The 109905-nt window shown below is 37.0% G+C and overlaps 11 protein-coding genes and 1 long non-coding RNA gene across 14 annotated transcripts; 5 read left to right on the top strand and 7 right to left on the bottom strand.

Moving 5' to 3' along the window:
• Window positions 1-2041: 2041 nt before the first annotated feature.
• LOC113071153 (calcium-independent phospholipase A2-gamma-like) lies at window positions 2042-3710 on the bottom strand. Its single transcript, XM_026244517.1, has 2 exons — window positions 3514-3710; window positions 2042-3121 (listed from the first exon to the last, which is right to left on the bottom strand). The coding sequence occupies exons 1-2, from the start codon at window positions 3641-3643 to the stop codon at window positions 2847-2849; spliced, it is 405 nt and encodes a 134-aa protein (XP_026100302.1). The 5' UTR covers window positions 3644-3710; the 3' UTR covers window positions 2042-2846.
• A 4133-nt stretch (window positions 3711-7843) lies between these two features.
• LOC113071159 (calcium-independent phospholipase A2-gamma-like) lies at window positions 7844-20046 on the bottom strand. The gene is made up of 10 exons (XM_026244526.1): window positions 19937-20046; window positions 16536-17539; window positions 15374-15523; window positions 15114-15265; window positions 14311-14405; window positions 14054-14225; window positions 13482-13539; window positions 13203-13397; window positions 9316-9514; window positions 7844-8923 (listed from the first exon to the last, which is right to left on the bottom strand). The coding sequence occupies exons 2-10, from the start codon at window positions 17373-17375 to the stop codon at window positions 8649-8651; spliced, it is 2136 nt and encodes a 711-aa protein (XP_026100311.1). The 5' UTR covers window positions 17376-17539; window positions 19937-20046; the 3' UTR covers window positions 7844-8648.
• On the top strand, window positions 18998-19480 carry akap14 (A-kinase anchoring protein 14). The gene has a single exon (XM_026244512.1). It carries the CDS (start codon window positions 18998-19000, stop codon window positions 19478-19480), a length of 483 nt encoding a protein of 160 aa, XP_026100297.1.
• Window positions 20047-21073: 1027 nt separating the features above from the next.
• LOC113071147 (coiled-coil domain-containing protein 87-like) lies at window positions 21074-22245 on the bottom strand. The gene is made up of 6 exons (XM_026244511.1): window positions 22187-22245; window positions 22080-22098; window positions 21809-21973; window positions 21607-21721; window positions 21365-21507; window positions 21074-21283 (listed from the first exon to the last, which is right to left on the bottom strand). The coding sequence occupies exons 1-6, from the start codon at window positions 22243-22245 to the stop codon at window positions 21074-21076; spliced, it is 711 nt and encodes a 236-aa protein (XP_026100296.1).
• On the bottom strand, window positions 22079-26409 carry ccdc87 (coiled-coil domain containing 87). Its single transcript, XM_026244510.1, has 13 exons — window positions 26395-26409; window positions 26034-26284; window positions 25770-25914; window positions 25602-25695; window positions 24650-24729; window positions 24399-24553; window positions 24182-24302; window positions 23888-24088; window positions 23340-23459; window positions 23094-23209; window positions 22879-23008; window positions 22665-22774; window positions 22079-22450 (listed from the first exon to the last, which is right to left on the bottom strand). The coding sequence occupies exons 1-13, from the start codon at window positions 26407-26409 to the stop codon at window positions 22324-22326; spliced, it is 1665 nt and encodes a 554-aa protein (XP_026100295.1). The 3' UTR covers window positions 22079-22323.
• Window positions 26410-26663: 254 nt separating this feature from the next.
• Window positions 26664-27595, bottom strand: LOC113071152 (uncharacterized). The gene is made up of 3 exons (XR_003280049.1): window positions 27374-27595; window positions 26868-27040; window positions 26664-26786 (listed from the first exon to the last, which is right to left on the bottom strand). It is a non-coding gene; the product is annotated as an uncharacterized LOC113071152 (long non-coding RNA).
• A 595-nt stretch (window positions 27596-28190) lies between these two features.
• LOC113071158 (interferon regulatory factor 5) lies at window positions 28191-36639 on the top strand. Of its 2 annotated transcripts, none has more exons than XM_026244524.1 (10): window positions 28191-28433; window positions 29855-29966; window positions 30193-30315; window positions 31090-31276; window positions 31504-31529; window positions 31668-31695; window positions 31784-32230; window positions 33096-33485; window positions 33931-34049; window positions 35567-36639. In XM_026244524.1, the coding sequence occupies exons 2-10, from the start codon at window positions 29916-29918 to the stop codon at window positions 35753-35755; spliced, it is 1560 nt and encodes a 519-aa protein (XP_026100309.1). In that variant the 5' UTR covers window positions 28191-28433; window positions 29855-29915; the 3' UTR covers window positions 35756-36639. The 2 variants fall into 2 exon arrangements, with proteins under 2 accessions (XP_026100309.1, XP_026100310.1); XM_026244525.1 differs by lacking the exon at window positions 28191-28433 and adding an exon at window positions 29486-29517.
• LOC113071157 (transportin-3-like) lies at window positions 36507-52079 on the bottom strand. The gene is made up of 23 exons (XM_026244523.1): window positions 51838-52079; window positions 50060-50260; window positions 47779-47852; window positions 47331-47487; window positions 46671-46814; window positions 46403-46578; window positions 45399-45537; window positions 45152-45298; window positions 44943-45050; window positions 44700-44791; window positions 44004-44143; window positions 43719-43910; window positions 43137-43228; window positions 42977-43053; window positions 42333-42393; window positions 42112-42252; window positions 41912-42028; window positions 41692-41786; window positions 40277-40433; window positions 40033-40200; window positions 38997-39109; window positions 38333-38425; window positions 36507-37318 (listed from the first exon to the last, which is right to left on the bottom strand). Exons 1-22 carry the CDS (start codon window positions 51955-51957, stop codon window positions 38365-38367), a joined length of 2772 nt encoding a protein of 923 aa, XP_026100308.1. The 5' UTR covers window positions 51958-52079; the 3' UTR covers window positions 36507-37318; window positions 38333-38364.
• Window positions 52080-58710: 6631 nt separating this feature from the next.
• Window positions 58711-61295, top strand: LOC113071156 (ultraviolet-sensitive opsin-like). Its single transcript, XM_026244522.1, has 5 exons — window positions 58711-59107; window positions 59989-60157; window positions 60242-60407; window positions 60667-60906; window positions 60989-61295. The coding sequence occupies exons 1-5, from the start codon at window positions 58768-58770 to the stop codon at window positions 61082-61084; spliced, it is 1011 nt and encodes a 336-aa protein (XP_026100307.1). The 5' UTR covers window positions 58711-58767; the 3' UTR covers window positions 61085-61295.
• Window positions 61296-63584: 2289 nt separating this feature from the next.
• LOC113071155 (calumenin-A-like) lies at window positions 63585-67859 on the bottom strand. Its single transcript, XM_026244521.1, has 7 exons — window positions 67713-67859; window positions 65574-65810; window positions 65205-65398; window positions 64602-64768; window positions 64120-64180; window positions 63783-63982; window positions 63585-63689 (listed from the first exon to the last, which is right to left on the bottom strand). The coding sequence occupies exons 2-7, from the start codon at window positions 65798-65800 to the stop codon at window positions 63585-63587; spliced, it is 954 nt and encodes a 317-aa protein (XP_026100306.1). The 5' UTR covers window positions 65801-65810; window positions 67713-67859.
• Window positions 67860-69175: 1316 nt separating this feature from the next.
• Window positions 69176-77908, top strand: LOC113071154 (nuclear protein MDM1-like). Of its 2 annotated transcripts, none has more exons than XM_026244518.1 (15): window positions 69176-69294; window positions 69835-69940; window positions 70062-70375; window positions 70648-70782; window positions 71193-71369; window positions 71602-71744; window positions 71947-72043; window positions 72361-72393; window positions 74100-74305; window positions 74408-74653; window positions 75026-75168; window positions 75393-75529; window positions 75610-75829; window positions 77209-77280; window positions 77566-77908. In XM_026244518.1, the coding sequence occupies exons 1-15, from the start codon at window positions 69277-69279 to the stop codon at window positions 77673-77675; spliced, it is 2157 nt and encodes a 718-aa protein (XP_026100303.1). In that variant the 5' UTR covers window positions 69176-69276; the 3' UTR covers window positions 77676-77908. The 2 variants fall into 2 exon arrangements, with proteins under 2 accessions (XP_026100303.1, XP_026100304.1); XM_026244519.1 differs by lacking the exon at window positions 69176-69294 and adding an exon at window positions 69396-69469.
• Window positions 77909-106598: 28690 nt separating this feature from the next.
• Window positions 106599-107951, top strand: LOC113071151 (uncharacterized). Its single transcript, XM_026244516.1, has 4 exons — window positions 106599-106851; window positions 107106-107168; window positions 107258-107467; window positions 107603-107951. Exons 1-4 carry the CDS (start codon window positions 106705-106707, stop codon window positions 107696-107698), a joined length of 516 nt encoding a protein of 171 aa, XP_026100301.1. The 5' UTR covers window positions 106599-106704; the 3' UTR covers window positions 107699-107951.
• The last annotated feature ends 1954 nt before the right edge of the window (window positions 107952-109905 follow it).

Here is a 109905-nt window from a genome sequence, read left to right as displayed (position 1 = left end):
CTTCTCAGATTGTGAATAGAGTCCTGAATGTCACGGGACATCTGTACTATGAGGGAAAGGGGGGGGGGGGGGGGGGGGGGGTACATAAAAAAAGAGTTGCATGTAGTGAAAGTGAAAATAAAGGACATGGAAACTAAAGTCTAACCAGTTTAAGAACATTTTTAAACAAGAAAGTCTGCACTGATAGGCTACTTGAAGTGTACTCTCAATACAAGTGTAGCTCACGTCTCTCTGAGCTAATGCAGACTGGCTTTGTTTATACATCCCACTTCCTAAATTGGTTTGCAGGCAGCTTTGAAGACATATATCATGCAGAAATAATCCATACACTATGTGCCAGAGCCAACCGGTAGGCTGGTGGTTTGTTTATATGTTCTTTTTCCAGCAGGGGAATTTTTCTGGGGTGAGAGTATGTAGATAAATATTAACCGAACAAATAAAAATGCAGCCTGTTTCAAATGATACCCTACACCTTTGTATAAAAAAAGTTATAGTGCTTGATAGATTACTTACAAATTATAATCGGTTGGATTACATGAAGAAGGTTGAAGCCAATTATGAAATCTAGATATATATCAAAAAATATCATTAACCTTACTGTAGAGAAGTGAAACAAAAGCTTAAAGCCCAACATTTTTTAAACCTGGATCTTGTGAAGGTGAAGAATTGGTTGCTAGGGAACAGGTCTAGAATGCATAGGGGACTGACATATCAGACTTTATACTGTATATGATTTTACAAAGTAGAAGAATGTGACAATTCAGATGCACAAATGAATGTGTCAGGAGGCAACAGTCTGGTCTTTCATTGCCAGCCCGAGGGGATTCTGGTAGATGGATGATGCAAGAGACAAGTCAGACATGGTCCTGTCCGCTGTTACTCGATCAATGGATCTATCAGTCAGGGATCTTCTCAGCTGAAAATGCACACATGCTTTACACATCCAGCATCTGTGTGATTATGGAACATTACAAAAACTCCAGTGACTGCATGATAGTAACAAAACCGGAGAAGATGCAATCCGGATTAGAAATCGTTCAATAAAAAAGAATGAAGAGGGCATATCCATGCACTACATTTTTTTTAGAGGAATAGTTCGCCGTCTCTCACGTACATGGCATCTTCCAGTAGCACTGAAATGCAGATTTGAGCATATTTCTATCAGATATAGCTTCTTCTCACACTCACCTGTGGGATTTGACACATCACTGAACGTTTCCATGGATAAAACACATTCCTCGAGCTGAGAAAATAAGCAACCTTTTTTTGTATAACGGTGGTCAATGTGACAGATTTTTTTAAAGTTGTAAATAAAACGAAATGATTACATTTTACAAGAAAGTAATATTTCAGTCTTTATACTTTAAAATGTCATGTTTAATTAAATGTTACTTGCTGTTTCTTTGTGAAATTTACCAATCATTTCCGAGTGAAAATTATTTAATCACCATTTTTTTTTCAGTGTATACGTGCTGTGTCTTTTATATTTCTCATTGGGCTACAAATAAAATATATCTAATATATGTAATTGCATAGTTGCATAGTTGACAGGCTGCAACATTGAATTACAAATGGAATAAAGTGTAGATATACGTACCTTCTAGCCAAAATACACTGATAAATACTATCACATTTTTGGATTCCCAACAATAGGTGGTCTTTATCATTAGAATGAAAGAAAATAGTTTATTAAGTGAAAAGACAATCTAACGAACTACTTCAACGTATCTTATTTGACACCTTTAGAGCGAGAAATCTATGAAACTCAAATCCATGAGAAAAAAATGGGGTTTAAAATGATTTATTTCTCTTCATAATCATAATAGAATACAGTTTTAAGGTGTTCAAGCCATTAAAACTGAATCAACATGGTTATTATTACTTAATAATAATATAATTGTATATATTAATAATAATATATTAATAATAATATTAATTTATATTTTTATATATATATATATATATATATATATATATATATATATATATATATATATATATATATATATATATATATATATATATATAATTACTCATTGCATTCAAGGGTTTATATTTTACAATATATTACACTCAGTCTGAACAGAACCAACAAATTCTGTAAAATATTTTCCAGCCAAGTGCGCATGGAAGGAAATAAAAATGTATACTGATGCATTCAAACATAATACACAAAATCAAGGATCACTTAGACATTAGTATTTCTATAATAATTAATGCAAACCGTCTTTAGTAATAATACGACAGCAATTAAGTGCTTTCGAAACATTGTGTGCAGAATCTTTAAAACATCAGTGCTGCTGGACCCCTTTGCGGTCTGACACATAATTTAAAGGTTGATCATTTGAATGTAAATAAATTAAAAAGTTAGGTTGAAAATTATTTACACATACTTTAGTCTGTGCATTTAGCAGCTCTCCTCATGCTAACTACAGTACAGTCAGAAAGACTATTACTACAGGTTCTCGAGGGGAGACGCTACACAACAGCAACTTTATCCTATTGTTAATTGATCGATCAAAATAACATTAGTGCATCCCAACAAATGAAAAGCAGAAAATATAAGCGCTAGCTAGTCAGTGCTGCCACTAACATTTCATGCTTTTAAGGCTCTTCGTTTCAAACAAGTTGTTCTTACATTAAAAATAAAGCCTTGAAATCAAACCTTTTCAATCTTCTTATGTGCTCGTCAATATGAGGCAACAGACTTGTTTCTCTGTTTTAAACTGTCATATGGCAACAGATTTAACACTGTATTAACTGTAGTGCACAGTTTACCTTGTTATATGATAAACAGACAACGGAGAATGTCAGTGGTTGTGCTAGTGTGGTTTAGAGTGTGAGTTTCAGAGTTTGGAACGAAAAGCAAGGTCATCGTACATGTCAGCTTTGAGCTGGGCCCAGTCGGCTAGTTTCTGAACGATGCCCTTTTCTTGAGTGAGAACACTAGCCACTTTCTTTAACTTATTCTCGTTACGCTCCAGGTACCGCCGACCCTCGGCCTGCAGGAAGTCCAGCCTCTCCTGTCTGTTTTCGTCCAATGAGATGTCTTCACTCATGTAAGGGTTAAAACGAAAATAAGTGTTCGGGGGGAGGAGGGCGTCCAGCATAGTGTGGACCTCTACAGTAGAAGAACAAGAGGTTTACATAGTGAGTGACAAACAATAGAATAATAGCAACGTTTTATTACTGATTTATTATTTTTATGTTTGATTATGTCATATCAGGTTTCATTATTTAATACTTTTTAAATTTGTTTTTAATTGTAAATACCAATTAAAAAATAGATAAGTTATTATTTAAATTAAATTAAATTAAATTAAATTACAATGCTTTATATGAACTCTTAACATCAGATTGAAACTATCAGTGACCTTGTTAAAAATTAAACTTAAGCTGTTCGATTCTAACTCTGGGATCCTATGGGATATGCAGAGCTGTAGGTGCTACACACAGCACAGAACAACACAGGGACAAGCTGACAGATGTGATCATGTGACCCCATCATCTCACCTTCAGTGTCAGTGGCACTGCTGATGACATTGGTGAGTTTGGTCTTCAAGCTGGTATAAGTGCTCGAGCTGGCCTTGGCTACGGTTTCGTATCGGCCTGTGCCCAGAGACACCACACACTCCACAGGCATGTTGGGCCACAGACACTTGCTCTCATGGATGGCCAGAGCGGTAGGGTTGTTGATCAAGAGACCACCGTCCTGGATAAAATAAAAAATCGATCAAATGTTAACAACATCACAGCCAGGTATCAAGTGGGAAAGTGACTCACAAGGTTTGCGGGTGCTCTTTCACAGCTGGAGAATCTAAAATATAGTGTTTAAAATAAATGTTCAGTTTCGGCCAAAATAGCTATTCTATTCTTGTTCAAAAGCAAGGCTTTTTTGTGGAAATCTGGGTTATTCTTTGAAATTCTAGAGGTATGACATAAAAGAGGTGAATTTGCATTTCTAGCTGATATGATTATGGGAATCACCACTGTATAGTATAATGGACGCAGGATCTCTCTCCACAGGAGACGTGGGTAGATGTGTTCATTTCACCTGACGCATCTGAAATCCATTTACTTGGCATCATCCTTCTCTGTTTCCATGCCTCCTTTAAGGAGCACATAAGAGGAAACCAGATGAAATCGTCCAATAGACAGCATCCCTCATTTCTCTAGTATGCCCTACATTTTAGTGACACGGATACTGATGCGTATCAGTGAACTGCAGGCTGCTTTCCGAGTCCAAAGATAACGAATGATAAGTCATCAAAGCAATCCAAAGATAATTAAAGGGATATTTCACACAGAAATTAACATTCTGTCGTCATTTACTCCTGCTCATGACTTTCAAAACCTGTTTGACTTTCTGTCTCATGTAGAACACAAAAGGAGATGTTTAGTAGAATGTCCAGGCTGCTCTTTTCCATATAATGAAAGTAAATGTTGACCATGCTTGTCAAGCTTACGGTTCACTCTGTTACTCTCAAAAATCACATTAGAAGACTTGGAACATGATCCATGAGTCATTTAGACTATGATGCTTTTATACTGTCATTTTCAGAATGAAAAAACACTTTGTAACGTGGTTATAAAAGTTAGCTAAAACTTACACTACAATTAACAAACAATTCTCAATTTTATGTAGTTTAACTAATGTATCTGTACTAAAATAACAAACTAAAACTGAAAAAAAACTGCACACTATTAAAATAAAATATTTATTAAAAAAAAATGTAAACTATTAATAAAAACTACAATGCCATCTCAAAGATACTATTAACACAGCTTTGTAAGTACAAGAGCAGCATGAAAAACTTATTTTGTGCTCTACAGGAAAGAGAAAAATCATATTTCCTTAATGGGATGAGTCAATGATGACAGATCTTTCATTTTTGCGTAAACTATTCTTTTAATGATAGACTCCATGAATCAATCAATGAAGAAGAAAAACAAACAAACAGTTGAGGACTGACTTCTTGTTTGATGGTAGAGAGTCCTTGAGGAGAGTATGCATAACAGATTACAGGCCTGGCATGTGGAGAAGAAACTGAAGAGCTATTCAGAGCAAGAAAGAGAGAGAGAACGAGCGAGAGATAGAGAGAGGTTCTGCCGTTGATGGCATTCGGAGTTCGTGCATCGAGTGCTCTGTTGGCAACAGGTTTTAGAGCCAAGAGCCTCCACTACATTTGCATTTTAATTAGGACACATTCATCCCACACAGTAAAAACATACATCAAAACATCGCACAACAGCTTCGAATGTGGAATTATGGAAAGATTAACCTAGTGAATGTGCATTAAGTAGGTTAACTTGGCCCTTAGGCCAAAAAAAAATATTTGAATCAGCTACACGGACTATTAGATGAAAAATGAATACCATCTAAAAATGGTTCATTTTCATCTTGTTTGTCAATAAATTAGGCCTTCCCTGAGGATAATGTCACTCCAAATTTCCCATCTAGTGTTCTCCAAAGAACATTTGACCACAAAATGAGGATTATATCTGATGGACGCATAAAAGCATCAAGTAGGGCAATGGTACTGTACATAAGAGTGTCTTTTATAAAGAAAGGGAAGAATCTTTTAAAGGAAGGAAAATTTCTGATGCACCATAAGACTTTGATTTGGTGGACAAATGTTTTCAACTATTAATAAAAAGTGAACAACATTTTGTTGAAATATTCTTTTTTATCAACAAATAATAATAGAAGAGTACGGCAAGCGACTTGATAAATCATTTCAAGAATTATATTTTTTAAATAACGCTTCCTTCCTCATTATGATATTAGAACATTTTTAACTTTTAACTTTAAGCACAAACAACAACAAAAAGTATCAAAATAAATGTTATTTCATAAATTAATGTCATTTGAATATGGGGGGGGGGGGGGGGGGGTACATAAAAAAAGAGTTGCATGTAGTGAAAGTGAAAATAAAGGACATGGAAACTAAAGTCTAACCAGTTTAAGAACATTTTTAAACAAGAAAGTCTGCACTGATAGGCTACTTGAAGTGTACTCTCAATACAAGTGTAGCTCACGTCTCTCTGAGCTAATGCAGACTGGCTTTGTTTATACATCCCACTTCCTAAATTGGTTTGCAGGCAGCTTTGAAGACATATATCATGCAGAAATAATCCATACACTATGTGCCAGAGCCAACCGGTAGGCTGGTGGTTTGTTTATATGTTCTTTTTCCAGCAGGGGAATTTTTCTGGGGTGAGAGTATGTAGATAAATATTAACCGAACAAATAAAAATGCAGCCTGTTTCAAATGATACCCTACACCTTTGTATAAAAAAAGTTATAGTGCTTGATAGATTACTTACAAATTATAATCGGTTGGATTACATGAAGAAGGTTGAAGCCAATTATGAAATCTAGATATATATCAAAAAATATCATTAACCTTACTGTAGAGAAGTGAAACAAAAGCTTAAAGCCCAACATTTTTTAAACCTGGATCTTGTGAAGGTGAAGAATTGGTTGCTAGGGAACAGGTCTAGAATGCATAGGGGACTGACATATCAGACTTTATACTGTATATGATTTTACAAAGTAGAAGAATGTGACAATTCAGATGCACAAATGAATGTGTCAGGAGGCAACAGTCTGGTCTTTCATTGCCAGCCCGAGGGGATTCTGGTAGATGGATGATGCAAGAGACAAGTCAGACATGGTCCTGTCCGCTGTTACTCGATCAATGGATCTATCAGTCAGGGATCTTCTCAGCTGAAAATGCACACATGCTTTACACATCCAGCATCTGTGTGATTATGGAACATTACAAAAACTCCAGTGACTGCATGATAGTAACAAAACCGGAGAAGATGCAATCCGGATTAGAAATCGTTCAATAAAAAAGAATGAAGAGGGCATATCCATGCACTACATTTTTTTTAGAGGAATAGTTCGCCGTCTCTCACGTACATGGCATCTTCCAGTAGCACTGAAATGCAGATTTGAGCATATTTCTATCAGATATAGCTTCTTCTCACACTCACCTGTGGGATTTGACACATCACTGAACGTTTCCATGGATAAAACACATTCCTCGAGCTGAGAAAATAAGCAACCTTTTTTTGTATAACGGTGGTCAATGTGACAGATTTTTTTAAAGTTGTAAATAAAACGAAATGATTACATTTTACAAGAAAGTAATATTTCAGTCTTTATACTTTAAAATGTCATGTTTAATTAAATGTTACTTGCTGTTTCTTTGTGAAATTTACCAATCATTTCCGAGTGAAAATTATTTAATCACCATTTTTTTTTCAGTGTATACGTGCTGTGTCTTTTATATTTCTCATTGGGCTACAAATAAAATATATCTAATATATGTAATTGCATAGTTGCATAGTTGACAGGCTGCAACATTGAATTACAAATGGAATAAAGTGTAGATATACGTACCTTCTAGCCAAAATACACTGATAAATACTATCACATTTTTGGATTCCCAACAATAGGTGGTCTTTATCATTAGAATGAAAGAAAATAGTTTATTAAGTGAAAAGACAATCTAACGAACTACTTCAACGTATCTTATTTGACACCTTTAGAGCGAGAAATCTATGAAACTCAAATCCATGAGAAAAAAATGGGGTTTAAAATGATTTATTTCTCTTCATAATCATAATAGAATACAGTTTTAAGGTGTTCAAGCCATTAAAACTGAATCAACATGGTTATTATTACTTAATAATAATATAATTGTTTATATTAATAATAATATATTAATAATAATATTAATTTATATTTTTATATATATATATATATATATATATATATATATATATATATATATATATATATATATATATATATATATAATTACTCATTGCATTCAAGGGTTTATATTTTACAATATATTACACTCAGTCTGAACAGAACCAACAAATTCTGTAAAATATTTTCCAGCCAAGTGCGCATGGAAGGAAATAAAAATGTATACTGATGCATTCAAACATAATACACAAAATCAAGGATCACTTAGACATTAGTATTTCTATAATAATTAATGCAAACCGTCTTTAGTAATAATACGACAGCAATTAAGTGCTTTCGAAACATTGTGTGCAGAATCTTTAAAACATCAGTGCTGCTGGACCCCTTTGCGGTCTGACACATAATTTAAAGGTTGATCATTTGAATGTAAATAAATTAAAAAGTTAGGTTGAAAATTATTTACACATACTTTAGTCTGTGCATTTAGCAGCTCTCCTCATGCTAACTACAGTACAGTCAGAAAGACTATTACTACAGGTTCTCGAGGGGAGACGCTACACAACAGCAACTTTATCCTATTGTTAATTGATCGATCAAAATAACATTAGTGCATCCCAACAAATGAAAAGCAGAAAATATAAGCGCTAGCTAGTCAGTGCTGCCACTAACATTTCATGCTTTTAAGGCTCTTCGTTTCAAACAAGTTGTTCTTACATTAAAAATAAAGCCTTGAAATCAAACCTTTTCAATCTTCTTATGTGCTCGTCAATATGAGGCAACAGACTTGTTTCTCTGTTTTAAACTGTCATATGGCAACAGATTTAACACTGTATTAACTGTAGTGCACAGTTTACCTTGTTATATGATAAACAGACAACGGAGAATGTCAGTGGTTGTGCTAGTGTGGTTTAGAGTGTGAGTTTCAGAGTTTGGAACGAAAAGCAAGGTCATCGTACATGTCAGCTTTGAGCTGGGCCCAGTCGGCTAGTTTCTGAACGATGCCCTTTTCTTGAGTGAGAACACTAGCCACTTTCTTTAACTTATTCTCGTTACGCTCCAGGTACCGCCGACCCTCGGCCTGCAGGAAGTCCAGCCTCTCCTGTCTGTTTTCGTCCAATGAGATGTCTTCACTCATGTAAGGGTTAAAACGAAAATAAGTGTTCGGGGGGAGGAGGGCGTCCAGCATAGTGTGGACCTCTACAGTAGAAGAACAAGAGGTTTACATAGTGAGTGACAAACAATAGAATAATAGCAACGTTTTATTACTGATTTATTATTTTTATGTTTGATTATGTCATATCAGGTTTCATTATTTAATACTTTTTAAATTTGTTTTTAATTGTAAATACCAATTAAAAAATAGATAAGTTATTATTTAAATTAAATTAAATTAAATTAAATTACAATGCTTTATATGAACTCTTAACATCAGATTGAAACTATCAGTGACCTTGTTAAAAATTAAACTTAAGCTGTTCGATTCTAACTCTGGGATCCTATGGGATATGCAGAGCTGTAGGTGCTACACACAGCACAGAACAACACAGGGACAAGCTGACAGATGTGATCATGTGACCCCATCATCTCACCTTCAGTGTCAGTGGCACTGCTGATGACATTGGTGAGTTTGGTCTTCAAGCTGGTATAAGTGCTCGAGCTGGCCTTGGCTACGGTTTCGTATCGGCCTGTGCCCAGAGACACCACACACTCCACAGGCATGTTGGGCCACAGACACTTGCTCTCATGGATGGCCAGAGCGGTAGGGTTGTTGATCAAGAGACCACCGTCCTGGATAAAATAAAAAATCGATCAAATGTTAACAACATCACAGCCAGGTATCAAGTGGGAAAGTGACTCACAAGGTTTGCGGGTGCTCTTTCACAGCTGGAGAATCTAAAATATAGTGTTTAAAATAAATGTTCAGTTTCGGCCAAAATAGCTATTCTATTCTTGTTCAAAAGCAAGGCTTTTTTGTGGAAATCTGGGTTATTCTTTGAAATTCTAGAGGTATGACATAAAAGAGGTGAATTTGCATTTCTAGCTGATATGATTATGGGAATCACCACTGTATAGTATAATGGACGCAGGATCTCTCTCCACAGGAGACGTGGGTAGATGTGTTCATTTCACCTGACGCATCTGAAATCCATTTACTTGGCATCATCCTTCTCTGTTTCCATGCCTCCTTTAAGGAGCACATAAGAGGAAACCAGATGAAATCGTCCAATAGACAGCATCCCTCATTTCTCTAGTATGCCCTACATTTTAGTGACACGGATACTGATGCGTATCAGTGAACTGCAGGCTGCTTTCCGAGTCCAAAGATAACGAATGATAAGTCATCAAAGCAATCCAAAGATAATTAAAGGGATATTTCACACAGAAATTAACATTCTGTCGTCATTTACTCCTGCTCATGACTTTCAAAACCTGTTTGACTTTCTGTCTCATGTAGAACACAAAAGGAGATGTTTAGTAGAATGTCCAGGCTGCTCTTTTCCATATAATGAAAGTAAATGTTGACCATGCTTGTCAAGCTTACGGTTCACTCTGTTACTCTCAAAAATCACATTAGAAGACTTGGAACATGATCCATGAGTCATTTAGACTATGATGCTTTTATACTGTCATTTTCAGAATGAAAAAACACTTTGTAACGTGGTTATAAAAGTTAGCTAAAACTTACACTACAATTAACAAACAATTCTCAATTTTATGTAGTTTAACTAATGTATCTGTACTAAAATAACAAACTAAAACTGAAAAAAAACTGCACACTATTAAAATAAAATATTTATTAAAAAAAAATGTAAACTATTAATAAAAACTACAATGCCATCTCAAAGATACTATTAACACAGCTTTGTAAGTACAAGAGCAGCATGAAAAACTTATTTTGTGCTCTACAGGAAAGAGAAAAATCATATTTCCTTAATGGGATGAGTCAATGATGACAGATCTTTCATTTTTGCGTAAACTATTCTTTTAATGATAGACTCCATGAATCAATCAATGAAGAAGAAAAACAAACAAACAGTTGAGGACTGACTTCTTGTTTGATGGTAGAGAGTCCTTGAGGAGAGTATGCATAACAGATTACAGGCCTGGCATGTGGAGAAGAAACTGAAGAGCTATTCAGAGCAAGAAAGAGAGAGAGAACGAGCGAGAGATAGAGAGAGGTTCTGCCGTTGATGGCATTCGGAGTTCGTGCATCGAGTGCTCTGTTGGCAACAGGTTTTAGAGCCAAGAGCCTCCACTACATTTGCATTTTAATTAGGACACATTCATCCCACACAGTAAAAACATACATCAAAACATCGCACAACAGCTTCGAATGTGGAATTATGGAAAGATTAACCTAGTGAATGTGCATTAAGTAGGTTAACTTGGCCCTTAGGCCAAAAAAAAATATTTGAATCAGCTACACGGACTATTAGATGAAAAATGAATACCATCTAAAAATGGTTCATTTTCATCTTGTTTGTCAATAAATTAGGCCTTCCCTGAGGATAATGTCACTCCAAATTTCCCATCTAGTGTTCTCCAAAGAACATTTGACCACAAAATGAGGATTATATCTGATGGACGCATAAAAGCATCAAGTAGGGCAATGGTACTGTACATAAGAGTGTCTTTTATAAAGAAAGGGAAGAATCTTTTAAAGGAAGGAAAATTTCTGATGCACCATAAGACTTTGATTTGGTGGACAAATGTTTTCAACTATTAATAAAAAGTGAACAACATTTTGTTGAAATATTCTTTTTTATCAACAAATAATAATAGAAGAGTACGGCAAGCGACTTGATAAATCATTTCAAGAATTATATTTTTTAAATAACGCTTCCTTCCTCATTATGATATTAGAACATTTTTAACTTTTAACTTTAAGCACAAACAACAACAAAAAGTATCAAAATAAATGTTATTTCATAAATTAATGTCATTTGAATAAATTAATAAATATTAATAAATGAACATTTAAAAAAATCACATAATTTACTTGTTATAGAATAAAGAAAATCATTATATATGAATTATTAGGAAAAAAACTGTATTTTAGTTCAGAATCTAACTGTATTTTTTAGGTTTTTTTAATAAATTCAAATATTAAAATATACATTTATAAATGAACAGACAAGAAATAACGTTATTTAGTTGTAATATATATATATATATATATATATATATATTCAAAAAATATCAAAATTAATTTTAATTCATGAATGTGCAGCATTTTTTTATGTATATTGCATAAATGAATATAAAAAATCCTTGTATATAATTCATAAATGAATAGAAAAATTATGTAATTTACCCATGTGATATATCAGAAATATCTAAATAAATTTTAATTTAGAATTTAACAGAATTTTGATGTATTTTGAATAATTTAAAAAGATAAATTAACAAAATATCTTTTTTTGTTTGTTTATGCCTCAAAAAATAGAAATGGATTGTATTTTGAATGTATTCTGAATAAATTCAAAATTATTTTTACAAAAATATTATTTAAAATATTTATTTAAATATTTATTTAATAGTAAAAAATATTTAAAAAAAACTTCATTTATTAGTCACAATCCTTCAGATGCTGTTTTATCCCACCATTTCTAATAACAGGCCCATCTTCCTATTGACCTCAGAACTCATCGGACTCTGAATGAATCTGGGCATTCATTTAGCTCGGTGACCAACAGCTTTATTGGCCATTTTGGGACAACAGGGACATTGTGAAAAGCTGTATGTGAACTTGGTGGGTTTCAATAGGCAGACGGACAGAATGACGCCTTCCTGATGGCTCAACAGACACCGCTGAGGGCTACGATTCAACATTAACGTCTGCCGCTTGGCTGATGAAATCTCAGACTGTGAGGGTGCGTTCAGTGTGGCAGCGCTGGGACCGTGCCAGTTTGAGCTGGATGAAGACAGGCAGAGAGGCAAAAAAACCTGACAGCTACTCCAGGGTAATGCAGACACATGAACTACTCAAAATCATACACTTCCCTTACAAAACTAGTTTGTGTATCCACAAAAATCGATGCATATTGCAAATACACAGCCAACCTTTAAAGCTATGATGAGATTTTGAGAAAAGTGAGTGGAGTCTAAATAATCTCTCTGACATCAATCTCTTCAAACAGCAATCTGAGAGCCGAACTGAAGTGCCCTAAGTGACGGCACTCAAGAACAACACTAATGAGTCTGAATGTGCGGCCCTGATGAGACAGTACAGGAAATAGCCTGAGTGCATGTGTGTGCGGAGTTCACTTCTCCTCCCTCTTCTTCTGACAAGAACCTAAAAGGGTTTGTAATGATTTTCAATACTGCAAGATGTCTGTGCAAGGATGCCGTCACAAATAGTCAGAGCACTTGGATCTTAACATGTTAAAAAAGTCCCATCATAATAATTAGCCTCCAAAACATAAGGATTAGGAATGTAATGCAGAATACGCAGACCGGGCTTTGTGTGCTTTACCTGGTGGAGGTCATTTCCTAGTACAAATTCCTGGAAGTATCCTGGAGCAGCGGAGGATGCTCGAATGGCCTGCCACATTTTGTGCTGGCAGCCGCCCAAGTAGTGTGAACGAACCCCTGGCAGGAAGTTATAATTCCTGAAGACATACGCCTTCAGCGGCAGGCCTCTGTTCACTATGGTGCTCACTGCTGACACCTAGAGGAAGCATTGAGGGATTTATCTAAACAGTACAAAGATGACTAATGGCATTTTTTAAAACAAGTATATCTTAAAACCCACCTTAGGGCATTTAGGGGTCTTGGAAGTCTCAATCATCAGTTCAGACCCCATTCTTTCTCTGTTGAGAATAAACGTTAAAATAAAACATTAAACGAGCAACACATTGTACTACAATCATATTAATGTATAATATCTCTATTTATTTTAAAGTTTATTTCAATGTTCTTAAATGTGTCTCTCTACCTGTCATTTTATTATTATGCTACTCTATTTTTTTTTCATTACTATTTGTTTTTGCTTTAATTTTAGTGTAGTTTTATATGTGTCTCTTCACTTTTATTATTTGATTATATTTATGTAATTATATTATTTATTACCATTATTACTTTTTATTCAAAAGTAATATATATATATATATATATATATATATATATTTTTTTTTTATAACTTGAAATGTGTATATATATATATATATATATATATATATATATATATATATATATATATATATATATATATATATATAAAACAAAATAAAGTAAAGAAAAAAATACAAATACAAATACAATACAATACAATCAAATAAAGGTAAAAAAAAATAAAAATAAAGCTTTTTCACATCATTGTCTTACTTGAGGATCTCCTCCCAGATCTGGCTGTCATAGTACGCATGGCTCCAGCCCATTTTCACTGTGCCCACAATCATGTTCTGTTTAAAGACATCGGATCCCAACTTCCGATAGAGTTCCTCACACTCATCCAGAGGGATCTGGAACACACCCAGCATAAAGGCCAGGATTGCCCCTTAGAAAAAAACACCAACACAGATTTAAAGGAAGTTTCATGCCTATATCTAATAGACATTTTCCAAATAGTTATAAAAACATACCAGTACTAACTCCACATATGTAGTCAAACAGCTGGTAGATGGGCTTCCCTGTCAAACTCTCAAGCCTGTGCAAAGCCTGTAATGCAACCAAACCCCTGCAAAAAAGTGCATCAAGTTATAGACCTGCACACATAGCATTTCACTGCACATATAGTGTTCATATTATTACAGGAAACATAAGGTTCACTGAAACAAAATAAAAGTTCAAGACTAGTTGACATAGCTGATAGCATGCACATTAACTATTTTATTATTATTTATTTTTTATTTTTTTACATTTCAGGATATAAAAACTTATAAGGAAATTTTGTATTTGTGTGTACAAGGTATACATAAAATATAAATACCTTGTCACAGTTTATGTCTTTCACTACTTTTAATTAAATTTTAGCTTTTTTCTGCTCACTTAAATTCAAAATACTTACATTTAAATATCCCATATAGTTTTTAATTGATATATATATATATATATATATATATATGCATACACACAAACACACACACAACTACACATTTATATATATATATTTTTTTTTTATTAGATTAAGTAAATATCACATTCACTACTGTGACTTTATTTTTATTTTGAATATATATATTATTTTATTTTATTCTTGGTAAAATCATGACAAATTTCCCACGATGATGGACAACAGCTAAAGGGATTGCAAAATTGTGTCAGTTCTATTTTTGGATGACCTAGTTTTAGGTAAATTTGGGCTGACCTACTTTTAACTTAAAGCACTTTAACAATCTGTTAACTTCAGGTTAATCATTTTCCCCAGCTGTCATGTGTCTGTCACCTGGTCCCTCCTCCGTCGATGGAGAGGACACGTATCCCTCTGCCTTTGACCGGGTCAGTGTAGCCCACCAGGGCCAGAGCCTGTCTCACTGCAGCCTGCAGATTGACGTCTCTCGCCTGCCTCAAACGCAGCAGACACGGGATGACCTTCTCCTACAGCCAGCGAGAGAAAGGAAGAGATGAAACATGGAGAGTTATTGACGGAGATTACAATGTAGAAAAATCAATCCGGATATGGCAGATGGTTGGACACAAACGTACAGTGACTGCCACCCCTCTGGTCTCAGGAAACTCCAGCAGGTGGAAGCTCAGTTCCTCCACCCTGCTGATGTTGATCTTCACATCAGTGACTCGCTGAAGACTCTTGACCAGTGCTCTGGTTCGGTTATCCACACTAACACGTGCTATAATCTACAGACACACAGAACAATTAACATTCAATGATTTCATTCTAATCAATTGTGTGAGCTTCTAACAAAAGAAAGTTTTGGGTGATAACTGACCCCAAAATGAAAAGGTAATCATTATAATTGGCACAAAGGCAATGGGCTTCATTTATAAAACATGAGCAGAAGGAACTACAGTGGCATGCAAAAGTTTATATAATTGTATTATAATTTAAACAAAATAAGAGAGGTCATACAAAATGCATGTTATTGTTCATTTAGTACTGTCCTGAATATATGTGTACACACAAGACAAAATAAAAATAGATGAAATTATTATTATTTAATATTGTGTGTGGTATAATTTTAGCTCTCTTATTTCATTAAAATTATTCACATTTTCACAGATTCTTTTGAACACCACCTTACATGCAATTGTGTTCTGCTGAATAAATGTAGCACAATTAAGTCTTTCTTTGGGTCCAAGACTTTTTTGTATTGCAACAATAAAAAATAAGAGAAATTAAAAAAATAGAAATATATATATATATATATATATATATATATATATATATATATATATATATATTTTTTTTTTTTTTTTTTTTTTTTTTCAGAGAATATTTAATAAAATTTAAATGCATATATATACATATATAATTGTCATTTATTTTTATATAAAATATTTTAATTTAATTGAAATTGTATATACATATACACACACACATTTCTCAAACAATATTTATTTTTATCAAATACAGATTATAATTTTATATAATTATAATTTATTTTTCAAAACATATTTTATTATTATTATTATTATTATTGTTTTTTTTGCATAAACGAAAACTAGGCCAACTTGTATGACCATATATTATTATTATTTCATTTTGCCAATTTTCGTTAGATCAACACCAAAAACCTATACAGCAGACCACACTAAAATAACAGAGTTGGTATTTTAGTGGAAACACAAGGCTTTCACTCAAAATAGATGTCAATGAAACATTAGATTAAAATGATTGATATTAATCTACCTTCTCCCTCTGAGACAGCAGTCTCCGCGTTTTCTCGTCTGCCTCTTTTGTCTCCTTGCTTTCTGTACCCTTTGCATCCTTGGACGCGGCTAGTTCAGATCCTGAGGTTTTGTCCTTCTCCACTGCGCCACTCTTTGAATCCGCTCTGAACTTTGGGACGAGGGGAGTAATGTAGTTTCCTACAAAAGCCTGGATGCTGGGCCTGGGATAGGACAGGTAATGACTGATGCCTTTCCTTGGCGATATGGGGATGGTTGAAACACCCTCATCCTGGGTGGGTGCAGAAGGGGCTTGTGTACTTGGGACAGAGCCATCCTTGTCAATAGCAGGAGGCATTTCTGGTGTGGATCTATTGGACACAGGCACTGCCTTTATGATAGGATCCTTGCTACTTTTCGGAAGAGTGCTAGGTTGGATCTTAGATGGCGTGTCTCGTGACCTTTTGTCATTTTGTGTGTCACTTCCAAAGTAAGTACTGACATGTTCGGCCAGGTGATTGTACATTTCATCCATGTTGGTTGTGAACGCTGCAGGCTGAAAACATTGCTTTGCAACCGCACTGGTTGTGTTTCCTGTATTGCTCGACAAATTGCTGGCAGATTTTGGGGCTTCTTTATGAGGTTCTGTATCTTTTTTCACTCCTTTCTCCCTGGGAGGCTCAGGTGCCGCCAGGGTCATGACAGCTATGGCCTCTGCTTTGGGACATTCCACTTTAACCTCAATAGTTTTGCCCTGGGCGGTGCTGGGTTTGAGGCATGTGATCTTGGCGAGGAAGTTGGTGTTCACCGTTTTACTCACAGCTTTGGTAAAGGTGTCCAGGGTGCTCCTGATGCGCGACATGCGGCGAGGTTACTCAAGGGAGTTCTGGGATATTTCTTGAGGAAACAGACGTGTGTGTGGATTGGGTATCAGAGCTGCCGAACCCTGCAGAGCATTTCACATCCACTTAATAAGGACTCCATGATAATACATGAGGTAGGAGATTTTCTCATTTTAAAGGCAACCTGTAATGAGAAAGATTGTTATTTGTTTTTATTAAATTAATAATGTTTCATATTAAAAAAATCAATCATATGTAAGAAACCATCCAGAAAATCCTAAGAACCCTTGAGCAACTGCACAGCAACACTCAATAATCACAATATTTAATATTCAAAGTGAATAAATTTTTTTAAAAATGAAGGTATTTTATGAAGGTATCCATGAACAGAACAAGAGCTTCATTTTCATGATGCTTTCCCAATATTTTTTTATACATATTCTCATTACTGTAATAAAGTATCCAAAAATTGTCCTGTTTTTAGTTAATACACAAATTAAAATATAATATTTTATTATATTTATTTAATAGTTTTTATTATTAAAATTTGCATACATTAAAATGATTAGAATTAGCTTACCGACAACCTGTAAATAGAAAGAGTGGTATTTGTTATTATTAAATGAATGATATATAATGTTACTAAGAATAATAAATCCAGGGCGTCTAACCACAATATTTATTGTATTATGGAAGTAAAAAAGAAAGTATATTTTGCATAAAGACAATGGGCCTTATTCATGAAGCAAGAGCAGAACGAGTAATAATAACAACATTCTTCACAACAAAATGACTTTACTGTAACAGTAACAAACATCATCCTGTCTAAAAAAATAAAACATAATATTGATAATAATAACAATTATATGTTTCTAAATGTAACAATATTTCATTTTTTAATATTATAACAATATATAAATAAAATAATAATTATTATTATTATATTATCAAATACAATAGTATTATTAAAAACAAAAACAAATGAATATGATTAAAATTAGCATAGTGATAAAAATACAAAAAAAAAAATGTATAAAATTTAAAAATGTACTAAAAATAAAAGGTGTCAATGATTTAAAAAAATGAATGGTTTTGAAAATAGCCTTCATTTTCTGCATGCAAATTTTCTTTCCTCTTGATTTCTCATGCATTACATATTCAAAGACAAACAGAACAAATGAAAGAAGTAACTTAAGGGTCTCAAGTTAGTGAACGGATTGTTCTTTTGAATGAGATCTTTTCAATGTATTATTTAATTCAGTTCACAACACAGGTCTGAATGATTAATTCATGAGTTAACTCCCAGTGGATAACAGCTCATCAAAGGCTTACATTTTCTATGAATAGCAACTTAAACTTTCGGTTTGTTGCTGACACAAAGCTATGGTGTGGTTTGAAAACTTGAAATACAGTTCACGAGTACAATGGAAATATGAAGTCTCCATTCATTTCTATTAAACATGACAAAATAACAACTTCGAGATTTCTTCTTTTGTGTTTCACGTGTCATACAGATATTTAACAATACAAGTAAAAATGTGGAGAGAAAATCCAAAAATTACAGTGGTATATAAAAGTAAGGTTACGCTCCTAAAATAAATAGTAAAACGTCGAGTTTCAGTGCGCCGTGTCAGTCATCACCATGGAAACCGACGTCAACAACATTTCAGAAACACTGACAGCTGTGGAGATGGACAGCGCGAATAACGCACACTGTGAGCATACAATCAAAAACATCGACTGGATCTCATGCAAAGACTTCACAATCGAGATCGGAGAGCAGCAGATCAGACATTACATGGACACATGGGAGATAGAGCAGCCTGGCTGGCTCTACAATCTGAGGTTTCTCCAGGAGACAGAGCTGGAGTTTAAAACGCAGTACCATTACGAAGCCAAATGGAGCATCCCGACCCCAAGCGCCCCGATCCCGAGAGTCACAGCCAGCGTGTACTTCACCATAGAGATCTCCAAAATCAAACCAGACACACGGCCTGTGGACGTCCACTTCCTCGTCGAGACCAACAGGTCCAAACATAGTCCAGGACAAACGAGGTTCAGGGAGAAGTGGCTGATGGATGTCATTGAGAGCAAGACTTTGCTAACGGACACCGTTGACTTTTAATACTTCAAAACATGTCCGTTTAATTCGCTGTTTACAAACGATCACTTTCAATGGAAATAAAGTCAAATGATTTAACTGATACTTCATAAGGAAACACTGTAGTATCATCACTAGGCACGCAATGCAAACGCTAGGAAGAAGACCAACGTTAGGTTAGGTCTCATATTTACCATAAGGTGCGTTTTTTTTTTTTCAGTGTAAGTTAGCTCGATTCATTTTAAACGCTAAATGACTATTACCATAATAATGAATTGTTTTCTCTATATTCATATCTTGAATATGTTTTTAGACATAGTAATTTGTTGTTAATAAATGGATATTGTTATTTTCAAGAGGCTGCTCTTTGGACCACTGGTGTTGTTTTGATCAGATAAGACTAACGTTACATAAACTAAATAATTTTGAAGAAAAGCCGGAGTTGAAAAAAATATTAAGCATAAAAATAAGATGACTTACCTGCCGATCCCTTATTAATCGCTGTCGTTTGCTAGAAATATCTAGAATCAGAGGCGTATGTCATGAAACGTTTAGAAACAGAGAAGATGACATGACGTGCGCACAGCCAATCAGAGCGCCTCGAATCTCTTCTTCGCTTCTGGTGATTGGAGACATAAAAACAAGCGGGAAAGAGTGCAGTGCCAACTACTGGGAGTAGATCAAACAACATAACTCAACAAAAAATTAAACTAAACACAAAATAGAGAGAAAAGGTAATACATCATATTTAGAAACGTCTTATATATCCTATATAATCTTTATAAACAAATAATGATTAGTTATCAAACAAAGTTTATTGTTGCATATTAAATAGCAGAGTACAGTAATACTGTTGTGAAGGGAAAGTTAAGCACACACTATTGTGTATGTTACTATTCTAATGTTTTGCATGATAAAAGAAAGGACAGTGTTTTTCCTGTGTCTAATATATATGTAAAATATTGAACTAACAGATAATAAAACAAGTTAATAATAAAATAATTAATTTAAAATGATTATTTATCTTTGGTAGTATCTACTCTATATACAATTTTATATGTACGTAAATAATATTAAAAATAAAATAAACATTTAGTGAATAAAATGTAAAATAAATACATATTTTAGCTAATAAAAATGATAAAACCACACAACAAAATTACTAAAACTTTAAACTAAAATTAGAAATATAAAAATTTAAATGAAAACTAATATCTTAGTGATTCTTAAATAACCCAACATGTATTTAATACGCAATTATTTGTAGACTTGATTACTTCACATTGATATTATTAGTTCTATTTTACAATTTTTCAGCATGCAATTTGTGTAATATAGACGCAGTAAAAAAAAAAAAAGATGTATAAAAGAATACATGTATTTTTTCCCACATTTCATAGCAATATAATTTCTGATTTTATTTCTAAGCTGCCAAAACAAGGATATAGATTTATAAAATAAATAATATATATATATATATATATATATATATATATTTTTTTTTTTTTTTCGGCAAAATAGTAAGAATATACTAAACCAGTAATCAAAATCAAACAGGTCTACAAAACTGAAAGATCTTGTTTTATTTGCACTACTATGGTATATTTTTGTAAGAGTTCACAGTGTTGCATTAATTTGAGGCTGTTCCTGGAGGGTTTGATGGTTGCCTAAGTGAAGCTCCTTGCTTTGGTTCAAAGGAGGAAGCCTTACAGGCAGAGCCATCCGTCCATCTACAAACATCTCCAGAGACTGGACCCTCCTCTCCTGCTGCAGCCAGTACAGCATCTCAGTACGGTCCCAGCGCATCTTCTCTCTGTACGGCCGCCCCTGTTACAACCCAAACAGCAGCGAGAATGTTAAACAGCTGCAGATAACCAATGGTGCGTAACCAAGCTTTGATGCACTCACCTTATAGCTGATGTTGTCATTGAAACAGGTTGTGATGTGGCCCATAGTCTTGGACAGTTCTTGGTCTACAACTGAAATCTGAGAGTTGAGCTTCTCCCTTTGACTTGCCTCTTCCATTCTAGCGATGGATGAACCATTATAACCTGTGTATTTGAAAATAATCTGTATTAGAGTCATTATTTTATTTGATCCATTTGCAAAAATCTTTCTAAATCAGCATATTTCAAGTGCCTCTGATGCACCTCGCTGGAAAAATCTGTTGGGGTCAGATGCCTCCCGCTCAAAGTCTTCCAACCTGGAAAGCAGGAGCTCCCTCTTCTGGATCAACCCAGCAGCCTGCTCCCATGCAGCAATTGCCTAAAGGCACAGACACATCCACATGACAGCATAAATCCTGGATGACAAGGATGGAAAGCCAGGAGAATTCATTATCATTATCTGTACCTCCTGCAGACGGTTCCTGTACTCATGAGAGCTGTATTTGATGGCCATGTCTAGTCGCTGTCCTTCTGGCAGACACAGGGCATTCCAGACCCTCTCCAGCCTGACCTGCATCTGTTCTCCATCCAGAAGTCCAGCAGCTGGACCTTCACCTTCCTCTCCTTCAGACTGAAGAACGTCAATCAAGCAATCAATCAGTTCATCTGTCGATCTTTCTGTCTGTCTACATATCTATCTATTATGTTACTTAGACTGTGTGCGTCAGACTTATTACTGCTAAACAGAAGCCTGTACTAAGAATAACAGTGACATGACATGATAGACAGAGTAATCAGTGGAAAACTGCTATGTTAGATTATGAGGAAAGAAACATGAGCTCACTGCTTCTTGTTTTTCCTCTTCTGGATTTTTCTCTGAAACACAGATATTTCTGCATTCATTCTTTCATGCAGTTTTGGACACTAAATAACAAATGTTTATAAATGTACCAGTATTTATTTATCTATTTAAAAAAAAAACTATAACATGCCATCCATTTCTGGTTCCCTTCCCAGTCCTCCCATCTCTATGGTGTTGATGTTCCAGAATCCAGGAACAAATTCTTGTTTCTGTCTCCTAAGTGAATTGATCCTTTCCTGTTGCCTTCTGGAAAATTTAACCTTATATGAATAAAATAACAATACTGTACAATAATATACATTTTTCATGTTGGTGTTTAGCCATTTGTTGACTGTCACAGTATAAGAAGTTGAAATGTGTCATGGATGTTCCACATTTTACATTAGTTATAGAGAATAAAATAGTGCAAGTCAACATGAATCATTCTCATTATAAATAGGATAAACAAAAACAAACAGACCTTCTCCTTTCATCTCTCTGTATCTGAGCCAGCTTGTGTCTCTCTGCCTCTTCATCATCATCATCCTCACTGTCATACAGGTGAAACAGCACTGACAGATAATCAGAGTCCTTCAAAACCAGGGCACGAATAACACAAGCACAACTGTTAAAGTTCACAAATCCTGAATTTATTTAGCATTTACCATAAACACACACTCCTTTTATAAACTAACCTGATTAGAAATGTAGTTAAGATAATCATCCATTGATAGTTGACACCTCCACCACTGAAACCAGGCTCTGTACGCTCGAGCGGTCGTATTCTCAGGCCTCTTCCTGTTCGCAGCCCTCTCTGCTCTCTCTCTGCATTTATGCAAATCAGTAAAAAAATGTAGATCATCTTGTGATGTGAAAGAACCACAAACATATAGAAGAAAGAAGAAATCACCTGTGGGATATGCTGTATTGACTGGGCCTCCTGAGAGATGGGTTCATTAGCTGGTCATTAATCACTCTTTTTGGGCAGAATGTGACATTTGTCAGGGCAGGCTCAATCCTGGAGTCCTTTAAAAAAGAATGAAAGCTGCGTTTAATATTCTCAACTTCATGATATAAGGATGTTGTGAAAGTACACCTATGAAATATCTACATTTGAAAATACCACCGCTAATCCCCAAGCCCTAAATCAACTTACCTCATCAAAGTTGAAATGCTTTGTTGAAATACTTCTGGATAACTCTTCAAAGACTTTGCCGATATCCATTTTTTCTTCAACCAAGATCTGATCCATCAGAGTGACGGATGCGGAATCAATCTAGAGTTTTAAAATTATTAATATAAGCCAAATTAAATTTCAGTGTCTATTTTATATATAATGTTAACATACATATATATATAAAGAAATTTAACTATCTATCTAAGTGTTGTACAAATAAATTGAGATAAAATAAAACTATTAAATGAAAAACTTAAAAATGTACAGATTAGAAATGTTGCCTTGGCAATTCACCGAATTAAAAGTAAAAAGTTGAATAACTAAAATTAAAATTAAAACTAAAACCAAAAGAAAATGAAAATGAAAAAGAAAAAGGCAAATATATATATATATATAAACGACAAAACAAAACAACAAAACTACTTAAACTTAAAAAAAAAACCTGAAAATATAAAAAGAAAAGCTCATTGAAAATATAAATAAATGCTTAAACAGTATATAAATAACTGCTGATATCAGAGTATCACCTCTTTCGTGAGGTCATTGTAGACTGGTGGGTATCGGCTGAGTTTGATGGTTTCTGGGAGAATCCGATCAGACACTTGGGCCGCTGCTGTGCGCATGATGTTCTGAGGAGAAAACGTCACACTGACCACATCTCCTTGTGGGTGCAGAGGTTTCTTCACAAGAACTTTGTGCTTCTTGGTTTCCTCCTCTTCCTCCATTTTCTAGAAAGAAATGTCCTTCTTTAAAGTCTGATTTGCAGGTGGCATAGGTCTTGCACATAATTTTGTCTGCAGTGAGTTTAATTCTGTAAGTACCTGTAGTTTTTGTTTGAGCCTTTGGAGTCTGCTGGAACTATAGCAGGTTAGGGATTCTATAAGCGAGCACAGATCCGTCCCACAATTACCATCATCCTTGTTATCTCTCTCCTGTAATAATCTAAAACATACACTACAATTGAGTTTCAGCTCCCATTACTCTCACACACAGACACAGTGATTAGTATGTTGTAAGGGTACTTTGTAACAACCCAACCTCTTCAGATCTTCCCCAGGACTGATGCGTTTCTCCAGGCTGGAGGTAGGATCTGTGGACAACAGGACTAATGGGGATGAAGGTGGATCGAGTAGCCTTATCTCCAGCTCCTCCAGCAGTGTTTCCCTCTGTAGGTCAGGCATGGAATGACATCCCTAAGAAGGTGGAAGGAGAAATTGTTAAGGTTGATATGCAACTTATTGAAAACTGCCAGTATGGAATTTGTGCAATGGAATAGATTAAAGAGTCACCTTTATTCTGACCAGTCGGTTTTGAGGTGGACTCTGATCCTGCTCTTGTTTCAGTATGATCGATTTATTGGCTTTAGAACCTGGTCACATGAAAAAATGACAGCATCCTGAAGCCAAACCCAGAATGATATCACTTTTAAAGGAAACTATGACTTCACCCAAGAATGAATATTCAGCATAATTATTTGTATATTCTAACCCTCATGTCTTTACTGACCTCTTCTGTGGAAATAAGACACCTTGGTATCATTAGAATCTTGCTACCGTTTACAGCAGTGCTGTGTAGTAAATGGCTAAAAATAATTTGGAGTATTCTGAAAATTAAATATTTATATTAGATTCTATTCTATTTTAAACCACTTATCTCAGACTGCAGTTATTTATTGATTTTTTTTTTATTAAAAGTTTGCCTAATACACAACATTCCACACAGCATAAATTTAATATTTCACCTATTTTATGTTTTATTTTAAATGACTTTATTTTGAAATGCAGTTCCTGCAATATGTAGGAAGAGGAATGTGGTAAATAAAGAATGGAATACATTTTTGGTATTCTTTGCCATTTTTGATATTCTTTGAATTTATATATATTAATATATGTTTTTATTATAATTTTTTATTTGTGTCTACATTTATACCAATATCGTACAAGAATGTTGATGAGTTAAGTCAAAAGTAATCTTAAAGAAATCAAAAAGTAGTCGGATTATATTACCTAAAATGTGCAATGCAACAGATTATGTTCCTAACTACATTTTTTTTTTTTTTTTTAATTCAGTAATGGACTACAATTTCTAAGTAATCTACCCATCACTGGTCTTCTGTATAATGAATGTCAAGGGATTCCAAAACAACATTGTACCCCATAGACTGATTGTATGGTCAGAAATGACTGAATTTTTTAATTTTAGGTAAACTATCCCTTTTTGTATCTGTGTATCTTGCCATACATTGTGTGTCTGTCTTATAGGTGATTGGCTCCATGTTACAAGGCAGGAGGTCATACACACATTGCAGATCCAGCTCTCCGATTCTCTCCTGAATCTGTAGACACAGAAGTGAATTAATATGACCTTAACGTCTCTCTTTACAGTTTGCACACACACACACAAGTGCACCTCTTTGAGGTCATCCTCCACTGCTTTTTCCCATGATGTGGCCGTCCTGGACCTTTCATTGTTATGTGTAACAGCACTTTGTATGCACTTCCGTGCATCCTTGATTCCTGTGACAATTCTGCATCTTATGGAGCGAACGTTCAAGCTGTAAACAGAAACAGTCACAATCTGCTATGAATAAGTAATGTCATGCTATATGTCACCACACTGTGTGATCAAAATTGTTTACGTCAATGCAATCTCTGTAAAAAGAGTCACACTCACAGACTGGTGCAGTCAATAGCGAGCTGAGCTGCCACCCTGCTGCGGTTGATACGATCGCTGAAGGCACCTCGCCTCCGCAGAGTCTCCAGCAGGTGCAAGGATTGCAGAAACAGCTGCTCACAGATGTGCAGCACCTCACTGAAGGTCTGGCAGGTAAGCAGCACTTTCTCTTCCTGGGTCAGCGTCGTGTCCACAGACGGGGTTTTCAGGTCTTGCCAGATCAGACTCAGCTCAGAGGTCAACACTGCAGTCTGAATGTCAAAAGCAAAAAGGAAAGGGATATATCGTGTAAACTCATTCAACTAATAATTCATAATTCTGAGAGCATTTTAAGCTTACTATTGACTGCATAAACATTTACGGTACAACTAACCATGTTTGATTTGGCTTTATACACACACACAAACACACACACACACACACATATATATAAATTGAAATGTTAAAATAAATAAATTTATATTCATCAAAGAATCCTGAAAAATCAGTTTTGATAAAAAAAAATAAGCAGCACGACTGTTTTCAATACTGATAATGCACAATTCAAAATGCACCAGACAATGTTTGAAATGTTTATTTACAGCATCTATTTGAGACTGACCAGAGACTGTCTGTCTTCATGGCTGATGGAGTAATGCTGCGATTTCTGGGTGATTCTCTCCTCCAGTTGTTTGCACAACTGTGTCAAAGAGGTTGGAGCGCTTTTATTCTTCTTATAAGTTGAAAACGCTGATTTCACCTCTTTAGACCTGTCTAACGACGAATTTATAATAATGTAAGACTGATGTCAAAACTTCAAGAGTGAATTATCTAGCTTGTGAAGAAAGTACTGACCTGTCACCCTGTCAAAACTGACATCCATGTGGCAGAGTTGTGAAAGAGGTCTCAGAAAGCTGTGAACCTCTCGACAGTGGAGCATCATTTGGAGGTCCTTACATTTAATGTGCTCACAAACATGTGTGCTTGGTTTTTCCCAATTCATTCCCAAAACACTGAAGTTGAAGACACTGTATTGCAGAAATATACTAAGCTATTTAAATAAATCAGCTGGGAAGTATGACATTGTGTTTTTTAAACTTTAAAAGCCTACTCATGACAAATAAAGATAAAAAAATAACTTCTTGGCTCCACAATAAACAAACTTTTCAGCATTCATTTAGTAACATTTAAGGTGCAAAAATTAAATGAAATCCTTATCAGTTGCAGTCTTTTCGAGTTTAAACCTGGTGCAAATCAACATCACAACAATTTAGTGAATGTGACCTGATTTAGTACACAATACTGAGTAAACTTTTTTAAATTACAGTGCACAGGATTTAAAAAACACCGTTTTCACCTACTGTTACTGTTGTGAACTGTCTTTTGAAGATTAAAAGCAAGATCGTTACAAAAGAATGATTTATCCAATGTAATAAAGCGACTGAATAGTTCCGCGTGCACGCCGTAATCCTAAAACAATTCAAGTTGCCCTGGAAACCTCCGGCAGGTCACGCACGACGTCATTGCGCAACTTCGGAATTGAGGCCGCATTGTGTAATGACATTATTAATATCTTTTCCACTTTTTTGTTCATTTTAAACACTCAATAAATAAACTGTAAACGAAATTCTATTTGATTTTTTTACTATCATGAAGTTATAAAATTGCATGAACAATAATCATTATTAATATACAAAAAGAATAAGAACAAAACTGTTCAGTCTTGATAACAAAACAAAAAACTAACTACTATGCTAGTCTAAATACATCCACAAATACCAATAATGACAAGACTCAACTAATGAATAAATAAACGTACTACAAGTCTAAATACCTCTTATGAATACTAAATAAAACAATCTTATTAAATGCGCAGTTGCTTTCTGTATTTATTCCAAATTGTTATAGGCTATAATTCTTGAATATTTACGCTTCAGAAATTAATTTTCTTCACAAATGATACACCAAACTTCACAATCAAAACAGTACAATCTGACCAATAAAAACAGGTTTTACCCGATTTATTTTGTTTAATAAAATGCACTGACATTTTCATGCATTAATGTATTACTGGCATTAAGCTACACACTAAAACACAGACAGTGTAGATGGTACACGGTGCATGTATGAAAAATGAAAGCCACACCACTTCCGTTTATACTAGCCCCTGTCATCCGGAAGGGTGGTACCTGTTCAACTTCTGCAAATACGTCTTCTGTTGTCTCATGTCTGTAAAAAAACAACATGGATTTGCGAGAGTGTTGCTGGAGAGCCTCGATCAGTCAGTCCTCGACCATTTGATCTGCTGGAGCTAAAGAAGATACACAGACGCAGATCTAAACTCACCTGATCTGTCTGAATGTATGCGTCAGGTGAACGCTGAACCGAGCCGACTCACCGTTTGGACACTTTTCAGTGCAGGTGAGTGATTTAAGTTCTTTAAACCGTTTGTAAAAGTTACACAGCATGAAATGTTGAGGGATTTGTCGTATTAAATAAACGTTCGGAAGCTCTTGGCGCGTTATTTACCGACAGGTGGGAATTAAATGGCGTTTTTCGCTACATTGTGGCTTTTTGAGAAGGCAATGTTTATGTGTATCCTTTGTGTGAGTTTGCATGTAATTAATTTTAAAAATCACAAAACGTCTGTCAATATCTAACAATACAGCCCTCTTTTGCTGGCTTTGAATTCAATGTTTTAATAAATAAATAAATACTGTATATTGACGTTATATATATATATATATATATATATATATATATATATATATTAGTATTTTAGGACGTGTCAGTGGAGAGAAATTAAATAATACTAAGTGAAGTTTATTATTTTTTATTAAAATATCTAAAGAGAAATTGGGTGATTAAACAATGTGTGAAATGTCAAAATAAAATTTTAATTACAAACTACCGACATTATACAATAGAATTATCTCTGTTTTCTTTTGACTTTTTACGTTAATTTAATTTAAATGCTGAGTAAATCATAATAATGCATCAGTGAATAAATAAAATAGAGATAAAGATTCTTATAGGGGAACAAAAAATTAATTGTATGCTATGCTAACCCTTGTTTATTAACAATATCGTATGCATATGCTTAGAAAGTGAAGAAGTGCAGCAAGTTAAAGGAACTAAATCAGGGAACAGAACACAATCTTTATTTGGGTACCCCACCTACTTCTCCATCCTAAACCAAAATTACTCTTCCTCTAGTCAATTCATAATGAATTTAGTAGTATTTAGAACTTCCTTTATGGGAGTGCAATATCAAGACGCCATTTAAAACTCATTGAAAATATTCACATAATAAAGTCTCGGGACTCATGTCAGAATCAGAAGGATTGGGCTGGAAAGTTTCACAACCTCTTTTTCATTTCTGCAGAAGTCACAGCAGTCATGAGAACAACTTAAAATGCCTTTAAAGTGCAGACGGCGCTAAAGGTGGTGTTTGCGCATGGCTGTCTGTCATAGTGCTCAGTCATGTCGTCGATTATTTACAGAGGTAACATGACCTCCCTGCTACTGAGCTTTTTAAACTGAACACCCACATGCTTTCTATTTTCCCACGCGCACCTGCTTTGATAGCAGCGATTTAAGGACTTGGCAGAGGCCTGAAGGTTCACATCTTGTCATTCATTGTGCTGCTTTTGACCTAGAATTGTGTGGAGTGATACTTTTACAGATTTTTTTCAGCTTATCCATCTCCACACTTTTCTTTGGGGTAGACTTTGAAGATTCAGCTTATGATTAAGTTTCTCATTGATAGTTGCCAATCTCCAGACTGAATCACCTGTCAACAATGTAAATATTCGTCTTTTTTTGCCCCATTACCATGATAGCTGACCAAAAGAACAGTGTTCACCATTACCACTTCCTCCGAACCCCTCGTTTTCCAGCACCATGAGTGGTCAACCACGGAGGATCCGTCTGAAGCCATGGCTGCTGGCACAGGTGAATTGTGATTTACTATGCACACTGTAATTTTAAAGAGCATTTCTGAGGATGAGGCAAAATGATGTTCCAGTGAACTTTTATAAATGACCAAAAAGGACCATAAAAATATTTTTATGTTGTTGATTATGCCACATCATGTATCATGACACAGCATTTTTAAAATATGTGCATAGGCATATGGTAGTGAGTGCTACAGTAAAGTAAACATTTCTCACCCTGCCAGATTAACAGCGGGAAATACCCAGGACTGCACTGGCTCAATCAAGAGCGCAGACTGTTCCAGATCCCATGGAGACATGCCACCCGCCATATGCCTACCCTGGAGGAGGAGAACACTATATTTAAGGTGAATAATATGGTTTTGCCATCACCCATGCTGCTTTTGTAACCTTTTTTGTTTAAATTGAAGTAGTATTTCCCCATATAAGATATAAGATTCAACACCAACCCAAGCCTCCTATATCTATTTTTACTCCTGTACTCTTTCTGTTCTAAAGTTAGAACTGGGGGATTTTATTTTATTCTTGTGTTTGTGTGTGTGTGTGTGTTGGTGGTGGGGCTGGGCGGGTGAAGATTCAGAGTACTGAATCTCTGAGTAGTTTCACTCTTCAGCATTTAATTATTCCAATAACAGAAAATAATTGGAAAACAAATTCCTGTTTTGTAGAACACTGAGCCATTAAGTTCTAATAATGTTACTTGGATCATCTTTTTAGTAGTTTTGCAACCAACTTTGGAGAACTAAAAAGGCTGGAGTTTCAATTCCACTTGACTTCACTGTGGCAAGATTTTAGGGGAAGTCAAGAATAGTTTACAAGAGTTTGTGAATTCATAATTAGTTTTTGACTAAGTGTATTTTGACAGACTTCACATTTAGCATATGAATGCTTTAAAATGTAGTTTTTCAGTTTCAGAAAAACACATCAAAAATATTGACGACTTATCCCGCGCTACATTTTTTCCCAGTCAAATACTAGAATAGGAATGTCTTGCCCTCTAATTATACTTCAAGTCGACTGTGAACTAACAAAGGGTCATTGTCTGTTAAAAAAAAAATAAAGGGACAAGTAATGCGTCTAAATATTTAGACACAAGCATGTTTTCTCCTTTTGCTCTGCAGGCTTGGGCTCTGGAAACAGGCAAGTACCAGGAAGGAGTAGATGAGCCTGATCCAGCCAAATGGAAGGCCAACCTCCGCTGTGCCCTAAACAAAAGCAGAGAGTTCGGACTCCACTACGATGGCACTAAGGACACCCCCGTTCAGCCTTATAAGATCTATGAGGTGTGCGACCAGTCAGTCAATGGAGGTAAGGACCGGGAACGCATGCCTGCAATCCAATAACATAATATACTTGTTGAAACAACAAGATCTTGCTCTTAAGATCTAAATTGGGTTAGCTCAGATTATTCAATATTTCCCACCACGAGATCTTGTTTAATTAGAAGATATAAACACAGGAATGAAACCATAGAAGTCTCTAAGGATTGAAAGATGGACAAGCCAATAAATCCTATCTTCTTTTGTTGATTTCAGATGCTGGAGACGATGATGAAGAGGAGGTAAGTTCTAAAGAGCATAGAGCGTAGAATAATAGCTTGAATAACTGCAAGTTAAAAATAAATCAATAGTAAAATCAACAAAATTTTTGCCATTGTCTTCATATAGTAATTGAATTTGTTTTGTTTTTTGCATTGCAGCTGCAAAACTTTGTCAAACTCTCCATTGGTAAGATTTTAAAGTGGATGTTGTTTAAAATAAATGACTATTGATAATCTATACATACAGTAAGGATTTTTTGCATGGTGCTTGACAGACCCTTCCAGCTACTCCGCATATCCTACTAGAGTTGACGTTCCGTTCACCTCTTCTATTGCTGATGGCTATAATCCCACCCACCATAACTCTCCAATGAACCTCTTAGGAGAAGTTGTCCATAATAACCCCAGTGGAGGTGCTCCTATGACCTCTCACCTCTCCCAGCCCAGCACCAGACCTTCGGCTGGATCTTTGACTGAATTTCCCAGTCACAGTGCTATTAAAGTTGAGCAGACGTCTTATCCCATTCATGGCGGTGGACTTCCGAATGGTCTGGGAATGGGGACTGGATCCATACCACCTCCTGGTCTTCAAGATGTAGTCACTCATTCTGTAGGCCCTCCAGACATAGTGGACAGCCCAATGCAAGAGGTGCCAGCTCAAGCGGAGAACCAGGTTCATCCCTGCATCTCAGAGTTGCTGAGCAGTCCACACATGTTACCCTGTAAGCCTCTAATGCCTTGTTCTTCTGGATTAAAGTTGCAGTTTATGATGAAGACGTAGCTAAATTGCCTAGTCCCACCCATTCACTTTGAGTAATGCTGATGTTAAATGACTTTGCAAGAGGTGTGTATAGAGTCACTACAAACATATAATGCACACCTTACCTGTATTATGAAATAATGAAAATTTCAGTTGTAAGACTGGTAATCTGTTATTTAAAAAAAAAAGTTAATCTTTCTGTCATCATTCGTTCTTTTGCAATTCCATACACCAAAACAGGAGAACGTTAGGCTGGATGTTAATGCTGCTCCTTTCCATACAATGAAAGTATATGGTGACTCCCAAAAACCTTCGAAGTTATAAAAAAAGCCCCATAAAATTATCACAAGATTTGTCCAAAATACTTGTGCTCTGAGTTTTAAAGTCTTAAGAATCATATAATAGAATTGTGAGTGGAATTTGACATTTAAATTTGAGCTATGCTATTTGAATATGTGCTTTTGCAAATTCGACACATCATGCTCCATTACAAGAACCATTGATTTTTGACATAATTGCCATAACTGATGTCAAACCTAGCCTAACATGTCTGGATACACCAGATACAAAAAGGTGAGTGAAATTTCAGGGCTGTTGAGAACATTTTCAGTGATCAATATAAATTTACATTTGTTTTTCACACAAACTTACTGTATAACTACAGAACCACTTTTATGATGACTGAAGTAATTTTAAATCACTTTATCACCATTCACTTTCATTGCATGGAAAAAAGAAGCATTGAGATTGTACTAAACATCTCTTTTTGAAATGACCAAGAAACAATGGTGAGTATATGACAATAAAATGTTCTTTGTTTTCTCTAGTGACTGATCTGGATATCAAGTTCCAGTACAGGGGTCGGACAGCTGGTTCTTTGACTGTCAGTAACCCTCAGGGTTGTAGACTTTACTATGGTAACCTGGCGCCCACACCAGAACAAGTAGAGCTGTTTGGTCCGGTAACACTGCAGCAGGTGCTGTTTCCAGGAACCGCTGAGATCCAGAACGAGAAGCAGAGGTTCTATACTGACCATCTGCTGGATGTGATGGACCGAGGGCTTATCTTGGAGATCAGGGGACAAGATATCTACGCCATCAGGCTGTGCCAGTGTAAAGTGTTCTGGTCTGGACCAGGTGTACCAGAGCAGGGTCCGCCCAATCCAATGGAAAGAGAAATGAAGATCAGGGTCTTCAGTCTGAACAACTTCCTTCAGTGTAAGAGGAATCGGTCTCGACTTTCAATAATATCAATCTAATTTATTGTGACTGCATTAGAGCCCTGACAAACAGTTGAGCACATAAGAGACTGGATTGGGATTCATAACTGGCAAGCCCTGGAATTTCTTTCCATCTCAAGTTTCTGAGTTTGGAAGAGTGATTAAACCAACCGCCAATTAAACACCACTTGCTCTTTTTGTTGCATTAATTCTACAGAAGCTTACGGTCTTTTCGGGGAAGTGAAAAAGAGAAAATACTAAATTGCCCAACACATCCATTTTATTATGTGTATATATATAAAAAACACTTCCGAACTCACGTTCCGGAATTTTCCGAGGAGAGGTCAAATGTGCATATGATCAGCTGGGATCATTTTGTAGATTTGCTATGTAAAAGAATCAGTCTAACAAAATGGCTATTTTTTTTTTTTTTTACTTCTCAGGTCTCATTTTGTATCAGAAAGGAGAGACGCCCACTCCACCTCCCTTTGAGATCTACTTCTGCTTCGGTGAGGACTGGCCAGACAGGAAGCCCAAGGAGAAAAAGCTCATCGTTGTCCAGGTTTGGAAATGAAATCCATGTTAATTCGTTTACTTTAGAGTGCAAAGACTCAGTTTAATTGTTTATGGTATACAAGGCTGTGCTACATCACTAAATCAAGTTGTTAGCAATGACTCACAATGTTATATCCACAAAAACCAGGTGTACTGGTGTCATGTCAGATATGTCATTAGTGTATTTGAGCAATTCAGCATCCAGAACCTGAGCAGTTTATGTAGTAGCATTCTTTAAACCTAGCAAACCAAACCATAATGCGTTTTTGGCAACGATGCACAAGCAATAATTAGGTGCACAGGTGTTTGCCATTATAGCGGTTACTTTATAGTGCATTTTAGCCAATCAGCAACCAGAACTATTTTTTTTTATTTAACAATCTTGCAAATCTTGCTATATTGCTAAACTCCATTGTTAGCAACAATGCATAGTTATAACCAGGCAAATTGATGTTAAATATATTACTGTATAGTGTTTTATATCCCGTCAGTAACCAGAAACGGTTTCATAATGTAATATCTGTCAGAAACTAACAAAACCATGCTAAATTGCGTTGTTAGCACCGTTACATGGATATATAGTGTATCTGTAGTCTCTTATCTTATTGTTCTGGTAGTTATAGAACTAGATCGTCCTTTAAATTACTTTCAGCTGTGCCTCGATCATACTCTGAGCTTGGTAAAACAGCCTTTTCTTGTTATGCGCCTAGATTATGGAATGAAATGCAGAGTATTTTGATGCTAGACGTGCTCCCATCTTTAAATATTTTTAGTCTTATTTGAAAGAATCATGTTTTTGTTTTACTTAACATTTATATATTTTATTAGTTCTGAGTGCTGGACAGGACTTTTTAAAATAAAATAAAAGTATGCATTTAGCAGATGCTTTTATCCAAAGCGACTTACAGTGCATTCAGGCTATCAATTTTTACATATCATGTGTTCCTGGGGATCGAACCCCCAACATTGCGCTTGATAACGCAATGCTCTATTGTTTGTCTCGAAATATTTTTAGTGTCCTGCCATTTTGGCCAGGACTCCCTGGTAGAAGAGATTTATCTCGGTGGGGTTATTTCTGGTAAAATATAGGATAAATAACTAGGCAAACAGGTGTTTAGTGTCGATTGTTACTATATAGTGTATTTTAACCAATCAGCATCCAGAACCAGAGCTATATTTTATACATAGCAAACCATGTGATATTAGCAGCATTGTATTCACAATATATCTGCTATAACTAGGTGGGAGAACTTTTTTCAAGTCACAGCTGTTATTACATAATGTATATTAGGGCAAATCTTAAATTAGTATTCTTCACTATATTGCTAAATTGTGTTAGCAGGAACATGCAGCCTTGCATTCACAACTATTAACTAGATGAACAGATGTTGTATTTTAGCCATTTCAACATGTAACAATTTTCAAACCTAGCATAGTTTGCTTTAACAAAATAAACTTAGTTTAATAATCAGTCAGCATCTGCTTAATTTACTAAAGCCTGCCGTTTTTTTTTTCTTTATCAAGGTTGTCCCTGTTGTTGCAAGAATCCTTACCGAGATGTTTTCAGGCGAGCTTTCGTGGTCGACAGACAGCATTCGTTTGCAGATCTCCAACCCTGACCTAAAAGACCAAACGGTGGAGCAATTCAAAGAACTCCACAGACTTCTGCAGAGTCAAAACGCACACCCCACCTGGGCTCAAAACATCCATTAACTGAAAAAGGAACCTATTTTTTCCTTCCCCAAATGTCATCTTGCTAATTGCCTGCTCAGAATTGGAGGACCTTTTGAACACTGGAATATATAGGGTGCCCTCTCTGATGCCATACTGAAAACATTTCCACTGGAGACCAAACTTGACATTTCTTCCCCCCCTCCTTTTTTTTGTCTTCATGTAAACTGGTCTTTTAAACTGTTAAATTTCAATAAATACCATTGCAGTATTTTAAATGGTTGCTGGCATGAACAGGTTACCACAGTAGGATTCATCCCGTGAATGCTTGAGCATCGTTAGTAAAACTCTGATCCTGAAATAAGCTGTCACTCAGATTTAAGACTCGTATTTCATGCAAGTCCTTTGCAAACATTACGAGAGCAGGTGGATAATATCTGCTGACCTCATCCTATAGGGTCGGTGCCAGTAACACGAACCTGTTGAACTTGAAGCGATATGACTACTGAGTTAACCACATAACGTTCATTCAGCAAATCGTACATGGGAGGGGTGACCTGAGGGTATACATGTGCAATTGTGAGAAACACATGATTGTCGGACCTTCTAAAATCTCAGACAATAGAGGAGGATTCGATTTACTCTATGACTCAGAAAACGAGACCTAAAGGACAAATGTACGTTTCTTAAAATGAAACCTGGTCAAACAGGTTCTGAGAGCTGCAGAAAGAGAATACAAGTCACTTCTCAAACAAACGAGTGCATCTGCAATGATACTCAAGACAAAGATTAGTTTGTTCCTCACAATGTTGGTTTATTTGTTCACACAATCGGCCCGAAGACGATCTCTGCATCTCGAGATATGCCAATATGGTGAAAGAACAAAAAAAAAGCCCCTGCCAGTCAGTCCACTCCATAATTTACAGCATAACCTGTACGAATAAAATCCCAGCCAACTTTTAAAAAGGTCAAGGGTGACGCCAACTCTCCCTCTGCAAATGTCCCACAGGCGCAGACTGCTGCTTGCTGCGACAATCTTTAGTTTGGTAATCATTTTATGGCACTGGCAGCAAAGCCATAACTTGATCTCTAAACAACACACGTCCATGAAAATAAATCTCCATTTTTGTTTTTAAAAACGTACAAGTCTCTCTTTTTTAACGATGCATTATGATTTGCAACCAGGCACATCCTTATTTGTCGTTGGTTTTTGATGGACCCCCGAAAATCCGATCGATGCAGACGTTCATCCATATTTTGAAATGAGTGTACGTGTTTCAGTGTCCATTCGACGGCCCCCCTCCCACAAGACGACGGAGTCCCTTCCGAAATATCCCCCCTCCCCACCTTCTCTGGCTGCGGCTGGCATCTGTGTGCTCGTAGGGGTAAAAGGGAGGGATGGGGCTGCGGTCTTTTGACACCCACAAGGCAATTTGCTTTTCCTGAAACCCTGCCATTCCAAAGCTCCAATTCAATTGGTCGGCTTTCCCATTTTGCCAAATCCCACAAATCCTTCATGCGAGAGTTCCCTTTAGTTTCTCAACAGTGGTCATCATGGCTCCCTTTGCCAATTCCTCCAAATGTTAGCAAACAAAAAAATCTGACCTGCAGAGAACGAGAGAGAATGTTTTATAATGCTGAATTTATTCCGAAATTTTTCTATTCTAACATGTTTGACCATGAAATTTTATGATTTTTCCAGTCATTGGTGACTTTAAAAAAAAAGTTTTTGACAACATCTAAGTTATGTAAATTTAATCTGCTTTTGACTTGAAAAAATTACATTTTTCACAAAATTGTGACTGCAAAGGTAAAAAAAAATTTGGGGAAAAAAGATTTGACTTAAGGAATTTCTTTTTTTTTTACAGAAACTGTAATAAAATTCTATAATAAAAAAAAATTCAGTTAATATATTGCAATATATTATATCTTACAAATGTAATATAAATATAGTATAGCGTAAATTTTTTAATTAAAAAAATGCTTTTTAAACAAAAAAAATATTTTAACCTGTTAACTGTCACTCACGTTTTTGAAGATAGACATGAATGTGCATGATACAAACCTAAATTTTTATAATTCATGACTGAAAACATTTTGTAACATGATTTTGATGTACCATTTACACGTTAATGCAATGTCTGATTTTAAAATGGGTTTTGAAGGATGAATTTTGAGATTTTATGTTTTCAAGTGATATATAACTTCTGATGATTTCTAAAATGTGATAGAGAAAAAGGCAACGGGGAAGTCTTTTTTTTTAAACAAAGGTCAAAGCTCCTTTTGTAATGTAGATTTCTGAGGGTGCACTCTTGTCATAAATTCATCTATTACTTTTACTACATAATTTTTAACAAAAAATATTGGTAAAATATATATTTGGGAGTCTTAGACCTTTCCAACGATATATAGTTTGTCAAGATTAGATTAGATTTGATTGTAATATAGTATAGTCAACGTAGGTGTCCCGTATACGGGACGGGGTGACATTTAACAGGTTAAATGCATTAATCTGATAATTTGAATTAAAATAATTTCATTAATAATTCAACTTCATTCACTGAGAAATACATTCCATCCACAATAACATTTAGTGTTGCTGTGTTATGCTTGTGTTACCTGGTCTTGCAGCATCAGCACATTAAGGACAGCTATCGGTACAGCCTGGTGAACTCTCTTATTGCCCAACAAACCTGTTTACATTCCTCTGCACTGGGGTGACAGATTGATAGATAGATGGAGAAACAGAGAGAGCCAATTAACATCACTCTTCAACAAACTAATAAACAATAAGATGGCCAATTATTACTAATCACAGTTCAATTTTCAAACACTCCAAAAGCATGGGCGAGGAACACAGCGATGCTGTATCAGTCAGTCTGGCGTGGTTTGGACTTCCCATGCAAGCCTGTGACTCATTCTGCATTGTCAGAATAAGTATTTGGCATCTGTGCACGACACCACGCTGGGAGGCTCCTCGTTCCTCAGGTCAAGACTTGCTGAAGTATGAAATATTTCACCATCTTGGACGACTGGTTATGGGAACTTGTTTATGCATGCCGTGCTGAGCTAACCACATGGAGAACCAAACGTGCACCAACTCGCAATACTTCAAAAGACAAATGTTGCCTGTAATCTACACTGATGAGCACTAAATTATGTTTTATTGTAGGCAAAAGTACTTTTAATTAAGGAACAGGTCAATTTCCTCGGGAGTGTAATGAAATTATCTGATGTTCACAGCCTTCTTTGAAGGCTCAGGTGACGGCGGGCACAAACTCACCTCGTGACCTGCTTATGGAAGTCGGTGAGCTGCTTGTTTGTGACGGATAAAGCGCCTCCTGCTGTTTCTTTTGGAAGACCCTTCAGTGTGGTTTCCAGCCACCGACAAAACGTCTGCAGACACGAGAAAGCCACAACATGTGACAACTGGCATCACAGCCTCATTTATGAAAAAGAAATTATACTGGAAGAGCTCTAAGATGAAAGCCACAGACAGGATTAGTAAATAAATGTTTCAAAATCTTTAATAAAACACTGGTTATCACATTAAAATAAAATAAAACTAGATAAACATGTTCGTCAAGACAAACTTGGCATGGGAAAGCCAGACCAAAAAGTTTTAAAAAGTAAACATCCACAAAAATATGAAAAGTTTTCAGTTTGAAATAGTTTGAAGTTTACAATACTTTTAAAGATAAGAGTTTTGAAAAAGTCATTAGAAAAACAGATGTTAGATAGGAAATGTTATGCTTAAAGGGGTTCATATGAATAAAATATAATACAATTATTTTATATTATTTCTTAGTTGATAAACTTCATTCACATTTTTTTATTAGCTCATTATTTTATTATTTGATCCCCAATTGTTGGGGTGTTGTGAGAAAAACATGGATAAAATGTTAATTTGGATGGGGAAAAAGGTCATCTTAATAATAAAAAAAATATATTAAAATACCACAGTAAAATGTCTATTCTTTAAATGAAAGCAAATTTTACACAAGAGTCTGACAAATAAATCACTCTACAACAGGAATAAATCACATCAATTTTCATGCTAGGTGATTACATAATGTCTATTTGTAAGCCATTAGTTAATAATTGTGAGATTCCAATGGGCTAGTGTTTGGGTTAAAGGTGAAGAATAAGTTTAGCACAGATTTCCGTACAGTAAAAAGCTGTACGAAAAGTCTGACAAATAAAAAAAAAAAAAGGAAAAAAAGTACTAGCCAATGGCAAATCTATTGCCGAGCTTTGCAGAGGGTTGCAATGCATAAAAGTTAATCTGTATTTGAAGGACAATCAGAGTACAAACATACCGGCCGATCAAAGAGCATGATTTCCCAGAGAACCTCCGCCACATCAGGAAGAGTATAAGGCGGTAGGCAGAAACAGCAGGTGTTGATCAGCTGAGTCACTAGCTGCTGCCCATGCTGCTCCATCACCTGGCCAATCAGACGCTTTCGTGTCTCAAAGTCATCCTCATGCTGAAAGACAAGAAAAATTGTTTTATGCAATGAATGAACAGGAATCAAAGTCTTTCGATTGGCTGGTTTAGCTTACGTCATTGGTGACCCCGGTGTGAATGAGGTCTCTGATGAACTTCATGACGCTGCAGTTGGCATCTCGATGGTCCAGGGTGGTGGCAGCGATGGCACACTGGATGATGTGGACGATAATACTGCTGCTCAGCAACGTGACTGGACTACGCTGGACAAACCTGAAATAAGGAGAAAATAGCTTGTCTTAATGAGTGTTATTTTTGTGTGGAGAGTCGCTCATTTTGAGCTTGTTTTTCTAACACTAGGGCCTTTCCTGCAGCAGGAACCTTTTCATAGTCCCAGAACTCATTGTGGAACTACCCACTTTTTGGCCTCACCGGCCATGATTTAAAACGCTGTGAAAACGTAGTTTTAATTTATTTCTCAAGTATGGAGAACAGCGATAGATGGACAGACACTGAAGTGCTGGCACTTGTAGCAAACACTGCCAGTTGTCGTTGGAGATTATTTAATCCTCCTTTCTGTTCTTTCAAACGCATTTCGTTTACGTTGACAGTCCATGTCCATTATTGTGAAAACAGTGAGATTCAACAAAAACACAGTCTTCCATCCTCCTGTTGTTAACGTTGTTTTTTTATTTGTTTTCGTTGTTGAACGACCGGCACAAATTATGTCGCTGTCAACTGGCTTACGTCATGAACGTAACCAACACTTAGGCTAGGCTGCACTAGGGAGGCATAATGAAATGTGCAAAAAGTCTAGGGCCATTACAAATTTATTGGACAGAAAAACAAGTCGATCAACATTTTCGGGGTCCAGAGCAGAGCGTTTTTTTATTCACTATATGTCCAGTTGTTGAGAAGACGCACTCCGACCGCACTGATGTCCCAGGGACACTCAGGTACAGCTGCGCAAGGTGGGGGTATCGCTGTAAGCTTGCAATGGTCCTTTTCATAACTCAGAATCTCTTGTAACTAGATGCACGAATGAGGCAAATTCACGTCTACCACACCGCGAGACCTCCAGACGCACGTAAACGCGTCTTTACATTGACTTAACATTTAAATAATTCGCGGCAGACGCTCTATTCGACGTCACTGGGTCTTATAAGCGCGTAAAATTGCTGGTATTTTCTGTCTAGCTTTCGCAAGGCATACTGCACTTTCGGATTTCTTTATTTTCTTTTTCTGCTTTATTTGTGAGCTTTGTTTCATCTATATTTTTTAATTGTTTAATTATTTTAAAATGAATAGTGTACATATTTGGTTAAAATCGATTCCCTATTTTCATTTTTGAAACTTTTTTTGGTTGGTCCGATCGATTTTCGAACTAAAAGTGACAGCCCTAGTACATGCTGTCAGTGCGAAGGCAACACTTTGGAATGGTACTGGAAAATAGTTAGCACTAAATTGTCGCAGTACTTTAGTACTTAGTTGTGCAAAAGGCCCTACTATTGCAGAAGCACAGAACTGGTACCTTGTGACAAGTCTAAAAAGATCGTCCACTGTGTCGGGGTGATTGCGCAGTCCATTAGGCTGCTCTAACAGCTGGAAGGTCGGCATACAGAGAGCCTGCAAGAGGGAAAGATACAACTGCTGATCAAGAACTCTTAGTTCCTCATTAATATTAATCATTCACTGCAGTACAGGGTTCATATGAAACCATTTTTTATGAGGTTAACTGTGTGTTAGGTTACCTGTAGCATATCCAACAGGCCTTGTCTGCATCCTTCCTCCATGCCATACTCGTCCACTAGAATGCTGCCCAGGTACAGGAAACAGGAGTGAGGGTACACCTGGTACACACTCACCATCTGAAACACATATACAGCTTTTTGAGATCCACACTGGCTTTTCCATTCCAGTGGACGTGTATCCTTAAGGCACAAAGACAAACCTGAGTAACAAGTGGCTGTAATAGGGACGCAGAGCCTTTGCCTACGCAACGCACTGCAAATCTCAAGCAGCGGCAGCAGCGCTCCACTATCCTGTTATCATTCTGGTGGGCATTTAGCGTCTCCGACAACACTGGCCAGATCTACAACAAAGAACAGAGATGATCAGAAGGAAACGTTTGCAGAAAAAGTACTGTGTCATTCAACACACAGGTAAACATACCTCTTGAATGACTTTCTGGCAGGGGTGTGTCTGTCCATTCTCTACGATGGGGTTTGTGTGTCTAATAGAAAAAAAGTAACCATTTAAAAAAAAAAAAAAACATCTTTAAATGTGACATTTTTCGGAGTGAAAATTATTGTTTAATGGGATATAATGGGGGTAAAACTCCATTTTATCCGCCAGGATTTAACTGGATTGTGAAATATTTACACCTGCAATCTTTTTTCAATAGCATGCTATGCAATAGATAAATAATGAACTTTGTGAGCAATAAATTATTAACTTTAAGACAACATGGTGTAGAATTCAGATTAAATGTCATTTCATACATGTTGTAATTTATTCTTAGTAATTATTTTCACTAAAATTAAAAAAAAAAATCAAAACCATAAAACAATAGTTTGCAAGGAGGACAAATTCTACAGCCATTAAAAAAAGGGTGTGTTTTTTTTTTTTTTACGTGATAATAATAAATAAATAAAAAATAAATAAAAAAAGAAATGACCAAGCAAAACTAAGAAAACAAGAGTATTTTTTAAGAGTATAAGTTTTTCTCAAGGGACTAGAAATATTCACGGTCCAATAAAGTGTGAAGTCCAATATTGTGCTTAAAGGGCAACAGTGGTGATGATGAGAGTCTTAACCTGAAGATAACAGCCAGTCTGTCCAGCCACACAGTGGGGTCTGATGACTTCCCACTACTGGAGTCCTGAGCCAGCAGCTGGACACAAAGACAACACATTAATTTACTGCATTAACCAAAGACAGTGAGAAATAGAGACCACACAGTCACAGGCATCTAACCTTCCTCAGTGCCATGACCTGAACTGCACACAGGTCATTCAGACACTCCGCGATCTTCTCCAGGGGCAGGCGGGCCAACACCAGCGCTGTGCCTGAGATAAACCAATCACACCACTTAAACAAAACAGCCATACAACAAGGCCATGACTACAGGAGAAGTGTGTAAAGAACTAAATCAAAGATTAATAAAAAATAATAATAAGCCACATTTAAAGGCCTAGCTCACCCAAAAATGAAAATTCTGTCATATATTACTCATGTCTTTCTAAACTGTGTTCATCTTTGGAATTGTTCAATATTTTTGTATTCTGCACACAAAAAATATTCTCGTAGCTTCATAAAATTACAACTGTACACCTGATCTCGCATGTACTAATTTATCGATACCCTTGCTACGTGTCTGGACCCTTGCTGTCTATGGGAGGGTTTAGAGAGCTCTCGGATTTAAACAAAAATATCTTAAATTGTGTTCTGAAGATGAACGAACGTCTTACGGGTTTGGAACGACATGAGGTTGAGAAATTAATGACAATTTTTATATTTGGGTGAACCAAATCCCTTTAACATAGATCCCCTCCACACCTTTTAGCAGGCCAACTGCAGCTTCTGTGGACAGGGCGAATGAGTCGAGCGCGCGGGCAATGTTCAGCAGGCCCTGGAAGTGCTGTGCCATGTGATCTCGACACACCGAGCAGATGTTGTGAATGGCTTTAGCTGCCACAGAGGCCAACGGCTTCTCCCGCAAACCCTTCATCAGGAAGATCAGAACAGGATCTGCCAACCCGATACAGAAGTCATGAATACACAAAGAGAAACTAAACATCCAGCGTGTGAAGATAACCTAGTAAATCAGATTGTGACAGTCACCTAACATGCAAGGGTTCCGGTCAATCACTTCGCTCATCTCGCCAACTAGCTCGATGCTGGTGTAGCGAACGGCAATGTGGACCGTTTCGGGAAGCAACACTACCTGCTCCAGCACCTCCGTCAGAGTGGGATTATTCTCACTAGGAACCAGCAGAGGGAGACGTTTTAGAGTTACAATCAAACTTTCAACGCAACAACGATTTCACGATTAATTGTGATCTTCGTTTGATTGATCCTGCAAAATAATGGCTTTCTAGTGATGAAAAAATTATACTAAGTGAATCAAACCCAAAGTAACCAAGTGTAGCCTGATTCATGAGCAAATGATTCCTACGGAAAAGTTCTTTGTAGTTAATCAAAAACATGTAAACAAATAAGAATCAAATTGAGAGCTTGTGAATCACAATCTAAATGAATCAGAAAATCTGCATCAATAACCATGGCTATACAAAATATCAGATGTTTAATTTTTAAAGTCATATCAGCATCAAAATCTATATTTACTGCAAAACCAAAAAAATTTTAACAAAATAACTGTATAATGAAATACTACAAAAAGGTTGGGGAGTGACCTTTTAAACCTCAAAACACAGGACTATAATGAAATCGCATGAAAGCCGCAGGTGTGAATTTGACTGGTGAAAGCAAGAGCCTTGAACATGAAGCTGTTAAATCATGACTGAATGTGATACTTACGGATCGATACTCTTAGCTATGGCAGCCATGATAAACAGAACAGCCTCAGTTACTTCCCATGGGGGGTTTCCCTCCTTCAGAGTCGAATACAGCTGATGAGAGAACACAAGGCATTTATAAAAAGAACGGTACGGTTGAAAATTCCCTTTGGTTTCTCAGTAAATCATCCAAAATCTTAAAATCATTTTAAGGTCTTTTCCTCAAATCACTTTCAGTTCATGTTTCTATTAGAATAAATTCTACCTGCGAGAAACACTCCATGGATCCGACTAGGAAAATAACATCTTTCACAAGATCAGACACTCTCATCCTGAACTCCCCGAAATCATCTGTGTCCTCTGGCACTCCTTCCTGTACAGGAAGCGCAAAATAAGAGATGATGTAGAAAAACGGATGGAAATCATGTAGCTACTAGAAAGAAGTGGCTTGTATTTGAAGGGAAGGATACTCACATGATCTGGGTCGAGCTGGCAGTGGCGGGCGAGACTGTGCAATAGTCTCTGTATGTACGGCTTGAATATTCTGTGAATCGCTGGATCGTTCATTTTATAAAGATTTTCTCCCAGACGGTACCAGAAGTTGAACGAGATCTCAACCACCTGGAGGAGGACAAAAGATTCCCAACAGACAGTCAAAAAGGACGCTTAAAAATCCCATACTCACCTTCACTTGTTACGCGTGAATGCGTTTCACACAAACCTCATACTGGGGATGGCCAGCACAAATAAGCAGTAACTCTAGGGTGCGTAGATCTCCCATGCCCTGGCCAGGAGTCCTTACAGTCATCTCCAAAAATGTCTCGGACAATTCCGTAAAGATCCGGCAATAATTTAGCACCCTGCGGTGAAAAAGGAAATCAAGAAAAGGAAGGAAAAAAAACAGATGCAGTTTACAACAGGTTTCAACACAAATCACTTGCCCAGTCCCCAAACCTTATTAATATTGATTTAACCTAAATAATAATTTCACACAATAGTTATGCAATGTATTTTCAGCATTTGGAGTATTACACAATTTGACATCAAACTATATGTAAATTGAGTCTCCTGTATAAAATATTATGCGAATAGCAACTTAACGTCAAGCTCTATTGGAATCCACTGTAAACAGACTCCAGTTTAGTATATTTGCGCAATTTGAGCATTTACCATAGCAAAGTTTTAACGTCAAACTTGACAGAAATCAATTAGGTCAAGTCTCCTCTTTATCATATTACTTTGTTTGAGCTGCTATCATAGTAACATGCGAACAACAAACTCTACCGAAACCAAATTTGAGACCGGTTACAGTTAAGTGGATTTGCGCAATTTGAGATTTTAGCATAGCAACGCGCTAAAATATAACTATGGAAATCATTTGTGAAGAGGCTTCCATTTATAGTAGTGCACATATTGGATTTCTTAACATGGCAAAATCTCAACGTCAAACTCGATTGAAATGAATTGTCTTGCATTTAGAGTATTGCGCAAGTTGAGATTTTAGTTTAGCAACATGTTAACATCAAACTATACTGAATTTGAGGGTCAAGTCTCTGGTTTGTTTATTGTGTCAAAAGCTTTTTGTTTTAGCTACACATGTACTTATATGGTCCTTTGTGACATACAATGCTGTCTTATGGCATCTCACTGGATATCAGAACAGAGATATTTTGTTTAAGGCTTGTATGAACTGCATTCATTGTTCATAAACAATGCCATACATACTTATCGAGGTCCTCTCGGGCTACAGCCATGTGGTAAGCCGTTTCTAGAGAGAGGACTCCCTGGAAGAGCTGCATGGCCAAAGGCATGTGTATGGCCACATTCTCGATCGCATACAGTGCTGAGCACACGCAGTCCGATGCCGCCTCATGCAAGTTTGTGGACGTCTCATCCCTCTGCTGCAATGAACGAGTCAGGGGAGATATTTACAAAATAAAAGTAATAGAAAGTGGGAGCTTCGTGATTGTCTGATTGCATTTGCTGATCTCACCAGCACTTGAAAGAGAATCATCAGCAATTGATTGCTGGCCATGAAGTTGTTGTCCAGCACTCCTAAATTAAACCAGCTGCCCAAACACCGGAACACCTTGATAAACATCTTCTCATTATGTCCGGACTTCTCCGCACACGTCACCTGGTCAAGGAAATACACCAACAGCAAAGTTTAGTATCATAAACCATCCATTTACATGTTCACGAAGACTCTAAACCACTAAAATGATTTGCATGTGTGGAATGAGAACACAGAACAAAGGATGAGGGAGTTAGCAAAGTTAAAGCGGAAAGTTAAATAGAGGAAGAGATGCGTTTTTATGCCTTGCAAAACTTCCTTTTGTTAATTCTCCCAATTTAAATATTTTAACATATAAAATTATTTTGAATATTGAATATGCATGTTAAATAAAAAAAAAAAAAAAAAAAAATTCAGACACTTATAAATGACACTTACAGCCAAAATAAATGTATAAAAATAATAATTAACAATACTCCTTGAGCCCTGCATGGGGAAGTCACACATCTTGCATGCTTTAAGTGGCTTAAGGATGTGATAACCGTTAAACTTTAGACAGACTGGCTAGGCATCTTTTTAAGGTTGCAAAGTGCCAAACAAATGACAGAAATGGTTTTGCAGATATCAATGCATCCGGACCAGAAGCGTGACCACTGTGGTAGAGTAGTAGGCCAGATCCTCAATGATCTCTGTCCGTCGATTGGCTCCAATCCTCAGAGAGCGGCTATGCACCTCTTCTGGCAGAACGGTGAGTATCTCAATCAGGAAAGGCATGGAGGACACATCGTTACTGTATCTGGAAGAGCCAAAACAGAGAGCTGGGTAAATACTGAAATTTCAAGATGACATCAACTACTTTAAATGTAATTCTTTTAGAATTATTGCACATTTCAGGTGATAAAAATGTGTGCTATTTAAGTAATTTTGCAGCCAAGCAAACCTAATCCTGACAGTTTAACAGTATGGAATAATATCCATTTTATAGTGACCTGTTCCTTTAATGGATCAGTAATGGATCAACCAGGGCCACAGGTAAGAAACATATCAATAAAATGCAAATGAAGGAAAGTCCCAAGTAGATTCTTACTTTTCTATGAGGGTGTGAACACAGCCTTTCCACGAGGCCATCTGAAGAGCCAGATCTGCGATTGCCAATGCAAGCTGGGAGAGAGAAAGACATTAAAACACCAACTACACTTTCTGAACAGTTCTCAATATTTAGCACTGCCATTTGGTTGAGATGGACTGTCCCCGTTAACACATCATGAACGCCAGATGTTTGCGGTCACTCATGGACATTTAGGGGTGGGCGATAAGGCAAACATTTCAGATCACCATTTACAGTTTTATCATGATTCTCTGTCATATTGGTTTTACTTTTTTGTCCGAGGAGTACAGACAAACTAATTTCCATATTTTAAAGATAAAGCCTCAAGGTAACAAAATATATAAAAAAAAAAACAATGGCGGCTATTTAGGCCAAAGTGGGTGAAGATAAAAATCTGTGTCATAATTGTTTTAGTTGGCAAAAAATAAAAACAGAGATACACATTGCAAATAATATAATATACGCATACTATACAAAATCTAAATTTTGTAGTTTGGTTGTTTGAGGTAGGACTGCACGATATAGGGAAAAAATTACATTGCGATATTTTATTTTTCTACGATATATATTGCAATATGAAATCTAATCACATTTCTTCTTACAAACAAAAATGGGGTGAGCACACTCACATTCTCATTTTAAATGATTTAAAAATCTACACCATCGTGTCAATTGATTAATATGCGCGAGGGAGAGAGAGCAAGACAGCGCTCGTGTTGTTTGAAGACGGTGGGTGTGCGACCGGGGCTCGCACGCTCTCTCTCTCTCTCTCTCTCACGCGCTCTCTCTCTCTGTTTCTCATGCTCTCTTTCTCTTTCTCACGGTCTCTCCCTTGCTCACTCTCACTCTCTCTCTCTCTCTCTCTGCCCTGTCAAAACTTTCACTCTATGATGGTTAAGCTGTGCAATTAATCCGCGAATCACATTCGTCAAGGGCCGGGGAGCAGCTGGCCCGTACAGTTAATGAATAACGGATCAACTACGACAGCCTACATCGCACATCCTGCGATGTGACTATCGTGGATTCGTACACCTCGATACCGATGCTTAAACGACACATCCTGCAGCCCTAGTTTGAAGGTCTTTAATTTGAACTCTCTGGTAGAAATAGGTTTTCTGTTTAGATGCATAATGGATTATGTTAACATTTAATTCATACACAATGAAAATAAAAAATAACTTTATCTTAAGGGACAGTTAGGTGTATTTAGCAGGAGCATTCAAGAAACTGAAGGGAAAAATTATAAAATATAAAACACTATATAGAATGATTCCTCTTAAAGCAACTGTATTAGTTTTTCAGTCAAGAGCAGTGAGTGATTTTTCTCTTTGTGTTTTGTTGTTTTGTTAATATTAAAGGAATAAATTATGTCAGCTGTCTGTCAATTCTGTCATAGTGTTTTATTTTTATACCACCATTTACTCATTCAAAAGTGGTTTTAAACCTGAATGAGTTTCTTTCTTCTGCTGAAAATAAAAGGAACATGGAAAACCAAACAGTTGCTGGTCCACAGTGACTTTCACAGTATTTTATGCTACTATCAAACTCAGTGTGGACCAGCAACTGTTTGGTTACCCACATTCTTCAAAATATCTTATTTTGTGTTCAGCACAAGAAAGAAATGAATACAGGTTTGGTACAACAGGTGAATGACTCAATTATGACAAATTTAATTTTAGGGGTGAACTACCCCTTTTATGACAGTGGACTGAATGTTTAGTACTGTCCCTTTAAGAGCTGCACATATTCATTTTTCTCAACTGTTTACTTTCATTTTAGACAACCAACCGAGTCTACATGTAAACCATGTGTGTTTTGACAATATCAGAACAAAAGATAACTTACTTCAGCAATCAGGCGCTTTTTGACTGGCTTCTTAGTGCATATGCTTTGGGTGTAAGCGCTCAGAAAAAGCGCACGTCAGAACAGCACGTGAATTAAATATTTAACCAGTAAGGCTTTAAAGCACATGCAAATAATGTACTTTTCTGATTGCGAATAAGTGCAGTGTCCTGTGAGAGTAACTCTACCGCAGAGTTAACACTGATGTGAATGTATGTGGTGTTGTACAGTATCTTGATACGGCGGCGCCAGAACTACGATATTTCTCTAAAAGCAGATAGTGGAGACATTTTAATCATCCTCAATCAAAAATTGTCATATAGCACACCCCTATGTACATTTTGAGTCTGGACATACAAATCACATCCAAATCAGGTTTAGCAGATACAATGGCGGTTCAAACAGACAGTGATGTTACCTGTGTGACGATGATTGGAGACAGGTCTTTGAGGTTCTGGATGTGAGACAGGAGCGAATCTCTCAGTGAGGTGTGGGTCTCTGGGGGAAGCTCGTAGAACGACGTCTGGATCTTCATCTTCATTGTCTGGGCTGCGAAGTAACACGATTCCACGTCCTGCTTCAGCTGCAGAAGCTGATCCGAGATCTCCCATGCATACATCTGCACAGGAGTAAAAAAAAAAATATATATGATTTTGAGATTAACCTCATAATTATCAACAATCTGATATTTTTGTCTCCTATCTCTCTCTCGTTAACTGCTCCCTTCAGGCGTCACCACAGAACAATCATCAATATGTTTTATGACTGAAGTGTGCTTAAATGTCTATTGAACATTAAAAAAAAGAAAATTAGCTAATTTCACATGCATATTTAGCATTGTATCAGTCACCCCACTCTCTAGTTATGAAAACTGAACATCAAGTCGGACCAGTTGTATTTTGCATAGACAAGGAAAAGCAAAAAATAACTAAACAATTCAACATCAGATGCATCACACCAACATTGCTAATGCAAATAAACAGAAGGACTAGGAACTGGGAACTCATTATGTGTAACATATAATACACAACCTGAAAATACAGACAATTCTTATTTCATTTATTATATTTAGCAGTCTGATGTAACATAACAGTGTCAGATTTCAGAGTCGAGATTTCAAGAGAACAGAAATAACTGATCTGAAATTATTTTTTGGAAGTCTGTATAAATGCAATCTAACTAATTGGTCCCTTAGTACATTTCAATAAAATATTTAACAAAAAAGATGAGATTTGACAAGGTGGTGATAAGCTTATTTATTTACTTTAAGATGTATAAGGGACAGACTGTCTCGTGAGGAGCAGGATAGTTAAGTGTCAAACGTGAAGCCACGCAATTCATACCATTATCGTCACAATACTGCGCTAACGTTACTTAGTTCTGCAAAAACCAACATATGAGTTGCAAAATTTCTCCCACTAGTTTGCAATCTTAACACCTTCCTTATCACTGGTTTTGCAGTTTGCTGATGCGGAACTAAGTGAAGAATCAGTAACTCAAAGGGCAAAACAACAAACGTATGGTGTTACCAGAGGCAACATAAATGCATCTGCCTTGAAATAACAATTGCAACATAGATGTTATTTTTATTAATATCTGAAATATGTCTAATGATAATAAAAGCTGTCTAGATACCTAAATCAGCAAAGTTTAAATTCAACCTACTCTGCTGATAAACCCATTTTAAACTAACTTAGATGATTTTTAAAACACAGTAGCTGATTTCTAGCTGCTCTAGGATGGTTAACCAGAAAAAAAGAGCTACTAGTTGGTCATTCTGATGTTTATTGTGGACAAGCTGGTTTTTGGAACAGCTAATGCCCAACAGGGAACTAGCTAACGTTACCTTGTTCAAAACGGTCCACATCTGTGTTTCTAACATATTAGTCTAGATGATAAACCAGATTTAGATTCTTGTGTTCACAAGAACAATTTCTGCTAAACCTGATGCTTAAACCCACCCAAAACTCGATTTAAACCCATCAAACCACATGCAGGCTGAATGGATTTAGCAATGGATACAAATCAACCCCCACAACGCATGTGATCAGCTCCACTTCTCAACACAACTAGTGTTTATGGTTTACAAAGATTCACTGCGGCCTCAGTAGATACTATTTTGAACTCAATGCATGTTGTGGAGGTTCATTAGTGAGTAAGGGTGCTGTGGCGCAGTAGGCCCGCTGATGAACGCACCGATCTCTGCAGCTCTCCCAGCCAGACCGAGGCGCGCTCCTTGCCGGCGGGGTCCGGGTCGTGGTACAGCGCCTGCACGGCCTGGAAAACCAGCGGCAGGGTGGGTTTCCCGCCTTCCATGGCGTTTCTAGAGGGTGTAGATATGTGGTAAATAACACGGCTTGCGCTTCTCGGGAGGTTGTAGACGCGCAGATTGACTGTTTATTCGGCCCTCGCGTTCTCCGATCTGGCCGCCATCTCAAGCAGACACAGGGCGCTCCTGTCAAACAAGTCCGTGCGGAAAGCGCGGCACAGGAACTATAATGAGTCCGGACTACAGCGATTTTTTTTAATAATAATAATAATAACGCGCTCTTCGTGTTAATTCTTAGAACGATATCCACTTCTGAACAGGAAATTCTTGGGGTTGGAATGTGTTTTAACGGTTGTCGTCTGAGTATATGACCTGGTATACTTATTACGAGGATAATTTCATTGGAGACACACCCACTGCTCACGCTATTTAAGGGTCATTCCCGTGAAAGGTGACGGAGCGATTCGTGTTCCATTTGGGAATTGTGATGAATCGATTCCGGTTCCAGTTCCATTCCAATACTTCTTTGCGATTCACAATCTTTAACGCGTCCTTCATTGATTATTTTAATACTTTCAAAGAGTAAAAGGTACTTATTAAATTTAGTGCAATCAGCAAAAACAGGAGATAAATAATAATAATAAATCTGAAATTAATTGAATTAACTTAAATAATGATTTCAATAGATATATACTTCTGATAATTAGTCTAATTAGTTAAGTATATATAGCCTAAAATATTAAACCAAAACAGTGAGATTTATTTTTTGAATAAAATAAACACTTTTACAATAAAATGCACACACTACAATTTATTAACAGTCAGTCACGTCTCTGATTTATGTCTAATAAGTCTTTAGCCACACTAACATAACACAGCAGAAGTCCTGGTTCTTTCCGAGTCAGATTTGATCAAATATATTTAATTTGTTAGAATCCAACGGAGTCATTAACCGCCCCGGTTTTGATTCCCTAAAAAGAACTGGTTCAGAAGAGTCATTTGTGCGGGAATCGGACTACACTTATCGTCCTGAACATAGACATCATATAAGTAGACGCCCTATTGGCCGCTGGGCGACGAGATTTGCGGCCGCCATCTTGAACCGGTCGTACTCCTAGTTTCGTTGCGTAGCAGCAGTTAAGATACCAGAGCACTGTGCAGCATTTTCCTGTTCTAATCGGCGGACCTTCCCAAGTACGGCTCGGGATTACTTTTCACAAGTAAGATTTAACATTACTATTATTACTACTATTGTTATTTGTGTTTGCGCACGTGATTTCAGGAAGTAATGTATATTAACCCTCTGATGGTCTTCGTTTCCTGTCCACACTCGTGTTTTTTGACAATAACATTTAATTTTGTAACAAGATAATAGTTTTTTTTTTTTACAAATGTAATTTTACTCTGTTTGTTAATGTTTTTACTCAACATTTGTGCAGTTTTTGGAGGATTTATGATATCTTCTAAATTTCTATAAATAAATATTTATTTAAATAGGCTTTTTACAAAAAAAAACAGCATTTTATGTCAAATTAACTTTATAAAGACCCAGATTTCTAACTTTCATTCATGTGGATAACATGGATAATTTTAAATGATTTAATGTAACATTTATACCCATTTTTGGAAAATGCAGTTTAAAAAAAAAAAAAAATCACTTTAACCACTAGATGGCTATAGAGCTCCACTATATGCTATTTGCTATTTGACTACCTGAAAGATATCTTTTCACAAGTTGGATTCAGTTGGATTCATATCTAAATATTATAAAATCACAATTATAACAAAAATAAAATATTTCTTGTCAAATTTTAGTATTTTTTTACTGAAAAAATCCCAGTTTTTCAATGATGTTACATTACAATGCATTGCAGGCAGTAAGCATGGTAAACCGCATGACTTCTGTAGACTGGGTTGGGGCAGGTCTGTGTGTGTGTGTGTGTGTGTGTGCGTGCTAAATTGTTTTGTCTCATCCTGTCATCTCACTCTCTCTCCCTCTTTGGTGGTTCTGCATTTTGCATGATTTTTTTGAAATAATTATAAGAGAGCAGTTGTTTTTAAGTTATGAGTGAGTGAGTGAGTGTGTGTGTGTGTGTACACATTGTCGGTGTCAGTGTCACCACTTTATATTTGTGTTGGTTCTGCATTTTGGATGATTTTATTTGACAAATGATAAGAGAACAGTTTTTATAGTCTCAAAAAATGTATTCCTCTATATACAGATATCATTCCAATTTAATTTTTTTTTTTTTTTTTTTTGTAGATCCAGAAAGTGTTGAGAGCCGTAGAAGGTTTCATACCATTTGGACAAAGGGAACATTTTTTTTAATTTGAGCAAATGTCATTTTGGGTCAAAAAGACCCCGAAGACCATCTGATGGTTAAGGTTGCTTTGTTCATATTTTCTATGTTCTGTAAAGTATATTTGAGTACTGTGTAAAGCGCTATATAAATATGTATTATTTTTATTATTATTATAAGGTGCTGAGAGCTGCAGAGAGGGTGATCCACCAAGCTTCAGCAATACGAGCTCCTAAGGTGTCAACAGTCACACACATTGTGCGGGAGGAGATTGGGACAGAGGATGTTTTCCTCCCTGGGGAGCACATTGAGGAGACCCAGTTTGGCATTGACAACCTTCAGTCTGATATGTTGTCACTGGTTGTGTCTGTGTTTCTAAAGATTAGGCTCCACCATGTTGCCAAACTCTCCTCTCTTGAACTACAGAAAGGGAGCAAGAGAAAGAAGCTCCGCAAGACAGTCCTCTTTCAGGGGTTTTAGTGTGTGTGTGAGAGAGAGAGAGAACCAGAGAGAGTGTATATGTGACAAATTATAATATTGTTTCTTCAACTTATTAAAATATCTTATTTTACTGCAACTATCTGTTTCTGCTTCTTTATCATATTTATAGTGTGTGATTAATAAATATCCTACCTCACATATTTAGATTTTGGGCGTCTGGTCACTTATATATTATATCAGAATATAATATGTAACTGTATGCCTATTATGAATATTAAAATACGCTGAACCATGTGTCCTGTATCATAGCTGCACGAATGACCTTTGCAGCAAAAAAACCCGCGTCAAAATCAGTTAGGTATTCAGTGAGATATGATTAATTTAATGCGCTAACAGCTCATTGCACCTGGCAAACAAGTTACACTGAGTGGAGCTGGCGACCGGTCCAAGATGGCGGCTCCACGGCTCGTTCGTGCCAATAGGCAGTAGCGTTCGATGGGGCGTCTACCTATATATGTCTATGGTCCTGAATGTTGATTCACAAAAAAGAACTGGCTAGTAAAATTCGTTCGTGTATTTCGGATGTAATGTAATGTGTCTGAAATATAATATAAATCATATAAACAAATATCATAAGAAAGAGATCATCTTTTGTTTTTCAAACAAGTCTCAACCGCTTCAGTGTTTTTCGAATATCTCCCTCTTTCATCTCTATTTCATCTTCTTGCACATGATTCTCTCACACAAAGACATAACAGACTTAAAAAAAAAAAAAAAATATCCATGCAACAATTTTCTATATAGATGGCTTTAATACACACACATGTGTGTTTAAGTTTTTAACAACAAAAATCCAAACATTTTTTTACACACGTTCAGTGAATTTAAATTTCAATCATTGATATGAAGTTGATAACGATGCATTACGTAGTTAATCTCTGTAATTTCCAGAATGTCCATGACCATCCTGTAACCCAGGTCGTATCATACCCATGCAACTCAGATACATAGCTTGGTTACAATACAACCCCGGGTCAATGGATGGCTTCTGACTTTCGTGAAGGGAAGAAATAGATCATTCAACACAGTGTACAAAATATCTGACACAAACATAAGTGCAGTCTTGTTTCAAATTTGACAAAGAAGCACATTTTAATTTATCAATAACTTCAAGGTAAAAAAATACAAAACACTTAATATAAATAATTGTCAAACTTGCCGGTTATTCATATATTGTTAAATTTGTGTATGAATTAAAAATGTTAACATAATCCATTATCCATCTAAACAGAAAACATATTTCTACCAAAAAGTTCAAATTAAAGACCATCAAACAGCCAATTAAACAGAACTGCAAAATTGCAAACAAAGAACAAAGAGACATTACTTAGCATAAGCAAAACATTAATTGTCAGGTTATGATAAATCATTATTAACCAAATTCACTCTGTAATAAGTTTCTAACCCATAAAATAATACTTACCTGCCAAAACCAAAGTAAAAAAATGAGAGATAGAGGAAGGGAAGATTCGAGAAACGAATGAGAATGAGAAACGAAGAAAGCGAAATGAGGTGTATAAAAAGAGGCCGGATGTATAGGATTTACAGTTTAACACTCTTTATCTCTCTCCAGATTATCAAAATTGACCCACAATCTAAGTCTTAGCTAACAAGATAAACTGACAGTTTGTACGTAATCCCTCTGTGACATCAATATGGTTTGTGGGGATTTTTAGCAATTGGTTTAGGTAAATCTTGTTTCCAGATTACGGATCATCCTTGTGCTTGGGGACCTTAAGAGTTTGGTTGCCTTTTGCCTGCTTATACTGCTGCTCTTGAAATGGAAGCCAAGATTTAACAAACTTGTTTGACCCAAAAAACTAGGCCATTACTTTAGGTTAGTTGGTATGTTGTGTATCCATGTGTTTTAGGAAAGGGTTTTAGTAACTCAGTGCACAGATAATTCAATGTTAGGCTTCAGAAGTTTGAAAACCTTTCAAAGCAAAGTTTCTTTAAAGCATTAGCCAATTCAGAAATATACAGTACTGATAACTTTCACATTTCTTGTCAGACAGCAAATCTGCAGGATCAAGCCAAATCTTAAAAGCTGAATCATAAAATCATTGAAAAAAAATAAAAAATACTTTTAAATAAATCAGCTATAAGCATCGATTCCAAAAATGACTCTGTCCTTTAGGCTAGGCTAATCTTTATGCTAAGGTTTAACAAGATTTGCAGGTTGTGAGATAACTCAGGACCAAACTAAGTTGACTGAGGAACGTAGTACAGTATATTATAAAACTTTTAAGTGGTAAACTTGTTTAATTTGCCAAATGATACAAATAAGTAAATAAAAAATGCTACAGAAATGTTATTCAGTGCTATTTTCCTCTGATATATGTGTTGTTTGTGGACTTACATGTAAAGTAATGCTAAAGGAGACTCGATGATGGGGCCCAACAGTTAATAACTTAAATAGTTCAGTTATCAAAACTTTAAAAATAAATTCTGTTAAATTTACGGTAAAAACCCGGAAGCTATGGTTGGCAGAATTTTTCTGTAAAAAAAATATGGTAGCAACATTTGAGGTTTTACGGTTTTAACTTAAGTTTAGATTTAAATGCCGTAATTTCATTAACTGATATAATGTTAAAAGGATACTTCACCCCAAAATTTATATTTTGTCATTAATCACTTACCCCCAAGTCGTTCCAAACCCGTAAAAGCTTTGTTCATCTTCGGAACACAATTTAAGATATTTTGGATAAAAACCGGGAGGCTTGTGACTGTCACATAGACTGCCAAGTAACTTACATTGTCAAGGTCCAGAAAAGTACTGTATGAAAGACATTGCCAGAATGGTCCATCTGCCATCAGTGGTTCAACCGTAATGTTATGAAGTGACGAAAATACTTTTTTCGTGCTACAGTGACGCGGAGAGACACAGAGGAGATGAATTGTTGAACAAGGTTGTTATTTTTGTTTGGTTTGTTTTGGTTTTTTGTTTTGTTTACAAAAAAGTATTCTCGATCGCTTCAACATTACGATTGAACCACTCACTGATGGCAGATGGACTATTCTGATGATGAAGTTCATACTTTTCTGGAACTTGACTTGGCAGTCAATGGGACAGTCACAAAGCCTCCCGGTTTTCATCCAAAATATCTTAAATTCTGAAAAAGAAAAAAAAAAAACATCACAGGGAGCTTTTAAATACAGTATTAACGTATATAGAAGGTGCACAGTGTAATTCACACAAACACTAAACACCATTATGGTAAAACACAAACTGAAAAATTGCAATAAACATTATTTTAACAACATTAGATATAAAATAAATCCCTATTGTACAAAACTGGTAAGAAAAAAACTAATAAGAAACAGTTATTAAAAAAAAACATTGAAATGTAACGCTAGGAATTCTGAGAATGTCAATTTAAGGTTATTCACTGTAAATTATACATTCCTTTTCACTTCCAAATATGGTATACTGCCGTAAAATTCTATGTGATGTCTGATATAGTTTTTGACTATTTAACAGTCTTTTACCGTTAAATTAACGGTAATTTTTTACAGTGTATATTTTGACTAGTTCGCTTTTGCTGCACGTCAGTTCAAAGTTTATTCAGTTTTGTTAAATTGTGTCAGCGTCGCAAAGTTAATTAATTATGATCAAATTTGACTTCTCTTCTAAAGAAAATAGCTCAGTTCAAGGTTTAGGGGTTTAATACCAGTTCAAGATATTAGTTAATATTAATGGTCTTTTAGCAGTGTCTTTCTAATCATGTTGTATCACTGTTGTTTATGCTCTAATACAATCTAAAACGTATGATATTCCACATTTGTATAGCAACACGTGTTGCCTAATCATGTGCTTAGAGATTCCATGATGGTGTTGAGCATAATTTGCATGGACAGGACAGATTATCCTGACAACATGTCCGGAAGATCACCCGGAGGATGATCTTCCTTTTCATCCCCATCTACCCCCCACTTTCACACCAGGCAAGACTCTGAGGATTATATAAAAGGCCATCCCATCCATGTTTGGTCAGCAGGCTGCTCATTGACTTCACAGAGACACCGCGCAAGAACAAGGGCACTAACGGTGCAACCATGGACGCGTGGACCTATCAATTTGGTAACCTCTCCAAAATCAGCCCCTTCGAGGGCCCACAGTACCATCTGGCCCCCAAGTGGGCTTTCTACCTGCAGGCAGCTTTCATGGGCTTTGTATTTTTCGTGGGCACACCTTTGAATGCCATCGTCCTCTTTGTTACAATGAAGTACAAGAAACTCAGACAGCCTCTCAACTACATCTTGGTGAACATCTCCCTAGGAGGCTTTATTTTCGACACTTTTTCTGTAAGCCAAGTATTCTTTTCTGCTCTTAGAGGTTATTACTTCTTCGGTTATACACTGTGTGCAATGGAAGCTGCAATGGGATCGATTGCGGGTAAGACAAAGCGTCTGTGAACTTTAAATAGCATAAACATTACTAAGGTCGGGAATTGAAAATCATCTCCAGAATTAGATACTTAAGGTTAGGAATCGGATACGCACACACCTATCAATTCCTATGTGCACATCTTTTATTTAAGCTGGTGAAAAGTGGCTGATAAAAATGTATTTGTCTTTGAATCATTAATTCAAGAGATTCATTCAAAAACACTGATTCATCCTAAAACAAGTATATCTTGAGTGAGTCATTGAATCATTCTATTTGTAAATTCCATGAGATTGTGTTTAGTCGTCTAATATTTTTTTTCTTAAGATTTGTGAGAGAACTACAACCTCCATTAAAAAAGTCCCAATTTATCCAGAATCGTGCAGCTCTATTTTGCACAAAAAACAGCTCCTAATCGAGTCCAGTTTGTATGTAGCCGGCTGATTTTTATTCATGGTATTCAGCAGCAATTAAAATTTTAGCAAAAAGAGACAGATAACTAATATGTTTGATATCTAAGTGCTTGAATTAATCTTTTTTTTTTAACCCATTGGAATCTACACTGGGAATCGGTAAGAATCGTAATCGATAAGCAGAATCTGAATTGGAATTGATAAAATTGAAACTATACTCAACCCTAGACATTACACTCTTAAAATTTAAGGTTTTAATCATTGGCATCAATGGTTCTGTGGAGAACCTGGCTGGGGCATCCAAGGAACCTTTCCATTCCATAAAATTTTATTTTTAAAATGTTCTTCACGCTGAGAAAAAATTCAAGAAGTGATCACTGAATGAGAAATCAATGGCATCTTCTATGGCATCACTGTGAAATCCCCCCTTTCGTAACCTTTAGTATGTTAATACTGGTGGTTGTCTTATTCTCACAGGACTTGTGACAGGATGGTCTCTGGCAGTTCTGGCTTTCGAGAGATACGTGGTTATCTGTAAACCTTTTGGAAGCTTCAAGTTCGGACAAAGCCAGGCATTGGGAGCCGTTGCGCTCACCTGGATCATAGGTATCGGTTGTGCCACTCCTCCATTCTGGGGATGGAGCAGGTGAAAGACATTTTCTTTGTGAAATATTTGGAAGCGTGCACTCATAATTTTAAAGATTAACTTTATTTACATTTGAATTTACAGATACATTCCAGAGGGTATTGGCACCGCCTGCGGACCTGACTGGTACACAAAAAACGAGGAGTACAATACTGAGAGCTACACTTACTTCCTATTGGTCTCCTGCTTCATGATGCCAATAATGATCATCACCTTCTCCTATTCACAACTGTTGGGGGCCCTGCGTGCTGTGAGTATCCCAAATTTTTGCCTTTATGAACCGTTATTTGTTATTATTAATATTTGATATACATAATTGCATATATGCAAGCAATATTATTTAGAAATTATATTTAAAATTGTCATGTCATGTAATATATATTCACTTCAAATTAGTTTTTTATTTTATATGACTTAGCATTTCTTAACTTTTTTGAATATGTGTGAATGCCTAATAAATCAGAAACATATTTTTCACAAACTTGAAATGTTTCAATATTTACCAATAGGTTGCAGCCCAGCAGGCCGAGTCTGCCTCCACCCAAAAGGCTGAGAAGGAAGTGTCCAGGATGGTTGTTGTGATGGTTGGATCCTTTGTCGTTTGCTATGGCCCTTATGCCATCACTGCCTTGTATTTTAGCTATGCTGAGGATTCAAACAAGGATTACCGTCTGGTGGCCATCCCTTCTTTGTTCTCAAAGAGCTCCTGCGTGTACAACCCCCTAATCTATGCCTTCATGAACAAACAGGTGAGATGGACAAAAAATATGCTTTAAATAATATCACTACACAACTAGACAAAAACCAATACTCTGCCATTTTGTGTTCCAGTTCAATGCCTGCATCATGGAGACTGTATTTGGCAAGAAGATTGATGAGAGCTCAGAGGTTTCCAGCAAGACTGAAACCTCCTCTGTGTCTGCATAAATTATTCCACAATTTTCTATTCCTATTTACAACTTGTCTGGACCTGTTTTCATGTTATCCCTTGCCCTGATTGTTCAAATCCTGCACCTTTACACCTTGTTGAGGGCTGAGGGATTCTCCATGTCCAAGAAGACACAGCCCGCTGGATGGCCAAACCAGTGGGTGATATCCTACCATCCTTTCTGTGCAGTACTGGTACACCTTCAAAATACTACTATTTTATTTTATTTATTTTTTTGTAATTGCTGTCTAATGTTACAACAATGCATTATGCATTGACGATGAAGTAGAATGTTAAATTGTTAACTTGCAACAGAAAAAAAAAAAAAGAGAATAATAATTAAAAAATAAAAATAAATAGAAATGAGACATCCTCTAGTGTGAATGGACTTACGCAAACTGAGAATGGAAATTCCCAATTTTTTTTTTTTATGCTCTTTGGCTGCATTTATAGTAGCATTTATATTCTCATCAAATGACATATCACATTGAGATCTTAAGTAAACTAAGTAACCTAAAAGCCCATACCAATCAAAACTGCTTGTTTCGTCAAAAGAGCAGAGTGTAACTAAGAGGTTTACTCTCATCTTCTCCAGAGAATTTACTAAAGCCCAGCTTTCTGGCTGGATTAGCCAAGATATATAAGATCACAAGGGAATTATCCAAGTCCATCCGCTTGTTTGCAGCTGAGGAAACGTTCACTGGAAGTTTGCTGGTAACAAATCATGAGCGACAGCTTTGGTCCAATCACTGGCTTCATGACGTTGGATCTCGAATATCTGTATCTATATTACTTCTGTACATGTTTTGTTGTAATTAGATATAAAGTGTGCATGAATTTGTACATGTGCCCGGATTTTAGAATTAATAAAGATTTATATTGTTTGATGCATTTTATTTCCTCTACCTACTAGCTTCTATTAATCAACTGAATGACAGGCAGAGTGAATGCCGAAAAAAGACAAATGACATGAAAAAAATTTCAGTCATAATTTTGTTTTATTGACAGTTTGTTGTTGCCAAGATACAGACTGTAGGTGCTGAAACAGCACCACTTGAAGGAACTCACCTGAAACCACTGGGTGCTAAAACATTTTTAATAAAAAAAATGCATTAAAAAGACAACTAATGGTCCACATTGCTATGCTCATGACATAGCAAACATATTGCAAACTTCATTTAATTGATAGTGCATGTCAAATAATGAAGCTAAAAGCAACAGACTATTCAGTAACATTTTACATTGGACCCTGCAAACCAAAATGAATCGAGCCATAAAAATTCAATGAAAGGCACGATGAGAATGTGTCTATTAAAGATCAAAATCAGGGAGTCTTTAAAAAAAAAAACATCTTAATATCAATAGATGAATGTGTGACTGAATACGCCAAGGTTGAGTTTTTTTCTAATAAATATTGAAAGAAGACCAAATATTGCCATGATCCTCTTGACCTATGGCTCTAAAATCAATGTTTGTGCCAAGACAATTACACACAGGAGAGAAATATGAGTTTCTATGTATAAAAAGTATATACATATTCACATATACATTGTGAATATATACATTTATTTTTGTTTTTATTTGTGTAAACTCAAGTCAATCTGAGAGGATTCTGTACTAATGGTATTCTACTGAGAAGGACTGTGAACAGCAGGGGAAGCTGATCATAGATCAGAAGCAACACAGCAAAACTGCCTTGATTCTAGCCCTGAATAAACTGCTTCACATTAAAAAACAAATATAAACAGTTATTGAAATGGTAATAATGCTGTACATGAACCACAATTCCAAAGACAGATAACAAATAAAATAAAGAACCTTGAAGTGTTAGTTCACCCAAAAATGAAAATTCTGTCATTAATTTCTCACTCATGTCGTCCCAAACCCGTAAGACCTTCATCATCTTCAGAACACATATTAAGATATTTTTGATGCATCCCGAGAGCTCTCTGACCCTCCCATAGACAGCAAGTGACATTAGTGGTTCAACAGTAATTTTATGAAGCTACGAGACAACTTTTTTTGTGCAAAATAAGTATATGTGTGGCGCAGCTGACACAGAACAGCATATGCCGTTTACAAATGTGAATAAAGTCATTAAATTACTTCGTAAAATTGCAGTTGAACCCCTGATGTCATATGGATTACTTTATCGACGTACTTGCTATGTTTCTGGACCTTGATTGTGGTAGGACCCTTGCTGTCTATGGGAGGGTCAGAGAGCTCTCGGATTTAATCAAAAATACCTTAATTTATGCTCTGAAGATGGGTTTGGAACATAATTAATGAGTAATTAATGACAGAATTTTCATTTTTGGCTGACTATCCCTTTAAGTAGTGTCATGAATGCATTTCCGTGTGCAAAAAGGGAAAACAATCTATCAAGTGAACTAAATCTGAGGAATTAATGTTGTTTTATGGTGAAGCAATATCAAATAAATTATATCCATTTACCAAAACAAGTTAAAAAGTAATGATCTATTATACTAGAAAAATGAATTAAAACTCATCATGTCGAACTAAAGCCTCCCCAAAGTCAGTCGCTTGACTTCCCACAAACAAATCGTACTTGTTGAGTATTTCCTCTTTGGTGAGTTTGCCATCCTGAAAGACAGTGTGACAGACAGACAGACAGACAGTTGATTTCGGTTATAACTTACAAAAAGCTGACTAAAGACGTTTTTAAGGTTGGCTCACCTTGTTCGTGTCAGACTCGTACACCAGATGCTTGGCTTCGGCTTCTGCGTGGTCGTAGTCAGCTGGCAGGATCCAGTCCATGGTCTCCTCTTTGTCCATCTTCCCATCCTTGTTCTTGTCCCTAAACTCTGCAAACTGCTCTCGCTCCGTCGCCACCCATTCTGGCTCGTCCATTTCATCCTCATGGTTGTACATGTCGCCTGATATTCAAGAACATTCAACTGATGTTAAGCTATACTAACAAACTAACATTTTGGAAAAGATTTAAAAAAAGAAATAAAAGATTTTGTAAGAGTTTTTACAATTAAAAAAAACCCTAATACTGTATTTCACTCACCAATATACTCCTCCAGCTCGATAAAACCATCACCGTTCTTATCAATATCCTCAATAGTTTCCTAACGATAAAGAAAGAGTAAAATAGGTAACAGAAAATTCAGACAAAGCCTAGTAACTATATAAAAATCTAAATGATCCAGTTATTGTCATTCATACATGAATGAAAATGCATCGTTGCACATGATAAAGGAAAATAATGTTTGTGATTTCTTTTTTTTTTTTCCCCTCATCATGAGATACTGAAGACTGGAGTAATGGCTGCTGAAAATTCAGCGTACCATCACAGGAATAAATGATATTATAAACCAGAAACAGTTATTTATAATAATATAATACTTTTTATTTTTGATCTAATAAGAGCAGACTTCTGTAAAAGAAAATCTACAGATTTCAGTTTACAGAAGTAAAACGGGATACAAACAGGTTTCACACGAACTGTAACTTGCAATAGAACCAACATAACAATAATAACAGACCCACCAACACAACAATTTCTTTCATATGTTCATACTCCTCAGGATGAAGGAAAGCAGTGAACTCTTCTTTGTCAGCGATGTGGTCTCCATTTCCATCAGCCATTTTGAAGCGCCGTTCATCTCTAGCCATCATCTGCTTGTAGTTATAGCCATCATCCGACTCAGGATCATCTAGAAAAACCCAGACAGTGCAAATGATTCAATTAGTAGAACAAATGATTATTAAAATACTTACTATTGCAGTTCTGCTTGGGGACAACAGTGGTATAAAAACTACACACTTAACCAAAAATTACAATTCTGTCATCCTATACTCACTCTCACTTTTTTCAGATCTTTCTGACTTTCTTTATTATGTGGAATGTAAAAATATATATTTTGAAGAATGTTCCAACAGTTTTTGTTCATAAAATGAAAGTCAGTGGGGTCCAAAAAAACACTGGACCCTGAGCTTTTATTATATGAACATCATTATTATTATTATTTATTTATTTTTTCAGCATAAGGAAATAAATACAGGTATGGATCAGCTTTGTGTGATTGTACATTTCAATTTTGGGAGACCAATTCTTAAACTTTGTTTTTAATAACAGACTGGATTTTGTACCGAGGTAGGTTCCATATGTGACATTCTTGTATTCGTCCCAGGAGATCATGCCATCATTATTCATGTCAAAATCCTTCCATTGTCTTTCCATATTGTCATAGATGTACTTCTTCTGAGCCTTTTTGATCCATGCTTTCAGCTCGGCCTCTGTGACAAAGCCATCCTCGTCTGCATCGATCTTATCCACAATTTTACTGAAAGGCAGCACAAAAAGAGCAAAAACATCAGAGTATAAATTAACTAGAAGAGTGGGTCTACTCTTAATCATTTATTTTATATTAAAACGACCAACTCTCAATGAAAAGTAATGATTTGCAGTTATCTTGTTGCTGTGAATCACTACTAAATTCCCTTTAACACAATCCTTACCCAAGCCTATTCTTGCTTTCCTCTGGGGTAAGGTCGTCAAACGTCTTAGCTTCGTCCTCCCCTAGGAAGGCATCGTGGTCATAGTCAAAGTTTGTGCCGTCGTCATGCTCCTTGCTGCTTAGTGGTGCATCATGGTGGACCCGGTCCTTCTTTTCTGTGGGTTTGCTGGTGGCGTAGACCACGCACAGAGCAAAGCACATCAACAGAGGCCTAATTTCGATCTTCATCACATAAGCTCTGGTGAAAGAGAGAGCAAATATTAACATATATATGCACATCAAATCCCCTTTAAACTAAAATAAATACTGATCACAGGAATATCTGATGTGGCAACGTTTAAATAATCCAACGTGCAAACATAATTTTTTTACCTGTTTGAAGGTCTGTTTGAATCAGTGAATGTAAACACTGTGTATGTTTGAGCAAAAAGTGTGACATACACTACCGTTCAACATTTAGGATTGGTAAGATTGTTTAATGATTTTGAAAGAAGTCTCTTGTGCTCATCAAAGCTGCAATTATTGGATCCAAAACACAGTGATATTGTTAAATATTAAAATAAAAATTTTCTCATTTCAAATATTTTAAATATATAATATCTAAAATATAAATATTTTAGTCTTTTATTCAAGTGATGTCAAAGTTGAAATAACAGCAGCCATTACTTTAGTCTTCAGTGTCACATGATCCTTCAGAAATCATTCTAAGATGCTGATCAGCTTCTCATAATATTTAGTATTATTATCAATGTTGAAAATAGTTCAGTATTGTGTGGAAACCAGGATTCAGCGATGAATACAAGGAAGAAACATTCATAAAAAAAAAAAAATAGAAACCTTCTACAACGTCATAAATGTCTTACTGTCACTATAGGCCAATTCAATATGTGACCCTGGACCACAGTCGCTGGGGTGTATTTTTAGTAATAGCAAAAAACAAAAACAAAGCTTGTATGCGTCAAAATTAATGATTTTTCTTTTATGACAAAAATCATTAGGATATTAAGTAAAGATCATGTTTCATGGAGATATTTAGTAAATTTCCCACTGTAAATATATTAAAACTTAATTTTTGACTAGTAATATGCATTGCTAAGAATTCATTTGGACAACTTCAAAGACGATTTTCTCAGTATTTAGATGTTTTTGCACCCTCAGATTCCAGATTTTCAAATAGTTGTATCTCGGCCAAATGTTGTCCGATCCTATTAAACCATACATCAATGGGTTGCTTCTTTTTTTCAGCTTTCAGATGATGTATACATCTAAATTTAGAAAAACTGACACTACACAAATGATCACATATGTCCTTACTGAATAAAATGAGGTGTGTAAAAAATAAATATATAAAAAATACTGATCCCAGACTTTTGTACGACAGTGTAAATGTGTGTAATGAGGGAAAGATCACAATCCTGACTGGCGAAATACCAGAAAGAATCTTTGACAGGAAACACTGTCGACTAAAATGTGTTTCCAGAGAATGGGGGAAAAAATAAAGGGCAACTAAAAAAAGTGAAAATGACAAGTAGTACAGCCAAGACAAGCATCCAAAACCCACTAACAAAATTAGCACAAAACAATATAATTACAGAATTTCAGACTCAATCAGTAATTAGTCACACCAGAAATAAATCACAATTATATATACACAGCTTCATTAAGACTTACAGAATAAGAAGCAGTTAAGATGTTCTTGTCTTTCAAAGAAACTTAGCTTTTTTAATACTTATTAGCTAAAAATTATAACAGACATGATACAGATAATCTAAGCAGCACAAACCCAGGCAAAAAGTGACCTTACAGCACATTTAAGATGAGATAGTCACCATTCACTTTTATAGGGTGAAATAATAAGACGCAATGAAAGTGAATGGTGACTGGGGCTGTCAGTCTTCTAACGTTATAGTTTTACTTTCCACATATGAAATGAAGTCATAGACATTTATAACAACATTGGGGTAAGCAAATAATGACAAAAATTTACTATTTTGCTAAACTATCCCTTTAACGTTCAAATTACTAACGTTATCTTTAAGCGGCATTATAAGGTTACACGGTCAGTAAGCAGTGGTCAATGACATCACTAAATAACAAACAGGCAAAAGCGTATCAAAGCGTGTATAAAATACAAACATACCTAGATCCAATACGAGGCCGAGAATCCCAGACACAAAACAGGGTCTTTGGTTTACTCTGCACACCCCTGTGCTGCCACACCGTTTTTTGGACTAGCGATCCAATCACAGCGCAAACAGTGGATTCCGTTCGCTGCCATTGGGCCACTTCAGCACAGCAAACCCCGGATGTCATGGAAACCGTTGTTTTAAAATGCGCAGCACTCATCGCGCTCTCTTTTGATTGGCTACAGCGCATCGGGAAACCAATCAGCGCTCGAGGCTTGACAATCGGTTAATGCATCGCTCGAGACCGTTGTGCATCCAGTGGACTGTGCTATTGGGTACGTATTGCCACGTCCCCAAATTTGAGAGACCCTCAAATTCTCGAGGAAAGGTGCCTGCCATCCTTGTGCTGAACATTATTTGTAGAAGTGATGAATGGCGTATCAGCATCGAATTTTAATGATTGGATTACCTTGATTTAACTGATCTAGTCTAGCTATTTTCAGCCATTCAGTATACTAGGCTACTTGTAATTTAAAGCCACTAGCTAGTTAAACTCATAGACGGTTAAACTACACAATTGAGTAAGTAGTAATAGTGGAGAAATTATAAGGTATTTATGTTTATTACGAGATGCCTTTCTAAACTGTTTAGAAAGGCATCTGCTGTTTAAACACAATAATCACTATCAGTTGCAAGGAAACAAACAAAAGTAACACTTTATTTTAAGATGTCCCTGTTACACTTACATGCAGAAATATAAACAAACAAACAAACAGATGTAATAAAAAAATTATTGTAATAAATCAGTAGGCTAAATGCAGCATTGATTTCACTTTCATTGCGGAAAACATGACCATGACGGTAACCTGATGTAATACAGAACAATATTACATGAAGAACACAAAAGCATAGCTTTCTTCTAATTTATTAATTATTCCAAGATGACAGATATGTTTTTTTACTGTTTCCGCATGCGCAGTCATGAATGTAAAATTTGCCAAGAAAAACAACTGAAATATTTATCTTTTGTGGAATCTGAAGCAAAATACCAAAAATAATGTCCGTCAAATGAACTGATGATGGCAGAATGTTATTTTTTTGACAAAAGCAAAAATATAATATCAAAGATTATGAGAGTAATTACATGACTTCAATTTATTTCAGTAAGCTAGAATTGAAACATCAAAGAGTAGGTTATGTCAGCTTTATATACAGTAGAGCAATGCCAACTCTTTTTGTATAAATTTTAAGTTTAAAGGTTATTTCTTTTATGTTTGGGAAAAACATTTTTGCTGTAAAGACCAGAACGCCCCCCCCCCCCATTACATTTATCAAACAAACAAAGAAATTCAAATCTGATCAATAATAAATTACACTAAACCACTCATGCATACACACCGCAGTAAAGCGTCATAACAAATCGGCTTATAGTCGTGCGCATGCGCGTATCGTGGGACGCTACAGCCCTCACCAAGGTAACAGCAAAGCCTGTAACCGAATCTGATCTCAAGCGTGTAAAAACACTTCTTTTGTTCACGGACCTCTCTGTGCACTAGTCGCCTCTGGCTCGGACTCAGAATGCCTGTCCGTTTTAAGGTAAGTTAATTAAATTATTTATTACATGTTACATTTCTGATAACATGACACAATAGAACCAGACTGAAGGTGCACGCGCTCGTGCGACGTCATTTGTTTGAGGAACAGAGAGCGCGCGCTGCAGGATGCAAAAATGCTTTCAGTTTTGAGATTTATTTTGGGTGTTTACATTTAGGTAACTAAATATACATGCATACGAATCATTGTAAGACATGGATTACGCGTTGCCGAAAACAAATAGATACATTTATAGAGCACTTTATGTGTTTTTTTTTATAAAGAACCGTTTTAAACGGTAAAGCCTTTACAAGTTACCGCCGATACTTCCTGTTATGTCTTGAAGACATTTGTGCGCCGATTAAAAGGCATCGAGATTATCCACTTGTCACCAAAGAAGCATGGCTTTTCTGATAAATCACAGAGCATTTCCTAGACCTCTCATTTAAATATGCAGATTGTATAACGTACCAAATGCAAAATGTGTAATACTCGTGCTATAAAGTCAACTTATTGTTTGTTTGTATGTTCCACTTCTAATAGGGATTCAGCGAGTATCGAAGTAAATACAAAGGTCGAACAACACGATCCAGAAGCGATTCTCCACATCGCAGGATGCGACTGGCAGGACTGCGCTCTGATCAGTCAAGTATGTACTGGATAGATAAATAGATAGATAGATAGATGTGTTTTTAAAATGAAAATAATTATATTGAAATAAATTCATTATGAATTAATTGAATTGATTGGGCTTTTTCTTGCATTTAAAGGAATTACCCGGGAACCCCAATTTATATCCAAAAGGAAAGTGCACCTTTATCCACCTCAGATATCCAGTTCTCTCCGATGGGGAGGGCATGATCCAGCTCCACGGCGTCAGGAGAAGAGCAGGCCTGTCACACCTCCAGCTGTCACACCTGTGCTCAGAGCATATAGTGCAGAAAGAGTAGTGACCCCTCTTGCCCCAAGAGATCCTGCGCCACCAGAGGGCACCACTGCACCATCCCAACAACAACAGACAGCGGAGCAAGCAGCTCAGACATCCACCACTGCTGCAGACCAACAGCAACAAAGACTCAATGGGGTGAGTGGTTATAAGTGAGTGTGTTAGATTACTTTAAATAACAATAATGCAAAACAGCAACACATTGAAAGAGGCTCAGTTGTGGTTCTGTTCATATGTAGTCCTTTTAATAAACAGAATCTCTAACCAAACTGTGTGGATGAGCGCACAACCCCCCCCCCCCTTTAATTATAAACACTATAATTAGTGTATAATATTTAGAATTGTATTATTAGGTTTTAATACCTTCATTACTGCAGTTACAGTTATTCAAAGCCTCTGTTTTCTACTAGATTCACCATGTGCTAAGGAAACGAGCGGGACTGAGATCGGAGCAACAGAGGAATGGCCGTTTGAGCTCTGAGTACCAGAGACAGTTCATGCGGAAAACGCCTGCGGCTGATTCGCCCCTGCTAGCTGCACATGAGGTGCTTTATTGCATTTTCATGAGCAATGTCCTAATTCAAATGTATTTTTAACAACTCATATTGGTTTGCATAAAGTCCTGTATTTCACGGCCAGATTATCTGACATAACTATTGGTCACCTGACATGTTTCTTGTATTTAGAGAAAGTAATTACTGCATATGTTTGAGTATATTTTCTTTCATTAATAAAAAAAAAAAAAAACTTATCCAGTAGATGGCAATACAGAGTTTTGCATGCTGACTTCAGAATATAGAACTGTTTATTGAAAATAGTTTTAATTAAACTAACAATAATTCGATTTAGAGAGCAAAAACACTTTCTTTTTGAGCAGCATCTTGTTATCAGAATGCCATAGTCATCAGGGTCATTTACACCTTTTTTGTTTTGGATAATTTCATGTCTGATTTAGATGTTGTACAGTAACAACAGAGCCATCCCACCCTTCAAATCAAACCCAGTAGTTATGGAGAGTGAGTACAAGAGAAGTTTCAAAGGATCACCTCCTCCCAGACCACCACGCCTGAGGCGAGATGTCGAACAACACGAGGTCTCGCAGCTTGATGCAGAGAACACAACCCCAGAGAAGGTACACAGATATATCTACATTCAGCTTACGTCAGTGGACACAGACTTTCCAGATATCTCTGCATTACTATGGAGCTGGATAAACCAGTTTCACTGACGTGTTAGTTTCTCGTAATTTTCACACATTCTATATGTATAGTTCGCATTGTAGTATAGTAAGGAAGTATACATTAAGAAAAATGGTGCACCTTTGATGGTGTTATGGGCTTTTGTCTAAATGGACACCATGCCAGAGTAAAGGGAACAAGAAGAAGAAGAAAAAGAAGGAGCAACAACATAACAGAAAGTCAAGCCCCGAAGAGGAAGTCACCCATCGACAGCAACAGGAAGTGAGGTCAACCTGTGCTCTGAGAGACCCTTCGCCCAAGGTTATGAGGTGACTTGTATTTTTATTTTTATTTTCGTAAGAAATACATAAACTAAACTCACAAGGATTGTTTCACACATTTTGCATCAGCAGCACATAAGCATCACATATAGATTTTAATATCCATATGCTATACAACAGGTTACACTTAGATTTTTTTCACAAATTCCACAAACATAATAACCAGTGTCCCTCTTTGTCTACCTGACAGGAAAGAGAAAACTGAGTACAGATCCAACTTTGGTTCTCCCCTCCAGTATAGTTACAGAGACGGAAGATGGGTGAAGATCAAAACCGCAAACGAGGAGGTAAGCTTGTGGAATAAGAAAAAATAAGGCCACAGAAAATAGCATTTTATTCTCATATGGCATTAAAAAAGCTAAATGTTAAATCTTCCCACGTAATATTATGTATTTCTAGACCTTAAGTTAAATTATTAAAGTTAAATATACACAATGGGGGACTTAAAAACAGCAAGTAATAAAAGACCAGAAGTCTTAATTCAGGAGCAATTTTGACACCACATTACATGAGAGCTTGAGCTGTGATGGGGTAAAGTGGAAGAGCTGTTAGGAGAAAGAAGAGCAGTTTCTCTAATTACTGGTCTGTATTATTAATCTTACAGGAGTGTGAAGGTTTTCACGAGTGGTATCATGAGGTAACTCTTCCGCCTGTCGCATCCATCCTCTCTCTCACTGCCGCTGCTGTCTCAAGAGAGACCTTCTTTTGCTTATGTGTGTGTCTGTGCTCACAAAAAGTACTGTATGACCTCATTCAAAGTTAGACTATATGGGTGGTATCCCGGTGGACCTATTCTTGAAGAACTCTGTGTGTGTGTGTGTGTGTGTTCAATCTGTGTATGTGTGCATGTGGTGGATCAGTCAGCAAGATGTTATCTGTCAGCAGATATGGAACTTTGAAGTTGTCTGTGGTTTTGTTGGTTGATTTTTTTTTTTGCTTTCAGTTGTCTGGTAATCCTGTATTAACTCTTGGCTCACTCACTGATTATATAAAATCATTGATAAATGTTCAGGTATAGGTTAGAAATAATACAAAAATGTTACGCTAATTTTATTTATTTAGCAGAGGTTATGGACACGTTATTTTAAGGTCCAATTCTCACTATTAACAAACCAATAAACTCCTAACTCCTAACTCCTAATTTGCTGGTTATTAATAGTTAGTTATGTAGTTGTTAAGTTTAGATACTGTTCAGGATAAGGGTAAAGAATTGTGGTTTATAAGTATTAATAAACAGCCAATATTTTAATAACAGGGGTGCTAATAAGCGACGAGTTAATAGTGACGGTTGGTCCCTATACTAAAGTGTAAATTAAGTTAATTATTTATTTATTCATTCATTTTATGAGTGACAGTGAATATATTATATATCAGAGGAGCCAATAATTTAAGCAAAACATTTTATGACAAAGAGAAGATCAGAAAGGTTTTTAACAAGATGTCCCATTAATATTTGTAGTATTACATAAGTGATTAATTAGGTATTATTAAAGCTATTACTAAGCTCTCATCACCCCCCCCCCCCCAATTTGTATAAGTGTCACTGTGACTGCATATTTCACGTGGTTCTTTTGCTGCTTAGTAAATTATTTGATCTGATGTCTTTGTTTTAACATGGTCTGTATTTGTCATGACAGTAAATTCTTTATTTTAATTTGTAAGTGCTTCAAATTTGTTACCTAGAATGTAAACTTTATTCAGAATTCAAAGCAGTTTTTGTTATATGCCGATCCTGTAAGAACAAACTAACTTTTGTATGACAAAAGTACTTCATTTTAGGTTATGGTGTCAAGTGTGCTTTTATGCGTCTCCAGCAAAACTTTCATGTAAGACTTGCCATATGGGACAAAAGTGTCTTTCTGAGTCAGCTCTTTAGGAGCGGAGCATGACTGCCTTCACATTTATTCATACTCTGTATGGGTTTCGAAGCGGATGTGACAATGCTGCATGATGTCAATTTATGCTGATTCAATAACAAATTTATATTAAGCACATATAAGGACAATATCATGGCTTAACAATACATTTTATCACCACAAAAAGTATATTTAATAATATTTAAAAACATAATTTTGTATGTGTATATATATATATATATATATATATGCAAATGTTTTATTTTTTATTGTAAGTAAATTATGATTTTTAACCCATTCCATCAACTTGCCCAAAATTTAAATGTGTCAATGGGACATGCGTATTCCTTATTGTTGAGCCCTGTTTGTCCGTGCTTCCAACAAATTATTAATCTTCTTGCCTAACATATTATCTGCAGTCCAGTCCTATTTTTACCAGGCTCTTATTTATTATTCATGACCCTAAAGTTCTACTGTTTTTTCTTAGGTGCAGGAGTTACGGGAGAAAGCTGATGCCTACAGGAAAAGGGGCTGGGGAACTCATTTTTCTCGGCAGCATCTGAATCAGATCCTGTCGGACCACAACTGGATGTGGGAGCCTTCCAGTGGTACCTCTTCTTCATCCTCCATTGAATCCGAGGCCTGCAGAAGCAGTAGTAGCAACCCTATCATCGAAGCTCTGGACCTGGCCAGGTGAGCACAGCTCGACCATCAGAAATTTGTCCAATTTAGTTTGCAAATCCAGTAAGATCTTTCTTTTAACAATGACCTGTGGGCTTTGGTATGTCTCTTTAGGACTGGCAGTGTCAGCTCTAGCCCTGGGCCTTCTGCTTCTGTGGCAGCCAGCAGGAGGAGCTCTGCCGGGGATGCTCATCTTAATGAAGACCCCACCCTCCCTGTGCCGAGGAAGTTGGCCTGGGATGAAGAAGAGGAATTTGGAGAGAGAGATGAGTCAGAGATTTCACAGAAGGGACGAAGAGTTGAAAAAAATGAGGGGAATCCAAAAGATGAGCACGGGAACATGAAGGAGAGAACTGAAAGGTATGTGCTTTTGTTCTGAAATGTGACCTTTTGAGATAAGAGAACCTGCCAACAGTAGAAACAACATGATGGTGTCAGTGTCAGGCAAAAGTCAGAATTGAAGAATAGAATAGAATAGAATTCTATTCTTGAGTTGGCTATGAGTTGAATTGGAACTTGAATGGGAAGTACATTACAAATGAATGAAATGGATATAGTCACACAAATATATATATATATATATATATAAAATTAATATATAATATTGGCTTGGAATCTTCAATATCAGTATAAATCCAGGCCTGATATAACAAAGATGACTCGTACATGCAAAAACGTTTCTGCCCATGCCGTGACAGTTTTCCATTTCGACATTTCGCATATCTTTTCTAGGTTGCATGCGTTGGAAACTGAGTCATCATCAGTGGTGGATGGGTCTGTATATTCCGTTAACAGGGGCAGACCGCCAACCCCCGAACTCAGGACCATGCAGACTGTCCAAAGAACGCACCATGATCGGACCACTCCAGCCACCGGTACCAAACCTAGATTTACACACAGCTGTGGTTTCCTGTGCAGATGGTACATCTGTTTGTCACCTTGAACCTATACTTTTGGCATCTCACAACAGTTTCGCTATGATTGGACGGTTTGCAGTCAGAACAACTGATTTCAAGCCTCTTGAAATCTTGAAAACATGAATTATATATAATTTATAGTATTTATCATTACTTTTAATAATGTTTCTGATTTTTAATAGGAGGAGCTTTGCTGGTCTCTCCGCCGAACATCAAACATTCCTCCAGGAGAGTTAGGAGGAGTGAGCCACCTTTAGGAAAACCTCACTCTCCTTACAAACGTATCATAGATGGCTCTCCACAGCAGCCACACAGTAAGGTACATGAGTCTTAGGTCAAGTGTGCAATATTATGTCGCACATTATGTCTTCAGATTTTAAACTTCTTTGTATTGCAAAGACTGAGAGTGGAAGCCTGCCGCGTTCCTCGCCAGCCGCTGGCCTGACCACCGTAGATGCATTTCCCATCCGAGAAGAGGCCTGGTCTGAGGAGGAGGTGGCAGACTACTCCACCAAGCCATTTCTAAAACAACAGACCAGCCACTGTCACAAAGCCGCTGTCCCCCCACCTGTCAACAGGATCCAGGGCACATTGAGAAACCCGGAATTTCAGCATAATGGTACGGTTCCTTTCAGCATCCACTGACATAGATCTGGTTGCAGCCATGGGAATTTGATGATCAAAGACCTAACAGTTGTAGTATTTATGAATTCACACCAAACTTGATGTCGTTTATGCACATTAGAAGAAAGAGCATTTTAGTTTGCGCTACGAATATATGGCTTTTTTTGATTGAAGATCATCAATCCATACAAGGGAAGAACAGCCACACATTTATAAGCACGCAATTGAAACGTGCCTGAGTCATTTACCAGCAGAAGGAGTAGAGGGAGGTTAGGTTACCGCTAGCAATAGGGGGAGAATAATCTAGGTCAGTCTCCTGTCTTCTTTTTAATGTGTGTGTTTTTTTTCCACTAACGTCAGTGCATTATTTTGATACCACTGTACTTATTCAAGTCCTCATGCTAACTGGGCAGACTTTCATTTCTTGGGCAGTCATTTATTTCAAATGATTACTTAACATTTGATTGATATATACGTACATGCCTCATAGTTATGACATAATTTGATTATTGCATTTACGCCTCAAAAAAAAAAAAAAAAAATTCTTTGTTGTTCTTATTAATAAAAAAACGATTATACACATCGACGTTTCAAAGTTTACTATTTCTTAAAAGTATTTTTTAAGAAAATTATATTTTTATTCATCAAGGATGGATTAAACTGTTCTGAAGTGATATTAAAAAGATTTATAATTTTACAAAGATTCTACCTATGTACAAAAGATTCTTTCTATATTTTAAATAAATGCTCCTCAGTTGAACTTCAAAGACTCATGTAAAATATATAAATATGTACCAAGGTTTCCATAAAATAAATAAATAGCTAAATAAAAAACAACAAGCAGTGCATTTTATTCAATGATAATCTTAAAGCACAAAATCAGCACATTAGAATGATTTCAGAAGGATCTCGTGACTGGAGTAATAACTGTTGATTCGGCTTTACCATCAAATAAATAAATCACACAGGAAAAAAAGAAAACACTTACTTTAAATTGTTATTGTATTTTACAATATGAATGTTTTTCTTGAATTGTTGATCAAATAAACGCAGTCTTGGAGAACATAAGAAAGTGTATATATTTCCCTGCTAGTATTATTTGAGTATTTGATTATTCAGTAATACATATACAGCATTAAAGGTAAACTGGCAGTATAAACATTGTAAAAAGTGAAAATGCAGTTATTTTAATGACATAATCTGATCCTTAACGACTGCTGACTTACATAACCAATTAATATAAATGTTACGTGACATAACATACACTGTATAAAGTGGCGATTATGTGATTTAGTTTCACAGCCTATTGTGTTAGGTTCATTGATGTAATTCACTCACTACACAGTCACATCATCTGCTTTGTGTCAATTGTAGGTAACCTGGGAATTTTTCGGCCAGAGCTGTTTGTGTTTCCTGAAGCTGAATCTTTCTGTGTGTCAGATAATGGTAAAATCACCTTCTTACTATAAGCAGATATTAGCAGCCATAAGCAGTTGGTGACAGTTACTTCACACTTTTATGTCTGTTTAGCAGTTTTAGCAGAAACAGGAATTAGATCAACTTGTCTTTTAATGTGGTGCAAATATCAAGCACAGCTAATGCTTTTCAAATCACTGGTTTGATTTACTGTATGTCTGCACAGTTTGTGCAGTTACTCATTTATGGAGCAGCAGTATCTTAAAATGTCTAAAATATTAACATATATTAATCTCTCTTTCATATTAAATCCAGATGATAAGATGTCTCAGATCTCATCTAGATCAGCAGCCTCATGCTCCATGGCCTCTGAACTCTTGGGTCGTGCTCAGAGAAGAAAGAAGGAATTCTGGGGAAAGAGCTAATGTGTCAAAGCCCATTAATCGGTTGTGCATAGACTGAAAAATGGCCATCAATTTCTCAGGAAGTGAAAATTTACATTTTTTTAAATCTTCCACTGATTTGTTTTTGTGTGATTTTTATTTGTATTCTTTTGGGATAGTCTGGCATTTAAAATGAAACAAATATTTGTAATTTATTTGTATTTACTTGCATTTTAATATGACTAGCCCAATATTGTGCATTCAGTACAAATGATTTTGCTAAGTAAACACTATAACTGCAAAAAAGTAATAAAAATATTTTTTTTACAATGATAGAAACAAAGATGCATAATTTTTATCTTTGATACAAAATCATATCTAATAAAAGTAATATTTTATAGCTCTAGAGTGAGCTGTTGAAGACAATAAATCCACAATCCACGTTACATTCAGTCTCATCAACTACATCAGCGATCGCACAAAGAAAGAAAATGGTGCGTTCATGCAAAAATAAGTTCTCAAATCAATTAATAATTTCATTGCTAACTTGTATTTACCTATTTCTGACATGATGTACAATAAATCTATCATAACAGTAATCAGCATTATACACATGAAAAAAGTCAGAAATGAATCGTTTCGAAACTTTGTTACTGGCTTGAATCAGTCCAGTGATTTAAACTACTGAATGAACTCAACAAATCCAGCCACTATTGAATCATATCACTGAATCAACACACACAAGAATATTAACCATTCGATTGTTTTTGTAAGTTTCATTTTAGAACTGATCAATAGAACTTTGGTAACAATGTTAATAGAATTGTTTTATTAAAGAACTCTCTCTATGAAACTCTCACACACAGGCGTCGACAGCTTCCCCAAACATCCTGACAGGATTTTGAACAACTTATATACTTTATGACGTAATAATTTTCCTGTCGGCTGCAGCTTTCAAACTTATATGAACATGCTGAGAAAAAGGGTAATTGCAATGTCTCCTAGTAACGTTAAATGGAAAAAACTACATACTAAAGGCGTTATATTTGTCGCGCACTAATTAATAATATACACCAGAGCGGGGAATTCACAGGAAGTAGCTACTCTGTCCACTTCAGACCTCTTCACCAGTCATATGTTCTTATTGCAGTAATTATTGGCAGCTTTATTTCTGTCAGACAATAAGCGGTGCAAATTTCCGATGCAATCATAACAGTCAGCGATTATGAAGCATGCACTTGAGATCCGCTTGACCTGATAAACTCAGGTGCAGTGGTTGGGGTATTACGCCAAAGGTGAAGAGACGATACCACAGTGACGTAGGGGTAATAACTGGGACAAAGCAGGAGAATATAAAAGCTCAAGAGTCACAACATGCACTCCAAATCTCTCAAAGTCTCAAAGTCTGCGAGGAACAACAACACACCTAAGAGGAAACCCCACTGAATCCAGACGTCTACCTGAAGGATGAAGTTCCTGACTTTGCTTGCTGTGATGTGCTGCTGCTGCCTTCTGCGCGGCCACGCGATGCACCTCACGCGCCCGCGCCCGCGCCCCAGACCCCTAGACAGCTCCTCCACCTGGAACAACCTCTTCATAATGACTAAACATGTACGTAGCCTATCGTTTATTCAGTTGGAACAATTGTATAAATATATCAGTTTATTAAAAATACAATGTATAACATGTATGCTTATTAACCCTCACAGGCACAGATGGAAGATACAGACCACGAGACAAGACTGCTTCCAGTGTTCTCCGAGGTTATGCTAAAAGTATGTGCTTTAAATCATAACCAAAATACAAACCTGTGACTATGGTGGTACATATGTGCACTTTTTTTTTTTTTTACACTTAAATGGTGCCTGTTAGTAGCTAAAGTATACACATTAATAGTAGGGTACCACACCAGTGACAGGTTTGTGTCTTTTTCCTGAAATTATGGCATTTAGGCACTTATTTGCACTTTTGCCAATAGTGATTAGTCTTAGATTATTTTTGAGTGTCTTTTGGAGTATGTAGTATCTATTCAATAAAAGCAACATTGTTTAAATATAACATTTTAAAGTATAAAAGACAATTGTATTTTCTTGCAAAGCATACTCCAATAATCTTTGTTGTATTTAACATTTTTCAGCGTAAAGTGCTATGGCATTAAACTAATGCTATAAATGATAATTATCTCTTTTCCAGGAGGAGAGTTCTTGTTGTGTCAACTCCATGATCCTGAATTACTATCTAAAGCACATCTTGCACCCAGATGAGCATGTTGATAAAAAATACCCCCACATTCGTTTTGTGAGGTCTGACCTGCAGAGGATCGCACACATTTTGAAGCCGCACTGTGTAAGTTTCCAAAAACAGTTTGATCATTTCAACCAGCTGTCCAGCCGTTATATGCTTTGTACTTAAACGCTCCGTTTTTACAGGAAAACTTAGACTTCGTAGACCATGTGCGTGTTAAGGAATTCGAGAAGAACTATAAAACTGCCAGTGAACAGGCATATGAGGTAAGTCGATATTTTCATACATGAATCAATATTAAATGTGTTCTTCTGCATGCCTTTAATACCAATTATTTGTATTCTTCAGAAAACTCGTAACAAAGCAGTCGGAGAGACGATTATTCTCTTCCACTACCTCTTTGAATCCTGCAATCCAAGAATATGACTCTGAAACTCTCCTCTGCAGTATTGCCATCTGTTTTTTTTCCCTATATTCAAAGGATTATTTATTATGGACTTATTTATTTGGTGTATTTATGGTATGCTATAGAGATTTTTAAGAATGGCATGGAAACTGTGCTTTCATGCTGTGTTTTGTAAGGTCACGTTTGTGGCTGTTGTTGTGGCTGACTTGGGCTGAACATCCCAAGAAAGACCGCTACAAAGTAAATGCATTTTAAAAGCATTAACACACCAAGTTGAAAAAAATATGATTTTAATGTATTCTGCAATATTTTAATTTATCTTTTTTTTAAATAAAGTCAGGTTTTTATTTCTCTTAAGCTCGTTTCTGATTATTTCACAACAATCATGTTCAACGTTAGTTTTAACATCATAAAGGGTTAACAACCCCATCAGTGATAGTTTAACTCATGATTTTATCATACTTCCTCATAGGTGTGTAGTTAAATAGTGTTTTGAAACCCTCTGTGAGCAAGACTGGATAACAATATCAGTGATTTGATTTTGATCATACAATATTATTTGACATTTAATTGCAATAACTCATGCGGGGGTGCAGTTAACACTGTTAAAGTATTCAGATTACAATAACTGAAATTTAAATGTATTTATGTGACTAATAATTCTGGTGTGGTGAGGAAGCATTTTTTTATTTGCCTTGCAAATCGACAAAAAAAAAAAAAAAAAATATATATATATATATATATATATATTGAAGAATGTAACCAAACAGCTGATGGTCCTCACTTGATGCTATGGAAGTCAATTTGGTTTGGTTACTCTGTTTAGAATGGAACTGCTCTGGCCAACTTCTTGTCAGTCAAGTCATAAAGTCTGAGAGAGCCGCTCTGCACACACACGTCGGGGTTCCATGCATGGTTTCAGTAACTTACAGAGACATGGATATGAGTTGTGTGTCACAAATAGAATATGGCTTGACTTCAGTTGGACGCTCATACAGACCGTATTCAAGCCTCTATTGTAAGCTGCTGTGTGAACAGAAACATTTTGAGACTCACATCTCTAAGTAAATACAGTGGACTTGGCCTAATGGTGATATTTCATTAGTCAAGTCAAGATCAAGACTAAACTGAATTCATCTGAAAGATCTTAAAGGGGTCATATGATGCAATTTAAATTTTTCCGTTCTCTTTGGAGTGTTACAAGCTTTGGGTGCATAATGAAGTTTCAGGAGTTTCTAAAAGGTTTCAGTAACCTCAGTTAGTGTTGAAGCAGTCATGTCAGAGAGATGATGTGGGTATCTAGGCAAAAGCACTTTATTTGCCCTTCCGAAAGTAGATGCATTTAGGATTCCTTACAACAGAAGAGCAGCGCATTTTAAGGATTTCCGTTACGTGACCCCAGAAGAGGAGGTCATTCTGACTTTTCTACCGCAATCTGGCACTTCTGAATCAGCTACTGTAAGTATGTTTTTTGTTATTAGTTTAAGTACTATTTACTATTGACTTTTCAAATAAGGAGTTTTGTGCATCGTGTGTGTGTGTATGAGAGAGAGAGAGAGAGAGAGAGAGAGAGACAGGGTCATACAGTGGAGTCCGCTGTCTTAACCATCCATGGCGTATGTACTGCAAACAGATATGAGCTTCATTGCTGTGTCTGTCACGCAACTCTGTTCCCTTTTCGGGCTTGAAATGATGGTAAAACTAAGGACATTATTAACTGTCATTACATTTACTTTGAGAGAAAAAGCTAAACAAGGTTAAACAGGGAAAAAAACTGAAGTCATTCATTGCATTTGGAAACAAAGACAAAGTTTTCAAGGTGAATGCATACCTTGGCTCTAGGGGTCAAACAACTAAAAATCAAGTCAGGAATCTTGGTGTGATTCTGGAGACAGACCTTAGTTTCAGTAGTCACGTCAAAGCAGTAACTAAATCAGCATACTATCATCTAAGAAACATTGCAAGAATTAGATGTTTTGTCCGAAATATATTGCAGATATGCTCACTGAATATAAGCCTAACAGATCACTCAGGTCATTAGGATCGAGTCAGTTAGAAATACCAAGGGTTCACACAAAACAAGGGGAGTCCGACTTTAGTTACTATGTCGCCCGCAGTTGGAATCAGCTTCCAGAAGAGATTAGAGGTGCAAAAACACTAGTCACATTTAAATCTAGACTTAAGACTAATCTGTTTAGCTGTGCATTTATTGAATGAGCACTGTGCAATGTCTGAACTGATTGCACTGTGTTTTATGTATTCACTGTATTTTATGTCAAATCATTCTATATTTTTAACTGTTTTAAGGTTAACTTAAAATGAGTAATTTTTTTTTCATGATTATTTTACTTTCTTTTATGTAAATAATTTTTGAGGGATCATATCTTACAATTTTTGACACAATTCCCTTTAAATTCTGACCCGGCACAACAGTATCAAAAGACTGGAGACCAAGACCAGCCTTGAGTACTATAACACTAGCAAATAAAAGTTTCCAGTGCTCAGGGCCCGGTTTTTCAAAAGGTTTAATCCGGATAAAATTGATCCGGATTTAGTAATCCTTTTTTTGCGATCCATCTTACTTTTGGAGCCAGTTTTTTAAAGCAACATCGGATTGGATCAATCTGATCCGGATAGGAACTTTTCAGGATCACCAAATCTGGATAACCAGTGCTCAAACAGGATAGGAAATCACAATGTAGAACTATAGATATGTAAAGAGCAACAAGCCAGTGTGGGGTCAATATAAATTATTTTTTTATTTGAAATGAAAACCCACACATTTAAAAAAACTAAAAACAAGAAAAACCCCACCCCATCCTCTTCCAGCAGTCCGCTCATCTGAGACCTACAACACAAACACTGTACATTGAAGATATTTATAACAAGTATCAAGTATAGATGTTTTGAGAAAAAAAAAAGACGATGTAAAAAATATTTTCGATTGTGATGAATATATATATCAATTAGTGACAGAATAAAATGTATTGTTTTTGGTCAATTTTGACAGCTGTTTGGGGGATTATTTTATTATTTTTCTTTATACTTTGATGTAGGCGTATTCTGAAAAGCTGAATACGTTAAAGCCTACCTAATCACTGTAGCCTGACGGATGAACAAATAAAATTAAAACCTTATGAATAAATAGGATATCTTGTAAGATACTGCATGATCCAAATATAGTATTATTTGATACATTTTTTAAGTTTTCATTACATTTTGGCCATGAAATCCACGCTGAATAGATCAATGTTCTTATATTCCATATATATATTACATTTACATTACATTTATTCATTTAGCAGATGCTTTTATCCAAAGATATATATATATATATATATATATATATATATATATATATATATATATATATATATATATATAAATAGTTTTAATTTATTTATTTAAAAAATCAATTTATTTAATTAATTTATTATTATTATTTTTTATCCATAGATAGATAGATAGATAGATAGGTAGATGAATTTCATTATAAAGCATATACATTTTGTGTTTAAAATAAAAGTTTGATTAGTGAAATGAAATAATGATCAAAAAAATCTGAATGATTAGTAATAGTCTCTAATTGGCCTGTTTAGCTAAGCCCTCAAAGCACTTCTAATTTAGTGGTACAGTATTGCATGATTTGTAGATTATATTTAATAGTTTACACTTTGCATAAACATTTGCAATTCATTTTTATTTTTATTTATTTTATTCATTTCTGAAGGCTCTAGACTTACATTTATCTTCAGGAGCACTTGTGCTCCTACTTAAAAAACAAAAAGGAACAGCTTCTGATCAATGACAGAAATTTTACAGACTTTTTGACAAGACTCAGAGGTGGCATTTCACAATAACAATGTTATGAAATTAATGTTTTAAATATAAAGTTTTGAATATATAAATATTACACAATTTAAATGATTCAATTTGTACTTAAAAAATGTAACTGAAACTGCCAGTAAGTGGCAGCAAGTCAAGCAGGAATACACTGATTTATTAAACACACTGATTAAACTGAGGAGTTCAACGAGTGATGTTTTGCTGAAATGACCTGTGGCCAGTCAACCTTTCAGTCGTCTGGATGCAGTGAGTTATTATACAACCCCAAATCAGAAAAAGTTGGGACAGTATGAAAAACGAGAAAAAAAAAGAAAAAAAGAACATCATTATTTAACCATTTTACCTCATTACTAGCCCTAAATTGCTCCTGTCCCAACTTTTTTTGAAATGTGTTGCAGGTCTGAATGACAGGAAAGGATGCATATTTACAAATGACATGAAGTTGACCAGACGAAACATGAAATATTTTTTGTTCATATTGTCTGCAATGAAATACAAGTCAAAGTAAATTTAGAAATCACTACTTTCTTTTTTTATTTGCGTTTTCCATACTGTCCCAACTTGGGGTTGTATATATGTGTGTGTGATTGTTCAGTTAATTAGCCAGTTTCATTCATCATTATAAGTAGTAGCTAAAAGGCTGAATTGCAAATAGGTAGCCTAATACATGCAATAACTATCCATCATTACATTTTTATATTTATGTAGCCTACACAATAATATTCTCTTACACTGTAATCCTTTTGTTTTTAATATTTGGCATGTTTGTGTGATGCGCATCACTGTGTGTAATAAGCACTGTGGACCCGCCCAGAGGCGCATTTTCTACCAATGCACTCTTTAAATAACAAAAAAATATTGCACCATTGACTTTAGACTTTAGACCAGGTTTGAGTTGGTCTATGGAGCAGTCTATTTTCAGCTCCTTAAAATAGCAATGTGCCAGCAATGCGCCTGAACACACCTCTTTTTAAGACTAGCATGCCCATGAGCACACAAATGGGCGCAAATGCATTTGCTAATTAAACAATGTGGCACTGGACGGGAAAATGTGAACGGCACCAGACTGAAACTAGCAAACACACTTGCGCTGCGCATTGCGCCGGGTGTATGATAGGGCCCATTTTCTATGGCATTGAATAATTCATTCAATCGATTCTTTCAAAAGGCTGATTCATTTAGGAATGAAGAAAGTGATTTCCTTTACGAATGAGTCATTGAATCATTGACTCACTAGATTTGTTAAAAAATGCTGATTAATTCATAAACGAAAAACGTCTTGGTTACATATGTAACCCTCGTTCCCTGAAGGAGGGAACGGAGACGTTACGAATGGGATCTCGCCCGAGAGCCCAATCACCTTCGAGTGTTACAAAACGAGCCAATGGTACACAAAGTACCTTGGTCTGCGGAATTTGCATCGCGAGCTCCGCCCCGCAGAGCGGGTATATAAGGAGCAACGCGAGCAACTCGCATTCAAGTCTTCGCTGAGGAGCCGAGCCAGTGACCCGGCAGTTCAGCCGAACAGCGATGTGGCAAGGGGACGTAACGTCTCTGTTCCCTCCTTCAGGGAACGAGGCTTACATACGTAACCAAGACGTTCCCTTTCAGTCGGTCACGTTCGATGTTGGGGTCCCTTACAAAACGCCACATGGCTGTCTTCCAGCGACGCGTGTGAGTGATAGCACCCTGTCCTGAGCCCAGCACGAGTGAGGGCCTATAGCTCGCACAGAATACACTGGGTAGCATATTCCAGCTGGACATATGCTAGCAGGCTGCCTGCCCGTGGGAGGAGTTACAGAAGGCAGGTATCTACCAAGGTGGTGATACATAAGAACTCTGAGGTACCCAGCCCGCAGGGTGGAAGTTTCAACGACAGAGCTGGCAAGGGGCTTGCCAAGGGAAAGACACATTCTGCGGAGAGACTTACTGTGGACATACACACGTGGGATTACCCAGAAAGGGGAATCACGACACATGGAGGCACCTAGTCCCACACATGGCTGACCAAGGGGCATGTACGCAAGTGTTGGACATCAACAGTGCTGGAGGAACCCAGGGTTCTGACTGAGGAACTCACCTGAGGGGAATAGCGCACTCTACAGATGTCTGCTAGCGAGGCACCATGCGCCAGCGCCCAGGAGGAAGCTACGCTCCTAGTTGAGTGAGCTCTCACCCCTAGGGGGCATGGCAGGTCTCGAGCCTGATAAGCCAGGACAATAGCATCCACTATCCAGTGGGATAACCTCTGCTTGGAGACAGCCTTTCCCTTCTGTTGGCCTCCTTAATAGACAAAGAGCTGGTCTGAGGTCCTAAGGCACCGAATTCTGTCCACGTAGGTGCGGAGCGCACGTACTGGACACAGCAGCGCCAGGGCTGGGTCTGCCTCCTCCAGGGGCAGCACTTGCAAGTTCACCACCTGATCCCTAAAGGAGTGGCACGTACCCAGGCCGGGGTCTCAAGATAACGTGAGAGTTAGCCGCCCCGAATTCCAGGCACGCTTCGTCAACGGAAAATGCCTGCAGGTCCCCGACCCTCTTCACCGAAGCCAAAGCCGTCAGGAGCGCAGTTTTCAAAGATAAAAACTTTAGCTCTACTGAGAGCATGGGTTCGAAGGGAGCTCTCTGCAGTGCTGATAGAACCACTGCAAGGTCCCAAGAGGGGACTTGCTGAGGGCGAGGCGGATTGAGCCTCCTTGCTCCTCTCAGGAACCTGATGATCAGATCGTGCCTCCCAAGGGACTTACCTTCAACAGGGTCATGGTGAGCCAAAATGGCAGCCACGTAGACCTTGAGGGTGGAAGGAGACAGCCTTCGTTCCAACCCCTCCTGAAGAAAGGAAAGCACTGACCCAATCGGGCATTTCCAGGGGTCTTCACGCCGTGAAGAACACCAAGTGACGAAGAGGTTCCACTTCAAAGCATAGGCATGTCTGGTGGACATGGCTCTAGCTGAACTGATGGTAGTTACCACCTGTGGTGGCAAGGTACCTAAACCTTCCATGACCCATCCAGAACCCACACATGTAGGTTCCACAGATCGGGACGTGGGTGCCAGAGGGTGCCCCGTCTCTGAGAAAGAAGGTCCTTCCTCAGAGGAATTGGCCAGGGAGGGGCTGTCGCGAGGAGTACAAGTTTGGGGAACCAGGTTCGGCCGGGCCAAAAAGGCGCAACCATGAGGACCTGCTCCTCGTCCTCCCTGATCTTGCACAACGTCTGTGCAAGAAGGCTCACTGGGGGAAACGCATACTTGCGCAGGCCCAGTGGCCAGCTGTGTGCCAGGGCGTCCGTGCCGAGAGTGCCCTCGGTCAGGGAGTAAAACAACTGGCAGTGGGAATTTTCTGGAGAGGCAAACAGGTCTACCTGAGCGTCCCCGAAGTGTTCCCAAATCAGCTGAACCGACTGGGGGTGGAGTCTCCATTCCCCGGGGCGAGACTGCTGCCGTCAGAGCTCGTCGGCTGCAAGATTGAGCCTGCCCGGAATGTGAATGGCACGAAGCGACCTCAGATACTTGTGACTCCACAGGAGGAGATGGCGAGCGAGTTGCGACATGCGGAGGGAGCGTAGACCACCCTGACGGTTGATGTATGCTACGGTCGCAGTGTTGTCCGTACGGACCAGAACGTGCTTGTCCTTCAGCAGGGCCCTGAAGCGGTGCAGAGCAAGACGTACTGCTAGCAACTCGAGGCAATTGACATGCCACTGAAGTCGGGGTCCTGTCCAGGAGCCTGACGCAGCATGCCTGTTGCACATGGCACCCCAGCCCGTGGCAGAGGCATCTGTTGATACAACATGTCTGGACACCGGTTCTAGGGGCACGCCGGCCCGTAGAAACGAGGGGTCCAACCACGGGGTGAAGTATTGGCGGCAGGCCGGAGTGATGGTCACTCGGAGCGTGCCCTGTTGCCATGCCCATCTCGGGACTCGGTCGTCAAGCCCTCAAATTGTCTCAGGCAATTCAGCAGTGACTGCGCGCGCTCATTCGTAAGCTGCGCGAACATGGCGACCGAGTCTATTTCCATACCGAGAAAGAGATCCTCTGCACAGGGGAGAGCTTGCTCTTTTCCCAGTTGACCTGAAGGCCCAGTCAGGCGAGGTGTCTGAGCACCAGATCCCTGTGCTCGCACAACCGCTCTCAAGAGTGAGCTAGGATTAGCCAGTCGTCGAGGTAGTTGAGGATACGGACACCTTGTTCCCTGAGAGGAGCCAGGGCTCCCTCCGCGACCTTCGTAAAGATGCGGGGAGACAGGGCCAACCCGAATGAGAGAACCTTGTACTGATATGCCTGCCCCTCGAAAGCAAACCGAAGAAACGATCTGTGTCGAGGAAGAATGGAGACATGAAATTACGCGTCCTTCAGGTCGATCGCTGCAAACCAATCCATCGGACGAATGCATTCGAAAATGCGCTTGGGCTTTAGCATCTTGAACGGGAGTCTGTGCAGAGCTCGGTTCAAGGCACGCAGGTCCAGGATTGGCCGTAACCCACCTGTCTTCTTGGGTACTATGAAGTAAGGGCTGTAAAAGCCGGACTTCATGTCGGCTGGAGGAACCGGCTCTATCGCGCCCTTTGCCAGCAGGGTCACGACCTACGCGCGCATGACAGGGGCATCTTTGCCCACCATCGTCGCGTGGACACCCCGAAACCTGGGGGGACGCCGGGCAAACTGAATCGCATAGCCGAGCCTGAGTGTCCGGATGAGGTAATCGAGTCTCGATCTCAACGCAGAGATGGTCATGTCCCCGCAATGAGAACATGAGCCATCCACGAACTCAGTCTCAGCGTGCTGGAAGCCCAGACACGTGACACAACAATCGTGACCGTCACGAGGAGCGATATATCGACCGCACCCAGAAACACACATGCGAAATGACATCTTTAAAAAGACGCAAATCGGCCCGTATCTCTTTTGTGAGAGAAATTGTCTCTTTTAGAGGTGTTGAAGCGCTCAGGGGAACCCGGGAGCTGTCGCAGGAAACCCAGACGAACCGCTGAATCATGCCGTCACACCAACACCAGCTCTTGCTTGTAAACACTCCGGTGATTGCAGCAAGCGATGTGCTCGGCTCCGAAGTGAAAGCTTGAATGCGAGTTGCTCGTGTTGCTCCTTATATACCCGCTCTGCGGGGCGGAGCTTGCGATGCAAATTCCACAGACCAAGGTACTTTGTGTACCATTGGCTCGTTTTGTACCACTCGAAGGTGATTGGGCTCTCGGGCGAGATCCCATTCGTAACGTCGAACGTGACCGACTGAAAGGGAACCACAGTGTTTGTTTGGAGATGAGCAACGGATCAGCCGTAAGTTTATTTAGAACTATTTTCCCTGACGAAATAGAGCAAAATCAGACAACATTTTCCTAAAATGTAAGTCATTTAAGATTAACATTTGTATAAAATAAAAAAATTTATAAAAGTGTTGTATACATAAAATTTCCCATTTGCAAACTCCCTTTATAAACATTAAAAAGCTGTCACACATCATCACAATCTCACAATATTCCATTATAATTAATGAAGCTCTCTACACTGCACACTGAAGCTATTATATACATCCTCTATACACTTAGTTATAATGAGAAGATCTGAGCTTGAATGACAAAAACTGCAGTCTGAATTCATGATCTGTTATGAGGAGCAGGAAACACCCCGAAAGAGAAGCATTTCCATTGGCATTTCCAGCCCTGTTTAGGGCATAGTGTCAGTCGCTAGTGCACTACTTGTGATCAGGGGAGTAAGGTTTACCAGCACAGCACTTACCAACTGGGATCCATTACAGTCAGTCCCCTAAATCTCACTCCCATCTGGGTCACGGCACCATTGCAACCCATAACAAGACATTTTGGAAAATTCTATGCTTCCAACTTTGAGTGAACAGTTTGGGGAAGATGCTCTTCTATTCTATCAAGGTCCATAAAGACATTGTTGGATGAGTTTGGTGTGGAAGAACTTGACTGTCCCACACAGAGCCCTGACTTCAAACCCATGGAACACCTTTGGGATGAACGGAGGTTGCGAGAAAGAGCTTCTCGTCTAACATCAGGGCCTGACCTCACAAATACTCTACCTGATAAATAAACAATAGTTCCCAGAGAAACACTCCAAAACAGCCTGGAAAGCCTTCCAAGAAGAGTGGAAGCTGGTAGCTCCAAATATGGGACCAAATTCATGAATGTCTTTATATTTAAAATGCAATGACATTCAAGTCCCTGTTGGTGTAATGGTCAGGCATCCCAATACCTGTGTCAATAATAGTATACATAAAATTTTTTAAGGTAAACACGCATGAACAAATATCCCACAAGTCTAGTTACATGCATTGAGAAAAAAGCAGCAAAGCCAGTTTATGATTGGCCATTTCTTTTTAGTGTAGTTAAAAAAGAATACATGCATACCAATTTTTAATAGCCATTTGCCTAAGCAATTCTCTGATGCCTTGATGCTTTGCATGTGCACAATTTGTGTTTATCAAAACTGCATCACCTGCCAAAAATCCGTTCCCACGCCTATGTACTATCCTCCATTCTGCAGGTCTGAGGTGTTGTGAAATTCCCAGGAAGTGCCCCACTGTTGGACACTCTCAGCCTGTAATGCCTCAGAGAGGATATTTCAGAACCTTAACGAGAAGGGAAAATACATGAAAAATGGTGAAATGCACAGGATAATGAAAGGCTTGGGAATTTTCAGGTTCATGTTTCCTTGTGTGTATTGTGTCACACATTTAACACAAACACAGGGACAAAAGCGAAAGTTCCCAACACACACGTACAGTATAATGCATGACTTAATGGTTCAATCAGCTGGGGTATTTTTAGCTTTCACCTCTGATACTATCAGATCTTGTGGTTGAAGAAGAAGTGATATTGGGAAGCCTTTTTCCCTTTCATTCATAGTGATTCAGCATGACTCAGTTCATCTGAGCCAAGTTAAATTTGGGCTAGAAGACTTGATCAAACTAGTAGTCTTCCAATAAATGCAACGCTGAACTTCCTCTTGCACCCTCTGACTCAAAGGTTTATTGGAACGGTTCAGCTCTTGAGAACGCTTTCTGGGTCAAGTAAAGTTCTTCACTGAGTTTTGAAGGTGCTGACCTGGTTTGAGAAAGTGGTTAAGCCCTTTGGAAGAGCGGTTATACTTTGTCATGGCAAAACGTGTCTCGGTAAATGTCAGCAATCATGCAAGTTATTAGTAACCTCTACTCTAAATTTGACAAAATATACATATATATATATATATATATATATATATATGTATATATATATATATATATATATATATATATATATATATATATATGTATATATATATATATATATATATGTATATATATATATATATATATATATATATGTATATATATATATATATATATATAAATAACTAGATAATATTGTATAGTTAATCTGAAATATTTTAATATTATTTTTGACGTAAAACTAAGGATATTTTATTATAGCACTGCCATCATTTTAATGTTCTATGTTGTTAAAAAAAAATCCCACAGTATTTTCCCAATAGCGAAATAGTTTCAAGACATCACATCAAAGGAAATGCTGTAGATTTAAATGCATCGCAACACATTTTATGCTCTTGCAACCTAGTTTTCATCGTCCAGTAATTGATTTGCACAAGCCTTTCGTATCTAGAATGCAAAACCACAAAGGCCAACAGGTGACAGAACCCACAAGGAAAAATGAGGTCCAAGCCAGTATGCAATCCTCAGCATTTGAGGTTGAAAAGAAACTCCGTCACAAGTGTGGGATTTTTTTTTCTTCACAAAGATTGGAGCTATAAAAGCTATGAATGTCAGTGGTTTTTTAAAACACACCGAGCTACTGTACAGACTGTACAATACGTTTCAACCCTCTCTGAAACCGAACCAGGATGCGGATTGTAACCTTGCTCGCCCTCTGCACTGTCCTGTGCTGCGCTCTTGACCAGAAGCAAGAAGAGTGCTTGAACCTGCATATCACTCCACCTATGATCAAAGACATTATGGAGACTTCCGAACTCATCCAGAAATATCTACCTGTAAGTATCCTAATTCATACACGGACTCCAATCACAATATGTGTATTACAATATGTATATTTAATAAGGGGACATGCATAACAAATGTTCTTTTGTTGTTCTAGAGGGACAATGCACCCTTCCACCGAATATTAGCAAAACTTAAAAAGTGCTCAAAGGTAAGATAATAATTATGCATTATTTACCAGTGTTTTTTTTTTTTTACGTACTTATTTAGAAAGAAAATAAATGAAATCTTACGGATTTAGAGGGGTTTTGCATCTGAACACTTCATTAAAAAATGACTGGAAATAAAATAAACTGATCTGCACACTTCCTTACAGAAACTGAATGTTCCTGACTTCAAACGCATCCTGGAAATCTATGACGAACATGTATTCCAAAATTTGTGGAAGAACAACACTCATCAGCTGCCAAAACTGTTTATGGATTCTTTCGCAAGGCTGAAGGACATGATGGAGATCTGTGTAAGAAAGATATCACTAACATATACTTGTTGATTAAGTAATTGAAACTAAATGTAATGTAAAAGTAATGGTGTGAAACTAGCAACAGTTGTTTTATGTTTCCACGCCAAACATTTTTATGCATTTTCATTTTTAACTCATTTATTTTTTTCTTGACACAGGAGACTAAAGGCAAACAAACGCTTTCACAATGTGCAAGGGAGAATCTTAAAACAATCGAGGACAAACTTAAGATGGTAAGAAATATTTACTTAGTTTATCCGTTTTGCAGCCTCAGCTTACATTAAGTTAACTTTACATTTTTTACTGTCAAGATGAACAAATATTTAAAAATAATCAATATTTTCACTTTATTATGACAAGACAATGCTAGTTCAGGTGGTAAAATAGAAGCTACATCAGAAAAAGCTTATCATCTCTTATTATGCCTATGAGATGTCCATTGCATTATGTTTTATGAGTAACCCTCTTTGTTTTTCATATGCAGCTGCAGCCAAATGGTCTCTACAAAGCACAGAGTGAGTTTCGCAGTGTTTTGGTCTGGATCAGTAACACCATGGATAAGAGCAGGACACATGAGATCCACTAACTCAGATGAATCGGGATTCAGTATGGAGGCAAATACATTTCTACACACCCATCCACAGCCAGACACACACATCCTGCAGTCAAGGAACCAGCTTCAAATGAAATGACACGGATACCAAAAAATACACAGTGGCTTGAGTCTTATAAAAACACTATCACTTCATCAATCAGTTATCAACAGACTGCTCCCAAAGCAGTTCATTTGATTTCTAGCCTACACCTGCCATCAAGTCACATCCCAGGATTGACCTCCCTTTTCTAGGTTAATTTAACAAATCTCAGGGAAGCTATAGCATTTTTTTCACATAGAAAGTAGACCTAATGCATAAATGTACTGGTTAGACAAGCTGTGGTTACTGATGTTTTGCATCATTTTGGTAACTTGGCATTATGAATAGAAATATTTATATAAAATGCATTATAGTTTAAATGATACAGAGTAATATAGAAGAACTGAAGGCATATTTATTATTTTCTTTGTGTATGTGTGTTCATTTTCAAATCAGTAATTTATTTTTTATTGGTGTTTTCACTTATATTTGTAATTCATTTGAGCCGTTTGAAATGTTGAAGTGGAAATGAGAGTTCTTTGACTCTAAAATATGTCATATTTATTGTATTAAGTTATAATCTAACATTATTTGTAGGCCTTATTCTCTCTGTGAGCAATCATTCGTCGTCAGTGTCATAAATGAACAAGACCATCCATATTTGAATTTGATATTTGAATGTACATTGCTGCATGTGATGTAGTATTGTTTGCGAACCTTGAAACTGAATAAAGTTGAAATCAGACCGAGAGGTTGCCATTGTGTTTGTCTTTTCAAAGCTTTTCAAAAGCGCTCCGGTGTAGAATGTAAGTGATACAGCGCTGATCTAGCCATCTCACACCATGGGTGGTGTTATGTTGCCTCTAATTATTGTTCAGGGTTCTAAATGTGTCTAATTAACATGGAAAATACAGTATCAACAAACAGACTGCACATAAGAATGGCATACTCAGCACATAAGAACGATTCATGACGCTGTATTATACGCCCAGTGACTTTAGACGTATTTGTTTCTCTATCACAAAACAGTACATTTGTGATAAAGCAAATCTATCATGAAGAAGACAGTATGTGCCAATACGAAAACTTTTGTTGCCATTGCATCCTCTTCAGGTGAAAACAAACATTTATTTAGGCCTAAATATACCCTTAAATATAAATGTTTGTGGTTATTGAAACATAAAAATGTTACAATTATGTTAAAAGAATCTCAAAAGTCTTAATGGGGGCCTATGTTTAGCTAAAAATGTATTCATAATTGCACTGGATCTGATATTAGAACGACAGGTGTGACGTCATACTCAAGCAACCCCAGACTGCACTATTTCTTTTCATTGGCTCCCTCTAGTGGTTCATTTTTAGGTATTGCACTCTCAGCTGCATTTAAATATTTGCCAATTTGACGGACACAGTCTGCAAGCAAGGTATCCAACATGCAAATTTGAGCACGATTATAATCCAATTCAAAAGTGTCTAATATATTCCTAATTAAAATGTTGCACAATACAATACAGCAAACAATCACAGTTAGCTGCAGTCATGTTTAAAGTAGTTTTTTTTTAAGCATGACTTTTTGAGTCTCTCTCTCTTTTTTTAAAAACTAAACAAATGTATTCAATCATATGGCCAACTCTGTCACTGTCATCATAGCTGCAGTTCCTGGAAGTCGTAGCACCATGAAACGCGACCACAAACGTCTCTCTCACATCGCCACCAAACAACCCAACCTATGCTCAGTTCTGGTGCAACGAAAGGGTGCGGGCATGCATGTGCATGCACACACAAACACTCAGATGCACAAATAAACACAACTTTCTCTCACACTGTTGTTCTTCATAGCCACACAAGCAACTTTTGCAAATGCTGGTTACATCAAAACTGCAAGCTTGGAGTTTCAAGAGGTTAGGAAGTTTAGATTTTACTCACATCAGCCAGTCATGCCCTTAAGGTTAAACACATTTGCCTGTTAGATGCTATCACTAAAAACATAGGTTAGCCAAAAATTAAAATCATTTACTCATCCCCCATGCTTTAGTCTGCGAAACAACAAAATAGAGATCCTTAGGAGAATGGTCAAGCTCCATATGAGTTTAGAATAACACAATGGTGATTAAATGATGAGTAAGTCTATCTCTTTAAGTTTTAATACACATTTTTGAAAAATAAACAAGGCAGCTTTGTGACTTAAAGAGATACCCAGAAATAAAAACGCTGCCACCATTTAATCACCAGCCACTTGTTCTAAACCTGAAAACTCTATGTTCTTTCAGTTTTTGAAGATAAAAATATTTTGAAGAATGTTGGTAACCAAACTGTTGATGGTAGCCATTTCTATAAAAATACTATGGAACTCAATGGCTGCTGTCAAATTTGGTTACCAACATTCTTCTCGGTGAGTATATATGTGTAAATGATGACAGAATTTTCATTTCTGGATGAAATATCCATAAGATAAATGAACAAAATAAATATTGAGCATCATATACATATCGAACCATTAGCACACACTACTTATTTTGCATATGTTGAATGGAAATACTCTGCTTCTCCAGTAACTTTATCATAAACCTCATTCCACCATAAGTGCTTACATAATTCATTGGAACGTTGAGTAAAATGCCACCTCAAATCCTCCTCGCAAACGAGGAAAAAGGTGTGAGAAATCGGGTGAATTTTGTCTCCAGTGCTCAGAAGCAGCGGCGCTAAGCACGCACCTGACCACAGCAAGCTCACTGGAAACTCACAGTTGCAGCTGCTAACGCAGATGGAGAGGCCACGGAGGAAGCACTTAGGTCATTGACTCAGTGACTCAGTTAACAATACAGCTGAATCACGCTCTTTTCCAATAAGGAGTGGAGACTGGAAGGCCCTCGACCCAGCTCTTTTCGCTCATGGTTCGTTGTCTTCGGCAAAGCTTTAGGTTTTTTCAAAAGTATTCGAACAGGATCACATCGATTCATGGATAGTATAGAGTTCAATTACTTGGTAAAGCCTCGCAGTGACACAGTTTCGATCTATCTTGACATGCGGATGGTAAAGGTTGGGGTTGGATGTGTCACAACTATTTGTGGTCCAACTAGCTGGTAGTTTTAGTGAACACTGGGTGGTAACACTTTAGAATACTGATCTATCACTAACTAACGATGAACTATGAGTACGTAACAACACTCATGTGGTAGCTCAATATTAATGAATCAAAAACAAGCTTTTTATCTCATATATACTCAATCAGTTTCTTGGTAGTTAATAGTAGTTACTAGAATGTTAATATTGTGTTACCCATTTGTCCTGTTGTGGTTTTTCATTAATGAAAGAACAGCATTCTAAAGAGTTACCACACTTTTTTAAAGCTATGATTACTAAAACCACTAGCCAATTAGACCATGAACAGTTTTAACTGTTTTCCTGAGGAATGGCTTTTAATTGAAAAATTCAAGTAGTTGCATGTGCTTTTACCCAGTGATGCCACCTGGTGATTTCAGAAAGCATTTTCATTCTTCATATCTATTCATCTCACTGATCATCATGGTCACTGAGCATACCCATGCACAACTTGAACTACACGGTTTTAAGTGCCGACAGACTCGTTTGAGATGATTTCTGAGGTTCAGATTCAGAGAACTGACGTTGCCACACAAACAGTATGTATGATGGGGAATTCAACTGAAAAACTGTGTGGCCACAGGCTGTGAAATGTAACTTAAGCAAATCTTATGCAAACCACAGATTAACCACAAATGCTACAGAAATGCATATAGATCAAAAATACAAAACATGAATCATTTCTGATTTTATCTTTTAGCAGTTATATAATAAGTAGGTCTTGTGTCACAGAAGCTCAAGTGCACTTCAAAATCTAAACAAATACATGTGCAGGAATGCATTTATAAATGCATGTACATAAAGGTTCAAAAACGATGTGAATGCATGCTTTTGATAATCATCTATATCAACACAATCACAAAATAATTGAATGCCGTGCATTAAACTATACAGGAATACCATTACATTTTGTGAATATTTAAAATGTGAGATGGAAGAGATTTAAGATGGATGTATAATCACACACACAAAACGTCTGGTATTACCAAAAATACACAATGGAAACTCATTTCATTCATCACATCAATAACATGAAAAATCACAATTATGAGCTGAAAAGCTATGAGATAAAAAGCTGACAGTGAGATACTACAGAAAATCATAAATGAGACACCAGACATGACATAAAACAAAATTCTAAAATAAAAATGAGAAACTGAAACTGAAATGAAGACATGAAGTCATAATTATGAAATAAAAAAAATACAATTACAACATAAAAAATCATTCAACTGTCAGTTTCAAATCAACTTTTTATCCCTTTTTATTTTATAGTATGTCATAATTAGAATTTATCTGATAATTATGACTTAGTATCTCATTATTTTGAATGACATCAACATTTTTGAGTTTTTTAATTACATAAGTGTGATTTACCAGAACATTTTTTTTTTTTTTGGGGTGGGGGGCTTTAATACATAAATTCTATACTTGCATAACACAAAAATGGAAAAAAAGGATAGCCATTAGTTATCAAATAATACCACTATCTCTAAGTATATACTGTATATGTGGTGATGATCCAACTTTCAATATGCAGAGTCAGTTCATTTGAACAGGCCGCCAACTCAATTTCGTGAAGGCTTGTTCAGTGGCTTGCAACCATGACAATATTCGATAAACAACAGTCATATGAATCCTTATGAAAGCTGGCCATTGGGTTTGGGGTTGGGTGAAGGCAGGATATCTCCGAAATTCAGGAAACCTTTTTCGAAAATTATGCCACAGAAACCCCAAACCAGATGGGCTTCCCCTGTCACCATCATGTCGTTGCTCTTAGTTGTGCACCTATATAAACCCACAGCCCCATCCTCGTCAAAATCACTCACCTGCTGACTTGTGTCACGTTCCGGCACTGTGTTTAGCAAAAATGTATTGTCGGCTTAACATGGTGTACCTGATATGTGCACTTCTCCTAATAGTGTCTCTTCAAGGAACTGTCGGAGCCAGACTTCCACAGTCCCAAAAGGACAAAGAGCAAATGCTGAAGAACGTACGAGAAAAAATCGAGTCTCTGCAAAAGCATTATGTAAGTACAGTTTGCTGGTGACTTCTGCATTGTTCTTAAACATGTTTTGTGCAAGCATAAATCACTTTATTCCTCAGTTTGATATTGCAGTATGGTGATGCTAGTATAAGATCGACAACAATAGTATGGGGCAATGCAATTAATTTGTAAAAGCCATTCTTTTATTTCTGCTTTTTAGCATACAACTGGTACAGAATGGTTTGGAAAATCTGTTTTGTCTTCTCATCTGCATCAGCTGAATGTAAGTATTTAAACTGTTGTTACTGTTGATAATGCTAAAATCTGAAAAAAAAAATGCTAATGATACTTATTTCTTTTAGTCCAAGGCCTCCTGCACTTGTCAGTCTCTGCTGCTTGATAGCATGTTGAACATCACTGAAACAATTTTTCAAGACATGAGAGGGAAAGCTGAGAATGAAGAAACAAAAACCAGCCTCAGAGATGTAATGACTGAGGTGAAAATGCTGAGGCACAAGTACAGTGAAGAACAGAAAGTATGGAGGGAGCTTCAGGACATTCACTCAGTCGAGGTAATAATAAAGATTATAGATGTCCATAAATGTTGTGAGGATTGCCAAGATTATAATTTTTTGTTGATCTGTAACCAGTGTTGGGGGTAACGCATTACAAGTAATACCTTACTTTTAAATTATTCGTTTACTTTTTCATATAAGGTGCCAAAAGTATAACTTTGGGTTTTTGTTATTTAAAACAAATAAGAAATTAGTATGCGAATGTAATGTAATGCAATACTTTTCATAAAGAGTAACTTAGTTTTTAATGGAATAGCGCAATATTGTAATGCATTACAATCCGTAAATTAAAGTTAAATGTTTGTAATGATATATGACATACTGTATATGTCTGTTCTCAATCAGGTGAATAATGGCTAAATCCAGAAAGGAGCACTAAATTCCTTTCTCATTTTGTATGATCTGGCCTACTGAGGAAAACCGAGAGGGACAATCACCGAGAATCATCTTAATTTCACTTGCTGTCAATTATTTTAATAAGTATTATTTATTATACCACTTGACTGTTAAACAAATAAAATGACAAATTTTGTATTAATTTATCTGTTGTGTGGTTATTTATAAAATGCACAAACAAAAAGATGATGTTCAAACGTGTTCTGAAGAATTAATGAATAAATGAAAAAAAAAAAGTAAATAAAAAATTGTCATTATTAAAAAATATTCAGTTCAAGAAAGTGATAGCCACTCTACTGATGGGAAACTTTGACATTAGTTCAACTTAATTTTGAAGTCCTTGTAAAATGCAAAATATACATAAAATAATAATCTAAGATACCTTAGTATTTAACATTTCTTTGTGCTTTGCAATGAAGAGAAATAGTGAAGGAATGTTTCTTTCCTTTATAAGAAACCCTCAAATAAATATACATATATCATAGGGTAAGCAAGAACAAGAACAAGGTATTAATCCCAGTTAAACCAAGGGTGGGGCTAGGGTTGGCCACCCCACTCACAATTGCTGCTTCTGGCTCTTTTTTTCTCTACAATAATTGTGTTTATTTAAATGCATAGTGTCTGTACGGCCACATCAAGTGTTTTCGGACACACACTCCACTTCGCCTCTGCGCCAGGCGCTAGTCAAACAAGTGCAGAAAATCTACAGGTAATGAGGGAACTTGAGTAGAACAGCACTGAACTGCGGTCAGATGATTAAAAAAACTAATTTCCTGTCCTGTCAGCTGTTATACAGTGCTCGTAGAATGTGCTCTTCTATAGCATGCACAAATACATGTATCAACTTTAAAGCGTGTATGAAACTACGAGCATACATATCAGATCTGTGTCATGTTCAGCAGCAAGAGCTCTTAAAGTAATAGCAGCCAAAAAAATTTAAATAATAGCCCAGCTGATTCAATGTCTGTTAATCAAAGAACAAAAGAAAAGATCATAAATCAATTTAATTTAGTATTTTGTGTTTGCTAACTTTATGTATATTTCTGTTTCCTACTTGCTGAAGGAAGGGCACAGTAAATATGACATTTATTATAATGGGTTGATATGAAGATTGTCATAAATTCACTTAAATTAGAAGTTGTTATTTTTAAAATAATTGATAATAATTAGTTAATAATTGTTAAAATTGATATCTTTCAATTATACTGTAATGTTAAATGCCATTAGGCAGTGGGTAACATAAGGGGGAGAAAGAAATCAGTAGTATATTAATACTGGCCTTTAGTCATAAAAAAGATACCGTTAAACAAATATTAAAAATATATACTGCCTTTATGTATTTCTACTATAGTTTGAAGCTTTGTGGCAGCTTTGTGGCTCTCTGATCACTGTTTAGTTCATATTATACAGACCTAGAGGCAGAAACTGAAATCAACTAAACCTGTATTAAGGACTGTAAAAAGATGGACTAATGCAGCAGAGCAGGATTTACAAGCTTGTTTTGACCTCACTGATTGGAATTTTTTTTTAAGATGCTGCCAGCGATCTGGATGAGCTCACAGAGACTGTAACAGCTTATATCAGTTTCTGTGAATACATGTGCATACCTACCAGGACTCATTTAACCTACAACAATGACAAACCATAGTTCACTGAAAAATTCAGACAGCTCCGTCAGGCCAAAGAAGATGCTTGCAGGAATGGGGACAGATTCTTGTATAAACAAGTGAAATACACACTGGAAAAGGAAATCATAGTGGCAAAGAGGAATTATACTTGAAAGCTAAAGAACCAATTATTTTCCAGTTATCCTGCTTCAGTGTAGAAAGGTCTGAAAGACATCACCCATTACAAGATACCATCCCCCAGCATTTAGGAGAATCAACAACTGGCAGACAATCTGTATTGAGTTTTATTGCAGGTTGGAAAAATCCCATGCACACCTCCTGCAACCCCCTCTCCCACGTCCAGCACTCCAGATCAGTGAAGATGAGGTGCGTAAGCCTGGGACACAACAAGCTGACAATCGGCCATTTGCTATCGTGGGGCCGACAGCGAGCAACAGTCGAGCTATTTCGTTTGGTGTGTTCCACTCATCGGCGGCAGTTTGCCCGATTCAACATGTTTAATCAGTGTTGCGGACATCGGGGCCATCAGCGAGAGTGAGAGCTCTGATTGGATGTTCAGTTTAGCAAAGCAGTCAGTGCCGAGAATTAAAGCAAAAGTGATGAAAACAAGTACGTGAATGAAAGCGGTACAGACAGAAGGCTGTTTAAATGTTACGTGATCTTTCCCAATCATTCTAATATGTAAATGTTTTCATAACAATATGAGGTGCTTAAAATGATTAAAGTTATCAATGTTACTGATAATCAAAATGGTAAGCAAGCACTGCGTATATCTGTTTTTACCTTGTACATCTTTGTTTCAGTTTCTACTTTTGAATGAAAAATATATATTATAAATAGCTGCTGATATGAACAGCTCGTTCATCTTATGCATGCACAGAACGCACGTGTTAGTTAGCCGTCGGTCATAGTCTGTGCGATGTGTTCCAGCGCAGCTTTTTAGTCTGACGCTGCTGACTTTCATCACCGCTAGTTCTTTGAAGCTGGCTTGGTGTGTCCCGGCCTTTAAGAAAAAACAAGAAAAGAAAGGCACACAGAGCAGTGTTTCCGAGCAAACAGTTGGGACTACATTACATCCTGCAACATCTAGACAGACAAGGGACTTATGTGAGGATCCTGTTTGAGGACTTCAGCTCGGATTTCAACAATATCATCTCAAACCTCCTCCTGCTTAAATTAACTCAGCTCTCTGTGCCCACATACATTTGTCAGTTGATCACCAGCTTCACTTCAGAAGGAACCCCCCTGCTCTCTCTCCACTCACCATCATGAACAGCACTGTAATGACAGTGGAGGACCTGAAGTGGGACAATCACATCGAGTCCATTGTTAAAAAGGCCCAGCAGAGGTTTAACTTCCTTTGCCAGCTGAGGAAGTTCAACCTGCCACAAGAGCTTCTGAAACCTTCTACTGCACCATCATTGAATCTGTCCTCTGCACTTCTATAACTCTCTGGTTCAGCTCAGCCCAAATTTGACCTCAGAAGACTACAGTGGATAGACCGGACTGATGAGTGAATCACTGATACAACCCTCCCTTCTCTCCAAGAACTGTACTCATCCCGGGGGTAACAAAAGGGCTAGCAAAATCACTGATGGACCCATCACACTCCCTCTTTGAACTGTTGCCATCTGGTCGATGCTAAAGAGCAAACATACCTTGCAGTAAAACTCATTCTGATTCTGAAGATTGAATGTGAAATTATTTCAATATAAAATTAGATTTATACATTTTAATGTTAGGTAGGATTAATCAATTCAGGAAAAAAAAAATTGCAATTAATTAAAGGGGTCATCAGATGCTACATGCACTTTTAGAAGTTTTTTTTTAACTGAAATGTGTGTTGGCAGTGTGTGTACACATCCACCCTATAATGATTAAGATCCACACAGTTTTTTTTTTTAATCTACTAAAATCTTTACCCCTTTCTCAAATTGAGGCGATCTCAGATGCCTATCATTGTGATGTCACACAGACAGGACCCTCCCACAATAGTTTGATTGACAGTGCCATTTCAGCACAGACTGGATTGGTGTCTTACCTTAGACCCGCCCTGAGTGAGCTGTCATCAGTCCAACATTTTTTCAACGCCAAACCAGATGTAGACAAGAATATTGTTACGGCCAGCTCGTAACCGCAACAAAGATGGGACAGCCACACCACTGAATTAATATAATAATTAATATTTATTACAAAATCTAGGGGTTTACACAATACAAAATGCAGACAACGATCGATCCTAAAACGAGGCAACTCGAGGCCAGCCGGAGATGATGTCAACTCTCCCTGCCTCCTTTCATTGCATGAAACCACGTTATTTATCTCCACCTCCTAATGGGAGTCTGGTGTCCTGTATCTCTGCGGCCACCTACAACACAAGGAACAACAAAACCAACAAATACCAAGAAAGATAAACACCACATACCCATAACACTATCTTCTAAGCGATTGAGGTGATCTGTTGTTAGATGTAATAATGAACATAGCAGTTGTCATTTACTCCCATTATGTGAGCCGCTGAAGACGCAGTGGATAAAAAACTTTCACAGAAAAACAATTCACCTACAGAAAAAGTGAGTGCAAATCGCCTTTCCTAATAATGTGCTAATTAGCAAGTTTCACGATGAATGTGGCTAAAGTAAACACTTGGAAGAGAGGGTCAGGAGAGCTCATTAACATTTAAAGGAAAGGCTACAAAATGGCTTGCGTTAAAAAGAGATGTTTTTGACAGGGTGAAAAAGGTGGGTAAATAAAGGCCTTTGTAGTGAATCCATGCATTTTTTGTAAGATAAATATCCAGATTTCAAACATAATAAACACTTTTTTTCTAACATCTGCTGATTGTGGGATGCGGAAGTCCTGCAGGCTGAAGATGGGTGCATGCATCACACGCAATGTTGGAGTTTCCTTAAAGTTTCCTTACTTAAGCAAAGGAAAACCAGTCTCCTTCTGGCTTATTTTGAAATCCTCCAACGTTTGTCTTTACAAATCCTCGTTTTGTGCTTCTAATTCGTGACCAGCAATTTGTTTTGTTCTCTCTCCAAACTTGTCACTAACCACGCATTACTGACGTACTACGTCATCCGCCTGCACATCTTCCGGTTCCCCACAGTCAGCAGAAGTTAGAAAAAAAGTGTTTATTACTTTTGATATCTGGATATTTATTACACGTCTTCAGAACTGTTCACAACAAACACCCGCTTAGCAAGGATAATTTTTCACATAACTCCGATTGGATTATTCTGAAGGAAGAAAGTCAGATACACCTAGGATGCTTCGAGGGTGAGTAGAAGATGGACGCATTTTCATTCTCGGGTGAACTAACCCTTTCATTTCTTTAATCGATTGACAGCACTAATAATAACTTAACTTTTATCCAAATAACCTACATTTCAATCAAGTTGCACATTTTTGCGGTTCACACCTTCCCTCGGAATAAAACCTGTTACCGCCAACTTAAAGGGTTAGTTCACCCAAAAATGAAAATTATGTCATAAATAACTCACCCTTATGCTGTTCCAAACATGTAAGACCTCCTTTTATCTTCGGAACACAGTTTAAGATATTTTAGATTTAGTCCGAGAGCTCTCAGTCCCTCCATTGAAGCTGTGTGTACTGTATACTGTCCATGTCCAGAAAGGTAAGAAAAACATCATCAAAGTAGTCCATGTGACATCAGAGGGTCCGTTGGAATTTTTTGAAGCATCGAAAATACATTTTGGTCCAAAAATAGCAAAAACGACGACTTTATTCAGCATTGTCTTCTCTTCCGTGTCTGTGTGAGAGATAGTTCAAATCAAAGCAGTCTGGATATCCGGTTCGCGAACGATTCATTCAGTTCACCAAATCGAACTGAATCGTTTTAAACGGTTCGCGTCTCTAATGCGCATTAATCCACAAATGAATTAAGCTGTTAACTTTTTTAATGTGGCTGACACTCCCTCTAAGTTCAAACAAACCAATATCCTGGAGTAATTCATGTACTCAAACGGTACATTGACTGAACTGCTGTGAAGAGAGAACTGAAGATGAACACCGAGCCGAGCCAGATAACGAACAAAACATTGACTTGTTCACGAGTCAAGAACCGTTTCTGTCAGACGCGTCCGATTCGAGAAACGAGGAGCTGATGATAACTACGCATGTGTGATTCAGCGTGAAGCAGACCGACACACAGAGCGTCTGAACTGAACTGATTCTTTTGGTGATTGATTCTGAACTGATTCTGTGCTAGTGTTATGGGCGCGGGTAAACCGAAGGCTTGAATCAAGGGCAATCATCGCCAATGACGCCATTACGTCGAGCGCAAACGAACCGGTGAACCGTGAACATCTTAAGTCATTTGTGGATTAATGCGTATTAGAGACGCGAATCGTTTAAAATGATTCAGTTCGATTTGGTGAACTGAATGATTCGTTCGTGAACCGGATATCCTGCTTTGATTTGAACTCTCTCTCACACAGACACGGAAGAGAAGACAATGCTGAATAAAGTCATCGTTTTTGCTATTTTTGGACCAAAATGTATTTTCGATGCTTCAAAAAATTCCAACGGACCCTCTGATGTCACATGGACTACTTTGATGATGTTTCTCTTACCTTTCTGGACATGGACAGTATACCGTACACACAGCTTCAGTGGAGGGACTGAGAGCTCTCGGACTAAATCTAAAATATCTTAAACTGTGTTCCGAAGATAAAAGGAGGTCTTACATGTTTGGAACAGCATAAGGGTGAGTTATTAATGACATAATTTTCATTTTTGGGCGAACTAACCCTTTAATAGATACGATAAACAGTTCCTGAAACTTGCACAGTATACATAATCCATCCCTCAGCATACTGTGCACAGCTTCATCTACATCTTCAGCATGGTGTTAATATTTTTTGAGGTTCCGATTCAGAGAACTGATGTTTGTTGCTACACCACAGTATTTGAAGGGAAACTCAACTGAAAAACTATTGGCCACAGCCAGTAAGCTGTAGATTAAGCAAATTTACATCACCATAAATTTACCACCAATGCAGAGTAATGCATAAAAAAAGAAAAGTTCCAAAAATATGCAGTATGTTTAAATTTGCAGTATGCAGTATGTTTTTTTGGCTTTGCATTTGCAGCACCAAATATAAAAAGGTACAAGCATACATGCACTTTCACACATTAAAAAAACGCTTGTGGTAAAAATGCATATGCAGACATATTCAATTACAGACATGCATGCAAACAATGCATATTAATGCACATTGATGGCAGATGGCAGTTAGATTTTTAATTGGCAGATACAAAAGTTGGCAGATATAAAACCAGTTGATACCACTGATGGCAAGTTTCATTTTCACACAAACAAAATAATATCTGATAAAGATCCAACTTTCAGTTCAATAATGACTAATGACGTGCGCATGTTGAAAAGCCCTCAACCCAGACATGATTGTCCGAAAGCAGATTGCAACCTTGGCTATTCTCAAAAGGCCACTGTGTCCAGTCATTTGAACCCTTTAGAACCGTTCAAGTTACTCCTTGGTTATGGAGAGCATTACATCTCTGATTTAAAGGAAACCTTTATAGAAAAGTAGCCCACGGAAACCCCAAAACCTCCACTTCCTCCTTCATACTGTTTCTCTTTTTAGGTTGTGCACCTATATAAACCCCCGGCCCCTTTCCGCTCATCAACACTCACCTGCTGACTAGCATCAGGTCACAACGTTGCGCTTAAAGTCGCCAGATTCACAGCACTGAAACACAAACCCAAAGAATGGATTCTTGGCTCAACATGGTGCTGCTGTGTGGACTTCTGTTGATAGCATCTCTTCAGACAACCAAAGCGTTCAGATTTCCACGGTCCAAAAGCGACAAGATCCAAATGCTGAAAACAAATATCCACAATCTGCAAGCGCATTATGTAAGTGATGTCTACTGTCATGAACTTCTGGAGCTGGTTTTAAAGCGACTTTGTGTAGGCAAGATGAATCACCTTAGATGCAACTCATATCTGTATTTTAGCTAATATTATCAAGCAGATCAAGTAATTCAGAAACCACATCTATTGCATGTTGAAATTTATGACAGTTTGATCTTAGAATAGGGGTAAAAAATCACAAGCAACGTAACATAATTTATTCACAATGGTTGCCGTTTTGTGCCCACCTTCTTTAGAATACAGGAGGCCCAGAGTGGTTTGGAAAGTCTGTTTTTGTATCTCATCTGGATCAGCTGAATGTAAGTTTGTACTGTGCAAAAGTGCTAAAATGTGAAAATGCAATTTTATGTTTTTTTAATGTTATGCTAATGATATTTGTTTCTTCTAGTCCAAGCCTTCCTGCACTTGTCAGGCACTGTTGCTTGAAAGAATGCTGAAAATCTATGAAGACATTTTCCAAGACATGTTGAACAAGTCTGAGGAGAAAGAAGTGAGAGACAATCTAAAAGATGTTATGACTGAGGTGAACAAGCTGAAACACAAGTACAGTGTAGAACATAAAGTACTGAGAGAGCTTCAGGACATTCATTCACTCAAGGTAAAAATAAATAGAACAGAAGTCTACATTTTCAGTTTCTGAATTGCTGTTTTAAAGAAGTTACCATAAAGACAAAGTCTGATTTTGATATACAGTATGATATGGTATCTGACACATATGTTTGTTTTCTTAAAGGTGAAAAATGGAACAGTCCAAGGAGGGGCATTAAATGACTTTCTTATGGTGTTTAATCGGGCCTACACAGAAAAGCATTATCACAGGGTGCAATGAGAAGATCCAAAAGTCCTGTCTAGCATGTTGTAAACTAGTGCTTTGCTGTTGTATTAGCCTATTTATTTAAATTATATGGACATTGTTATTTATTTTTTTATTTTGTAATATACTCTACTGTACCATAACACAAAATAACTTAACTTAAAATCTAATTTATTCTTATCACAAGTGTGTTTGCATCAGTTACAGTGCACTGAAATGGTGAATTTTGGTTTCTTAACTGTGGATTTGCTTGAAATATTTTGTGAGCTTCAATGGCTGAATGGATAAAATAAAACAAATTTTGCATTCATTTACGTTTTGGTTTGTTCAATTAAAAAAACGTCACGATACACACACAAACCCATGCAAACTGCATGATATTTGGGCAGACTTTCAGCTGATTTGCAGTCTACAGGAGTTGATGCTAGAAAGCCAGAGCCACTCTGCAGATATTGCCAGTTGGAGTTCAGAGAAAACTGCTGAGAAAAATTTATGATGTGCACAGAATGGATATTTTGAGCCAATTTTAGAACAGATACTTTTATTTGTCATTTGTCAACTATACATGGCACATTTTTAGGTGTCAAAGTCTGGTAATATGTGATCAGAGACCTTAAGTGTAAGATGGCCAGTTTTTCTCTGTAACCTTTTACAAGGTCTGAAAGCGTATGATGTTGGATGTTTCAGATTTCTAAAGTCATGTAGTGTATTCCAGCTTTAAATATTTGACACAAGAGTGAATGTCATACAAACAAGCGCTAAAATTTTGAAGAAAAATGTCATTGATTGTATGAACTGGAAAAATGGCTAAGCATCCCTGTAGCTTAAACATTAGAGCATGGCACAAGTAACACAAAGGTCATGGGGTTAAATCCCAGGAAATGCATAAACCAATAAAGTAACACAATGTTGCTTTATATAGCACCCCCCTCAAGTTTGCTGAATAACAATGGCAATGAAAAATGTTCTTTATATTACCCCATATTGAATGTCTGGTTATTTAGTAATGGGAAACTTGGATATTACTTCAGTTTCTTGCTGCATCTTTAGTCTTAATAGAACATTTTGGATGATAAGCTACTTACTTATTCGGGATTGCTATAAACCATCCAATTTCCCAGTGCAATTAATTATCTTTCTGGTTTATACATACATAGTTGATTGTCTATATTTGGCAAAATATGGGTCTTTGGCAAAAATTACAAGTAAGTAGTTCATAGAAGGAATATCCTTTTTGGTTTCTACGTAGTCTGTATGATGTATAATGAGGAGTCTGGGGTAACACCTCATGCAACCACAATCGCGGAAAATCAACCACGCCGATAAACACAACTGGAAAATGCGACATACCTCCAACACTGAGGTCTGGAGTTTCTGAGTTAAAGCCGATAGGAACTGAATTCATACCTTTCCAACTTTTAATTACGTAAACATGTAAATGTGGGATTTTCTATCATTGACATTTTCGGTCTAACCATACCAACCAAATGTTTGGAGGATCTTAATCATGACAAAAAAGCAAGCAAATTAATTATCTGAAGACAAGCTTTTGTTTTATTATTTCTGATGGCCTTCATCTATTAATACCTAGATGCAGTATCACCTCAAGTGACCTAATAGGAAAACTAACTTGCCCTCCATGAAACTGTAAATGTCTAACACTACTCATCACTTTTGAGTGTCTTCCTTTCATTCTCTTTCTCTGTCACTCTCTCTCTTTCTCTGCATGCAGTGCTGAGTAGATGAAGTGTTAAAACCTCAAACACTGTTTCCCTCTTCTGATGAGCAACAGCACAACTACACTTTTCTGACATCAGTCAAAAGGTCCTTTTTCTACATAATCAATTTTTTTAGCTCAATGTGTGATTCTGAGGAACTTCTAGTGAATGTGTTTCAACCTACATGTACATTTGTTAGTTTTTCCACCAACTACATCTAGAAGGCAAACTACAAAAAGGTCAAGGTTAATTACTCTTGTACTAATCACCACAAGCTTTGTTCAATTAGAAAAACAAAACAAAAACATAAACTTATGATCTCTGAGATGCTGTGTGGACAGTTTATTACATATCAATGCATGTAGGAGCTGAAAAAGAAAAAAGTTGATCAAGTGGGTATAAGGTCAAAAGCTGCTAAATGTGATGCAAGGTCATTATTCGAAACCCTAGGCTAAGAAAATAATAATAAAAAACTACTTCCTTCTCAAATGGGAGCCATTCATG

Source organism: Carassius auratus, unplaced genomic scaffold, assembly GCF_003368295.1.
Source record: "Carassius auratus strain Wakin unplaced genomic scaffold, ASM336829v1 scaf_tig00006185, whole genome shotgun sequence".
In the NCBI taxonomy this organism is placed as follows: Eukaryota; Metazoa; Chordata; class Actinopteri; order Cypriniformes; family Cyprinidae; genus Carassius; species Carassius auratus.
The sequence above is the reverse complement of the archived record's forward strand: the minus strand, read 5'-3'. Positions and strand labels throughout refer to the sequence as shown.

Excerpts from the sequence above, each read along its gene's own strand:
- akap14 (XM_026244512.1), top strand. The coding sequence starts at position 18,998 with ATGGAAACCGACGTCAACAACATTTCAGAAACACTGACAGCTGTGGAG.
- LOC113071155 (XM_026244521.1), bottom strand. The coding sequence starts at position 65,800 with ATGAAGATCGAAATTAGGCCTCTGTTGATGTGCTTTGCTCTGTGCGTG. Across the intron at positions 65,399-65,573 it reads GAAAGCAAGAATAGGCTTGG|TAAAATTGTGGATAAGATCG; the intron begins GTAAGGATTGTG and ends GCTGCCTTTCAG. Across the intron at positions 64,769-65,204 it reads CACATATGGAACCTACCTCG|ATGATCCTGAGTCGGATGAT; the intron begins GTACAAAATCCA and ends GGGTTTTTCTAG.
- LOC113071157 (XM_026244523.1), bottom strand. The coding sequence starts at position 51,957 with ATGGAAGGCGGGAAACCCACCCTGCCGCTGGTTTTCCAGGCCGTGCAG. Across the intron at positions 44,144-44,699 it reads ATAGCTAAGAGTATCGATCC|TGAGAATAATCCCACTCTGA; the intron begins GTAAGTATCACA and ends GCTGGTTCCTAG. Across the intron at positions 43,054-43,136 it reads AGGTCATGGCACTGAGGAAG|CTGCTGGCTCAGGACTCCAG; the intron begins GTTAGATGCCTG and ends CTTTGTGTCCAG.
- LOC113071151 (XM_026244516.1), top strand. The coding sequence starts at position 106,705 with ATGGATTCTTGGCTCAACATGGTGCTGCTGTGTGGACTTCTGTTGATA. Across the intron at positions 106,852-107,105 it reads ACAATCTGCAAGCGCATTAT|AATACAGGAGGCCCAGAGTG; the intron begins GTAAGTGATGTC and ends CACCTTCTTTAG. Across the intron at positions 107,169-107,257 it reads CTCATCTGGATCAGCTGAAT|TCCAAGCCTTCCTGCACTTG; the intron begins GTAAGTTTGTAC and ends TGTTTCTTCTAG.
- LOC113071156 (XM_026244522.1), top strand. The coding sequence starts at position 58,768 with ATGGACGCGTGGACCTATCAATTTGGTAACCTCTCCAAAATCAGCCCC. Across the intron at positions 60,408-60,666 it reads TGTTGGGGGCCCTGCGTGCT|GTTGCAGCCCAGCAGGCCGA; the intron begins GTGAGTATCCCA and ends ATTTACCAATAG. Across the intron at positions 60,907-60,988 it reads ATGCCTTCATGAACAAACAG|TTCAATGCCTGCATCATGGA; the intron begins GTGAGATGGACA and ends TTTGTGTTCCAG.
- LOC113071147 (XM_026244511.1), bottom strand. The coding sequence starts at position 22,245 with ATGAATGCAGAAATATCTGTGTTTCAGAGAAAAATCCAGAAGAGGAAA. Across the intron at positions 21,722-21,808 it reads ACAGGAACCGTCTGCAGGAG|GCAATTGCTGCATGGGAGCA; the intron begins GTACAGATAATG and ends CTGTGCCTTTAG. Across the intron at positions 21,508-21,606 it reads CAACAGATTTTTCCAGCGAG|GTTATAATGGTTCATCCATC; the intron begins GTGCATCAGAGG and ends TCAAATACACAG.
- ccdc87 (XM_026244510.1), bottom strand. Across the intron at positions 24,303-24,398 it reads CCTGGGGAAGATCTGAAGAG|ATTATTACAGGAGAGAGATA; the intron begins GTTGGGTTGTTA and ends TGTATGTTTTAG. Across the intron at positions 23,009-23,093 it reads CAATACAGCATATCCCACAG|AGAGAGAGCAGAGAGGGCTG; the intron begins GTGATTTCTTCT and ends GCATAAATGCAG.
- LOC113071153 (XM_026244517.1), bottom strand. The coding sequence starts at position 3,643 with ATGCCTGTGGAGTGTGTGGTGTCTCTGGGCACAGGCCGATACGAAACC. Across the intron at positions 3,122-3,513 it reads CAGTGCCACTGACACTGAAG|AGGTCCACACTATGCTGGAC; the intron begins GTGAGATGATGG and ends CTTCTACTGTAG.
- LOC113071154 (XM_026244518.1), top strand. Across the intron at positions 72,044-72,360 it reads TCAAAACCGCAAACGAGGAG|GAGTGTGAAGGTTTTCACGA; the intron begins GTAAGCTTGTGG and ends TTAATCTTACAG. Across the intron at positions 74,654-75,025 it reads ATGAAGGAGAGAACTGAAAG|GTTGCATGCGTTGGAAACTG; the intron begins GTATGTGCTTTT and ends TATCTTTTCTAG.
- LOC113071159 (XM_026244526.1), bottom strand. The coding sequence starts at position 17,375 with ATGTCGCGCATCAGGAGCACCCTGGACACCTTTACCAAAGCTGTGAGT. Across the intron at positions 14,226-14,310 it reads CATATGTGGAGTTAGTACTG|GGGCAATCCTGGCCTTTATG; the intron begins GTATGTTTTTAT and ends TTTTTTTCTAAG. Across the intron at positions 13,540-14,053 it reads ATCTGGGAGGAGATCCTCAA|AGAAAGAATGGGGTCTGAAC; the intron begins GTAAGACAATGA and ends TATTCTCAACAG.
- LOC113071158 (XM_026244524.1), top strand. The coding sequence starts at position 29,916 with ATGAGTGGTCAACCACGGAGGATCCGTCTGAAGCCATGGCTGCTGGCA. Across the intron at positions 31,696-31,783 it reads CTTTGTCAAACTCTCCATTG|ACCCTTCCAGCTACTCCGCA; the intron begins GTAAGATTTTAA and ends GGTGCTTGACAG. Across the intron at positions 33,486-33,930 it reads TCTGAACAACTTCCTTCAGT|GTCTCATTTTGTATCAGAAA; the intron begins GTAAGAGGAATC and ends TTTACTTCTCAG.